General features: G+C 43.4%; 1 protein-coding gene across 1 annotated transcript; it reads right to left on the reverse strand.

The window, feature by feature from the left end:
- Positions 1–36,761: 36,761 nt before the first annotated feature.
- Positions 36,762–71,341, reverse strand: LOC134610519 (serine/threonine-protein kinase N2-like). Its single transcript, XM_063453486.1, has 19 exons — positions 71,276–71,341; positions 68,900–68,954; positions 61,558–61,688; positions 60,598–60,757; positions 58,862–59,047; positions 44,732–44,841; positions 43,882–44,025; positions 43,017–43,092; positions 42,524–42,544; positions 41,840–42,452; positions 41,611–41,686; positions 41,428–41,519; positions 41,103–41,285; positions 40,779–40,841; positions 40,446–40,522; positions 39,220–39,362; positions 38,424–38,531; positions 37,876–37,956; positions 36,762–37,030 (listed from the first exon to the last, which is right to left on the reverse strand). The coding sequence occupies exons 1-19, from the start codon at positions 71,279–71,281 to the stop codon at positions 36,833–36,835; spliced, it is 2,523 nt and encodes an 840-aa protein (XP_063309556.1). The 5' UTR covers positions 71,282–71,341; the 3' UTR covers positions 36,762–36,832.
- Between the last annotated feature and the right edge of the window lie 72,838 nt (positions 71,342–144,179).

The following is a 144,179-nucleotide window of genomic DNA, read 5'->3' on the forward strand; positions in this document are numbered from 1 at the left end:
TATTTTGTATCCAGTTCGGGAGTTTGATGTTCTGCAGTAGCTGTGCCTGTATCTCTGGAAGGGGAAGATCTACTAAACGGCTTTTAACCCCTTTTATGCCTGGGGGTGCCGTTACACCCAGAGACTGTACACCTGCCGGAAGGAAGGAGGTCGGGGCCTGATGAGTGTCAAGGCCACAGTCCTGGACGAAACACAGAGCATCCACAAGTACATCACGAAGATGGTTCCCAAAGATGAACTGCACAGGGAATGCCTGAGACTTCTACAGATCGAGGATGCAGAAAAAGAGGAGGTTCCTTGGCAAGACAGACCTCTCCATGAGGTGTACCACCGGCAGATAGTGAATGTGTCTCACATGACAAAATTCTACCAGCAGTTGGAAAAGGCAGGACTGAAAGACAGCACTGAGGCACTAGTCCTAGCAGCACAGGAGCAGACACTGCGCCAGATCAATAGAAGCTGGAGTCTACCACACCAGACAAGACCCAAGGTGCAGACTGTGAAAAGAGGCCTCTGAGACAGTCCATCCATCACCTAGTAGCCGGATGCAAGATGTTAGCAGGAACAGCATACATGGAGAGACACAAACAAGTTGATGGGATTGTGTACAGAAACATCTGCAGAGAATATGGATTGGACCTGTCTGTAACGGAGCTCCGTGTACCCCGACCGAGTACCCTCCGTTGATGGATGCTCCTAGCGCTCTCAGAGGACTCCAAGCACTGCAGACGACACCACAACCACCGCAGGCTCCACAACCGCCGTAGCTTAACTGGAGCCGCGCCGTCTTCCGTCCACCCTGGAATGAACCTTCAGCATTCAGGAACGTGTGGGGAAGATCTCTCCTCCTGGAGAGCGTATCCGGAACAAGCTCTTAAAAGAGCTAAGTGATTAAGAGCTCAGGGGAATATGCAGCGCATAGCAATCCCCAGTGTGATATAGCAGTTCCCTCCAATAACGAGACAAGGCTACGTATTGAGGGTCAGAAGAGGTCTGAGGTCTGGAACACCCAGCCTGGCTTTTATTGAGGTTACATGCAAATAGGACACTCCCAGGGGGAGGCATAAAATCACCAATCACACATCTGGTGTGTAACGGATCACCTGGCACCCCGACTGAGTACCTCCGTTAATGGATGCTCCTAGTGCTTCCTGAGGACTCCAAGCCCTCTGGCAGACACCACAATCCGAATCCGAGAAACCTTTTAAATTCTCCCAAGCATATGAATGCTGTATACAGCCGAATAGGAAAAACCATACGATAGGTTTACACTCCTAGCAGTCAAACTGGAACAGCATACAACGAATCCATCCCCCCAATAATGAGACGACACATCACTTTGAGGGTAAGACAGGAACTCTGGACTGGCTCATCCAGCCTGGCTTTTATTTCCAACTCACACATACAGGCCACACCCAGGGGGAGGCATAAAAGAACCAATGACATAGATGTTACCTCCCACACATCCCCTCCCCTTAGTGTGACACATAATCCCATTATGCATACAGTGTAAAATATACTTTTACACAACTTTCATAACTTTAAAACCATACATCACATTCACATAAAAATACATATCCACAATCAATCCATTCAGGGGAACAACATATTAAAAAATGGCATGAATCCGACCAGGGGTTCAAAAGTTACTAAAAGTATCTTTTGTTCCTTTCTGGCTGGCAGAAAAACATCCCCACAATGCACCCTGGTTTCCTCCCTTCTGCCCTGGAGTTAATTGGAGAAGTAATCCAATTACCCAGGACTAAAGGCAGACTCCATTAACCACATGGTTGCAAAACGACATAAAACACTTTAAAATACATAAAGTCACATTTACACATAACACACAGACATTTCACCTATCCCCAGATAGCTGGGATCTGCACGCACAAAACCACCGAATAGCGCGCAGATCCTACTCCCACAGTACAATTGCCATGGAGCTAAAGTCTTTCCCATAGTCTTTCATTATATGAATAGGCTCCATGGTATGGCTATCTGGGGTATCACATTCCCATAAAGTCTGGTCCATAGTCCAAAGGCAAGAGGCCGGCAATCAGCCCCCTCCAAGGACACGTGGCGAGGTCGGTTTCGCCACACTTCTCCCCTTTACCCCCCAGACTAACAGGGTACTTGACCTCCTGCCGGTCAGTGCCCTTGTTAGTCCAGCAGCCCACCCACAAGACAGAAACAGCAGAGCAGCCCACCCACAATAAACAGTTACTACACCTGGGTGAGGGAGAATCTTGTCCAGGTTCAGGTGCCTCACCACGGCTGTGTGGGGGACTGGTAGGCTGCCTTGGTAGGTTGCTGAGGGGGCAGAGACCAGCGGTACTCTGTCCTGTTGCCAGCACTACCACGGGAGTAGTCTGGTTGGAGCCTGGTTGCTGGAGACCGACTGTCTCCCCTTTAAATACACCGCTCTGCTGCTGGAGACCGACTGTCTCCCCTTGAGTTACACCGCTCTGCTGCTGGAGACCGACTGTCTCCCCTTGAGTTACACAGCTCTGCTGCTGGAGACCGACTGTCTCCCCTTTAAATACACCGCTCTGCTGCTGGAGACAGACTGTCTCCCCTTTAAATACACCGCTCTGCTGCTGGAGACCGACTGTCTCCCCTTTAAATACACCGCTCTGCTGCTGGAGACCGACTGTCTCCCCTTGAGTTACACAACTCTGCTGCTGGAGACCGACTGTCTCCCCTTTAGTTACACAGCTCTGCTGCTGGAGACAGACTGTCTCCCCTTTGGCTAAACAGCCCTGTTGTGGGGGGGCAGGACCGACCGTCCCTACCCCCTGTGCTGGAAGTGCAGAGACCACGGTCCCATCTGCACAGGTGTGGGGCTTACAGTCTCCCCCTGGTACATTAAGCTGCCGCTGGGGAGAGGTGGTAACCAGCTCCTCTCCCATTAGAACACTCTGCCGCTGGGGAATGGAGACTGGGCTCTCTATTCCCTGTACATTAATGATCCGCCGCTGGGGAGAGGTGGTAACAATCTCCTCTCCCATACATACTTCCCGTCTCTGCGGAGGGAGACCGACTGTCTCTCCTCCCAGCACAGAGTCCTGCTGTGGGGAAAAGGGGGCTGGGCTCTCCATTCCCTGCTGGATACTCTGCCGCTGGGGAATGGAGACTGGGCTCCCAATTCCCAACAAATCACACTGCCGCTGGGGAGGGAGGACGGCCCCTTCAGCTCCCTGTAACTTGGGCGCAGAGACCATGGTCCCATCTGCACTGGTGTGGGGCTTACTGTCTCCCCTTGGTGTGCTAAGCTGCCGCTGGGGAGAGGGGGTAACAAACTCCTCTCCCTTACACACTTTCAGCCGCTGGGGAGCAGGGCTGACCCTCTGTACTCCCTGTAGGCAGGACGCAGAGACCACGGTCCCATCTGCGCTGGTGAGGGGCTTACTGTCTCCCCTTGGTGAGCTGCGCTGCCGCTGGGGAGAGGGAATAACAAACTCCTCTCCCTTACACACCTTCAGCCGCTGGGGAGAGGGGATAACAGGCTCCTCACCCTGCACCATAGACTGCCGCTGGGGAGCAAGAACGGCACCTTCAGCTCCCTGTAACGCACACTGCCGCTGGGGATCTGGGCCGACTGCCCAGCATCCCTGTAGGGCCGGTAGAGAGACCGCAGTCCCATCTCCACCTGCCATCTGTGGGTCTTCCCAGGACCAATCCGTGAGGCCCCTCAACATTTGTGAGTAAGGGCCACCTGCTTCCCCACCTGGCAACTCTGGCTGCTGCTGGGGATCTGGGCCGGCTGCCCAGCATCCCGGTGGAGAGACCTTGGTCCCATCTCTACCTGCCTGTTGTGGTTCCTCACAGGACCAGTCTATGAGGACCCCCACTTCGGGTTCCTCCCGCCGCCTCAGGGAAAGACGGCTAACCTCCTCGGATGCAGCCTCTACTCGGCTGCTGTAACGCTCCTGCTGCTGAGCATACTTCCTCTCTTTTGCCAACCGGAATTCTCGGTCCAGCCTTGTGTTTCGCTCAGCCATGACCTGGTTCCAGATCACCCGGCGTGTCTCCATGGGTATATCATCCCCATACTCGGCCACTCGCTGCCTCACCTCGGCCAGCCAATCATCTCCAGAGCCAGAACCTTCCATACTTGTCTGCTCCCAGGGGCGCTGCACGACTGCTAGCGTTGCCCTCAATTTGTAATCCAAACGAACTGTGTCTCCGAGCTGCTTTACCTCGCACTAGGACGCCATCCCACCGCTTGCCACCAATGTAACGGATCACCTGGCACCCCGACTGAGTACCTCCGTTAATGGATGCTCCTAGTGCTTCCTGAGGACTCCAAGCCCTCTGGCAGACACCACAATCCGAATCCGAGAAACCTTTTAAATTCTCCCAAGCATATGAATGCTGTATACAGCCGAATAGGAAAAACCATACGATAGGTTTACACTCCTAGCAGTCAAACTGGAACAGCATACAACGAATCCATCCCCCCAATAATGAGACGACACATCACTTTGAGGGTAAGACAGGAACTCTGGACTGGCTCATCCAGCCTGGCTTTTATTTCCAACTCACACATACAGGCCACACCCAGGGGGAGGCATAAAAGAACCAATGACATAGATGTTACCTCCCACACATCCCCTCCCCTTAGTGTGACACATAATCCCATTATGCATACAGTGTAAAATATACTTTTACACAACTTTCATAACTTTAAAACCATACATCACATTCACATAAAAATACATATCCACAATCAATCCATTCAGGGGAACAACATATTAAAAAATGGCATGAATCCGACCAGGGGTTCAAAAGTTACTAAAAGTATCTTTTGTTCCTTTCTGGCTGGCAGAAAAACATCCCCACAATGCACCCTGGTTTCCTCCCTTCTGCCCTGGAGTTAATTGGAGAAGTAATCCAATTACCCAGGACTAAAGGCAGACTCCATTAACCACATGGTTGCAAAACGACATAAAACACTTTAAAATACATAAAGTCACATTTACACATAACACACAGACATTTCACCTATCCCCAGATAGCTGGGATCTGCACGCACAAAACCACCGAATAGCGCGCAGATCCTACTCCCACAGTACAATTGCCATGGAGCTAAAGTCTTTCCCATAGTCTTTCATTATATGAATAGGCTCCATGGTATGGCTATCTGGGGTATCACATTCCCATAAAGTCTGGTCCATAGTCCAAAGGCAAGAGGCCGGCAATCAGCCCCCTCCAAGGACACGTGGCGAGGTCGGTTTCGCCACATGGTGCAGCCCACACATTCCCTCCCCTCAGATAAACAGTTAAACCAATTATTACATACAATAAAAATACAGTTTTTACACACACACACTGTAACTTTAAAACCATACATTCAATTTCAATAAAAGTTGCATATTCAGACTCAGCATACATCAAACATAAACCCTTCCAAAAATCAGCCAAATCCCTCCAGTGGATCAAAAGTTAGCTGGAAGTCCTTTATGACCGACCGCAAGCACAATTTCCTGCCCAAAACAGTTCCATAGATTTGGGCTGTGCGGTCGGTCAATTTCATGCCGAAAAAACGACTAAGTCCCATTTCGAACGGGACTTAGTCTCTGGAGCTGCAAGTTCCGTATGGGAGAAGGTAAGGGTCAGCGGTGTTCGGCAGAATGTGTAGCCGATTTTGGTTCCACAGAATCTTTAGCATACACCGCTGACCGCATTCGATGAAACCAAGATGGCCGCCGCCACGTGCAATTGACCGGCAGTAACCTCACAGCCTGGGAGGTAAATTGCCTGCACACTTTAGCTTCTGGGTGGCCCGCCTGTGTGGTACTTGGTTCAGTAAGCCCTATTTACTGAACCAAGTGGGGGAAAGCCAGGAACAAGTTATTTTACAGGTCTGGGGACATAGTCTTAAAGGGGCATTGTTCAGCAAAGTCACAATATGTCCCCAGACGGTTCTTAAAGGGCCATACACACCCAATAAATGTTAATAAGTTTTCAGGGGCACAATATTCCAGGGGCCATAGTCATGAGGCAGGAGGCTGGCAAACATGCTTCTCCACAATCCAGGGAAGCAGGGCAATTTCTCATTTAAAGGGCCAGTTACAAATAGCGATTGGTAACACTGTCTAAGTCCAGATGGGAGATACCACAAAGGGTAGTTGAGAATGACAGGGCTAAGATCCTGTGGGACTTCAAGATCCAGACAGACATGCAAGTGCTGGCCCACCAACCAGACATCATGGTGGTAAACAAGGAACGAAAGACTGCAGTTGTGGTGGATGTGGCAATACTCAGTGATTATAACATCAGGAAGAAGGAACATGAGAAAGTGGACAAATACCAAGGACTTAAAGAATTGGAAAGGATGGGAAAAGTGAAGGCAGTAGTAGTCCCAGTTGTGATAGGTGCACTCGGGGCTGTAACTCCCAAGTTGGGGGAGTGGCTTCAACAGATTCCAGGTGGGACATCTGAGATTGCTGTCCAGAAGAGTGCAGTTCTAGGAACAGCTAAGATACTGCGCAGAACCCTCAAACTCCCAGGCCTCAGGTAGAGGACCCGAGAATGAGGAAAACACATACCACCCAGGAGGGTGAGAAAATCTATTTATATCTATATGTGGCAAACCTAGCCACTTCTGAACTGTTCCTGTCTAAAGGCTGTCCGTATTCCTTGCTGTACTCTGTACATAATTCTGCCTGTCTTATGTTGCCATTGGGATTCGTGTGTTAGCCGCCGTACGCAGCTAGCATCCAGATACTCCGTTTCACGAACAGCGGCTATCCGGGCTGTTCGTGAAACGAATACGGGCCCACCTGATAGCCCACCCACTTAGAGACGTGTGGCGCTCGTTAACCGATTGCAATGTTGCAATCGGTAATTAAAGGCTCACCTAGGTGGCCGCCGTTCGACTACCGACCATGCGGCGGTCGGCCATCTTGGATCCTTTGTCTCTTCAGCGGTGTTCGGTCATCGAGTGCCTGGAACTGAAAACGGCTACTCGATGATACGAACACTGCTGGACTTCCAGAGCGTTCGGGAGTTCCGCTCTCATCACATTATGTTCCCCATCGGTGTTCGGTAGTTTCAAACCGAACTCGATGGTTAAATGTATTTCGTGCGGCGTTCGGTTAGTTTAGCTGGGATCTGAGCGGCATTCTCACTAAATGTGCCCGCAGACCCCAGCTATCTACCGAACGGTTGTTCGTATAAAAGCAATGAATATTATGTAAAATACAGATTTTTATGTGAATTGTCAGTTTTGCTGCACGAGGGGATAATCCACTTAACCGTCCATTTTAGTAGGAGTATCCCTCTCGTGCAGCAATGCCTGTTGGGATAATTACACTGCCTGATGGGATAAATCACCTGTAACATCTGTAAGGAAACCCCTTGCATGGGGAACTGCATAAATATGGAAGTCTGTGAATAAAGCCAGTTAGTTGACTCCCAGACTGTGTTTCGTCCGGTTATTGGGAGGATTGGGATATTGCCTTGCTTTCTAGCGCTGACTGTGGATTTTCCTGTGATACCAGCGGAGATCGTGGATTATACTATTGCACTCCGCTACACTATATATATATATTTGTGTACGGCACATTACGAGGACGTTAGACAATGATAATAAAAAGAAGCAGTATTAGTAATAGCAAGTCAGTTGAGGTGTGCCGAAACTGACGTGAGGTTAGGCCTGTAAAAGAGGGCCCACCTAGGAGAAATAATAAATTGAGGGTGCGGTGGGAGGGGCACTTCCGGGATCGTCGCTGACAGGTAGGTGGATTGTGATGCGTTATATAGGGCTAGTTGTACCTCCCACAATTCCAGGCCAAGCCTTCTATTTGTGTACGGCACATTACGAGGACGTTAAACAATGATAATAAAAAGAAGCAGTATTAGTAATAGCAAGTCAGTTGAGGTGTGCCGAAACTGACGTGAGGTTAGGCCTGTAAAAGAGGGCAAAAATGATTAGAAGCGATTTCTGATAATTCATACAAGTTTATTTAAATACAAACATTATTTAGACATATTATGGAAAGCCATTCTTATTTCATTTTCAGGGTTAGGAATGTACCTATTGTATGCAGATGACTTCCATCTTCCCATGTTTTTGATGATGTGTAACGGAACCGCTGGCACCCCGACCGGGTACCCTCCGCTGACGGATGCTCCTAGTGCTTTCCGAGGTCTCCAAGCACTCTGCCTGACACCATAACCACTGCAGACCCCACGAACCGCCGCAGCTTGGTTGGGATCTCGCCGACTCCACCCACTCTGGACCCAAGACCAGGGTCCAGCTTTCAGTAGGTGGACCTCTCCGAATTCCAGAGAACAGGAACAGGAACTAGCTCTTAGCAGAGCTCAGCGATTATACCCTGGGGAGTATAGTGATTATAGCAATCCCCAGCGTGTAGTTCTCCAATCCCCCGAAACTTCATGAAGGTACAAGATGATCTGAGGTGCTAGCACACCCAGTCTGGCTTTTATTACAGTTGTTGCAAATACAGGACCGCCCACAGGGAGGGATAAAACAACCAATCATATCACAGTTACATCCCACATATTCCCTCCCCTTATCCTGAGAGGAAACTCAATTATACATACAGTTAAAACATACTTTTTACCCAACTTTCATTACTCTAAAACCATACATCCAATCTCTATAAAAATACATATTCACAATCAATCCATTCAGGGGAACAACATATTAAAAAATGGTGCGAATCAGACCAGTGGTTCAAAAGTAAAGGGAAAGTACTTTGTTACCAAATGGAGCATGGCTTTTCTTCCCAAAACAGTTCCACAGAGTCTCTATCCTGGAGATAATTGGGAAGTAATCCAATTATCTCCAAGGACAGAGGTAAAACTCCATTAGCCACATGGCAGACAAAGGACAATAAAAGACGTAAAAATACATACTGTTACATTTATCACATAGAACCTACACATTTACAATTTACCTAACACATAATAGCATACATAATATTGAAGACAGCCTGAATGCAATCTGCTACACAGTCTTAAAGGGACATTGTTCCTAAAAGTCATAATATGTCCACGGATGGTTTTTAAAGGGCCAGCAGCAGCACCATTCAAATCCAATATGCCCAAAGGTTGCACCTGAAGGGCCAAATCTCCCAGGGACCATAGTCAACAGGTAAGAGGCTGGCAATCAGGCTCCTCCAACAGCTAGGGGTAAAGGGCAGCTTGTCACCAATAAATTCAGTGACGAAAGGCATTTCGTCACAGTACGTGGTTACCTGAGGCAGCTGAAGCGGCACCAATGCGAAAGGAATGACCTGTGAATGCGTGTGGGTTATGTCCAAGCCTGAGTAATAGAGTACGAATGTAATACATAAATTGTTTGGTTGTTAGGGGCTTCCCTTGAATGGCCAACAGTGGACTAGCTGGGTTGGAAGTGATTTGGGACCTCACTAGACTATCTAAAAGTGGTACAGGACACCATTTGGTAAAGGTAGGATAGTATTTAATTTCTACCGGAGGACCTGCAGCAACCAGCGTGTTTTAGTATGGGAAATGGATAATATATAGTGGTCTTGTTCTTTATGTAGGTGTTTCTTTTGGAGGCAAAGCTTAGAATCGGTTGCTTTTTCCACTGAGAACTCTTTAGGTCTCAAAAACCCGTAGAAAGTCAAGTAAGCTGCTGATTTTATAATAAGGTTTGTGGTGTGTTCAAAAGGGGTTGTGTCGAGAATATCGGAGATACTTTTAAATAGTTTACTGTCTATGGGAAGTCTTTTGATGGGATTGTGTGCTGATAATCTGTGAACACCTCTTAATATGCTTTTAACTGGGTAAGACGTTAGAAATGGAGTTTTGTTGGGATGGTTGCTTAACATGTAGTGTTGTATGCCTGTTAAGTAGAGTTTGATAGTGTTGTATGCTAATTTAAGAGAAATATGGCAAAAAGATGTGAACGCAACAACAGTTTCAACAGAAAAAACATTTATTATGTGATAATCACGAACAAAATCTTTAAACAATTTGTAAGCTCTAGAGTAGGCTTTCCTTGTGTTAGTTGACAGGCCTGCCTGAGCGAGAAATTTACTATGCTATAAGAGAGAACTTATATAATTATTAGTTCTGGGAAGCTTGGTGCGGGTTTGCTGTTGGGTGATACTTGAAAAATTCCTGCAAATTTAAATGTGAAAGAGCATCAGCAGCGTTATTTTGAACACCTGGGACGTGAAAACATGTTATACAGAATTGCAGGTTAGCCGCCAGCCAGGTCAGTCTCCTAATTAATTTCATAATTGTTAGTGACTGAGAGCGGCCTTTGTTCACTATATCACAGGTAGCTATGTTATCTGAAAAACACCTGACTGACTGACCACTCCATTCTTTACCCCAGACGTGCGCGGCTGCTACAATAGGATAAATTTCAAAAAGAGCGGAGGTGTTACTGAAATTTTCGAGAGAGGTGGTCTCAACTGGCCAGGAGTCATATCGCCACTCATCACCGAAAATGGCTGCATACCCTAACGCACCTGAAGCATCGGTCCAAATTACAGGGGAATCGTCAGATATGGGTGGCACAAACAGCAACCTGCCATTCCAAGAAGATAGGAATAGCTGCCACATTTGTAGATCAGCTCTAGCCGAATCGTTAAGGGAAGTCGTGGAGTCGTCGTCGGGTAGGCCGTGTAACAGAGAGGGGATTCTGGATATGAAGGATCTACCCTGAGGAATAATTCTCATGGCAAAGTTTAGTGAACCGAGCAGTGATTGCATTTTCCTAGTGCAAGTGCCTTGTGACGTGCAAGTGTCTATGTAAGAAAGTATCCGGTCTACTTTCTCTTGAGGCAGGCTGGCTTGCATAGAAACTGAATCGAGTGTAATACCCAGGAATGTGATAGCCGTGTTGGGACCTTCAGTTTTGTCTTGTGCAACGGGGACTCCTAAGTCTTTGAAAAGAGTGAGCATGTGCTGTAGGCTGTGGGGTGTGTGTTGGTGAGGTTCGATGGTTAGGAAGTCGTCTAGGTAGTGAATGACTACTGGACATCTGCATGAGTTGAGTAGGAGCCAGGTTAAAGTTTCGGCAAATATATCAAATAACTTGGGGCTACTTTTGGACCCGAAGGTCAGTCTCGTGGCGAAATAGTAGCTTCCTTCCCACTTAACTCCGTGCAGATGCCAGAGTGACTGGTGGATGGGAAGCAGTTTAAAGGCATTTGTGATGTCTGATTTACTTAACCAAGCCGCCCTCCCGGCATGAATTATTGCTTGGATGGCATCATAGTAGTGAAAAGTCCTCTGAAGGAATCAGAGCATTAAGGCTAGGAGTTGGGTACGAGTGTGGAGCGGAGAAGTCAATAATCAGTCGCTTTTTGTTGTTATATTTGCCTGTGGCGATACCTAGTGGGTTTGTCCTCCAGGAAGTGAAAGGAGGAGTAGAGAATGGGCCTATCATAAAACCGTTTGATAATTCTTTGTGTAATAGTTCACGTATACTGTCTGGGTCTGTGAGTGCCGACTGTAAGTTGGGGCATTCTAAAACCCCATGTGGGAAGAGACACGAAGCCTGTGTGGAACCCATTAGTAAACCCTGCCGTGAGAAAATCAACCAAATGAACAGAAGGATGCTTAGACAGGTAGCGTTGCAACTGAGGTACGTTTATTGGCGTGGAAGTTTTGTTAGGGTACAGTCTGTTGGGGCACATTGTTTTGGCATGTGCTCTAAAACATATAGAGCATACGTGTAACAGCCTACACGCACTATAACTGCAACCACCTGCATTAAAATTGTTGCAGACTTGAGCTTTACCTAGAAAAACAATAGGCCTACCCAGTTTATCTCTCACTTCCCTCTGTGAAGTGTTAGATTGATAACCAGAATTTGCGTTACTGGTAGAAGGGGTCGCTACATTTTTGGGACAGAAGATAACTGAATGAGCAGCAGATGAGCATATATAATGCAGGACGGGGTTTTAAGACCTGCAAAATGCATCAGGAACAACTCTGTGTCAAGCTGTGCCCAATCAGTAATCGTATTGTATTGGGAGAGAGAAGCAGCGGATCTTGAAGAAAATGACTTGTGATAGTCATAAAATGCGTAGCCGCCGTACTTGTATGCTAACTCAATCACTTTATGAAGATATAAGTCAAGCTCCTCTCTCCGTAGTGGGAAAGCTGTACAGATGACATCTCTGTATAAGCCAAATGCGAGGACAAACTCGGGGATATTGAGTTTCCTATTAAGTCTAGGTTCTCTAGATTTCATCACTACTGACAGGTCCTCGAATATATAGGCCCTGTTTTCTACTACGTCTTGTGAAGCAATCAGTAGTGATGCTAGGTTTATGTCCTTCCCCTCTATATTGTCCCGTCTTAGAGACTGAGGAATGAGATGAATAGGGTTAATGATATTAGTGGCTCTACTAGTTGGTAGAGGGTTATCTTTACCTAAGTTAGGTGTGGGCTCAGTAGCTGGCACTGGAACCTCTGGAACGGTTGTGATATTGTTAGACTCCAGATTATCCAACCTATTGTTAATCGTTGCTACTGAGGAAACAAGGGAGGTCATCAAATTGTGTAACTCTGCCAGGCTATTTTGCACATTGAAAACCGTACTAGGGCCTGGCCTTTCGTTGTCATCAGTAACGTTTAACAATCTAAACAGTTCAGCTTTCCTGGCTGTAGCCGGGAAAGGAATGTTCCTTCTTTTAAGTTCTGAGGTGATCTTGGGGATAGTCCAGGAATGATAGCTGGAAGCTGGGCTTGGTGGATCAGTTCGTCTCTGCGAGCCTGATCTGAGTGGAGTGCTGGCCACCGACAAATCATCTCCTTGTGTCGACTGGTTAGACATGCTGGGAAGTGAGGTAGATGGTTAAGTTTAGTATCGTACTGTATCGAAACGGTAGTGACCCAGCTTACTATGCTAATTCCTACTGGCGAAATTGTATTAACTAGCTTATTCTGGTGACAGGTGAGGCCCTGACTACTTGCCAAGTGGCTATGAGAGGCTCTACCTATGATTTGGCTCGTGGGGCCTTTGTGCCACTGAGGTGGGTGGCGGGGTGTTGGCCTCTCGGTGACGGTTAACAGAGTAATAACGAATGGCCGTGACGGGTGAGGCCCTAACTATGACTTGATGCAAGGCTCTAACTATGAAATGGGACGATTGGCCTGAACCTCTGAACGAAGCGGTAGTCGGTATGCCTTGCGGGACCACTAGACTGTTAGGCGAAGAGGCCTATGGGGTTTCCTAATTTGGCAAGGGATTAAAGGGTAACCTTGTTTGTGTTTGAACCGTATACATACCTGATAAATGACTTGGCTGACGTATCCTGAAGTAGTTAACAAAATTCTTACTTGAACCTAGAATATTTTACAAATTTAAATTACGACCTAAGCCTGGGAGCAGCTGTAGAAACGTACTATTTATTCCCAACAAAATTGTATACTAACCGTATGCGTGAAAACGCTTTAACGAAGATTTGGGGGGTGAAAGCCAGCACTTTAACCAAGTATTAGTTGTTTTTTTTGTCAAACGTTCTGCTTGTACACTGTGTCGAATATAGTGTTTTTAAATGGGGGGGAAAACATATAAACAACGTCATTTAACAACCTTGTAGTTATAAATAAGAAGCGTGAGACTGTAAATAACTGTCCGTAGTTAAGCCATGGGCACTTTGAGTACCGCAATTGAAGGTACTGAGCCAAGAACCCACATATAAGCACACACATAAATATTAAGCCTTTAGCAGCATTTATCCGCTTGAGCAACCCGGCTATGCCTCATGTGATTGACAACCTATGAGTTATTTTAAATGACAAGTGAGAGAAAAGACAACTTTGAACCAATGAGCGTTTAAAACACATGAAATGCTAGGGATAAAACGTTTAGACACGACACGGTTAACAGACATTAATATTATTACTAATATTATTATTATTATTAGTATTATCATGATTATCATGCTAAAAGAGTTTAATTAACCGAGTATAACGTTTGAGAGGTTTAACTGACTGCCGAGCGGGAAACAAAGTTAGGACAATACCGAGTTAGAACATAAAATAACCGATCATAATTAAAAGAATTTTAAAGTACAGGATTTAATAAAGACATATCTATTACTGGCGTGCGAGTGAACGAGTAGCAGCATGAAATGATAGACAGTTTTTTTTTTTTTTAAGCCAACTGATAATTAAATACAGTTTGCTAAAGTGTACCATCAGAAATTCATTGAATGATATACTGACATTTAAATGAATTATATTAAACACATTTTGAACATAGCCACCAGGTGGCGATATTCAGCCATACACACTGACTGAATTACATACTGACAGTAAAACCAGCCTGCTTGCGGGGAAAACAGAGTTATGAAAGACTTAGGTGAACACAGCCCAGAATCACTATCTAGGATCGTAGGTAAGTGTCAGTATAATAGTAGCGTTTGGACGGTACCACGAAGCCGGTATGCGGCAAGTAACCGAGAGGACCCTATATGCGCTGTGCCCTGTATGAGTATGTATGGGGGGGGGGGTCCCTCTGAGCACAGTAAGGGGTTCCCTAACTGATTTATCCCGTGGCGGTGGATGCGCCCGTGAACTCACTCACAGTTAGGCAGCCTCGTGGAGCGGATAGGCTTCTGGTACCGGCCCAAGACTCGCAAGGTGAAAGAAAACTCGCCCGCTGCCGCGTCTGGATCACGTGAACCGGAAGTAGACCGAAGCACTTCCGGGATCGTCGCTGACAGGTAGGTGGATTGTAATGCGTTATATAGGGCTAGTTGTACCTCCAACAATTCCAGGCCAAGCCTTCTATATATATATATATATAAAAGAAAGAAAAACAAATAAACTGACCATCAGGACAATCCCCTTACTATTACCCACCTTAATTAGGGCCCCACTGCTAGCAGTGAGTTAAGAATGCACCGTCGCATTCCGTATGATCGTACTGTGTGTTCATGCCAACCATGAAGACACTGGAAAAAAAGGTGTTCAATGAGGTTGTAACGGATCACCTGGCACCCCGACTGGGTACCTCCGTTGAAAGATGCTCCTAGCGCTTCCAGAGGACTCCAAGCACTCCACCAGACACCATAAGCACCGCAGGCTGCAGCTATCTCCCTTCAGAACGAAGCAGGAACAAGCTCTTACAAGAGCTCAGTGATTATAGCAAGGGAATATGCCTAGCATAGCAATCCCTTGTAGCAGATTCCCCCAATAAGAGACAGGACTCAAGTTGAGGGTAAAAATAGAACTCTCTGGCTGCTAGCTTGCAGCCCTTTTTATTCACAATCCACAAAACCTAGTACTGCTCACAGGGTTTTGCAGAACAACCAATAAACACATTACAACACATACAATGCAAGTACAGCAGCCAATCAGACACAATGGGACAATAGAAACACACCCAGCATATTCCTCCCCTCTGCTTAGGAGATAATTGAGTCAATTACTGTATCTACTCAATTATCTCCAAGCTGAAAAGTTACACTTTTTATACATTTTTATAACTTTGTGAGTTAACATCGTACATACATAAAACTTATATTATTTTAACCAGTATAACTTGGGGACAAACATATCCAAAATTCACTTGAATAGGTTCAGGGGTTTAACGGTTAGGTCGAAGTCCTTTGTTTTCACTTGCAAGCATGGCTTTTCCTTGTCCCTGGGACAACACCCTGCTGGAGAACAATGGATCCGGGGGAGGGGAAGAGGAAGTGTCCAAAAAGTTTCAGTATGTCCATACACTGTTTTTAAAAGGCCAGCACAGTACAATAAAAGTCCATTCACTGTGCTTAAAGGGCCAGTAGCCGCACGATAAAACACAGTATGCCCAAATACCGTGCATAAAGGGCCAAATCGCCCAGGGACCGTAGTCACACGGTAAGAGGCGGGCAAGCAGCCCCCTCCAAAACACAGTGGCGAAGTGGCTTTCGCTACATATCTTCCCATTCGGGGGTAGACTAACCAGGTACCTGACCTTCTGCCGGTCAGTACCTAGATTAGTCGGGCAGCCCACCCATAAAACAAAATTAGCAGAGTAGCCCACCCACAAAACAAATTTAGCAGTGTAGCCCCCCCACAATAAAGAATTCACAGAATGGCCCACCCACGGTACATAGTTCACAGAGGGTCTAACCCACAAAACAAATTTAGCAGTGTAGCCCCCCCACAATAAAGAATTCACAGAATAGCCCCCCAACAATAAGTCATACTGGCCTGTAGGTCCCAAGTTGTGGGGTGAAACTGTGGCACCCTCGGCCTTGCTGGGCAAATGGCTGTGAGTACTTGGGGGCCAGATGCCCGATGTGCTCTGCTCCGGGGTCAGAGCTGGGGTAGTCTCAGGGTAAGGAAAAAAGGAAGGACAGAGGCCAGCGGCGCTCTGCCCAGTTGCCAGCTCTTCCGCTGAGGCAGCCTGTAGAAAGTCAGGCTCAGGGGAAGGAAACAAGGGAGGACAGAGGCCAGCGGCGCTCTGCCCAGTTGCCAGCTCTTCTGCTGGGGGGTCAGGGAACAAAGGAGTTGACTGGGGAGGAGAAATATCACTTACCTCCCCCTGGTACTCCGGCTGCTGCTGGGGGGGGAGGTCGATGCTCTCCACTTTCTGTAACTCCAGCTCTAGTTGGGGATCTGGGCCGGTTGCCCAGCATCCCTGTAGGGCCGGTGGAGAGATCTCGGTCCCATCTCCACCTGCCTGCAGGGGGTCCTCCCAGGACCAGTCTATGAGGTCCTCTACCTCGGGTACCTCTGGTTGCTGTTGGGGAGGGAGACCGGTTGTCTCTTCCTCCAATAACACATTCTGCCGCTGGGGAGTGAGACCGACTGTCTCCCCTCCCTGTAAAACATACTGCCGCTGGGGATCTGGGCCGGGTGCCCAGCATCCCTGTAGGGCCGGTAGAGAGACCTCGGTCCCATCTCCACCGGCCACCTCGGTTTCTTCCTCGTCCCACTCTACCTGTGGCTGGAGTTTCTCCCAACGTGCCCACTGGCCTTCCCTCAACGCCCTGTGTTGTAGGTTCCGGGTCACCATGTCCCACACAAACCGCACGTATTTCTCCTCTGGATTGAGTCCGTAAAACTTCAGGCGCAACCCTACCATCGTGCCAAACTCTAGTACGGAGTAGCTATACGCCATGCTTGCTGTAGCCACTGCTGGTTCCATTATGTTGCTGAAGATAGGGACGCTGCACAACTCCACAAGTTACCGGTGCCTCTGAGCTGCTTCTCCTCGCACTAGGACGCCATCCCACCGCTTGCCACCAATGTAACGGATCGCCTGGCACCCCGACTGGGTACCTCCGTTGAAAGATGCTCCTAGCGCTTCCAGAGGACTCCAAGCACTCCACCAGACACCATAAGCACCACAGGCTGCAGCTATCTCCCTTCAGAACGAAGCAGGAACAAGCTCTTACAAGAGCTCAGTGATTATAGCAAGGGAATATGCCTAGCATAGCAATCCCTTGTAGCAGATTCCCCCAATAAGAGACAGGACTCAAGTTGAGGGTAAAAATAGAACTCTCTGGCTGCTAGCTTGCAGCCCTTTTTATTCACAATCCACAAAACCTAGTACTGCTCACAGGGTTTTGCAGAACAACCAATAAACACATTACAACACATACAATGCAAGTACAGCAGCCAATCAGACACAATGGGACAATAGAAACACACCCAGCATATTCCTCCCCTCTGCTTAGGAGATAATTGAGTCAATTACTGTATCTACTCAATTATCTCCAAGCTGAAAAGTTACACTTTTTATACATTTTTATAACTTTGTGAGTTAACATCGTACATACATAAAACTTATATTATTTTAACCAGTATAACTTGGGGACAAACATATCCAAAATTCACTTGAATAGGTTCAGGGGTTTAACGGTTAGGTCGAAGTCCTTTGTTTTCACTTGCAAGCATGGCTTTTCCTTGTCCCTGGGACAACACCCTGCTGGAGAACAATGGATCCGGGGGAGGGGAAGAGGAAGTGTCCAAAAAGTTTCAGTATGTCCATACACTGTTTTTAAAAGGCCAGCACAGTACAATAAAAGTCCATTCACTGTGCTTAAAGGGCCAGTAGCCGCACGATAAAACACAGTATGCCCAAATACCGTGCATAAAGGGCCAAATCGCCCAGGGACCGTAGTCACACGGTAAGAGGCGGGCAAGCAGCCCCCTCCAAAACACAGTGGCGAAGTGGCTTTCGCTACATATCTTCCCATTCGGGGGTAGACTAACCAGGTACCTGACCTTCTGCCGGTCAGTACCTAGATTAGTCGGGCAGCCCACCCATAAAACAAAATTAGCAGAGTAGCCCACCCACAAAACAAATTTAGCAGTGTAGCCCCCCCACAATAAAGAATTCACAGAATGGCCCACCCACGGTACATAGTTCACAGAGGGTCTAACCCACAAAACAAATTTAGCAGTGTAGCCCCCCCACAATAAAGAATTCACAGAATAGCCCCCCAACAATAAGTCATACTGGCCTGTAGGTCCCAAGTTGTGGGGTGAAACTGTGGCACCCTCGGCCTTGCTGGGCAAATGGCTGTGAGTACTTGGGGGCCAGATGCCCGATGTGCTCTGCTCCGGGGTCAGAGCTGGGGTAGTCTCAGGGTAAGGAAAAAAGGAAGGACAGAGGCCAGCGGCGCTCTGCCCAGTTGCCAGCTCTTCCGCTGAGGCAGCCTGTAGAAAGTCAGGCTCAGGGGAAGGAAACAAGGGAGGACAGAGGCCAGCGGCGCTCTGCCCAGTTGCCAGCTCTTCTGCTGGGGGGTCAGGGAACAAAGGAGTTGACTGGGGAGGAGAAATATCACTTACCTCCCCCTGGTACTCCGGCTGCTGCTGGGGGGGGAGGTCGATGCTCTCCACTTTCTGTAACTCCAGCTCTAGTTGGGGATCTGGGCCGGTTGCCCAGCATCCCTGTAGGGCCGGTGGAGAGATCTCGGTCCCATCTCCACCTGCCTGCAGGGGGTCCTCCCAGGACCAGTCTATGAGGTCCTCTACCTCGGGTACCTCTGGTTGCTGTTGGGGAGGGAGACCGGTTGTCTCTTCCTCCAATAACACATTCTGCCGCTGGGGAGTGAGACCGACTGTCTCCCCTCCCTGTAAAACATACTGCCGCTGGGGATCTGGGCCGGGTGCCCAGCATCCCTGTAGGGCCGGTAGAGAGACCTCGGTCCCATCTCCACCGGCCACCTCGGTTTCTTCCTCGTCCCACTCTACCTGTGGCTGGAGTTTCTCCCAACGTGCCCACTGGCCTTCCCTCAACGCCCTGTGTTGTAGGTTCCGGGTCACCATGTCCCACACAAACCGCACGTATTTCTCCTCTGGATTGGGTCCGTAAAACTTCAGGCGCAACCCTACCATCGTGCCAAACTCTAGTACGGAGTAGCTATACGCCATGCTTGCTGTAGCCACTGCTGGTTCCATTATGTTGCTGAAGATAGGGACGCTGCACAACTCCACAAGTTACCGGTGCCTCTGAGCTGCTTCTCCTCGCACTAGGACGCCATCCCACCGCTTGCCACCAATGTAACGGATCGCCTGGCACCCCGACTGGGTACCTCCGTTGAAAGATGCTCCTAGCGCTTCCAGAGGACTCCAAGCACTCCACCAGACACCATAAGCACCGCAGGCTGCAGCTATCTCCCTTCAGAACGAAGCAGGAACAAGCTCTTACAAGAGCTCAGTGATTATAGCAAGGGAATATGCCTAGCATAGCAATCCCTTGTAGCAGATTCCCCCAATAAGAGACAGGACTCAAGTTGAGGGTAAAAATAGAACTCTCTGGCTGCTAGCTTGCAGCCCTTTTTATTCACAATCCACAAAACCTAGTACTGCTCACAGGGTTTTGCAGAACAACCAATAAACACATTACAACACATACAATGCAAGTACAGCAGCCAATCAGACACAATGGGACAATAGAAACACACCCAGCATATTCCTCCCCTCTGCTTAGGAGATAATTGAGTCAATTACTGTATCTACTCAATTATCTCCAAGCTGAAAAGTTACACTTTTTATACATTTTTATAACTTTGTGAGTTAACATCGTACATACATAAAACTTATATTATTTTAACCAGTATAACTTGGGGACAAACATATCCAAAATTCACTTGAATAGGTTCAGGGGTTTAACGGTTAGGTCGAAGTCCTTTGTTTTCACTTGCAAGCATGGCTTTTCCTTGTCCCTGGGACAACACCCTGCTGGAGAACAATGGATCCGGGGGAGGGGAAGAGGAAGTGTCCAAAAAGTTTCAGTATGTCCATACACTGTTTTTAAAAGGCCAGCACAGTACAATAAAAGTCCATTCACTGTGCTTAAAGGGCCAGTAGCCGCACGATAAAACACAGTATGCCCAAATACCGTGCATAAAGGGCCAAATCGCCCAGGGACCGTAGTCACACGGTAAGAGGCGGGCAAGCAGCCCCCTCCAAAACACAGTGGCGAAGTGGCTTTCGCTACAGAGGTCAAGTGTCATAAAAGGCAGTGTTTTACATTATCTGAAAAAAGGGACAGGGGCTGTGCCTCCTTAAGATGAGGTGATTTTAGTGTTGGCTTCTACCTCATGTAGCTAGAAGCCATCAACAATTATACACATACCATAAAAATTTAAGGTTCTAGGATAAAGATATATTGTACTGGCTGGAAGCTGGGTATGGCTTGTGCAGTGATAACCAAAGCTGCAAATTAAACAAGCATTGAGACTCTAACTGTCTCCAGAGTTAAAAGATGTCCATCCAAGTTATGTACTTAAAAGATGTCCATCCAAGTTGTGTACACACAGATTAGAAAGAGCATGCCCAGCAAACAAGGGAGCAAAATACTAATTCCATTTCACTGATCATGGGTGCAGACTTTCAGCTTCTGAGATTATTTTAGCTGTGTAGCGGAGGGCAGTATTAAAGTACACGATCTCCGCAGGTATCACAGGTAAATCCACAGTCAGCGCTGAAAAGTAAGGCAATATCCCAATCCTCCCAATAACCGGACGAAACACAGTTTGGGAGTCAACTAACTGGCTTTATTCACAAGCTTGCATATTTATACAGTTCCCCATGCAAGGGGTTTCCTTACAGAGGTTTCAGGGGATTTATCCCATCATGCAACATAATTCTCCCAACAGGCCTTGCTGCACGAGAAGGATACTCCCACTAAAATGGACGATTAAGTGGATTATCCCCTCGTGCAGCAAAACTGACAATTTACTTTAAATTACAGTTTCTGAGTTTTATACAGTATACAGAGTTAGCCGAACGTTCAGTAGATAGCTGGGGGCTGAGCGCATCTTTTGAGAGAATACCGCTCAGTTCCCAGCTGAACTGACCGAACGCCGCAATAAATACAGTTATATATGGAAGTTCCCCTCAATCTACCGATTGCGCTCAGGGGAACGATCCTACCGAACACCGGGCTCCCAAACGGTCTGGAAGTCCAGCGGTGTTCGTGTCATTGAGTAGCCGATTTCGGTTCCAGGCGCTCGACGACCAAACACCGCTGAAGAATAGACGATCCAAGATGGCCGACCGCCGCATGGTCGGTAGCCGAACGACGGCCACCTAGGAGAGCCTCTAATTACCGATTGCAACATTGTTGCAATCGGTTAACAAGCGCCACACGCCTCTAAGTGTGTGGTCTATCAGGGGAGCCCGCATTCGTTCCACGAACAGCCCGGATAGCCGCAGTTCGTCGAACGAAGTACTTGCATGCTGGTAGCTTACGGCTGCCAGCATGCGAACCACCATAGTACAGTATACACACAGCACATAATACAGCCTACAGACAACCTTTCTATATTATAGTCCAGAAGTGGCTAGGTTTGCCACAAGCTGCTGTTCTGGTTAGCACGGCCGGGATCTTTGTGGAAAGCTATTATGGTGCTTAGAGTGAACCTTTTAGATCAAGAAGCCATATTCCCATGGACTATAGGCAGTACTGAAGGTCAAGGAACTACATGCACCCAATTAATATCGATTTCTCCTACTTTATACAATTGCCCTTATTTGTGCTACGTATACATTAGCTTTTACTTACTGCTGCCGCTCAGACTAAATTTTCTAACACAGAGACCGTGTAAGTTAGTCATTAAAGTCCTAATGGCCCTGTAACAAATGTATCAAAACTATCTAGCTGTGTATGGGCCACTCGGACTGCAAAATTATGACATTCACACTATTTAACAATGTTTAGATTTTTCAAATCTTCTCCCAAACCAGAATAAATTTGGTCTGAATTTCAGCGAGACCGAATACTGCTTCAAACCTGGACCCATATACAGTTGCAAGAAAAAGTATGTGAACCCTTTGGAATGATATGGATTTCTGCACAAATTGGTCATAAAATGTGATCTGATCATCATCTAAGTCACAACAATAGACAATCACAGTCTGCTTAAACTAATAACACACAAAGAATGAAATGTTGCCATGTTTTTATTGAACACACTATGTAAACATTCACAGTGCAGGTGGAAAAAGTATGTGAACCCTTGGATTTAATAACTGGTTGAACCTCCTTTGGCAGCAATAACTTCAACCAAACGTTCCCTGTAGTTGCAGATCAGACGTGCACAACGGTCAGGAGTAATTCTTGACCATTCCTCTTTACTGAACTTTTTCAGTTCAGCAATATTCTTGGGATGTCTAGTGTGACTCGCTTTCTTGAGGTCATGCCACAGCATCTCAATCGGGTTGAGGTCAGGACTGAGCCACTTCAGAAGGTGTATTTTCTTCTGTTTAAGCCATTTTGTTGTTGATTTACTTCTATGCTTTGGGTCATTGTCCTGTTGCAACACCCATCTTCTGTTTTGCTTAAGCTGGTCATGACGTCATATTCCGGCACCCGCGGCATCAGCAGGCAGCGCGCGAGGGAGAGCTCCCTCGGCAGGCCGGTTTAGAGCTCCCTCGCCGCCTCTCATTAGAACACTGTCGCCCGCCGCACTGAAGCCCCACTGGACCCCAGGGACAGATCCACGCCAGCTCTCCATGTAGGGAGGCTGGGTGGATATTATTAATAATTTGTGTGTGTCTGAAAGTGTATGTGTGAGTGTGTTTGTCTGTGAGTGTGTGTGTGTGTCTGTGTATGTGTTTGTCTGTGTGTGTGTGTCTGTGTATGTGTTTGTCTGTGAGTGTGTTTGTCTGTGAGTGTGTGTGTATGTGTGAGTGTGTGTATGTGTCTGTGAGTGTGTGTCTGTGTATGTGTTTGTCTGTGAGTGTGTGTGTATGTGTTTGTCTGTGAGTGTGTGTCTGTAAGTGAGTGTGTGTTTATGCATTTGTGAGTGAGTGTGTGTGTCTGTGAATGATTGTATGAATGTGTGTCTGTCAGTGTATGAGTGTGTTTTGTCAGTGTGAGTGTCTATCAGTGTGTGTTTGTGAGTGTCTGTCAAATCAGTGAGAGTATGTTTGTGATTGAGTGTGTGTCTGTCAATGAATGAGTGTGTGTCAGATCAGTGAGTCTGTGTCTGTCAGTGACGTCTGTGTGTTTGTCATTGAGTGTGTGTGGCTGTTAGTGTGTATACACCACTGAGTGTAGCGCGGCGGAGCGGAGCGCAGTACAGGAGCTTCTGTTTCCTGTACCCGGCCAGACTGACAGGAAGTGCTCACTGAGAGAGGACTTCCTGTCAGTCCAGCCAGGTACAGAAAACTGAAGCTCCTGTAGAGGATCTGCTCCGCAACGCTACAAGACAGGTAGGAGGCACACCAAGAAGGGGAGTGTGACCGCTAAGAGGGTGGGGGGTGCACCAAGGGACAGAGAGGGGAGGGGAGAGATACACCAAGGGACAGGGAAAAGAAGGGGGAGGGGAGAGGAACACTAAGGGACGGGGAAGAGGGAGGGGCTGGTTAGGAGGCACATAGGTGAAGATGTTAATTTTAGAGGAGGGAGGGGGAATGCATCTTCGCCTATGTACCCAAAGTCAGATCATCTTGGACCTTCATGAAGTTTCGGCTCATGTTTGGGGGATTGGAGAACTACACTCTGGGGATTGCTATAATCACTATACTCCGCAGGGTATAATCACTAAGCTCTGCTAAGAGCTGGTTCTTGTTCCTGCTCTCTGGAATTGGAGAGGTTGACCTACTGGAGCTGGACCCTGGTCTTGGGTCCAGAGTGGGTGGAGACGGCGAGATCCCAACCAAGCTGCGGTTGTTCGAGGGGTTTGCAGTGGTTATAGTGTCTGGCGGAGTGCTTGGAGTCCTCAGGAAGCACTAGGAGCATCCATCAACGGAAGGTATCCGGTCGGGGTGCCAGGTGATCCGTTACACCTATGTATAGCTCATCTGTGTACATTTGGATTAGCTTAACAGGTACTATACATGGTATGTCTTGTTAACATTGGAGTAGTGGTTGAAACTCGCATTTTTTAAACATACAATATTTTTCTCTTCTTCTGCCTGAAACCAGCTTATAAACATCCTGCACTTGAAAAAAGAACATTCCTTCTAGCCACCTGCAAGTTTTAATTGGGTTCCTAATCTCATACTGTCACTTGCATCAGTTAACAGAAGACTACCAGCATTACGAAAAGTTATATGAAAAATTATGCTTTCTGTTCTGAGACTCCAATGATTGGTTAATGTTTCCGTTTGATGTATACACCCCTAGACAAACTGTGTTTTATATATACCATGTATGACGCATTAAACTTTTGAATGCTGGTTGATAGTGATGTACCGAACTGTCCGCCAGCGAACAGTTCCCGGCGAAATTAGCGTGTTCGCGTTCGCCACGGCGGGCGGACACATGCGCAGTTCGATCCGCCCCCTATTCGTCATCATTGGGCAAACTTTGACCCTGTGCCTCTCGGTCAGCAGACACATTCCAGCCAATCAGCAGCACTCCCTCCCTTCCACACCCTCCAACCTCCCTCCCAGCATCCATTTTCGATTCATTCGGAAGATGCATGCTTAGTGAGAGGAGGGAAAGTTTAGCTGCTGCTGATTAGATAGGGAAATTGATAGCTAGGCTAGGGTATTCAGTGTCCACTACAATCCTGAAGGACTCATCTGATCTCTGCTGTAAGGACAGCACCCCAAAAAGCCCTTTTTAGGGCTATAACATCAGGCTGCTTTTTTTTTTTTTTTTTCCTGTGTAATGTAATTGCAGGTGCCTGCCTGCCAGCTTCTGTGTGAGGTTCACATTGGATACTGTGCCTATTTGCCCAGTGCCACCACTCATATCTGTTTTAACAATAGGTTAAGCTTTACATTTAAAATAAATGTTTTTTTTTCACTGTAATAGAAGAGCAGTTGCCTGCCTGCCAGCTTCTGTGTGAGGTTCACATTGGATACTGTGCCCACTTGCCCAGTGCCACCACTCATATCTGTTTTAACAATTGGTTAAGCTTTAGATTTAAAATAAATAATTTTTTTTCACTGTAATAGAAGAGCAGTTGCCTGCCTGCCAGCTTCTGTGTCAGGTTGGATGCCTTGCCCATTTGCACAGTCAGTGCCACCACTCATATCTGTTTTAACAATAGCTTCAGGTTTAGATTTTAAATAAATCATTTTTTTTCACTGTAATAGAAGATCAGTTAGTTGTCTGCAAGCATCTGGGTGTCAGGCCTACTTCAGCGTGTGCTCTGCAGACCTGTGCCAGCGTGCTTTGACAGTTGCCAATCATATCTGGTGTCTCTTTAGCGTGCTTTTACAAAGAAAAAAGGTTTCCAGTGTAAGCTAATAGCAGACAGTCAGTGTCCTTCAAGCGGCTCTGTCAGGCCTTCCTTCAGCGTGTGCCCTGCACAACCCTGCCAGCGTGCTTTGACAGTTGCCACTCATATCTTGTGTCTCTATAGCGTGCTTTTACAACCAAAATTTAGTTTCCACTGTAATAGAAGAGCAGTTGCCTGCCTGCCAGCTTCTGTGTGAGGTTCACATTGGATACTGTGCCCACTAGCCCAGTGCCACCACTCATATCTGTTTTAACAATTGGTTAAGCTTTACATTTAAAATAAATATATATTTTTCACTGTAATAGAAGAGCAGTTAGTTGTCTGCAAGCGTCTGGGTGTCAGGCCTACTTCAGCGTGTGCTCTGCAGACCTGTGCCAGCGTGCTTTGACAGTTGCCACTCATATCTGGTGTCTCTATAGCGTGCTTTTACAACCAAAATTTTGTTTCCACTGTAATAGAAGAGCAGTTGCCTGCCTGCCAGCTTCTGTGTGAGGTTCACATTGGATACTGTGCCTACTTGCCCAGTGCCACCACTCATATCTGTTTTAACAATTGGTTAAGCTTTACATTTAAAATAAATATTTTTTTTTCACTGTAATAGAAGAGCAGTTAGTTGTCTGCAAGCGTCTGGGTGTCAGGCCTACTTCAGCGTGTGCTCTGCAGACCTGTGCCAGCGTGCTTTGACAGTTGCCACTCATATCTTGTGTCTCTATAGCGTGCTTTGACAACCAAAATTTTGTTTCCACTGTAATAGAAGAGCAGTTGCCTGCCTGCCAGCTTCTGTGTGAGGTTCACATTGGATACTGTGCCTACTTGCCCAGTGCCACCACTCATATCTGTTTTAACAATTGGTTAAGCTTTACATTTAAAATAAATATTTTTTTTTCACTGTAATAGAAGAGCAGTTAGTTGTCTGCAAGCGTCTGTGTTTCAGGCCTACTTCAGCGTGTGCTCTGCAGACCTGTGCCAGCGTGCTTTGACAGTTGCCACTCATATCTGGTGTCTCTTTAGCGTGCTTTTACAAAGAAAAAAGGTTTCCAGTGTAAGCTAATAGCAGACAGTCAGTGTCCTTCAAGCGGCTCTGTCAGGCCTTCCTTCAGCGTGTGCCCTGCACAACTCTGCCAGCGTACTTTGACAGTTGCCACTCATATCTTGTGTCTCTATAGCGTGCTTTTACAACCAAAATTTTGTTTCCACTGTAATAGAAGAGCAGTTGCCTGCCTGCCAGCTTCTGTGTGAGGTTCACATTGGATACTGTGCCTACTTGCCCAGTGCCACCACTCATATCTGTTTTAACAATTGGTTAAGCTTTACATTTAAAATAAATATTTTTTTTTCACTGTAATAGAAGAGCAGTTAGTTGTCTGCAAGCGTCTGGGTGTCAGGCCTACTTCAGCATGTGCTCTGCAGACCTGTGCCAGCGTGCTTTGACAGTTGCCACTCATATCTTGTGTCTCTATAGCGTGCTTTGACAACCAAAATTTTGTTTCCACTGTAATAGAAGAGCAGTTGCCTGCCTGCCAGCTTCTGTGTGAGGTTCACATTGGATACTGTGCCTACTTGCCCAGTGCCACCACTCATATCTGTTTTAACAATTGGTTAAGCTTTACATTTAAAATAAATATTTTTTTTTCACTGTAATAGAAGAGCAGTTAGTTGTCTGCAAGCGTCTGTGTTTCAGGCCTACTTCAGCGTGTGCTCTGCAGACCTGTGCCAGCGTGCTTTGACAGTTGCCACTCATATCTGGTGTCTCTTTAGCGTGCTTTTACAAAGAAAAAAGGTTTCCAGTGTAAGCTAATAGCAGACAGTCAGTGTCCTTCAAGCGGCTCTGTCAGGCCTTCCTTCAGCGTGTGCCCTGCACAACTCTGCCAGCGTACTTTGACAGTTGCCACTCATATCTTGTGTCTCTATAGCGTGCTTTTACAACCAAAATTTTGTTTCCACTGTAATAGAAGAGCAGTTGCCTGCCTGCCAGCTTCTGTGTGAGGTTCACATTGGATACTGTGCCTACTTGCCCAGTGCCACCACTCATATCTGTTTTAACAATTGGTTAAGCTTTACATTTAAAATAAATAATTTGTTTTCACTGTAATAGAAGAGCAGTTGCCTGCCTGCCAGCTTCTGTGTCAGGTTGGATGCCTTGCCCATTTGCACAGTCAGTGCCACCACTCATATCTGTTTTAACAATAGCTTAAGCTTTAGATTTTAAAGAAATCATTTTTTTCACTGTAATAGAAGATCAGTTAGTTGTCTGCAAGCGTCTGGGTGTCAGGCCTACTTCAGCGTGTGCTCTGTAGACCTGTTCCAGCGTGCTTTGACAGTTGCCAATCATATTTGGTGTCTCTATAGCGTGCTTTTAAAACCAAAATTTGTTTTTCACTGTTATAGATTGAATAGCAGTTACTTGTCTTCAAGCGGGTGTCTCAGGCCTACAGTGTGTGCTCTGCAGAACTGTTCCAGTGCACATTGCCAATCATATCTGGTGTCTCTATAGCATGCTTTTAAAACCAAAATTAGTTTTTCACTGTTATAGATTGAATAGCAGTTACTTGTCTTCAAGCGGCTCTGTCAGTCCTTCCTTCAGCGTGTGCTCTGCAGAACTGTTCCAGTGCACATTGCCAATCATATCTGGTCTCACAGTAGCTTGCACGCATAGTACCACTAATCCCAAAAAAAAATGACAGGCAGAGGCAGGCCACCCCGCAGGGGCCGTCGTGGTCGTGGTGCTGTGATTCCCTTTTGCCCTAGAATAATGCCCAGTTTTCAGAAGCCACGTACCCTGAACTTGAAAAGTTCTGAGGACTTAGTTGACTGGCTAACACAGGACACCCAATCTTGTACAGCCTCCGCTCGGAACCTTGACGCACCATCCTCCTCCAGCTTAGCTTCAGGCACCTCTCAAGATAGCACTCACCCGCCTGCCGCCACCACCAAAACTAGCACCACAGCCGCTTTACTTGGTATGTCAGAGGAGTTATTCACACACCCGTTTGAAGAAATGAGTGATGCGCAACCATTATTGCTAGAGGATGTAGATAACAGGGATATGTCTCAGGCAGGCAGCATTAAACACATGGAGGTACGGTGTGATGATGATGATGTTGTACCCGCTGCTGCTTCCTTTTCTGAGTTGTCAGATACAAGCGAAGCGGTTGATGATGACCATGCGTCCATGGATGTCACGTGGGTGCCCGCTCGGCAAGAAGAAGAACAGGGCGAAAGTTCAGATGGGGAGACAGAGAGGAGGAGGAGGAGACGAGTTGGAAGCGGGGGGGGGGGCGTCGCAAGGAGCTAATGGCACAGTCAGACAGCATGCATCGGCACCCGGGGTCAGCCCGACAGCACACCAATCAACGCATGCTGTGTCCACCACCAGAATGCCGTCATTGCAGAGCTCAGCAGTGTGGCATTTTTTTTGTGTGTCTGCCTCTGACAACAGCGATGCCATTTGCAACCTGTGCCAAAGGAAACTGAGTCGTGGGAGGTCCAACACCCACCTAGGTACAACTGCTTTGCGTAGGCACATGATCTCACATCACAAACGCCTATGGGATCAACACATGAGTACAAGCAGCACGCCTACTCTAAGCCGCCATCCTCCTCCTGGTCCAGCATCTTCAGCCACGTCAACCACTGCTGTCCTTCTTGCCCCCTCTCAACCATCCGCCACTCCGTCTCCCGCCTTGAGCAGTTCCCGCTCATCTGCCCACAGTCATGTGTTTCTGTCAAGGACATGTTTGAGCGTAAGAAGCCAATGTCGCCAAGTCACCCCCTTGCCCAGCGTCTGACAGCTGGCTTGTCCGAACTATTAGCCCGCCAGCTTTTACCATACAATCTGGTTGAGTCTGAGGCGTTCAAAAAATTTGTAGCTATTGGGACACCGCAGTGGAAGGTACCCGGCCGGAATTTCTTTTCACAAAAGGCAATCCCCAACTTGTACTCGATTGTGCAAAAGGAAGTCATGGCATGTCTGGCACACAGTGTTGGGGCAAGGGTCCATCTGACCACTGATACCTGGTCTGCAAAGCATGGTCAGGGCAGGTATATCACCTACACTGTGCATTGGGTAAACCTGCTGACGGCTGACAAGCAAGGAATGCGTGGCATTGCAGAGGAGTTGGTGACACCGCCACGAATTGCAGGCAGTCCTGCTGCCACCTCCTCTACTCCTCCTACTCCATCCTCTTCCATAACCTCCTCGGCTGAGTCCTCTTGTGCCGCTGCTTCTTGCTCCACATCAACGGCACCCCCCAGCTCCCCAGGTACTATTCCACATCCCGGATACGGCAGTGTCACTTAGTCTTGGGTTTGACTTGCTTGAAAGCAGAGAGTGACACCGGACAAGCACTCCTGTCCGCCCTGAACGCACAGGTGGAAAAGTGGCTGACTCCGCAGCAACTGGATATCGGCAAAGTGGTGTGTGACAACGGAAAAAATTTGATAGCGGCATTGAAGTTGGGCAAGTTGACACATGTGCCGTGCATGGCACATGTGTGTAATCTGATCGTACAACGCTTTGTGCATAAGTACACAGGCTTACAGGACGTCCTGAAGCAGGCCAGGAAGGTGTGTGGCCATTTCAGGCGTTCCTACGCGGCCATGGCTCACTTTGCCGATATCCAGCGGCGAAACAACATGCCAGTGAGGCGCTTGATTTGCGACAGCCCTACACGTTGGAATTCAACACTCCTAATGTTCGACCGCCTGTCCAACAAGAAAAAGCTGTTAATGAATATTTGTATGACCGGGGTGCTAGGACAGCCTCTGGGGAGCTGGGAATGTTTTTGCCACGTTACTGGACGCTCATGTGCAATGCCTGTAGGCTCTTGCGTCCTTTTGAGGAGGTGACAAACCTAGTCAGTCGCAGTTGTGTGTGTGCGTGTGTATGGCTGTCTGCCTGTGTGTGTGTGTGTGACAGGGTGAAGATTTCTTGCACATGGGTGTGACAGGGTGAAGATTTCTTGCACAGGGCGCCCAAAGGCCTAAGGCTGGCCCTGCGCATGGGTCAGTGGCTCTGCACCAGACTTCCCTCCAATTGATCAAAGTTAAAGGATTTCAAGTGGACTGATTACAATTACAGGGCCTCTAAAGAGTCCTGTATTGTTATTTGTCGTCACTACCTTCCCGCGTCGGGAGTGGGTCATTTGCGCCCCTGCTGCCTTCCTTGCATGTGGTAGCTGTTTGTCAGGGATTTGTCAATCCATATCTGCCAAGTGACCCTATGTAGGGGTAACAGTCCCTATTCTGCTCTGTGTCAGTGTGTATCATGGTCTCTGTGGACAGGGAACAGTCTCTATTCTGCTCTGTGTCAGTGTGTATCAGGGGTTTTGAGGACAGGTGTCAATCCATATCTGCCAAGTGACCCTATGTATATCTGCTGTCAGTACACAGGAAAAGTTTAAATATTTCTTGTTCTACGTTCTCTGCAACTCCACGCACCGACTCATCCAATACGTGAAGATCTGGGGTTTCTCTGACTCTCCTCAGTAGTGTATCAAACAGAGTCTGCACTGTGGTAACACGGACATCTTCAGGACATAACTCAACTATTTGCAGATAGGCAGTCTGCAGCTTCTCTTTTTCACCTGTTCTCTTCTTTCTCTTATGCGTATTCTTGTCTATATGCAGGTGGTCTCTTGCCTTTCTTTTAACCAATTCGTTCCTTCCATATGGTTTCAAAAGATCTCTGGCATCATTACTTTCAACGCAAATAACGTCATCATAGTTAGTCTCCTCATTATTCACCGGGAAGAGAGTGTTTGCACTGACTACCCACAGCATGCTCTTGCCATTGCCTACTCCACCTTCAACGACAGGGTGCAAGTCCCAAGGAGAAGGATCATTCACTTTATTATCTGTCTTTATTTCACAAGTAGTGCCTGGAACATCCTCATGGGTCACAAGATGTAAATCTGGACTAATGTCAACCCCAGGGTCTGGAAAATCATCAATTTGAAATTTTTCGAATAATCCCAGTGGGCTGCCACATTCTTCCTCCTCTGATGGTATTAAAGTTTGCAGAGATTCACTATGGGGTGGTGTCAAGCATTTTGGAGAACAATTAAGCATCTCCATCCCAATACGTTTCAGATGTCCTATCAGCTCTTCCACCCTATGCGATACTATGGGCAGGCTACCCGTGACGTCATTACTCACGGCCCTATTTCACGCGGACACTCTGTGTCAGTGTGTATCATGGTGTCTGTGGACAGGGAACAGTCTCTATTCTGCTCTGTGTCAGTGTGTATCATGGTCTCTGTGGACGGTGAACAGTCTCTATTCTGCTCTGTGTCAGTGTGTATCAGGGGTTTTGAGGACAGGTGTCAATCCATATCTGCCAAGTGACCCTATGTAGGGGGAAGAGTCTCTATTCTGCTCTGTGTCAGTGTGTATCAGGGGTTTTGAGGACAGGTGTCAATCCATATCTGCCAAGTGACCCTATGTAGGGGGAACAGTCTCTATTCTGCTCTGTGTCAGTGTGTATCAGGGATCATTAGGATAGGTGTCAATCCATATCTGCCAAGTGACCCTATGTAGGGGGAACAGTCCCTATTCTGCTCTGTGTCAGTGTGTATCATGGTCTCTGTGGACGGTGAACAGTCTCTATTCTGCTCTGTGTCAGTGTGTATCATGGTCTCTGTGGACAGGGAACAGTCTCTATTCTGCTCTGTGTCAGTGTGTATCAGGGGTTTTGAGGACAGGTGTCAATCCATATCTGCCAAGTGACCCTATGTAGGGGTAACAGTCCCTATTCTGCTCTGTGTCAGTTTGTATCATGGTCTCTGTGGACGGTGAACAGTCTCTATTCTGCTCTGTGTCAGTGTGTATCATGGTCTCTGTGGACAGGGAACAGTCTCTATTCTGCTCTGTGTCAGTGTGTATCAGGGGTTTTGAGGACAGGTGTCAATCCATATCTGCCAAGTGACCCTATGTAGGAGGAACAGTCCCTATTCTGCTCTGTGTCAGTGTGTATCAGGGGTTTTGAGGACAGGTGTCAATCCATATCTGCCAAGTGACCCTATGTAGGGGGAACAGTCTCTATTCTGCTCTGTGTCAGTGTGTATCAGGGATCATTAGGATAGGTGTCAATCCATATCTGCCAAGTGACCCTATGTAGGGGGAACAGTCCCTATTCTGCTCTGTGTCAGTGTGTATCAGGGGTTTTGAGGACAGGTGTCAATCCATATCTGCCAAGTGACCCTATGTAGGGGGAACAGTCTCTATTCTGCTCTGTGTCAGTGTGTATCAGGGGTTTTGAGGACAGGTGTCAATCCATATCTGCCAAGTGACCCTATGTAGGGGGAACAGTCTCTATTCTGCTCTGTGTCAGTGTGTATCAGGGATCATTAGGATAGGTGTCAATCCATATCTGCCAAGTGACCCTATGTAGGGGGAACAGTCCCTATTCTGCTCTGTGTCAGTGTGTATCAGGGGTTTTGAGGACAGGTGTCAATCCATATCTGCCAAGTGACCCTATGTAGGGGGAACAGTCCCTATTCTGCTCTGTGTCAGTGTGTATCAGGGATCATTAGGATAGGTGTCAATCCATATCTGCCAAGTGACCCTATGTAGGGGGAACAGTCCCTATTCTGCTCTGTGTCAGTGTGTATCACGAGTTTTGAGGACAGGTGTCAATCCATATCTGCCAAGTGACCCTATGTAGGGGGAAGAGTCTCTATTCTGCTCTGTGTCAGTGTGTATCAGGGGTTTTGAGGACAGGTGTCAATCCATACCTGCCAAGTGACCCTATGTAGGGGGAACAGTCTCTATTCTGCTCTGTGTCAGTGTGTATCAGGGCTGGGCTTTGAGGACAGGTGTCAATGTTAGGTGATTTCTGCCCTTTATGGATTAAAAGCAGACTCTGCATCAACTGTGCAATTTTCCATGTGAGTTTTGCCATGGATCCCCCTCTGGCATGCCACAGTCCAGGTGTTAGTCCCCTTGAAACAACTTTTCCATCACTATTGTGGCCAGAAAGAGTCCCTGTTGTTTTTAAAATTCGCCTGCCCATTGAAGTCAATGGCGGTTCGCGCGGTTCGCCGGTTCGCCGGTTCGCGAACATTTGCAGAAGTTCGCATTCGCCGTTCGCGAACCGAAAATTCCGGGTTCGCGACAACACTACTGGTTTATAATCCATCTGAGTGGTGACTTTATTGAGTTTTCCCAGCAGCTGATTATACAGAGACAAAGGAAAGCAGAAACATGTTAGTGCATAAGTCCATGGCAGCTTCCAGGGTTTCCACACCCTGTGTGATTTTCAGCAGCCCAACAGGGAGTTATAAAATATTGTAGATTTTTCTGTACCTGAGACACAATTAGTTCTGTTTTTTTCTCATGCAATAATCTCACAGGCACAGAGGATCTTGGGAGAAAAGACCCTGTATGTTTGTGTTGGAAACCCCATATAGGGGTCTTTGCATAAAAGGCCGTGTGTGGCCCCTAATAAAGTCAGTTCACTCCCAGCATTTAGTCTCGAGTGATGTCCGCGGGGGAAAGCTATACCTGCTCTGGAGTTATATTTCATGGGAACCTATACTCTTCAACAGCGCTACTACTGAATTTGATGCAGCAGAGTTCCTGAGAGGGGGGAAACGACGTTCTTGGTGGCAAAACCAGTGTTCCTATCCGGGTGGCCGCCACAGTTTCCTTGTAAGGCAACCAATCAAAGTGCTCTGACTGACCGTCTTATTTCTTCCAAGACTTACCATGGGAAAGTACCTTGCTTCCTACCTGGTTGCAGTTTGTGCTCTGTATGAGGGGAGGTTGGCAGTGGTGGCTGGCTGACTGTCACAGGGCTGGTGACTGCAAGCCTGTCCTCGTATGCAGATTGAGAAAGCGGAGGCAGCGATCCACCAGTCCCACCGCCTCTACTAAGAAATGAACTTCACTTTAGTGATTCTCTGTCAATCCATGACAGCAAGGTAAGATATCTGCTGCTCCAATCCTCCACTCCGGGTCATATACTGAAATGGGTCCACTTTCGATAAATGTTAGCAATGTATGAGACACCTACAAATACTGTTTCTAGAAAGGTACGACCCATTCTACCGTCTGCTGAATTTTTCACTCTTCTTTCTTCTCTTTTCTATCTACCTTTTTTGTCTCTTTATTTCGATAAACCAATTGATATCCTCGTGATGTGTTGGACAAATTTTCACATGTAAATACTCCATTAATTGAAAATATCAATAAATCTTTTATTGGAATAATAAAATTGACAGATGTTAATAAGTCCACACTCAGTGGCGGATCCAGAACCTGATCTCGGGAAGGGCACTTGTAGATTATTTAAAGAAATAATCTAGGCACAATAACCACTATAGCTCAGTGTAGTAGTTATGGCGCCAGTAGTGCCAGGATCCCATCCCAGAGTAAGTAGTCAAACCGTTTTAAGAACAGTTTGACAACTTACATGGGGTCTGCAGGGATATAGGGCATAGGAGCAGTGGTATGTGTTAGGGGTGAAGTGTGTGTGAAAGGTGCAGTGTGTGTGTGAACGGTGAAGTGTTTGTGCGAGTGCGTGAGGGCGGCAGTGTATGTCAGGGTTGCAGTGTGTGTTAGGGGGCAGTGCATGTGTGGGGCAGCTTGTGTGAGAGAACTGCGGTGCAGTGTGTATGTGAGGGTGGCAGTGTGTGTGTGTGTTTGGGGCAGTGTGTGTATGGGTGTGCAGTGTGTGTATGGGGGCAGTGTTTGTGGGGCAGTGTGTATATGGGGGGCAGTGTGTATATGGGGGGCAGTGTTTATGGGGTAGTGTGTATATGGGGGGCAGTGTTTGCGGGGCAGTGTGTGTAGTGTGTATGGGGGCAGTGTTTGTGGGGCAGTTTGTGTAGTGTGTGTATGGGGGCAGTGTTTGTGGGGCAGTGTGTGTAGTGTGTGTATGGAGGCAGTGTTTGTGGGGCAGTGTGTGAAGTGTGTGTGTATGGGGCAGTGTTTGTGGGGCAGTGTGTGTATGGGGGGCAGTGTTTGTGGGGCAGTGTGTGTATGGGGGCAGTGTTTGTGGGGCAGTGTGTGTAGTGTGTGTATGGGGGGCAGTGTTTGTGTGGCAATGTGTGTATTATGTGTATGGGGCAGTGTGTGTACGGGGGCAGTGTTTTTGGGGCAGTATGTGTAGTGTGTGTATGGGTGTGCAGTGTGTGTATGGGGGCAGTGTTTGTGGGGCAGTGTGTATACGGGGGGCAGTGTATAGGGGGCAGTGTTTTTGGGGTAGTGTGTATATGGGGGCAGTGTGTGTAGTGTGTGTATGGGGCAGTGTTTGTGGGGCAGTGTGTGTAGTGTGTGTATGAGGGGGCAGTGTTTGTGGGTCAGTGTGTGTAGTGTGTGTATGAGGGGGCAGTGTTTGTGGGGCAGTGTGTGTAGTGTGTGTATGGGGGCAGTGTTTGTGGGGCAGTGTGTGAAGTGTGTGTATGGGGCAGTGTTTGTGGGGCAGTGTGTGTAGTGTGTGTATGGGGGGCAGTGTTTGTGGGGCAGTGTGTATGGGGGCAGTGTTTGTGGGGCAGTGTGTGTATGGGGCAGTGTGTGTATGGGGGCAATGTTTTTGGGGCAGTATGTGTAGTGTGTGTCTATGGGGGGGCAGTGTTTGTGGGGCAGTGTGTGTAGTGTGTGTGTATGGGGGCAGTGTTTGTGGGGCAGTGTGTGTACGGGGGGCAGTGTTTGTGGGGCAGTGTGTGTAGTGTGTATGGGTAGGCAATGTGTGTGTGTAGTGTGTGTATTGGGGCAGTGTTTGTGGGGCAGTGTATGGGGGGCAGTGTTTGTGGGGCAGTGTATGGGGGGCAGTGTTTGTGGGACAGTGCATGTATGGGGTGTGTGTATGTGGGCTGTGTTTATGGGGGCAGTGTTTGTGGGGCAGTGTGTGTATGGGGGGCAGTATTTGTGGGGCAGTGTGTGTAGTGTGTGTATGGGGGGCAGTGTTTGTGGGACAGTGTGTGTAGTGAGTGTATGGGGGCAGTGTTTGTGGGGTAGTGTGTGTATGGGGGCAGTGTTTGTGGGGCAGTATGTGCAGTGTATGTATAGGGGGCAGTGTGTGTTTGGGGGCAGTGTTTGTGGGGTAGTGTGTGTATGGGGGGCAGTGTTTGTGGGGCAGTGTGTGTAGTGTGTGTATGGGGGGCAGTGTTTGTGGGGCAGTGTGTGTAGTGTGTGTATGGGGGGCAGTGTTTGTATGGGGGGAAGGAGGGTAGAGAGGCTGGATCCACCACTGTCCACACTGGTGTCTGTCTCTACATTCACATCCATTCGGCCACCCAGTCAAAGTCTTGGAATGGATCTTGTTCTTCCTTTGACAGTAACTCATCTGGTGGCGTTAGACAGGGGTCCTGTGATGTAAAATCAATGTCGAAATTGCTGACGTCCTCCGGTCCGGCAATGCATGGTACAATTGGGGGTCTTACATTCTTGTGCAGTAACGCAATCCAGTCGATTTCCTGTGAAAAATAAGGTTGGAAGGGAAATGAGGAAGACAAGTAGTCCATAGGGACAAGTAAAACAGGCCCCAAAAAACTACAAAAAATTCAAATCTATTGTGGTGAGCACTAATGGTGTGTGTTAGAAAAAACAACACATTTTATCTGTCATCTATTGACGTGGTAGGAACTGTTGGAGTGCGTTTGAAATAACATGTTTTACTTGTCATTATTAAATCTGCAGTTTCCAATCCCCCCACCCTTTATCCCCTTATTATTGGCTGGAGATGCTGATCAACTAATTATGTCAATATCTTGGCATATATGTTTTGTAAATGTCCATTTTCTGGGTATAAACCCTAAGACAGCACCTCACCATCTTTAAACTTCAGCCACGGCTTCCAACTCCAATATTTGATAAATATTCTTAAACTACTATTAAATCACGAATTTGTAAAAATGTCATTCCCTAAAGACTAGTAAATCGAGCGTTAAATATGGGAATTCTATTTGCATCAGATATTTGTTATTTAACTCTGGCTTATTACTTGTCCTGCTCAGGGAACGGCTGATATGTTATATATCGCAAAGGATTAAAGTGGAAATTGTCACATTCGAAGTGTTTATTGACATACAGGGTGCTGCAGACAAGTGGGTGGTGGTTGGATGATTCTAGCTGGGTATAATTTCATTATGATTCCCTAAATCATGCACATAAACCCAGGAACTCATGGGATACTGAGTATTTATGTAAAAGTCCCAACAATAAAACCCAATGTCTGTTTGACTGTTAGAATGTATCACTTTAAGCTAAATCAGACAAGAAATGGACATCCATGGCTGGACTTTATACAACATGGACTTACTTCAAAGAAAGGATGTTTCTTCACATCACGGGCTCCATTCCTTCTGGCTCCAAGACGGGCTTTGGGATTTTTATTCAAAAACTGTATAAGAAAATAAAAATAAATGGAAATCGGTGAACCGATAAACATGAGAATTCCAGGATTTTTCTTGCAGGTTCTGTAAAATCCACCTTCATCAGCTCGGGCTGTGTACGTTAATACAGAGCTCAATAAACGGTGGACAATATGTCACCATGTCATCGTGTTCTGGTGCCCGGGTCGATGGCATGAGTCATGCTCACCGCTTGCTATTTATTTCAATTACCAAATATACGTTTAACTTATACTGCTAAAAAACAGAGCTCCATGCAGGAACTTTAGTCCTGGAGCTCTGAAAAACTATAAAGTCACCATAGCTTGTCTCCTACCAGACTTAACAACTGAGAAAATGGCTCTCAGACTTCCTTCATCCCAGGGCAGCTTGTCATCAATAGTGACTGGAAATTTCTGACCTCAGCTTGCTAGTTATGTCACAAATAGAAAGCACTAAGAATGCATTCTCAACTTACACTTGTTAATATTGATAGCGCTTCATCGGACAAGTACTCCGGATAGTCGGGCTCAGAATAGACTATATTATACAATATCTGTCGATGATCATCACCAGAGAAGGGATTCTAATAGAAAAATACAGTTAGAAAAAGTGAATTTTCATACCTAGAGCTCGGAGAGCAAGGCTGCAAGAAGCAAGAGTTGGTTCTTGTAACAAATTATGTATTATTGTGCTAGACATTGTAATATATATAAATCACAACCACTCAATAATAAAAACTGCAATGAGACAACAACTTATGCAAACTTATTAAACAATAAAACACTGTATATGTAAAAAGAAATGAAAGCACAATATGGTGCAGAGTGTAACCAAAGGTGACAATAGGGTTTATAGAACTCACACTCTTGAGAGCCCATAATCTGCTCTGTATAAATGTCCCACAACACAGATAGGGCAGACAATATAAAAACGTCGTCCCAACTGTGACAAAGAGAGCGACCGCCCTGCAGGGTTGGCATGGGCGCTACAGTGGGAAATGTAAATGGTTTGCCAAACAAGACCCAATAAATATAATATAAAGAAATTGAGGATAAAATAAGTTTAGATAAAGTGGAGAGGGAGGTATTGGGTTATGATATATACATAAGCACTACAATGAGCTGTTGTGGTTATGGTGCTCAGGTTTGCCAAGTAAGCCTCACCAGTCTATAGTTTGAAATATTATCATGATCATCAACGGACTGTATGACATCAAAGGATTTCGGTTTCCAAAAGAGGAATGCCAATTGGTAGAAATAAGTTATTTTTACCTGTAGAACCAGCATTATATAAATAATTACGCCGAGACTCCACCAATCAATAGATCTTGTGTATTGCTCTCTCAGAAGCACTTCCGGTGCCAAGCATTCCACTGTCCCACAACACGTGTTGGTTCGATCTTTGTATCCCATCCCTCAGAAAAAGAGAAAAGATACATGTACATCGGTTACAAATTATCTCATACAGTTAGTTTAGGCTAGGAATTATCTCATACAGTTGGCTAAGGCTATGAATTATCTCATACAGTAGGTTAAGGCTAGAAATTATCTCATACGTTGGTTAAGGCTAGAAATTATCTCATACAGTTGGTTAAGGCTAGGAATTATTTCCTACAGTTGGCTAAGGCTAGAAATTATCTCATACAGTAGGTTAAGGCTAGGAATTATCTCATACAGTTGGTTAAGGCTATGAATGATCTCATACAGTTGGCTAAGGCTAGGAATTATCCATACAGTTGGCTAAGGCTAGAAATGATCTCATACAGTTAGTTTAGGCTAGGAATTATCTCATACAGTTGGTTAAGGCTAGGAATTACCTCATACAGTTGGTTAAGGCTAGGAATTATCTCATACAGTTAGTTTAGGCTAGGGATTATCTCATACAGTTGGCTGAGGCTAGAAATTATCTCATACAGTTGATTAAGGCTATGAATTATCTCATACAGTAGGTTAAGGCTAGGAATTATCTCATGCAGTTGGCTAAGGCTAGAAATGATCTCATACAGTTAGTTTAGGCTAGGAATTACCTCATACAGTTGGTTAAGGCTAGGAATTACCTCATACAGTTGGTTAAGGCTATAAATCTAAGAGGCTCCTTAGGAGATAACCCGGTGGTACAAAGAAATACTGAGGCTGAAAATGTTTAAATAACAATACTTTGACTAGTTTTTCTATAATTTTTTTTCTAGGTGGTGTTAGAATACTGCTGCAAGGAGGTGCATTGAATCTGCTAATTTTCTACATATTTTTACATTTCAACAAATCTGTATCATCTTCCAGCATCTAATCTGACTTCCAGCGTTGCTTGGACTTCCAACTGGATCTGAATTCGTACAATGGCGCCTCGTTTCTAATTATATTAATATTTTACTTGATTTATTTGTGTTTCATTCATACGTTTAATTCAGTCTGCAGTTGGATGTTATTTGTCTGTAGGTAAAGCTAAATTATGTAACTTTATGACAAATGCCTTTAGTTAAAAATAAAACTATTTTTACCGTGCTTGCTAAGACCGAAGTCTGCAATTTTGGCGTATCCGTCCTTGTCTATGACGATGTTACCCATTTTCAGATCTCTGGATTAAAATGTAGAAAATAGTTTTATTCATTATTCAATATCACTAGAGGCACTTGGATTACAGGGTTTTCATCTTTAGACTTTTTTAAGATTAGATTTATGGACTTAACTAATATAAGACACAATAGTTAATATAATAATATAACTAATCAATCAAAACACTGAAAATATTATAATCATAGTAAAAAACACAGATAACATTTCTGGGGACAATATAACTGTATGTCCATCTTTAGTTTTCCCTGTACACTTACCTGTGAGCAATATTATTTTTATGTAAAAATTCCAGGCCGAGCACACAACATGCCGCATAAAACCTGCAGAAAAGACAATACGTTTGTTTTATTTCAGTAAAGGAAATTACGTTTTTGTAACATTGAACAATTTGATTCCACCATCCTCTGTCACTCTATGCTCAGACATAGTTCCTGCATTGTATCTGAGGTTCTAATAGTCAGCTTCTATCATAATCGGTCTAGGCTTCATCCAATTTCGAGTCCACCTTAACTCTCCAGCTGACATAATTTGGTTTGGAGTTCTAGATATGTGATCATGATCCCCAAAATATATACACTTACACAGCTGTTCGTTCGTCAAATAACTCTATGTTGTTGTTAATATTGTTCAGTAGGTCACCACCAGCGGCATACTCCATCACAAAACAGACATGGTCTTCAGTCTGGAAACTTGCGAGCAGATTAACCAGGAAAGGGTGTTGTGTGCTGCTTATGGTCTGAAATGTGTTCTTCTCATATATAAGCCTTAGAAATAGAAAGGAATAGCCAATTTAATCACTTTCTTGAAAGGAACACTTCAATCAGAAACAAAAACTAGCAAACAGGACTACTATCCTAAAATAGATATTAAACCAACTAGAGTTTTAATTACTCTTCATTTACTGACCTATGAATCTGGTCATGAGCAACTAAGCGTTTTTTCTTCAGGGCTTTTAGGGCGACTGTGGTCTTTGTAGGCTTGTACTCTGCAAGCAGAACCTGAAATTTAAAATTTGGAATTGTTGTTAGATAGCATTTGTTTAGATATCTTTTATATCTAACTAGAATTGGCATTCACCCCAAAACCCACCTTTCCATATTGTCCTCTGCCCAACACAGAGAGACAATCAAAATCCTGAAGGCTCAGCCAAGCTCCTTGATGAATTCTGAAAATAAAAGAACATATTTAAAAATATGTATATTTAAAATCACTCATACAGTCTTTTGCCTTGGGAAAAAACAAATGCCAAAAACAAAATGCTCCTATAACACACAGTACAAGCTAACGGCATTGATATTGATGAGAAAGATGTGAATACCCAGCTGATGATGTTCGCTCTAGGTTTTTGACATCCGCTTCTGGCAAAGGAACAGGGTCAATAGCTAAATCCTCTGGAGCTGGTTCAATGGTCTCTTCTGTGACAGTAGTGATCTCAATTTGTGCATCCTCTGCTGGCGATGGTTGGGTGGTTTCCTCTGTGTCGGTAACGACAGTTGGTGGTGATGGCTCCACGCTCTCATTATCTGCTACTAGCAATGAAAGAGTGGCAGATATTATATCCTCCTCTAACGCGGATTGGATGGTCTCTTCCGTATCAATATGGACAGCTAGTGGCGTTGGCTCCACGCTCTCATTATCTGCTACTAACAATGAGAGACTGTCAGATATTATATCCTCCTCTAACGCGGATTGGATGGTCTCTTCCGTATCAATATGGACAGCTAGTGGCGTTGGCTCCACACTTTCAATGTCCGCTACTAGCAATGAAAGATTTTCAGATATTTTATCCTCCTCTAACGCGGATTGGATGGTCTCTTCCGTATCATTATCGACAGCCGGCAGCGATGTATCCAAGCACTCAATGTGCAATTCTGACAATGGAAAAATGTCATTAGCTGCTTCCTCTTCTGGAGCTGGTTGGATGGTCACTTCTATAAAAGTAACAGAGAACATAAAATGAGTATTGTGTATGATACACAGAGATCAATATTGGATTGATTACCTTCATCGTAATCTGAAAACTCTAAAGTAAAAGCAGAAAAAGAAACGAGGAATACAATCTCCAAGCCTAGAGTTTTGTTTGAACGTATTCATTGTGAGTTTCTATATAATAATATCTACTAATGGCAGTGTCTTTAGTGTTTAATGGAACTGGCATCCAGTGAAAATAATGAGCTTCAGGTAGGTATGAGTAATGTAATCTGTGTATACTGCATATGGTACAAGATGTTCATCCTGCGCTATGGTTGTTATAGTGGATGAACATGTATCAGTCTATCTACCTGTAAGAAAATGAAATGTGAAATCCCACACTGGTTACTGAGCGCATTCACACTGCTTGACAAGTTTTCTATCACACAGGGGGGCTAGTACTGGGGTACAAGGGTTCACCTCTTGTCAGTAACCAAATAATAATATAGTCTCCCTGATAGATGCCTTTAAAGGCCCCTGGGCAGTTTGCTATTTAATGCGACACATGTTAAACATACACTTACTTTGTTTTTTCGAGAAGAATTTTCTAATTGTCTGAAGTTGTGGCCTTTTCTGGATAAAAGGACTGGAATATGTCACCTATTCCAAAATAAACAAAGCGTTAAAGGAAAACTATAGTGCCAGGAAAACAAAGTTGTTAAAAACCCCTTCTGTCACCTAGTAGTTTTAAGCGCTGATGTCTTCCCCCATAGGAAAGCATTGTACAAAGCTTCCTATGGGGTTTTGGGTGATGCATAGCGTGAGGACGTCCAGCGTCAATTAGGAGCCCCCAAAGTTGCCTAACAACCCAGAAGTCCCTCTAGTGGCTGTCTGGCAGACAGCCTAGAGGGAGGGTTAAGCCTCCAAGACAATCATTGCAGTTTGTCAGAAACTGCAATAATTACCATTGCAAGCGTTAAGGGACCTGGGACATTGCACCCAGAGCACTTCAATGAGCTGAATAGAGTCCCTTTAACTGCAGGAAGTAAATGATAATATCCTCATTGTGCCAAACCAACATATAAACAGACTCAGAAATGGAAAATAAACAGCTTCAAATCTGCTCTTCTACAGCTATTCACAATGAGCAAAACTCGTCATTTAGATAACCAGTAAATCAGTTGATACCGTGTCCTTTATCTCATAAAGAGAACCTTTCTAAAGACACTACAAGCGGTCATGTAGGTAATAGGACGTATATAGAAGGGATTCTTTACTAAGCGCTGAATATTGTGAATTGTGAAAAGCTGTGCCTATAACTGCCTTAGGGAATCCTTCCAAATCACCGATTCTGCCTAGATTTTACACTTCTGCACAATTTGTTATTTAGCCTTTATAGCGCTCTTATGTTTAGACACTTAGAGAAAAAAATAAGAGATTGGTTCTCACCTTGATGAAAAGGGTGCCCTGTGGCTCCAGCTGTAGGCACAGTTCCTGTTTTCGGTTCACCAGGAATTTTTCCAACTTCAGAGTCTGTGTGGCACACAGTGATCTCTGATCGTGCCAATATAGACATAGTTCCAGCTCCCGAGACTATGTACACATTAAGTGAGCAATAGTTATTTAAACAAAAAAAGGAAAGAAATGTTTTCTTCTACAAACCCTTTTATATAGTATATTTAATAAAGTATATTTTTGTGTTTTTTGAGACTCAGTCCGCACCTATACATTTTTCATCCACATGACAAGCTCATGTATTGGGGAAAATAGGCAATTAAACAACGCTGTTAGGTAATGTTTGACAAAATCCCTTTAACCAAAAGTCCAGACGGCAGACGTTTTCTAACAAATAACTAAAATATGTAATATATCACTGATTTTATAAAAAAATCCTATAAGAATTTCTAGAGAGAGATAAATAAATCCAGTGTTTAATAACTTCAAAGGGTACTGGCTCAAGACACATTAATGTCCTAAAAGGTTTAGAAATCAGAGATCTACTTAGACTGGTTAGAAACCTCAACAGGATTTGCAGATTAATAAATTGTTAGAAATTCTACCTGGGGCCACCAATGGGTGTTAATTCATACTAATGTAATATTCATACTGATATAAAATAAAAATAAAACAGGCATCTACATAGCTTAAACCTATCGCCAAGACAAAGCTTTTTTATTTATTTTTTAATTATTTTTGCTATTTTTTTCTTTACTTTCCTATGTGTAACATAATTAATGTAATATTTATGGAAAATGTCGGTTTCTAGGGTGAATATATTTGAGTTTAATGACATTCGTACCTTATTTAACTCCAGTTTAAACGTCTCATTCCAGGATGGATTAGACACAGTTTTCCAACTGGTGGAACCCACTGGAATCTGGTCAATCTTCAGCTGAGCACGGACCTTGTCTATAAGGAAATTTCAGGAACTCAACTTAAAAGGCTAAGAGTTTTTTTTATCATAAAGAACATTTCTTATTGAGAATGTAATCAACGGACGGCCATGGTGAAAACACAGATGGCAGTATAAACTTTCATCTATTATCTTTAACCAAAACTCTAGGAGTTTGTTTTCATTATATTCCTGTATTCTTTAAGAAACAATAAAAATTAGATCTATTTATGTCAGCCAGGAAATACGGTCTGAATACAAGGAGAGAGATATATGTGAAATAACACAGAACTAATTCCCTAAAAACATGTTAAAAATTATGTTCTTGTTGTCTGTCTTTTTTGTTTGGCAAATAATGTAAAGAATGGAGTTTGTACGATGAGTGAGTCCCAGTTTAGATGTGGGTAGAGTAGTTCGGTATTGACCTTCTACGACTTTGGAACATGATATAGATAGATATTGTAGTTTCGGTCTTCCTTCGGGTAGTGATGTTTATTGTGGATACATATTGTCCCCAGATTTGGAAGAATTGTTTCACCAAGGGGAGTTTAATAAGTAGTTTGTGTAACCAATCTAACAGTAACAGGTTAGTGAGTTTATAATAAATAAGGCCATTGTAGGGCATAGGGGCTGTTTACCAACTTAAAATGTTAAGAATCTCTTAGTATAGAACAATATGCTCGGTATTATGCAAATTCAGGGACAAGGTAAATTAAAGATGATTTGGGGATAGGTATATAAGAGTGAACCCCTGGAAAGTCCCTTATCTGAGAGCACACCTAAAAGCAATGATAGAGTTCACCCGGCTTACAGTAATTATCTCATCAGCCCCGACATACATATAGCTTGAGAAATAATATTCTTACAATTTTAGATACCATTTCATGATGTGCAATAAAAGGAACTAGTTTGATGGTAATTGTATGTGTGTCATTGTAATAACTGCTGGTTCCCTAAGAAGAGAATAGGCCAGTTCCTACCAATGAAAAGAGAAGGAAACATAGGCAGTTATATTACCGGACCTTATAGGGCTTAACGCTAGAGAGAAAAATGGAAATATCATGTCTGAATAACCAGCCAAAGGGCTGAACCTATGAATAGAGAAACTGGGTCAGAATCCCAGAAATCGGGGGACACAAACAAAGCTGAGGTCACTCTAGATAAGTCATTAAAGGTCAAAGAGCCACATATGGGCGCTGCACTAGTTGACACAGGGGTTTAAATAGACCAAACTATTGTAGCAATCAATCTGTGTCAATCCTGCTTTGTCTGAGGGTTATCGTGTACTTATTACCCACAAACAGGCAATGGTTCTGGTCCCAGCAAAATTATAGCGTCAATAAAAAATGCTTCTATGTAGTGTCTAGCGTCTGTGCAACTTATGAAACGGCAGGAACAATACATGTTGTATACATGGTGACACTTGTACTGGTAGGTATTATATAGAGAAAGATAGGAAATGTATCAATCAAGTTAAAATCTTGTTTATCTCAAGTGAATATCTTGTTACTGAGTATAATATAGATAATGAATATATCGGGGCCATGGGTAGTTATATAATATAGATAATGAATATATCGGGGCCATGAGTAGTTATATAATATAGATAATGAATATATCGGGGCCATGAGTAGTTATATAATATAGATGATGAATATATCGGGGCCATGAGTAGTTATATAATATAGATGATGAATATATCGGGGCCATGAGTAGTTATATAATATAGATAAGGAATATATCGGGGCCATGGGTAGTTATATAATATAGATAATGAATATATCTGGGCCATGGGTAGTTATATAATATAGATAATGAATATATCGGGGCCATGGGTAGTTATATAATATAGATAATGAGTATATCGGGGCCATGGGTAGTTATATAATATAGATAATGAATATATCAGGGCCATGAGTAGTTATATAATGTAGATAATGAATATATCGGGGCCATGAGTAGTTATATAATATAGATAATGAATATATCGGGGCCATGAGTAGTTATATAATATAGATAATGAATATATATTGGGGCCATGAGTAGTTATATAATATAGATAATGAATATATCGGGGCCATGGGTAGTTATATAATATAGATAATGAGTATATCGGGGCCATGGGTAGTTATATAATATAGATAATGAATATATCGGGGCCATGGGTAGTTATATAATATAGATAATGAATATATCGGGGCCATGGCTAGTTATATAATATAGATAATGAATATATCGGGGCCATGAGTAGTTATATAATATAGATAATGAATATATTGGGGCCATGAGTATTTATATAATATAGATAATGAATATATCGGGGCCATGAGTAGTTATATAATATAGATAATGAATATATAAGGCCATGGGTAGTTATATAATATATAATGAATATATCGGGGCCATGAGTAGTTATATAATATAGATAATGAATATATCGAGGCCATGAGTAGTTATATAATATAGATAATGAATATATCTGGGCCATGGCTAGTTATATAATATAGATAATGAATATATTGGGGCCATGAGTATTTATATAATATAGATAATGAATATATCGGGGCCATGAGTAGTTATATAATATAGATAATGAATATATCGGGGCCATGGGTAGTTATATAATATAGATAATGAATATATCGGGGCCATGAGTATTTATATAATATAGATAATGAATATATCTGGGCCATGAGTAGTTATATAATATAGATAATGAATATATCGGGGCCATAAGTAGTTATATAATATAGATAATGAATATATCGGGACCATGAGTAGTTATATAATGTAGATAATTAATATATCGGGGCCATGGGTAGTTATATAATATAGATAATGAATATATCGGGGCCATGAGTAGTTATATAATGTAGATAATGAATATATCGGGGCCATGAGTAGTTATATAATATAGATAATGAATATATCGGGGCCATGAGTAGTTATATAATATAGATAATTAATATATCGGGGCCATGGGTAGTTATATAATATAGATAATGAATATATCGGGGCCATGAGTAGTTATATAATATAGATAATGAATATATCGGGGCCATGGGTAGTTATATAATATAGATAATGAATATATCGGGGCCATGGGTAGTTATATAATATAGATAATGAATATATCGGGGCCATGAGTAGTTATATAATATAGATAATGAATATATCGGGGCCATGAGTAGTTATATAATATAGATAATGAATATATCGGGGCCATGAGTAGTTATATAATGTAGATAATGAATATATCGGGGCCATGGGTAGTTATATAATATAGATAATGAATATATCGGGGCCATGGGTAGTTATATAATATAGATAATGAATATATCGGGGCCATGGCTAGTTATATAATATAGATAATGAATATATCGGGGCCATGGCTAGTTATATAATATAGATAATGAATATATCGGGGCCATGGGTAGTTATATAATGTAGATAATGAATATATCGGGGCCATGCGTAGTTATATAATATAGATAATGAATATATCGGGGCCATGGGTAGTTATATAATATAGATAATGAATATATCGGGGCCATGAGTAGTTATATAATATAGATAATGAGTATATCGGGGCCATGGGTAGTTATATAATATAGATAATGAATATATCGGGGCCATGGGTAGTTATATAATGTAGATAATGAATATATCGGGGCCATGAGTAGTTATATAATATAGATAATGAATATATCGGGGCCATGAGTAGTTATATAATATAGATAATGAGTATATCGGGGCCATGGGTAGTTATATAATATAGATAATGAATATATCGGGGCCATGGGTAGTTATATAATGTAGATAATGAATATATCGGGGCCATGAGTAGTTATATAATATAGATAATGAATATATCGGGGCCATGGGTAGTTATATAATATAGATAATGAATATATCGGGGCCATGGGTAGTTATATAATGTAGATAATGAATATATCGGGGCCATGAGTAGTTATATAATGTAGATAATGAATATATCGGGGCCATGGGTAGTTATATAATATAGATAATGAATATATCGGGGCCATGAGTAGTTATATAATATAGATAATGAGTATATCGGGGCCATGGGTAGTTATATAATATAGATAATGAATATATTGGGGCCATGGGTAGTTATATAATGTAGATAATGAATATATCGGGGCCATGAGTAGTTATATAATATAGATAATGAATATATCGGGGCCATGAGTAGTTATATAATATAGATAATGAGTATATCGGGGCCATGGGTAGTTATATAATATAGATAATGAATATATCGGGGCCATGGCTAGTTATATAATATAGATAATGAGTATATCGGGGCCATGGGTAGTTATATAATATAGATAATGAATATATCGGGGCCATGAGTAGTTATATAATATAGATAATTAATATATCGGGGCCATGGGTAGTTATATAATATAGATAATGAATATATCGGGGCCATGAGTAGTTATATAATATAGATAATGAATATATCGGGGCCATGGGTAGTTATATAATATAGATAATGAGTATATCGGTGCCATGGGTAGTTATATAATATAGATAATGAATATATCGGGGCCATGGCTAGTTATATAATATAGATAATGAATATATCGGGGCCATGGGTAGTTATATAATATAGATAATAAATATATCGGGGCCATGAGTAGTTATATAATATAGATAATGAATATATCGGGGCCATGGGTAGTTATATAATATAGATAATGAGTATATCGGGGCCATGGGTAGTTATATAATATAGATAATGAATATATCAGGGCCATGAGTAGTTATATAATATAGATAATAAATATATCGGGGCCATGGGTAGTTATATAATATAGATAATGAATATATCGGGGCCATGAGTAGTTATATAATATAGATAATGAATATATCGGGGCCATGGGTAGTTATATAATATAGATAATGAATATATCGGGGCCATGAGTAGTTATATAATATAGATAATGAATATATCGGGGCCATGGGTAGTTATATAATATAGATAATGAATATATCGGGGCCATGGGTAGTTATATAATGTAGATAATGAATATATCGGGGCCATGAGTAGTTATATAATATAGATAATGAATATATCGGGGCCATGAGTAGTTATATAATATAGATAATGAATATATCGGGGCCATGGGTAGTTATATAATATAGATAATGAATATATCGGGGCCATGAGTAGTTATATAATATAGATAATGAATATATCGGGGCCATGGGTAGTTATATAATATAGATAATGAATATATCGGGGCCATGAGTAGTTATATAATATAGATAATGAATATATCGGGGCCATGAGTAGTTATATAATATAGATAATGAATATATCGGGGCCATGGGTAGTTATATAATATAGATAATGAATATATCGGGGCCATGGGTAGTTATATAATATAGATAATGAATATATCGGGGCCATGAGTAGTTATATAATATAGATAATGAATATATCGGGGCCATGGGTAGTTATATAATATAGATAATGAATATATCGGGGCCATGAGTAGTTATATAATATAGATAATGAATATATCGGGGCCATGGGTAGTTATATAATGTAGATAATGAATATATCGGGGCCATGAGTAGTTATATAATATAGATAATGAATATATCGGGGCCATGAGTAGTTATATAATGTAGATAATGAATATATCGGGGCCATGGGTAGTTATATAATATAGATAATGAATATATCGGGGCCATGGGTAGTTATATAATATAGATAATGAATATATCGGGGCCATGAGTAGTTATATAATATAGATAATGAATATATCGGGGCCATGAGTAGTTATATAATATAGATCATGAATATATCGGGGCCATGAGTAGTTATATAATATAGATAATGAATATATCGGGGCCATGAGTAGTTATATAATATAGATCATGAATATATCGGGGCCATGAGTAGTTATATAATATAGATGATGAATATATCGGGGCCATGAGTAGTTATATAATATAGATAAGGAATATATCGGGGCCATGGGTAGTTATATAATATAGATAATGAATATATCTGGGCCATGGGTAGTTATATAATATAGATAATGAATATATCGGGGCCATGGGTAGTTATATAATATAGATAATGAATATATCGGGGCCATGAGTAGTTATATAATGTAGATAATGAATATATCTGGGCCATGGGTAGTTATATAATATAGATAATGAATATATCGGGGCCATGGGTAGTTATATAATGTAGATAATGAATATATCGGGGCCATGAGTAGTTATATAATATAGATAATGAATATATCGGGGCCATGGGTAGTTATATAATATAGATAATGAATATATCAGGGCCATGGGTAGTTATATAATATAGATAATGAGTATATCGGGGCCATGGGTAGTTATATAATATAGATAATGAATATATCGGGGCCATGAGTAGTTATATAATATAGATAATTAATATATCGGGGCCATGGGTAGTTATATAATATAGATAATGAATATATCGGGGCCATGAGTAGTTATATAATATAGATAATGAATATATCGGGGCCATGGGTAGTTATATAATATAGATAATGAATATATCAGGGCCATGAGTAGTTATATAATATAGATAATGAATATATCGGGGCCATGGGTAGTTATATAATGTAGATAATGAATATATCTGGGCCATGCGTAGTTATATAATATAGATAATGAATATTTCGGGTCCATGAGTAGTTATATAATATAGATAATGAATATATCGGGGCCATGGGTAGTTATATAATATAGATAATGAATATATCAGGGCCATGGGTAGTTATATAATATAGATAATGAATATATCGGGGCCATGGGTAGTTATATAATGTAGATAATGAATATATCTGGGCCATGCGTAGTTATATAATATAGATAATGAATATTTCGGGTTCATGAGTAGTTATATAATATAGATAATGAATATATCGGGGCCATGGGTAGTTATATAATATAGATAATGAATATTTCGGGTCCATGAGTAGTTATATAATATAGATAATGAATATATCAGGGCCATGGGTAGTTATATAATGTAGATAATGAATATATCGGGGCCATGGGTAGTTATATAATATAGATAATGAATATATCGGGGCCATGAGTAGTTATATAATATAGATAATGAATATATCGGGGCCATGGGTAGTTATATAATGTAGATAATGAATATATCAGGGCCATGGCTAGTTATATAATGTAGATAATGAATATATCGGGGCCATGAGTAGTTATATAATATAGATAATGAATATATCGGGGCCATGGGTAGTTATATAATATAGATAATGAATATATCAGGGCCATGAGTAGTTATATAATATAGATAATGAATATATCGGGGCCATGGGTAGTTATATAATATAGATAATGAATATATCGGGGCCATGAGTAGTTATATAATATAGATAATGAATATATCGGGGCCATGGGTAGTTATATAATATAGATAATGAATATATCGGGGCCATGAGTAGTTATATAATATAGATAATGAATATATCGGGGCCATGAGTAGTTATATAATATAGATAATGAATATATCGGGGCCATGGCTAGTTATATAATATAGATAATGAATATATCGGGGCCATGAGTAGTTATATAATATAGATAATGAATATATCGGGGCCATGGGTAGTTATATAATATAGATAATGAATATATCGGGGCCATGAGTAGTTATATAATATAGATAATGAATATATCTGGGCCATGGGTAGTTATATAATATAGATAATGAATATATCGGGGCCATGAGTAGTTATATGATATAGATAATGAATATATCGGGCCATGGGTAGTTATATAATATAGATAAGGAATATATCGGGGCCATGAGTAGTTATATAATGTAGATAATGAATATATCAGGGCCATGAGTAGTTATATAATATAGATAATGAATATATCGGGGCCATGGGTAGTTATATAATATAGATAATGAATATATCGGGGCCATGGGTAGTTATATAATATAGATAATGAATATATCGGGGCCATGGGTAGTTATATAATATAGATAATGAATATATCGGGGCCATGAGTAGTTATATAATATAGATAATGAATATATCGGGGCCATGAGAAGATATATAATATAGATAATGAATATATCTGGGCCATAAGTAGTTATATAATGTAGATAATGAATATATCGGGGCCATGAGTAGTTATATAATATAGATAATGAATATATCGGGGCCATGAGTAGTTATATAATATAGATAATGAATATATCGGGGCCATGAATAGTTATATAATATAGATAATGAATATATCGGGGCCATGGGTAGTTATATAATATAGATAATGAATATATCGGGGCCATGAGTAGTTATATAATATAGATAATGAATATATCGGGGCCATGGGTAGTTATATAATATAGATAATGAATATATCGGGGCCATGAGTAGTTATATAATATAGATAATGAATATATCGGGGCCATGGGTAGTTATATAATATAGATAATGAATATATTGGGGCCATGGGTAGTTATATAATATAGATAATGAATATATCGGGGCCATGGGTAGTTATATAATATAGATAATGAATATATCGGGGCCATGAGTAGTTATATAATATAGATAATGAATATATCGGGGCCATGGGTAGTTATATAATATAGATAATGAATATATCGGGGCCATGGGTAGTTATATAATATAGATAATGAATATATCGGGGCCATGAGTAGTTATATAATATAGATAATGAATATATCGGGGCCATGGGTAGTTATATAATATAGATAATGAATATATCGGGGCCATGAGTAGTTATATATAATATAGATAATGAATATATCGGGGCCATGGGTAGTTATATAATATAGATAATGAATATATCGGGGCCATGAGTAGTTATATAATATAGATAATGAATATATCGGGGCCATGAGTAGTTATATAATATAGATAATGAATATATCGGGGCCATGAGTAGTTATATAATATAGATAATGAATATATCGGGGCCATGGGTAGTTATATAATATAGATAATGAATATATCGGGGCCATGAGTAGTTATATAATATAGATAATTAATATATCGGGGCCATGGGTAGTTATATAATATAGATAATGAATATATCGGGGCCATGAGTAGTTATATAATATAGATAATGAATATATCGGGGCCATGGGTAGTTATATAATGTAGATAATGAATATATCGGGGCCATGAGTAGTTATATAATGTAGATAATGAATATATCGGGGCCATGGGTAGTTATATAATATAGATAATGAATATATCGGGGCCATGAGTAGTTATATAATATAGATAATGAATATATCGAGGCCATGGGTAGTTATATAATATAGATAATGAATATATCTGGGCCATGGGTAGTTATATAATATAGATAATTAATATATCGGGGCCATGAGTAGTTATATAATATAGATAATGAATATATCGGGGCCATGAGTAGTTATATAATATAGATAATGAATATATTGGGGCCATGGGTAGTTATATAATATAGATAATGAATATATCGGGGCCATGAGTAGTTATATAATATAGATAATGAATATATTGGGGCCATGGGTAGTTATATAATATAGATAATGAATATATCGGGGCCATGGGTAGTTATATAATATAGATAATGAATATATCGGGGCCATGAGTAGTTATATAATATAGATAATGAATATATTGGGGCCATGAGTAGTTATATAATATAGATAATGAATATATCGGGGCCATGGGTAGTTATATAATATAGATAATGAATATATCGAGGCCATGGGTAGTTATATAATATAGATAATGAATATATCGGGGCCCTGGGTAGTTATATAATATAGATCATTAATATATCTGGGCCATGAGTAGTTATATAATATAGATAATGAATATATCTGGGCCATGGGTAGTTATATAATATAGATAATGAATATATCGGGGCCATGGGTAGTTATATAATATAGATAATGAATATATCGGGGCCATGGGTAGTTATATAATATATAATGAATATATCGGGGCCATGAGTAGTTATATAATATAGATAATGAATATATCTGGGCCATGGGTAGTTATATAATATAGATAATGAATATATCGGGGCCATGAGTAGTTATATAATATAGATAATGAATATATCGGGGCCATGGGTAGTTATATAATATAGATAATGAATATATTGGGGGCATGAGTAGTTATATAATATAGATGATGAATATATCGGGGCCATGGGTAGTTATATAAAGTTCCCTGAAAATGAACAAGGCTTGTTATTTGTCTATTATTATTATTATTTTTGCCATTTATATATCTCCAACAGATTCCGTAGAGCTTTACAATATTATGAAAGGGGGGATTTAACTATAAATAGGACAATTACAAGAAAACTTACAGGAACGATAGGTTGAAGAGGACCCTGCTCAAACGAGCTTACAGTCTATAGGAAGTGGGGTATAAAACACATTAGGACAGGAAATAGCAATCAAATAAGGTGGGAGTGAAGCAGAGCTGGACGAGAGAGTAGAGTGCTGCCCTTTAGGAGAGAGCAAGAGACAGGTATGTGAGGTAGAGGTTACTCTGGGAGGCCATAAGCTTTCCTAAAGAAATGGGTTTTAAGACACTTCCTAAATGATTGAAGACTAGAGGAGAGTCTGATGGCAGTAGGCAGGCTATTCCATAGGAAGGAAGCCGCCCGCGAGAAGTCCTGTAAGCGTGAGTTGACCGTACGGGTTCGAGCAGCGGACAGGAGAAGGTCATGGGCAGAGCAGAGAGACCGAGAAGGGGTATACCGATGGATCTGTGAAGAGATATAAGAGGGGCTAGAATTGGTCAATGCTTTATAGCAGGGCTGCCCAACAGGCAAAGCATTATGGGAGTTGTAGTTTTACAACATCTGGGGATCTACCTGTTGGGCAGCCCTGCTTTATAGATATTGCACTTTGAATTGACTTCTATAGGATACAGGAAGCCAATGTAAGGACTGACAGAGGGGTGAGGTGTGAGAGGACCGACTAGAGAGTAAATCAGTCTGGCGGAAGCATTCATTACAGCATTCATTGTAGCGGGGCAATACGTTTTTTGCGAAGACAAATCAGGAGAGGGTTACTGTGACGGAACGCTGGCACTCCGACCGAGTACCTCCGCCAATCGATGCTCCTAGTGCTTGCCGAGGACTCCAAGCACTCCAACCGACACCATCAGCACTGCAGACCCCACTTCCAGCGATGCAGTTGCGCTGGGGTCTCGCCGTCTTTCACCCATCCTGGATCCAAGGCCAGGATCCAGCTTCCAGTGGGCAGTCCTCTCTTCTCCCAGAGAGCATAACAAGAACAAGAACAACTCTTACAAGAGCGTGCCCTGGGGAGTATTGTGTGAGTATAGCAATCCCCAGAGTGTAGTTATCCCATCCCCCAAGCATGAGCCAAGGCTTCAAGAAAGGGTCAAGTAGTTTTGTTTAATGGAAGCAAGCACTCACAATTTATACAATTCCCCAAGCCAGAGGCACACCTCCTGGACCTGATGGAACACAGGCCTACAAAGGACACAAACCAATCAAAACAATACAACAATGTCTGACACTCCCATTCATTACAGCAAAATCCTCCCCTCTGCCTGTGATATAATTACTGAATACAATGGGCTAATGTAATTATCACAGGCAGGGAAATACACAGTTTTACACAATATTCATAACTTTAAAAGTATATATCACATTCATACTTCATATATTCTGAACCAGCATATGCAGTATACAAACATATGTCAAAACCATACAAATTGATCCAGTGGTTCAAAAGTTAGGTGGAAGTCCTTTTTGACCGACAGCAAGCATGGCTTGGGTGTGGTAAGCCAATTATCTCCAGCATACAAAAAACATCTCCATTCACAACAACAGCAAAAATACACAAAAATACATAATTCCTATCATACTTAACAGAAACCCCACATTCAACCTATCCCCAGATGGTTCTTAAAGGGCCATACACATCAGGGCCATAGTCAGAAGGCAAAAGGCTCGCCATTAGTCCTCTCCAGACCCAAGTGGCGATGTTAATTTTGCCACAGTTACAATAATCCATACGGGAAATTACTAGAGCATGGACAAGCTCATTGGTGGCATCTTGCGTAAGAAAGGGGGCTATATTTTAAGATGGAATCTACGGAACTTGGTAACATACTGGATGTGAGGCTCAAAGGTATCAAGTATGACACCAAGACAGCGCGCTTGCAAGGATGGTCTTATGTGGATATCACTAACTTGAAGGGAGAGCGAAAGAGGAGGATCAGTATTAGGAGGAGGAAAGACAAGGAGCTCCGTTTTAGAGAGATTGAGTTTCAGAAAGCGGGAGAACATTCAGTCAGAGATGGAAGAAAGGCAAGCAGTGACACGTTGCCGAGGTCCAGGGAGGAGAGATATATTTGGGTGTCATCAGCATACAGGTGATATTGGAATCCATGTGAGGTAATACAATTGCCAAGAGAGGAAGTATAAAGAGAAAATAGAAGGGAACCAAGGACAGAGCCTTGGGGGACTCCAACAGAGACAGGACGTAGCTTAGAGCAGGTTTATCACTCTAAAGTCCTGATTCAACAGATTTTAGTGGATGTAAATTTACCGGCATACATAATAATGTAGTGTTATATATCACAATCTCATTGTTAGATACATGTATTAATAATATTTTAAAGGGAATGAAATGGATGATAAAAATACCCCGAAACATTGCATTAACAAAGAGTCGGAAATGTTATCAGAATTAACTAATAATCAGCATTAACAGACAATCATAATCAAAGTCAGGCTGTCAGCTGGGATCAAGTCTCGGAATAGTAAAACCGTAATCCCAAAGAAACATTGAAAATAAGCAATGTGGCAAGGAGTCCAGATCTGGTCTATTGATTAGCTAAGACGATAATCATGTAAGGGATAATATGAGCCGGCATTCTCCACATGGACCACAAGGACATTTCAAAAGGCAACTTGTGTAACTTGTTTAGAGGAGGAGAGAAAGTTGACAGATAGGACTTCCAGCTTGAGAAATCTTTGTATTTCCTTGATTTTTGAAGTTTAGAGACCAATATGTAAAATAAGTTGGTGGAAAAAGGCAATCAAAGATAAATATGTGGAAATATGTTTTGTAAAACTTATCTCCTTGACAACGCATGCAGTAATGTGATTAATTGGCAGGGTCTTCCAGAAGGACAGATAATACTATTATCTAAAAAGAGTCCAATATTAAATCTAAATCACAAAAATGCCCCCAAAAAGTCCTAATACAAATCATGCCGGAGGGATATCAAAATGTTATACAGTGAGCACTATTAGTTGTCCCCCCTTTTTTACCCTTTCATGGTCTACAAACTACTGCGATATTAACATCTCATCACATATCCTATAAGTGGGGATTGTACCGCTGTATGCCATTCATACTAGAGCTGGTTTATAGCTCTATTAAAAGTGAGTAGGACTACATTAGAATTAGAACCTGTTGCTCTATAATCCGATTTTTATTGGACTTATTGCATCCTTTATTTTTTTTCACATACGGATCCCACAAGTTGTTCCCATCCGGCTCCTACAGAGTACATTACTCCCGAAGACTGTTGATTATCCCTCTGGCAAGATTTGTGTTAGGACTTCTTTTGGGGCGTTTTTTGTGGTTTGAATTTGATATTGTACTCTTTTTAGATATATAGTTTTAGTATTTAGTTTATTTCTTTGGGGCAACCTCTTTTTACCTTCTGTATTATTCTTGCTAGTAGGGCTGAGAGGTGACCCTACTCTAGGTTTGCTACCTTCTATATCATTATTTTATAGTATTGGTTTTTCTAGCACTGTTTCCTTTGTTTTGTTTTTTGTCCAACCGTGACCCGTTAGATGTTATTGGACTCTGAATCCCAATTCTGTCAGTAAATAGTGGGAAAGTTTAGCATTTGTTGGAGGGTAAAGGTTCGATATCCCAGATACTGAGTTCTGTTATTGAGCATCACTGGACACATAATGGGAAATATAAGATAAAAATCACTGTACTGGAAAAGCCAACAGTCTCTTGGATTTTCTGACTGCCGACACGGTTGTTTCGTCTGATCCGGCTCATTAATGAGAGTCTTCTTTGGCGTGTCCTCTTTCCTGGGAGAACAACTGACGGTTCTTTTACTCTCCCAGGTACATTCTCTAGAATATTGTAACAGCCCTTTACTCGCACTTTCAGGGTACCTGTCAAACAATCAGAATTTATATTGTAACAATGACTATTACATTTTCACTTGTGTCATCACAGGAATATATTAACTCTCCTCTCACCAAATGTTCACTCAATACATTTCCTACAATAATCAAATATCAGATTCCCTTATGGATTCCACCACCCCTCTATCATTTCTGTAAACCGGCATATTTATAGAAAGAAATAGACCTTCAGCCATGAAATATACCATTTATGTTACAGGGAACTTCATGGCTGGTCTAAGTAGCACACACAGAATATTCAATAATAAGGCAGCTTTTACATCTTTATCAGATATAAACCAATCAAAACAGAATTGACACGCAGATAAAAACTCAGTAGCTTCACTTAGTCCCTGCTCGATCTTCAAACAAGCTTTTTCTCACTTGTGCCATTAGATAGGAAACGTATACTATTTGTATTATCAGATATTTGTAAACACACAAGAGTAATTCAGAACCAGAATGCAACAAGCCCACCTTATACAAGCTAAAACCCCTATATGCAAAGTGAACAAGGAGTCCACGATTAACCTTTACATTTAGGGAGATACTAAGATTATGCAAATAAAGTAAAACAGAATTCATGAGAATACCGAGAATGGGCAAATCCTCAGTAACATGTAAATTACACATATTCAGATTATTATACCCGGTGACTTAGACAGTAAGGAAAGTCATTTATCTAATGTCCCATTAGTGAATTATTCTCTAAGTCTAATGCTTACCTTGTGTTTTATCCTATAAATTCACTCAATAACAAGATACACGCAAAGCTAGCTCAGTTCATCTGAAAGAAATACCCTGACTGTCTGTTAAAAAGAAAGCTGTGACATGAGAGTGAATTTATACTAATCTTGATATATTAAATATTTAAAAATGATGAGAGTTTCTCATGCTGGTTTCATATTGTTATCATGTGGAATGTCACCGGTCACCTTTAAGCTTGCATACACGCCATGCAGAATAAATCCTGCTGGAATATCGTTAGACTAACTGCGAGATCCCTCCAATCAGACCTCACAGAGATGGAAACATGCTCTGATACTTCAGTGTTAAAGGACCACTATAGGCACCCAGACCACTTCAGCTCAATCAGTGCCAGGTCCATCTATGGTTAACCCTGCAGCTCTTCAGAGAAACTGCTATGTTTACACTAGGGTCAATCCAGCCTCTAGTGGCTGTCTCATTGGCAGCCACTAGAGGCGCTTCCGCGATTCTCACTGTGAAAATCACAGTGAGAAGATGCTGACGTCCATAGGAAAGCATTGAGAAATGCTTTCCTATGGACTGATTGAATGTGCATTCATCGGATGACGTCGGAAGAGGGAGGAGAGTCCCCAGCGCCGAGGGAGCACGGCGCTGGAGAAAGGTAAGTGATTAACCCCTTTAGCCCCCTAGAGCCTGGCCGGAATGGGACCCTGAGGGTGGGGGGGACCTAAAGACCCTAAAGAGCCAGGAAAACAAGTTTGTTTTCCTGGCAAAATAGTGGTCCTTTAAATATGTTTGTCTTGTTTCCTTTCAGAGACAAAAGAACTTACCGGTTAGTGCTATGGGCTTGGATTCGACTGAGTCAAGGAACATTTCCTCGGTGGCAATACTCTTCCTGGGATGGCCATCAGGAAGTTCTTTCACTCGTTCTTCCAAGGAATATTTAAGGAGGTCAAGCTTTTCATTTGACTCCTGTAGTATTGACTGAGCCTGTTAAAAAAAAAGAAATGGAAAAAAGATGAAGGATCAACAGAAGATTAGACTTTATCTGCTGGTAAATATGTCTGGAAGTTGCTGTCCAATACGAGCTGATATCCAAGGTTAGACACACAGTTCCTAAGAATGAGGATAGTCCTTGCATTGCATTTAGAAATGGTTATTATTCTACATCAAGTTCAAAGTATAAAAACTCTACAGGATTAATCACTAAAGTCTGGACTGCAGATATTTAAACTAAAATTAGGGAATCGTGAAAAATTCCATCTCGGCTTTAGTCACAGCATGTCTATGTTCGTCTCAGTCTTGTAATTCACATTTTAATTCTCTATAATTCAGAACGTATTGAAAAAACATGTACATTTCTTGATTCCTGAATGGAGAACAAAAGACCGGCTAGCAGGGATTTTCATAGATTGATGTGCATATAACGACAGATCAATACAGAACATACAACATGTTATTAGCTTTTAATAAAATGAATAGGAATTAAACAATTGGAAGAATTGTAAATAAAGCATTATAGAGACAGAATAAAATACAGAACAAATGGTCCCACAAAGACTTCAAACAATGAAAGTCTCAGAAAAGATAATATAAATGTGGAATTTGTATATAATTTATCAAGCGGAAATTGTTGGCGCTTTATAAATAATAATAATAATAATAATAATAATAATAATAATAAAAAACCATGGCTACTTGGCTAATGCCAACAAGCCCCGGACAGACATTGAAAGCCCATTCTTCATTCTGGGGATGAAATGGCTAAAAGAATACACTTTATAACTGACCTCAGCAAGTGGCTTTCCATGATCTAATGCCTTGATGGCACGTTTGGCTCCTTCAGCCACGGCACGCTCGATCACAAATCGGTGGCCGAGCTCCTCAATGCGTTTCTCCAATGTGCTTAAAGCAGGTGTTGCTGGGAGACAAATGAATACATTTTATTATGTCAATGGTAAAAAGGAAGCGACAGTTTCAGGTGTCAGAGTACTAAACAGTTAATTTCTATAAGGTTTCTCTGCATATTTCATTATGTATCAGGCTCTGTTTCATACACAAACTATATTTACAGGGACAGGTTAGACACCCATTATGTAATAAATCATCTCGTAAGGTTTTTATTTAACCCCTTAGTGACCAGACCACTTTTCAATTTTCTTACCGTTGGGACTGTTGTAGAATTATTAGGCCCCTTATAAACTATAACCCTTACTGGGCCCCTTTAATACTATACTCTTATATTCAGTTCTCAGGCCTCATAGTTTAAATCTTACAAGATTGCTTTGTTCATAGAAATAGCATGTCAGCAGGAAAATGCTAGAATCCTGTTAAATGAAACACTGTAGCAGATAGTCTTAATAGAATGTATAATTGCTAAAAAGGCCTTGAGGATGCTAACCTTGAACGACTAACGTACCAGTTGCTCATTATGGACAACTGCCAAAGCCCCCTCCCATCGAGTGAGCTCCCTCGTGCCAGCAAGATGGTGCTGAAACCTGTAGGAGCTCGTCATGATGTCAGCTATGACATAAGATGTAACACCCAACAGGGAGGGCATTTAATTAACCACTTTACACCTTAGCCAATTGACAATGTTTTCTTGCTTCTATCTTGATTTCTTACAATGATGTAATTTTGCCTTTAAAAGGGTCTGCGAGCCCGCTTTTTAACAGATGCCAATAAATTTCCTGAAGTTCTTTCATTTAACCTGAACCTTGTGTCAGTGTGAATTTACTTCTGCGTATACGCAATTTAAACATCTCTAATTTGGACAGGAACAGATAGTCATTCAAACTTCTTTGTTTGCTTAAAAGATTCCCTTATCAGGACCAGGGCTCTTTTTACATTTCTGCGGTGTTTGTGTTTAGCTGTAATTTTCCTCTTACTCATTTACTGTACCCACACATATTATATACCGTTTTCCTCGCCATTAAATGGTCTTTCTAAATATACCATTATTTTCATCATATCATATAATTTACTATAAAAAATTATAAAATCTGATAAAAAATAATTAAAAGTCACTTTTTAAACTTTGACCCCCAAAATCTGTTCCGCATCTACAACCCATAAAAAACACCCATGCTAAATAGTTTCTAAATTTTGTCCTGAGTTTAGAAATACCCAATGTTAACATGTTAGCTTTTTTTTTGGAAAGTTAAAGGGCAATAAGTACAAGTAGCACTTTGCTATTTCCAAACCATTTTTAATTTTTCAAAATTAACGCAGGTTACATTGTAACACTGATATCTGTCAGGAATCCCTGAATAACCATTCACATGTATAGATTTTTTAAGAAGACAACCTAAGGTATTTGTGGCGAAACCGACCTCGCCACGTGTCCTTGGAGGGGGCTGCTTGCCCGCCTCTTGCCTTTGGACTATGGCCCTGGGAGATTGGGCCCTTTAACAAAACGTATTCGGCCCTAACAGAGTGCATGTCACTCATTCTGGCCCTTTAAACACAGTGGGGCCATTCGGTACTTGCCCTGTGTGAGCAGTGATACCCCCAGATAGCTATGCCATGGAGCCTATTCATATAATGAAAGACTATGGGAAAGACTTTGGCTCCATGGCAATTAAACTGTATTTGTGTGGTCTGCGTGCCATTCACCTAATAATGTGCACGTAGACCTGAGCTATCTGGGGATATGTTACATGTGTGTGTTTGGTGTATAAAAAGTAACTTTATATATTTTAAAACATAATCCTGTATTTAGGTCCCCACATGTGTAATGGAGTTTTGTCTTTGACCTGGGAGATAATTGGATTACTTCTCCAATTATCTCCAGGGCAGAAGGGAGGAAACCAGGATGCATTGTGGGGATGTTTTTACTTTTACTGTTTGAGCCAGGTTAAAATACTGCAGGCCAGGGGGAACAAAATATACTTTTACTAACTTTTGAACCCCTGGTCTGATTCATTCCAATATTTTTAATATGTTGTTCCCCTGAATGGATTGATTGTGGATATGTATTTTTATGTGAATGTGATGTATGGTTTTAAAGTTACAGAGTATGTGTGGAAACTGTATTTTTACTGTATGTAATAAATTATGTTAACTGCTTATCTGAGGGGAGGGGATGTGTGGGTTGTTCTATTACTTGATTGGTTGTTTTATGCCTCCTCCTGGGTGTGTCCTGTATGTGCACAACTGTAATAAAAAGCAGGCTGGGTGTTCCAGACCTCAGATTCTGCTTGACCCTCAAACCGATGTGTCGTCTCGTTTTTGGGGGAATTGGATTGTATGCTGACTGCCAGGAGTGTAAGCGGATTGTATGCTTTTCCTGTTCGGCTGATTCCAGGGTTCGTGTGTTTCCAGTTCGGGAGTTGGAAGATTCGGACAGTTTCGAGTTCGGGAGATTGGTGATTGCTGTAGCTGCTGGTCTATGGAAAAGGGGGATATCGCCTAAACTGGGTTTTATCCTCTTGTAAGTGAAACGGTCCGTTACAGTATTAATATATAAAAACAAGAGAGCGCAAAAAAATCAATAAATAACCAGATTACTGGTAACAAATTAGAAGATAAATAAAATAAATAAACACAAGCAGCTAAAAACACATTGGAAATGTCCTAATTTCACATATACAATGTAACAAAATAACAAACGTGTTAGCACTATGTGAGAAAAAAACTCTTCAATGTAAAAAAGGGTGCTCACAAGTACTCTTAAAAAGAAAATATATTCTATTGGTTACCACTAAACCTTACTAATGTTCATGGAGTAAGTTGAAAATATATAAATTCTTCTTAGGAAAAAATGTTTACAGATGTCCCAAGTTCTTGAGTGTTGAAGGGGTTAATTTCTATAGTTGAGATAAACTTCAATGGTTTAAAACATAGTAATATGCAGCATCAGGGTGATACCATCCGTCCAAATAGTTTCCTCACCTAGTAATATGCAGCATCAGGATGGTACCTCCGATCACTCTATGCCGTTAGCACTTCGACGCGTTTCGCCCCGTTATTCCGGGCTTTCTCAAGGCACTTAGTTTTTCATAAATGTTTTTTTTGTTGCAATTTATATTATATAAATATATAACACATGTGTGCATGTGTATATATATATATATCTCAAAGTACACTTTTAATGAAATCATATTTATGCATTATATATGTATAATATATTATAAAATGTTTAAATTATTTTATAATATATTATACATATATATGTATAACATTGTGACGAACCACCTGGCATCCCGACTGGGTACCTCCGTCAATCGCTGCTTCTTAGTTCTTGCGAGTACGATAAGCACTGCACTGGAACACCATAACCACCGTAAATCCCACAAACTGCCGCAGCTTGGTTGGGGTCTCGCCGTCCTCCATCCACTCTGGACCCAAGACCAGGATCCAGCTTCCAGTGGGTAGACCTCTCCTAGTCCAGAGAGCGTAGCAGGAACAGCTCTTTTAAGAGCTAATGATTATACTCAGGGGAGTATTGTGATATAGCAATCACCAGAGTGAATGTAGTTCTCCAATCCCCCAAACATGAGCCAAGACTTCATGAAGGGGTAAACAAATTACAATTGAATGGGAGCCACACTTGGCCTTTTATGACAATCCCCATGCAAGGGGTACGCCCACATGGACCTTGATGGGGACTCCAACACAGAGACACAGACCAATAAGAACAGTGATTAAATGCCACTTCCATAACAAATATTCAATCCCTCCTCCCTGTTTGGGAGATAATTGGATCAGTAACTGTACTAATTCTAATCCAATTATCTCCAAGCACAGAAAAACCACACTTTTTTAAAACACCCCAAAAGTACCCTAAAAATACATAAAACCCCACAAATGTTACATCTCCTGGTAGCCCCGATCTCAGTGACCAATATATCCAAAATCACCCAGATCAGTTCAGGGGTTCAGAAATGTTATCCAAGTCATAGATTTTACCAACCGCAGGCATGGCCCCATGGCCAAAAATAGCTCCATAGAATCGCGGCTAAGTGCCGCTGGTGGACCGACCGGGAACCGTGAGGTTTTCAAGCCAAAAATAGTTCCACGACATTTGCGGCTAAGTCCCCCTGAAGTCTATTTGCGGTTTTGGTCCAAGCAACCAAGATGGCCGCCACCTCGTGGTGGTCCATAGGAATTGCGGCTAACCAGACAAACACTTAGACCACTGCGGTGGAAATTGCAACAATGTATCTGTAACAGAGCTCCTAGTACTCCAATCGAGTACCTCCGGTGATGGATGCTCCTAGTGCTTCCCGAGGGCTCCTAGCACTTCTCCAGACACCATAAGCACTGCAGACCAAACCCCTCTTCCTGCAGAGAGCGAAGCTGGAACAAACTCTTAAAAGAGCTTAGTGATTATAGCTATGGGAGTATGTAGTGTATAGCAATCCCCCAGTGTAGATACAGCCGTATCCCCCAATCATGAGACAAGGCTCTATGTTGGGGGTCAAACAGGAACTGACAGAGCTGTGGTTTTATTGGCCTTATATACACATTTTATACATAAAGTAACAATCACAGGGTTTTGTGGAACATCCAATCAAACATGTAATATACAGTAAAACACTCCCATTCATTCCCACAAAATCCACCCCTCTGCCTGTAATATAATTACTGTACACAATGGGTTAATGTAATTATCACAGGCAGGAAAAATATACTTTTTATACATGTACTGTAACCTTAAAACTATACATTCAATCTCCACAAAATATTATTAGTCAGCACACTTTAAATATAAACATATCCAAAATTCAGGCCATTCCTTCCAGGGGTTAAAAAGTTAGCTGGAAGTCCTTTGTGACCGACCACAAGCACATTTTCATGCCCAAAAGAGTTCCATAGATTTGGGCTGTACGTGTGTTCAAATCGCCGAACAGGACTTAGTCTCCAGCTGCAGTGTTGAAGTGGAGGAGAAGGTACGGGTCAGCTGTGTTCGTGCAATTGGGTAGCCGAAAACAGTTCCATAGATTTGGCTGCACACACCGCTGACCGCGTGCGAATGAATAAAGATGGCCGTCGCCACATGTTCGTTTGTACGAACGGCGGCCACCCAGCGGTCGGCAATTTACCTACAGCAGCCTCCCAGCCTGGGAGGTAAATTAGCCGCACGCTTCCACTTCTAGGTGGTCCGCCTATACAATGCTTGGTTCAGTAAGCTCCATTTACTGAGCCAAGTGGGAAAAAAACATGCATACAGGATTTTAACAGTCTGGGGACACTGGGGACACCGTCTTAAAGGGGCATTGTCCCAAACAAGTCTGGGGACACCGTCTTAAAGGGGCATTGTCCCAAACAAGTCTAGGGACACTGAGGACACCGTCTTAAAGGGGCATTGTCCCAAAAAGTCTGAATATGTCCCCAGATGGTTCTTAAAGGGCCATGCACACCTGGGACCATAGTCCAGAGGCAGCAGGTGAGCAACCAGGCTTCTCCAGTGCCCAGTGATGAGGTTAGTTTTACCACAGTATCAATTAAGCTTAACAAGCTCCAGGGTCGTCTCTGTTCGTGCGGCTGTTCGGTGCAACGAACCATAAAGTCCCAATTGAACGAACATAGCTTGTTATAAGTCCAAGAGGCACAATTGGTGTTTACCAATAAGGTTGAACACAGGTGCCATAGTCACAGGGTAGGAGGCTGGCAAACAGGCCCCTCCAAAAGTTAGTGGTGAAGTTTCTTTTGTCACAAACATATATATATATATATATATATATATATATATATATATATTATTTTACTTTTTAGCAGCCTGGGGGACTGCCTGAGAGATCAGACAGTCCCACTGCTGGCAGCTCCAAGAGACCTACTGTGGCGATTTGATCATGGTGATCACATGGCCCTGGAGGGCCGGGGTGGCCAGAGCAGCTGCAGGGAGACCCCAACAGTCCCTACCGACCGTGATCACCGCGGATCACCTGTCCAGGTAAGTCCAGTGCTCCTATTTTCCGCAAATATACTTGGCACATTTGCGTTCCTTAATGACCGTTTTTTGTCGGATGTACTCCGCAAGTCCACGGTCGTTAAGGAGATATACATAGAATGAAAATTTATATTTTATATAATACACAAGAGTATTTTGATATAAATATATATATTAATATCAAACTACAGTTAGAATAACATATATATATAATTTTTTATTGTTTTTTTATTATTTTGTAATTATTATTTAATTTTATAATATATATATGTATATATATATATAAATACACACAAAATATAAAGTTAATATATATGTTACATACATACGTGTGTTATTTTACTCTGAGTATTTTTATATTAATATATGTATATATTACTTTTAAAAAAATACACTTAGTATGACGTTATATATAAGATTTTTACTTTTTCACCAGCAGGGGGATGGCCTGTCAGTTCAGGCAACACTGTGGACACCTATTGCAGCCATGTGACCGCTCTTTTAAAACAAACACATGGCCCCGGGGGTCCTACAGAGCAGAGGGGGGACTGTCTGGGCTTAGCCCAGACAGTCCCCCTTAGAAGATGACTGATCACTGGCGGGAAAACGGTGGTGATTGGTAAGTAAATGGGGAGGGAGGGAGAGTAGAGGGTTAATTTTTAATTATTTTTTTTTAATAATAATTATTTTATTTTTTTTACTATTACTGAGTGCCTCGACCCCTCGAGGCACTCAGCACAGGCAGAGGATCGGAAGCCTGCCTGAAGGCTTCTGATGCTCTGCTCCCCACTGCCGGGCGCCACGTGTGGCAACCTGGAAGTGATCACTCCGGGGGGAAAAATCACTTAGGTGCCCGGCAGAGTAGGGGGTATTCCACGATGCCTCAATTGTGGAATACCCTTAGAGTGGGTGGAAGCCATTGCTTCCAGCGCTCATTTTTGCCGCGGACGTACATGGAACGCCAGCGGTCGTTTACAACAGTTTTTTGGCTGACGTACCCGGTTTGTCCGCGGTCACTAAAGGGTTAAACAGTATTTACAAATAATGTAAGAAATAACGTATGAATCATAGCTGCATTCCCACTGTATCTTACTTTTTCCTGTTTTTTCAAGTGTGGAGTGGTTGTTTAATAAAAATATGGCAATCTGGTAACTTTAATGGGCTATGTGATATGGATGTGACATATGGTTACACATTTACATATATACATAACACACACACAAAGTGTTTTAATGTACCTGGATGTTCCCCTGCTCCTTGCTCGATAACATCGATAACTTGCGTTCCGCTGACCTGAAAAGGCAGAAATAAAAAGATCTACTGAGGCTCTTCTTATCTATTCCAAATATTACAGTAAACTTAGCTCTGGCTCATCGTGGTGATTGGACTGTAATAAGGAGTAACGAGGGAATGTTGATGACTGCACCCAATAACAATGTATGTTATTCACAGAGCAGACAAATGGGAATAAAATTGCAACGTGCACTTTCCAATCTCCTCGACCTTGTGTCTCTGGACCTCTGATCCACCAGACAGCTCAGAATAGGGAGTAGGAGAGAAGCCATGCTAAGGCCAGTATTTTTCCTCCTTTTCATGTTTCTTAAAGTTATGGTCATTGGGTATTGCCACATTCACCACCATTGCAATCTACCGTTCCTTGTCAATCACCACAATGTCAGGTTGGTCTGCCAGTACTTGCTTGTCTGTTTTGATATGAAAATCCCATAGGACTTTAGTTTTGTCATTCTCATCTACCTTTGTGGTATATCCCATCTGGACATTGGAAGGTCCAGCCCATATTCAGTGCAGGTATTTCAATACACAATCTCAGTAACTTGGTTGTGTCTGTCAGTGTGTGCTGTCCCTGCTAACATCTTGTACCCGGTTACTATGTGCTGGATTGTCTGGGAGGACTCTGTCAGGTGTGGTAGACCCCACTTCTATTGATCTGGTGCTGAGTGCCTGTTCCTGTGCTGCTAGGATTACTGTCTCAGTGCTGTATCTCAATCCTGATATCTATTTATTATATGCTGATATACATGTGTGTAATAATTGAATCAGGAGCATCTTAATTACAATACACTATAATACTTCCAGGTGAGATACAAGAATTTAAATAATAAGGAGCAAGGAGTTCATACCACGAAAACCGATACAGTAACCATATGCCGTCACTGTGCTTGGGACAGTAAATACTGAGCCATGAAAGGGTTAAATATTGAGGAAAGAATAAAATGATAGATCTGTGTGTAACCCCCCAGTGTTCCCCATTAATAATCATATAAAGGGTCCCATCTTTATTCTCTTTATACCCCATCTTAGACTACACTGGGGATTTAACATGATAAAACTCTCAGATAATAATATGTAGAACTGGAACCTTATACAGAAAATCAAGTCTTTTACTTACATCACAGCGTGCACATGAAAAACACGATAAAATAGTTCTACTATCTCCCATCTTTAGCTACGTTATCACCACAGCAGCTAAGCAGTGTCTACTGTCTAAGCAGTGTCTACTGACTGAACTGTGCTCAGCAAGGATGATGTCACGGTGATGTCACAGGGAACAATCACACTATCTATAGCTATCTCTGCCTTGCAATGTCTACTGACTGAACTGTGCTCAGCAAGGATGATGTCACGGTGATGTCACAGGGAACAATCACACTATCTATAGCTATCTCTGCCTTTCTATACTCAGTAAAGATAGGAGGAAAATGTCCTAAATACTTAAAATATAAATAAATTGTATCCCCCAGTGGAAAGTTAAGTTTAAACATATATAGACACATTTTATAAATGACATTATAATATATATTTACCAAACACTATTGTACCCCCATGTAAAAAAACACAGCTTAGTGGATAGGGCCCATGACAGGGCTAGGAGGCAGGTCTAGGTGGAGTTAGGTTGTGATAGGTGGTAAATTGGCAGGGGCTGGGCTTGTATAACTAGGGGCTGCAATTTTATACATGTCACTATAAATTTCACTTATCTGACTGAGTTTGACCCTCCTCCCTGGGGTTTGGCGTCAGTAATTCCCTGTTTTATCACAGCGGCAAGGTTAGTAAGAGTAATATTAGGGGGTAAAAGGTTTTAGTTGTAAAAGGACGGGATAGTTTTAAGGCATCTGGTCAGGGAGATAGTTTATACTGTTGGTATTATGTTTGGTTGGTTTAGAGCTGGTCGGTGGGCAGCTCAGAACCTGGTGGGTCTTCTTTTGAGGACTCACCGGGTGAACGTGCTCCTAAGTTCATTAGATGCATAGCCAACTATGATCAGGGCTGGACAAAAGTGAAGGGAGTCCTGGAGAGATTATGGCCCCTCCTAACTCAGGATCCACATCTGTTAGACACCTTCTCTCTTAGCACCTCTCTAACTGCCAGAAGGGGGAAGAACCTCAAGAACCTCTTGGTGCTACTTCTCACAAAATAAAAAGATCTCTAGTACATGGATTTCTGTGACGGGCACTTACCAATGTGGCTGTTGTGTTGCCTGTAAGTTCATCTCCAGGGATTCCAAAACGATCCTTAAATCTAACAGTATGGATGTACTCCAGATCAAGCAGTTTTTTTAACTGCAATATAGCAGGGCTAATTTACCTACTCACCTGCATGTGTGGGATGCGCTTTGTAGGTAAAAGTTTTGCCCTTTCAAAAAGAGCAGAGTGGCGCACATCCACTGTGTGACTTCACAGAAGGACATCCCGTGGCACGTCACATTAGAGTGTACCACAGTAATTACATCAAGTTCTCGGGTATTGAAAGGATCATTCTAGGACAAAGAGGGGGAGACTTGAATCACCTCCTTAAAATATGTGAGAGCTACTGGATCTACAGAGTCGGCACCCTGTCCCCAAATGGTTTTACCTTCACACCCATTATGGACCAATGATGACACATTCAAACAATTTAGTTTTTTTTGTAATTCAACTTTGTTGCTTTTTCACTGTTATTTCAGAAGTAGAGACGAACTGGATACGTGAATGAAAGACCTACTGAGCCTTTAAGTTGCCATTTGATCTTCTGGTCATAAATTAACACAAAGTATAGCTGGCTCGCAGAACTTTTCTAATTTGGCTATTTGTGTCTTAAATTTGACATCTACTGTCACAATAATAACCATTACAACACCCTGAGTCGCATGACAGGCTCATCGTCGCCATATGGGCAGGTGGAAATAACCCCCCCATCAAATGTAACCCAATAAGACATGTACACTAGGTATCTGGGTCAAAACATACACAGCTTTTATTAATAACAATAATAATACTTATAAATAACACAAGATTAAATAAAGTCATTGCACCCCGATCCCCACATACAGCATAAGGTAGCCCACAAAGTCCTGAAAGGCAATGGACCATATCTGTAAAATAAATAAACATTAGCATATAACGAACAATGCCATCATTATTCGTACATAAGTAAAGTGCCAAATACTTCAATAACCATGGTAGTGGTATACCCGGATACCCCTACACCCACCAGGTTCTGAGCCACTGACGAGTTTGAAACCTAGCAAAACTTACCATGAACCATATTAACATTGCTTCTTAACCTGGAATAACTACCTTGTACTTTTATGGCTAGCAAAAGAGAGCCTTATTTAACACTAACTTTTCTCTCCCTAAGCTACCACAAGCTCAGACCTTGACCAATTAAGCCATCTGAGCTCCGCCACCCTGAAGAAACAAAGTCTTACCGAGACTGTACAGTTGTATCCAACTTACTGACCAAGCCCCCCGTCTGCGTAGGCCGCTTGTCTGCAACCAGATAGTCTTCAGTTCCAGGATGCCGCACGTCCGCCAGCTGCATGCCAACTGGGGATGCCACCCGATGCCGGTAATGCATGGAAGAAGATCTGCTCAGTGACTTGAAAACAGAGGGAGAAGTCCAGGGCAGGGTTATTGTTTGTCATTTACCCCCCGTCGTGACCCCAGGAGTGCCTGCATGGTACCAAAGCATCACGCTTACCCTCACGATAGCCACGTGGACAGGACACCCCGTCCGACTCCTGCCACCCGACCTGAACTCAACCAAAAGTAGCCCCCCCACTGGAACTGCCTGCCTTGGACGGCAGCTCGGAACAAGACACCTGAAGGGGCTTGCCACGACCAACACCTCGACCCAACTCTCCTAACCTCTGGCGACATCCCACCCCTGTTCCTGGACCTTAGTGGGTGACGGACACACCGAGATCTGTGCAATCCTCCATGCAACCTGCACCTTCTGGGCCTTGCGCTAGCCTCAGGGGAAGGCCCACCACCCGCCGAGGTACAACCCTTGCGGTCTACTTGTTGATCCCCGACCCTGCCGCCGTGGGCTGCATCCCGCCACAACAGACAGCAGCAAAAATACACAAAAATACATAATTCCCATTACACTGAACAGAACCCCCACATCCCCAGATAGCTTGGATCTGAGCGCTCAATATATCCGAACAGCGCTCAGATCCCACAAAAGAATAAAATTGCCATGGGGTTAAAGTTTAGCACGGGCTGATGAGAGGTTGAGGAGGGACACTGGGGACACAGTTTTAAAGGGGCATTGCCACAAAAGGTCTTAACATGCCCATATACTGTTTTTAAAGAGCCATACACCCCAGGGCCATAATCATGGGGAAGGAGGCTGGAAATCAGGCTTCTCCATAAGCCAGGGGAACAGGGTAGTTTGTCACATGAAAAACCAGTGACAAAAGGCCTTTTACACAGGACACTATAGTCAGCAGAACAACTACAGCTTAATGCAGTTGTTCTGGTGAATAGAATCATTATATGCAGGCATTTTTATGCAAACGCTGTTTGTTCAGAGAAAAGGCAGTGTTTACATTGCCCTTAGGGACACCTCCAAGTGGCCACTCCTCAGATGGTCACTGGAGGGGCTTCCTGGCTCAGGGCTGCACAGTAAGCAGCACTGCCGTTCAGCATGTAGACACTGAATTTTCCTCATAGAGATGCATTGATTCAATGTAAAGCACTACGGAATCTGATGGCGCTATATCAATCAAATAATAATAATTCAATGCATCTCTATGAGGAGGTGATGATTGGCCAAAATGGTGTTTGGCCCCGCCCCCTTGCTGATTTTAGGCAATCCAATGCTTTCCCAATGGGAAAGCATTGGATTGGCTCAAAATCGGCAATTCTGATGATGTCACTGTTACGGTTGCCTCCAGGCTTGCTGGAAGTTGGACCGTAGAAAGGATACTCCTAGCGCTCACCAAAGGACCATCAGCACCGTAGACACCATAATTACTGTGTAGACACCATAAGTACTGCAGACTCCACAAACTGACGCTGCTGGGCTAGGATCTCGCCGTCTGCTATCCACCCTGGACCTATGACCAGGCTCCAGGTTCCAGTAGGTGAACCTCTTCCTTCTGTAGAGTGAAGCAGGATCAGGAACAGGAGCTCTCAGTAGCTAAGGGAGTATGAAGCGCATGGCAATCCCTGTAGTGATTATAGTTGTCCCCTAGTTTTTATACATACACTGTAACTTTAAAAATATACGTCCAATCTTCATAAAAATTATTTGAACTCAGCACACTTTAAACATGAACACTCTCAAAAATCAGCCAGATCCCTCCAGTGGATCAAAAGTTAGACGGAAGTCATTTATGACCGACCGCAAGCACATTTTCCTGCCCAAAACAGTTCCATAGATTTGGGCTGTGCGGTCGGTCTATTTCAGGCTGAAAAAATGACATGCGTTCGAATTGCCGAACGGGACTTAGTCTCTGCAGCTGAAAGTTCAGGGTAGGAGAAGGTAAGGGTCAGCGGTGTTCGGTGAAATGTGTAGCCGATTTTAGTTCCATGAATTTGGCTACACACACCGCTGACCTCGTTCGAAGAACCAAGATGGCTGCCGCCACGTGTTCGTTTGCACGAACTGCGGCCACCCAGTGCTCGGCAATTAACCTGCAGTAACCTCACAGCCTGGGAGGTAAATTGCCTGCACACTTTAACTTCTGGGTGGTCCGCCTGTGTGGTACTTGGTTCAGTAAGCCCCATTTACTGAACCAAGTGGGAGAAAGCCAGGGGCAAGTTATTTTACAGGTCTGGGGACATAGTCTTAAAGGGGCATTGTTCACCAAAGTCACAATATGTCCCCAGGTGGTTCTTAAAGGGCCATACACACCCAGTAAAAGTACATACGTTTTCAGGGGAACAATCTCCCAGGGCCCATAGTCATGAGGAAGGAGGCTGGCAAATAGGCTTCTCCACAACCCAGGGAAGCAGGGCAATTTGTCATTTAAAGGGACAGTTACAAATGGCAGTTTGTAACACCAGACTAATGCTCTTCCTCCACACAGATCTTATGATTGTTTCATTTATCTGTTGCCCGGGGCTATGCCTCCTAAAGGAGCGATGCATGCCCTATCCCTTACAAGAAAGTAAAATCATGGATAAGTACATCAAGGAATCTTTAGGTAAAGGCCATATACGTAAATCATCCACGTCTGCTGGTGCAGGGTTCTTTTTTGTAGCTAAGAAAGATGGAGAATTATGACCTTGCATAGACTACAGGGCATTAAACAAGATTACTATCAAAAATGCCTATCCCATTCCCCTTATATCCCAATTATTTGATAGACTCCAGGGTGCTAAGATCTTCACTAAGCTTAGGAGTGCGTACAATTTGGTGAGAATAAGGGAGGATCATGAATGAAAGACGGCGTTTAACACTAGGAGTGGGCACTAAGAATATCTTTTTATGCCCTTTGGGTTATGTAATGCTCCGGCCGTATTTCAAGACTTCATTAATGATGTACTCAGAGACTATATTTACTCTTTTGTGCTTGTATACCTGGATGAAATCCTTATTTATCCCCCTGACACTTAAACTCATGATGATCATGTCAAACAAGTTTTACAAACTTTGCTTAAATATGGTCTTTATTGTAAACTTGAGAAATGCGTATTTGATCAAAATGAGGTTCAGTTTTTGGGGTATAACATGTCTGCCTCTGGTTTCCAAATGGATCTTCACAAACTAGAGGCAGTTCAACAATGGCCATTACCCCAGAACTGTTAGCCATCATTCTAGCGCTTAGGGAATGGCAACTTCTTTTGGAGGGTTCCAAGGATCCCATTCTGATTATTACTGATCACAAGAACCTGGCATATATTGGGGATGCCAAATGACAGTCTTCTAGACAAACTAGATGGTCATTATTTTTGTCTCGCTTTAACTTTATTAACACCTACAGACCCGGTTCTTAGAATGTTAAAGCTTATGCGTTGTCTAGGCAAATTGACGTTCAATCGGATATGGAACAAGAGACATACCCTATTATTTCTCCTGAGTGTATTATTGCATCCACTGTCCTTTCTTTATCGTCCCCTTTGCTCCATGCTATCATGATGGCTCAACCCCAGGCACCTTGCAATAAGCATCAAGATAAATTGTTTATTCCATTGCCTGACGGAAAAAGCGTCCAGTCACCCACTTGTCCAGTCACATTGGACCCCCAAGGACTTTGACTGTGGACTCAGGGGGGTCCAACAGACTTGTTGTCATAGGTCTGGCCACAATCTGAATATTTCTATGGGGGAGGTGATATGTGATGGATGGCCTGATTTGTTTGGCCACAAGCCCGCAGCGCCATTTTTGTGACAGTTTTCCATGTATTTTGATATTGTTGTATTATACATAAAGCAGTGTGTGTGTCTGTATATGCAGCTGTTGGTCAACAAAAGGGGGGGAGTGGGAGGGGAAGCATCTCCATAAACTATAAAGTGTAGTTAGGTGTAAAATGTATACTGTGGGCTAATCAAGGTAAATGCTACACTGTGAGTTACCACCTGCTGTGGGAGCCAGCAAGTCTATCTACTACAGCGATGGGCGATGTTGATGTAACCAGAGATGGCTCTGAAGGGACAGAGGGTCCAACCAAGATAATCTTTTGTTGTCAAGATGTATTGGCAAAGGGGGAGATGGTAAGTAGTGTAAGGAATCACTTTGTTGTTTGGCAGTTCTTTTCCTGTGACCTGTTCTGTATTTCCATTGGTAAATGTTTTGTGTAATCTTTATTTTACTGTATGCTGTGATCTTTGTAAGCTTGATCTGGATACAATAGACTGTCAGAGTCTGAGTTCTAGGAGTTGCCAAAAAAGAAGCTGGTTGTCTCTTTCCTTGCTGTAACTATCCAAGATCTGCTAAAATGTGAATGCTGGTGGATAAAGGGATTCCAAGCCCAGGTCATAGCACTTAGTATAGTTGTGACAGATCCATATGTCTTAGAACAATATTGCTATCCCGTTTGATTCATGTTGATTTGTGTAATTGCCTGCCCGTACTTCCCTGTTCGTTTATTTTTTAATCTACTGAAGAAACTGCTGAACGGCCGGCCACCCAGAAGAGAAGTGTGCTGCTGGTTAACCTATTGACCTCAATTAGAACGTTGTGATTAACCGCAGACACCTCTTAATTGAAACCGTATGCAGGGTGGTCGTCGTTCGTATGCCGACCACGAGGCGGTGGCGATCTTAGATGCATGAATAAACCGTGGTGTTCGTCGACAATCTTATGGAACCCAAAACGGACACTTTTTCTTCCGAACACCACTGAAACTGCCGACCTCGCTTCTTTGTCATCTGGCATACGAACGCCGGTCCGTTCTGGACTTTTATTTCACAAATGGAATTAACCCAGATAGCCATCCCATGGAGCCATTTGTATACCGAAAGAACAGTGTGAAAGACTTTGGCTCCATGGTGATTGAACTATGTGTATTGGATCTGAGCGCCATTCGGTAATAATGTGCGCTCAGATCTAGGCTATCTGGGGATACGAAGAACAGCAGGAAGTTAACTGTTAATACTAAATAGCACACAGTACCTAAGGTTTACAAGTGTCCCTTATAAACACTCAAGAACAACTGTGACAAGAAAAAAGAAAAAAACAAAGGTACAAAATAATGTGAAGGATACAAAAAGTGATGTGAATCACCAAAAGTGATAATATGTAAATAAATATAATACCAGCTGAGGATATGTAGAGGTATAAAAACTCAAAATGGTATCTGCAAAAATATATATGAACAGCACATAGGGTAATATTGTTAGAGACCACTAAGCAGTATGTGTGGTAGAAAACTTACAAAAGTAAGATGAATTCAGGCATATCTCCCTCTGTATTTAGGGAACTGGATAATATGAAAAACCTCCAGCGATGAAATTCAATAGAGGATGATGGCAAATCTTCTAATATACTCCAAACAGAGAAGAGAAAATAGATAGTGCAGATTGTATAAAAATAACAAATTTATTTGTATATATTGCACTTACAGTGTATCAAAGTAAAAACAGCATGTCTCCACACTGGGTGGTATAGGTGAGCAGCAACTGGACCAATCAGGGTACAGGATACAAGAACAGGAACAGCAATAGCAGCACCAATCAAATTACAAACAAAAGTTCGGATTAAAAACGAAAATAAAACAATTCCAACGCGTTTCGTCCTTCTCTGGACTTCCTCAGGGATGTGTAGCTGTGGTAGGAGTGGGAGTCCTCTTAAATACCCGTCTGATGATTCTCCAAATGACCGCCGGTGTTGGCGTGCGTTCCACTGTGGAACGCATGTTACTTCCGCATGACGTCACTTCCGGTTTGCCGAATACATCGAAAAAATTATTATTTCTTTTGAAAATGATAGCTTGAATAGCAGCAATAATATTGCATAAAGGCATGGGACCAGTATAGGTTCTGTTTATCCAGCAAAAAGACTTTATAGATAACAAAGTTTATACAGTAACAGAATAGATTGGACATTTGAGCATGTTTAAGATGATATGTATCTATATATTCATTATTACATACACTGTGGTACTATCTGTAAATAAATTCATGTAAAAATTAGTGTAAAAAAATTTAGACATGGTAGAAAGATTATTATATCTTTAGAGATACAATTGTTATCCAAAGATATATTTGGTATATATACTGTATATTACAAATATGAAAACCCATCAAGTTTATTAAAAGATGGGGATATTTTTGAATGTAAAGAAGAATTTGAAGAATTTGAAAAATTTGAAAAATTGGAATATGAAGAAAATTTGAAGAAAAATTTGAATATGAACTAAATTATGAAAGAAGAATCTATTTGATATTTAATATTTAAAGGTACATACAAATGATATAAATCACTTCAAAATTGCTCAAAGTCTTACAATTTAAAGTCTTACAATTTAAACCGAATGTAGTAAGCCTCATCCAATAAATAGGAAATATTTCTGATATAAGAAACCACAATTAATCATCCAATATAGACAATATACACATATGAAGAACGAGGGAAAAGGGGATAGAAAGATATTTAAAAATAGTAGAGAATATGTGAATAATATATTATTCCTAAATTAATCCTGCTAAATCTATTTCTTGATTTAAGCCAAATTTTAAAGTTTTCAGATTAAAGATCCATTGGGCCTCCTTAGTATTTAGTAAAGATTCAATATTGCCTCCCCTCCAATGTTTGTGTTCAGTGTCCTCAGTTCCAATGGAACACACTGATAGTTATTGGGATAGATAAAGTAGAAAAACATTCGTATAATTCTCTATTCGGGAAATTGGAGTATTCGTGAGTTGCTGGTCCCATATCAAGGAGAGAAGAATTTCGTGTATTTTTCCAGTTCGGTGAATTGAAGCGTTTGTGAGTTGCTATTCCCGTATCAAGGTGAATCCCTCATTCGGTATTAACCCTCGATACCCAGGTTATACCGTAACAATAGTGATCAGCTGTGCAAGTTAATGGAAGTACCCACTGACGAAATTAGTCTGTATCGTCACACCTCCCTTTCTCCAATTGTTCCTTTCTTATTTATCCCCATCGCTCACTCGTACCTCTCTTCTGTCCTCCATTCATTACTTGTTCCCCTCTTCTCCCCCTTCAATTACCTGTTACACTTTTCTATCCCCTGCATCACACAATTGTTCTCCTCTTTTCTCCCCTTAATCATCACTTGTTCCCCTCTAGATGTACAGGAGGTCGAGTGGGGTTATGATGCTATCCTGTAGTTCCTTTGGCTGTCTGCTAGGAAGTGAGGACCTATTGGCACCAGCAGGGCCGCCACCAGAAATTTTGGGGCCCCTAACTCAGCTCAGGATCTGGGCCCCATACAGGGACCACCTCCAAATCCTGCCCACAGGAATACACACACAGACACAAACACATGCACTGATACAAAAGGACACAGATACACACACACAAACAGATACATACTAATAGACACACATACTGAAACAGACATACACGCATAGAGGCATACATTCTGACACACACATACTGAGACATACACACAGGCATACATAGTGACAGACACATACTAACATACATACAGACACACATACATAAGGACATACAGACACATACATACATTCATAATGACATACAGACATACATACATTCATACATATATACTGTGACGAACCCTGCTGCATAGACCTGTATTGCTGGTTCGTCTGTTTTCATTGGATTCGTGGATTTCCTGTCCGTACGCTGTTGTTCGTACGTTTTCTAAAGTACCGATTGAAACTACCGAACATCGGCCACCCAGGAGAGGAGTGTGCGGCTCATTAACAACTTAACAACAAATTAGAACGTTGAGGTTAACCGCAAACACCTCTCCATTCCATTTCGTACGGGTGGTCGTCGTTCGTATGCCGAACACGAGGCGGCGGCCATTTTGGACACGAGGCGAATCAGCGGTGTTCGGTGCAAAACCCATGGATCTAAAAACGGACTCTTTATCTACCGAACACCGCTGGAGACGGCCGTCTCCCCTTCTATTCCCTTGGAGGCATACGAACACTGTTCCGTTCGGGAGTTTCTTTCATCCGTATGAACTTACCCAGATAGCCGTCCCATGGAGTCATTCGTATACCGAAGGACTTATGAGAGACTTTGACTCCATGGCGATTGGACTGTGTACATCGGACCTGAGCGCTATTCGGTAGGAATATGCCCTCAGATCCAGGCTATCTGGGGATACGTTGCACGAACACTATATATTCGGTACTTCTGATTTTATGTATTTTATTGCATTTCTTGTGTTTGGGTTTAAAATGGCGATGGTTCCTATCCTCGGAGTTAATTAGGTTTCTCCCTAATTATCTCCAGGATAGGAAGAGATGTATTATGGGTAAAATGGGAAGGGCTTGTGTTATAGCCACTGTGATTGGCTACTGTTTAATATATTTTACAGTCTTCCACCAGGTCCCCTAGGGGAGTGTCTACCTGGTGGAGACCTGCATAAATACTGGGCAGGTAGCCCCCATTAAACACATTCTGCTTGACCTTCAAAACGGAGCTTTGTCTCGTTTGTGGAGGGATTGACTATTGGGACAGCGCTTTCGTTTATTTCTAGCTGTGGAAGGATTTCGGATGGATTGCTGATCGGGAGTTACCGCATTCGTATGCTCCGTTCGGGAGTTTTATGATCAGTTATGCTGGAATTGCATTTCTGGAGAAAGGGGATTATCGACTAAACGGCGGCTTCACTCTCCAGGCGGTGAGTGTCGTAACATATACATACAGACATGCATACATATATATACACTCATACATACATTCATACATATATATATATATATATATATATATATATATATACATACATAAATTCATACATGTGACAGATCCACCTGTCTTTAAAATACTTTTATTCCCCTTGGTTCGTCTGTTTGGTCGCTTAATTGCCTGTCTGTCCACCCCGTTCGTTTATTTTCCTAACTACCGAATGAACTGCCGAATGGCCGGCCACCCAGCATGCTGGTTAACCTCTTGGCCTCATTAGAACGTTGTGGTTAACCGCAGACACCTCCTAATTATCAATGGTATGCTGGGTGGTCGTTGTTCGTATGCCGACCACGAGGCGGCGGCCATCTTGGACGCATGAATGATCAGCGGTGTTCGTCGATGATTTCCTGGAACTGAAAATGGACACTATTTCTCCCAAACCCTGCTGAAGCATCCGACCTCCCTTTTCTGTCTCCCAGCATACGAACGCCGGTCCATTCGGTACTTTTCTGCACGAAATGACTGTAGCAGAGTCCACCTGGCTGTCCAGCATATTCCCCGTTTACTGGTTACTTGATCCCCAAAGACTTTCGTGTGAATCACTTATAAAGATGTTCGTGTGGATTTAAAGCATTCGTCTAATTATTCCCCGTAGACTGTATTGAACCACTCCATTCAGCATACGATCTAAAACTACCGAATCACCGGACCCCCCTGATGTGAAGTGTGGCTTCAAACTAGCTGTTCGTTCTATTTCATCTCACTTAAAACTCACAAACACTTTGTTGCAGTCCCTGGGTGGCCGCAATTTCGGGAGCCGAAACACGTGGCGGCGGCCATCTTAAACTCCCGAACAGCGGTGTTTGATCGTCGAGTGTCAGGAACCCAAATCGGACACTTGACTAAGCAAACACCGCTTAGACCTCCAGAGCTACAGAAAAGACTTATAGAAACTCCCGAACAGCCCACTGTTCAGTAGGATGAATCCCACGAACACTGGTATTCATCCGAATGCCTGCCCAGCTCTGGATGGCATTTAGTTCGGGATTTTTAAAGCACGAACAGAGACCGACCGCAAGGCCAAAACTTATGGAACTGTTTTCGGCTACTGTTGCTTGTGCGGTCGGTCAAAACTTTATACCTCCATAACTCCCGAACCCCTGGTTTGATCTGGGTGATTTTTTAGTATGTAACTCACCCAGATCAGGGCTATCAGGAGATATTTTTAGGGGTGTACCCTAGGTATTTGGGGTACATCCAGAACGTAGGGAAAATTGTGTACCTTTTAATTATGTTAACTGATAATCTGAGGGGAGGAGATGTGTGGGTTGTACCTTATACCTAATTGGTTACTGTACTAATTATTGTGGGTGTCTCCCTTGCATGGGATGATTGCATAAAAGCAGGGGTTGTGTGATTAAAGGGACACTCCAGGCACCCAGACCACTTCTGCTCATTTGAGTGGTCTGGGTGCCAACTCCCACTACTCCTAACCCTGCAAGTTTAATTATTGCAGTTTTTTATAAACTGCAATAATTACCTTGAAGGGTTAACTCCACCTCTAGTGGCTGTCTATTAGACAGCCACTAGAGGAAACTTCCTGCTCTATAGCACAGGAAACCTGTGCTAGAGCGTCGCTGGATGTCCTCACGCTGTGTGAGGACCTCCAGCGTCGCTCAAATCCCCATAGGAAAGCATTAAAATTTGTGTTCAATGCTTTCCTATGGGGGGACGTAATGCGCATGCGCGGCATTGCCTCGGCCAGTGGGCGGGATCAGTCTCGCCCACCAGCCGACGGAAGAACAGGGAGGAGCGTCGCGGAGGAGGAGACAGCGAGGGACATCGCCGCTGCCTCAGGTAAGTGACTGAAGGAGTTTTCACCCCTTCAGTAACCGGGGATTGGTGGGTGGGAGGGAGAGGGACCCTTCAGTGCCAGGAAAATGGATCATTTTCCTGGCACTGGAGTTTCCCTTTAAAGATCAGTTCTGCTCCTGATACTGTGTGTTGTCCAGTTATTGGGAAAGGTGATGGGATATTGCTGGAATATATTACTGATTGTGCTTGCTGCGCTGCTGGATTACTGTGGTTTACTGTGGATGTTTTACCTGGGATTATTTACTTGTTCCTGAGCCATACTGGGATCTATAGCGGATTTAGTCTGTAGGATATCAGCTCCGCTACAATGACTTAACCCAGATAGCCATCCCATGGGGACCGTTTGTATACCGAAAGACAATGTGAAATACTTTGACTCCATGGCGATTGAACTGTGTATATAGGATCTGAGCGCCATTCGGTAATAATGTGTGCTCAGATCTAAGCTATCTGGGGATACATTAAATGTGGTTTACTATGCGTGTAATGTGGAGTTATGTATTTTTATGTATTTTTATTATCATGTACAAAATGGAGTTTAGCCTCTATCCGTGGAGGTAATTGGATTCATTCACAATTATCTCCAGGATAGAGAGGAGGGTTGTTCTCACTGTGATTGGCTACTGTATCCATAATGTCCCAGTCTTCCATCTGGTCCCCTAGGGGAGTGTCCACCAGGTGGGAGACCTGCATAAATACCGGGCAGGTAGCCCTCAATAAATCAGATCTCTGCTTAACACTCAATACGGAGCTTGGTCTCGTACTTGGGGGTATTTGATTCGTATGGTTTACTCGTTTGACTGTTTGGTTCGTGAAGGATTTCATATGGTTCCTGTTCGACTAATTGGAGCTTTCGTTAGCTGCTTCTCTATTCGGAAAGGGAACATCTTCAGCGGTATTAACCCCTCTTATACCTGGGTGTACCGTAACAATACATATATACATACAGACATACATACTGACAGACATACAGACATACTGACATACATACACACACAGCTCATTTGTCAGCCACCCTCCTGTTTCTTATCTTTTTGTTGCAGGAGGGTGGCTGGGGCTGATGGGAGTTGGTGTGGCTCTCCCTATTCAATTCCACGCTGGCTGTACTCCCACGTGGAGTGAGCTGGGAGAAAGTGCACTTGCGCTGCGGCTGCATTTTTTTATAATTTTATTTTTAAATGGGCCCGGTCGTGCTATAACATGGCCACAGCGCTGACTGGGCCACTGAAGATATAGGGCCCATTGGGTGGACCTAAGTGCATGGCCATGGCTGTGTTATAGCGCGTGGGGTCAGTGACAACTGTCTTGGTTGTCACCCCCTGATGGCGGCCCTGGGCACCGGTGCTGGGTGAGCAGGAGAAAGAGCAATTCATCATCCTGCCTGAGCACACTAACATTAGAGGGTTCCAGCAGAGCTGCCATTCTCCTGCCTGCCTCCTCGAGGTCATGGCCTCTGTGGCCTCATGGTCCTGCTGCTCACCTTCCCTGACAATCTGGAGGGTTTGACTCATATTTGTTCTGTATTTATCTCCCAAATTTATTTGTAGATTTCTGTGGAATAACATGAAACTCAGAGCCAATCACTGCTCTCTGTCAACATTGTACTAAGGATAAATGAAGCAGATAAGGAGGACAGTGAGTGTCTGCCACTGAGTATCTCACGTTGGCTGAGATTAGTACAAACTTCGAGTATATCTAAAAAGGTATCTGCTTTGTGAAAAGATGAGCCATTAACTGGTTTGGTGCTTGAAGAGTCCTTTTATTGAAATTGCCAAAGACCTGAACAAGGTCAAATGCAATCTAAAGTGAGAGAATTTATGGCATTTAAGGAAAAACATCATATTTTTTTTTTTTTTTTTAAATAAAACCAACGAAGGAAAATCACAGCAAGCGATGTGAGAAAATTAAGTTTGTTTCCAGATCACTTTTTCTCAGCCAGTTTACAGCATCGAGCTAAGGTCCAGTCAAGGTTGGCGCACTGACAGTGACACGTAGTATTGGCTTGCACGTCCCACGAGCCACATGCCATCCCACAGGAGCAGGAGGTCACGATGGTACCTGAAGAACAAGGGAGATAATCCTGGATAGTAAGTGTCTGATGGCATAGGATTCTCCTGTTACAGTGACTGCACAGAGACTTTGCATTAAGTCGTTATTAACACAATATTCAAAGGGAAACTTCCTGACACATGTAACTCTAATTAAACAAATATCACTGATTTACAGGGGATTTCATGAAAGTCAACTATAGCTCCGTTACCCTGTGTGAAAAAGCACCCATCTTCTTCACAGGTTAATCAAATCACTGACCATATCATGGCTCTTGGAATCTGTATGTGTAATTCCCGACAGCATCGCCAGCCAGACTAGAATGAGGGTTAAAGCTTGTTTAATGTAAAATCTGTGCACACACATTCCATTTGTGGAACGACCTCCCGCACAATTTAAAATTTTCCGTAAGCTTAAAGTCCTTTAGGAGATCCCTCTCTACATCCCTCAAAACAGAATGCACCTGTCACTGTTGATTATATATTTCCTACCTGTTCTATCTTAAATTTTGTATATATTGTACATTAATATTGTATTTGTATTTTATTGTACCCTAATTGTATCAATGCAATGATTTGTGGACCCAGGACTTGAAAACGAGAGAAATCTCAATGTATCTTTCCTGGTAAAATATTTTATAAATAAATAAATAAATAAATATAGGGTACAGACCGCCAATGATGGCATGTGTTCCCCCCATGCCGCCCAAGTCCTAGGAGAAACACCATTTTGCAGAATAATAAAAATAAAACACAGATGTCCCTCCCCTTTCTAAAAGAAATATCAGTGTGAGTCAAGTAGGAAGTTGTCAGAAAATACACTTAGTGGGTGGGGTTTATCAGCAATAGGAGGGGTTTCAATGGGAGAACATTGGGTTCCTCTGTGTACATCGATTGTCCAATCGGAGCAGAGATTGCCTCTCCCCTCCCATTTCTGTAATATCCCTGCAGGTACACGTATTAGAGATTGTAATAACATGATAGCAAGAATTCAATTAATAACAACCAAACGCACCTTCTGGGCATGTAGCGTGGGGCCCCGCTTTGTGAAACATCAGTGCAAGCAATGCGGGCATTTTCCAGAACTGGATCAGCTGAAAGAGATCAGAGAATAGACATTTCTGACCAACTGAAAGAAGGAGAAATTAGAACAAAAGCCGATAAAAAAACCCCTTTCACTGCCAGTCCATGTACACACAGAGCTGTTATTGTTTTGCATGGCATTTAAATGCAATAGGAAATGTAACAGAAAACATTCCTCTGCCTATGCTCTCATTCCTGTATTGGTTCCCACCCAGCAGAATTATGCTTTTATGTGATCAATACCGCTGCGCATGCACAGAGACTGTAAATTGTGTTACAATTTCCCTACTAACACTGTAGAGGCATTAACAGCTCAGCTCAGTGTTAGAGAGAAAGCAGCCTGGAGATTAGAGGGGAGGTAGGATATTAAAGGAATATTATAGGAATGAAAATGTGTATATAATATGTTAAATGACTATTAGGTGGCCTAACCCTCCTTGCCCCGCTTTAAAAACTCGAAAACTCTCCTTTATTCCAGCACTGCATGGGTCCAATGGCACTGGCTCTGCCCACATCCCACCTTCTTGAATGAGATCATCAGAATTTACATTCTTAGCCAATCCAATGCTTTACTATGGGTAAGCTTTGGATTGGCTGAGATCATCAATTTTGATGATCTCAGTCAAAGAGGCAAGGTGGGTAGTGGAGCCAAACAATGCGCTGTCCAATTAGCATCTGCTCATAGATTTGCATTTAATCGATGCATCTCTATGACAAATGTTCAAGTTGTGCAGCACTGACCCAGGAAGCACCTATAGTGCCCGTCTGAGTGACTGCCACTGGATGTGTCCCTTGGGAGCAATGTAAACACTGCCTTTTCTCTGAAATGCTTACATGAAAATTCCTGCAGGGACTGACTATACTCATCAGAACAACTACAATAAGCTGTATAGGGTCCCTTAAAAAAAACAAAAAAACATATTTACAACTTTTTAGTGGGACACTCTAAGCGCCAAAATAACTTAAGCTAAATTTAGTGGTTTTGGTGTATAGATCATGCCCCTGCAGTCTCACTGTTCAATGCTCTGCCATTTAGGAGTTAAATCACTTTGTTTCTCCATGAATAAAGTTTACATTTTAGGTCGTAAAGAACCATATGTTTATTTCAGAAGACTTTTTTCACAAAGAGTGTGTAGGGATGCTACGAGGACTGCATAAACAAAGTGATTTAACTCCTAAACGGCAGAGAATTGAGAAGTGAGACTGCAGGTTTATGATCTCCCCTGGCTGACTCACACAGCCTCCCTACACACTTCCTGAGAAAGAGTCTACATTAGCTTCCCTGATTGCACGGTTTGTTTAATTTAGATTTTTTTTTCTCTGATGTTCTTAATTGCCTGCTAGAGCTTACAGCAGCATAGTGTGTGTAACGGCACCCCGGGCATAAAAGGGTTAAACTGCCGTTTAGTAGATCTTCCCCTTCCAGAGATACAGGCACAGCTACTGCAGAACCCCAAACTCCCAAACAGGATACCTGTAACGGACCGTTTCACTTACAAGAGGATAAAACCCAGTTTAGGCGATAATCCCCTTTCCAGATGCACAGGCAGCTACTGCAAACACCATTCTCCCGACTGGAACCACACGAACACTGGAACAGCTGAACAAGAAAAGCAGACATCGGCTTACACTCTTGGCAGTCAGCATACAATCCCATTCCCCCAAAGACCGAGACGACACATCGCTTTGAGGGTTAAGCAAGACTCTGGACTGGGACACCCAGTCTGGCTTTTATTACAAACAAGTACATACAGGACACTCCCAGGGGGAGGATGAATTTAACCAATCACATGGATGTACCTCCCACACATTTCCTCCCCTTAGATTAGCACTTAACATAATTATACCGTACACCCTTTTCCCCAATTCCTGGATGTACCCCAAATACATATGCTACACCTCCAAAACAGGTATCCCCTGATAGCCCTTATTCAGGGGGACAACATATCCAAGAATCAGGTCATTCGGATGAATGGTTCGTGAGATATGGGGTTCCAAAGATTTGACCGACCGCATGGGTAAAGTATCCGAAAACAGTTCCATGCATTTTGGCCCTGCGGTCGGTCACAAACAAGGGAATGAAAACAGACGAATTGCCTGTGTTATAGAGCCTGGAGAGGGTTTGAATGAATTCCCTTGTTTGTGGGTTTCTTTCTACCGAACGGCGGGTCATTCGGTAGTTTCTATACGAATTTCTGGAAGTATGGAGGTCTCAGCGGTGTTTGCCTAGTCAAGTGTCCGATTTTAGTTCCAGACACTCGACGGCAAAACACCGCTGTTCGGTAGTTTAAGATGGCCGCCGCCACGTGTTTGTTTCCCGAATGGCGGCCACCCAGAGGACAAAGAATACATTACATGGATTGCCAATTACCCGTTTGCAACATTGTTGCAAACTGTAATTGGAGGCACACTTATTCCTGGGTGGTCTGGTTGTTCGGTAGTTTCACTCAATATAATGAATGGAGTGATTCTACCGAACAATCAGGTGAATGCTGCATACATATCCCAGGTTAAACTTAACACATGAATACATATACAATATTACAGGCAGTACACTAGAATATGCTTCACAGTCTTAAAGGGACAGTAGTCCCAAAAGTCCCAATCTGTTCATAGATGATTTTAAAGGGCCAGTAGCAGCCATATACATTATTACATGCCCAAATATAGTTTTTAAAGTGCAACATGTCCAGGGGCCATAGTCAGCGGGCAGGAGGCTAGCAACCAGGCCTCTCCAGTTCACAGTGGCGAAGCTGGTTTCGCCACAATACCAAGTAGCACTCCAAACTCCCGAACTGGAACCTCACGAATAGCTGCTAGCAGCTGAACAGGAAAAGCACCCACAGGGTTTTGAAAACAAACAATAAACACGTACAATACACTCAGACACTCCCACACAAAATCCTCTCCTCTGCCTGTAATATGATTACTGAACACAATGGGTAATCTCATTATCACAGGCAGAGAAATACAGCTTTTCCACATTATTCATAACTTTAAAAGTATGCATCACATTCACATAAAATACATAAACATATATAACTGCAGCCATTGCAAAAAACAGGTACACAGAGGAAAATCAAGCTTTTTAACATGGGGCCATAGTCCAGAGGCAACAGGCAGGCAACCAGGCTCCTCCAATGCAATGTGGCGAGATTGGTCTCGTCACAGTGTGTATTAACAGAGCATGAAATAAAAACATCTACAGTAAACACACTGTGCCGTAAAATCTGATTGAGAATGGAGCCTTTTACTTGCAGCATATGTGGATGATATGCTGTTCTTTGAGGAGAACCCCTTGGTGTCATTGCTGAATCTCCAATTATTGTTTGCCAGCAGGGGCGGGCGGGGAAGGGGGGCAGGGAGGCAATTGCCCCCCAGGCCGCCCTAAACCCAGGGCTGCACACATCCAGCAAAAAAAGGAAAATCTGAATCCCCTGCCTCTGGCTGAGGACTCAGATTTTTCAACTTCCCTCACTCTTCCTGTAGCCTGCAGTCAGTGGAGTCGGCCGGCCTCTCCTGATGATGTCAGGAGGAGGGGGCGTGACTTTCACTGCTCTTCTCCCAGGACCGCTGGGGAGTCTGGGAGAAGAGCAGAGGAAGCCACGCCCCCTCCTCCTGACATCATCAGGAGAGGCCGGCCGACTCCACTGACTGCAGGCTCCAGACTTCACTGACTGTTGCTTTATGCTGGCTGCTGGCTGCTGGCTGCTACCTGCTGCCTGCTGCCTACCCCTCCCTGGCTTAAGGTAAGACTCAGGGAGGGGGAAATACACTTTCGTTTTTTTTTTCATTCCCCTCAGCCCTGCTCCCCCCTTCCCCCCTCCTCAGCCCTACCTCCCCCTCCTCAGCCCTACCTCCCCCTCCTCAGCCCTGCCCCCTCTCTTCCCCCCTCCTCAGCCCTGCCCCCCCTCCTCAGCCCCTGTCCCCTCCTCAGCCCTCTCTTCCTCCTCTCTTCCCCCCTCCTCAGCCCCTGTCCCCTCTCTGCCCCCCCCTCAGCCCCCCTCCTCAGCCCCTGTCCCCCTCTTCAGCCCCTGTCCCCCTCCTCAGCCCCTGTCCCCCTCCACAGCCCCTGTCCCCCCCTCCTCAGCCCCTGTCCCCCCCTCCTCAGCCCCTTTCCCCCCCTCCTCAGTCCCTTCCCCCCTCCTCAGCTCCTTCCCCCCCTACTCAGCCCCTTCCCCCCCCTCCTCAGCCCCTTCCCCCCCCTCCTCAGCCCCTTCCCCCCCTCCTCAATCCCTGTCCCCCTCCTCCATCCCCTGTCCCTTAGTCAGGCTCTGGTCCCTTAGTAAGGCTCTGTCCCACCCTTTCCCTGCTCCTTTTTTCCCCCTCTCAGCTCCTGCCCCCTTTCTCAGCCCCATGCCTCCCACTACAGCCCCATAACATCCCCACTACAGCTCCTCTTCCCCCAATTGCAACCCATATCACCCACACCACAACCCTTTTCCCAAATTGTAGCCATCAACCTACTTAAGCCCCTATCCCCCCTACATTTCCTAAACCCCCCAATTACAGTTTATACCCTCCACTACAGCCCCTGCCCCCCCCCCCACTACAGCCCTGTCCCTTTACTCAGCCGCTGTCTACTGGTTTTAAAAGTGTAAAGATTGGGTGTATGTGTGTGTCAGTATGTCTGTGTGTGTGTGTGCACCAGTATGTCTGTGTGAACGTGCAAGTATGTCTCTGTGTGTGCCAGTTTGTGTGTGTGTATGTCAGCCAGTATGCCTGTGTGTGTGTGTGTGTGTCAGTATGTCTGTCTGTCTGAGTCAGTATGCCTGTAACAGTGAGTCTTTCTGTGTGTCTGTGTGCCTGTCAGTGAGTGTGTGCGTGTGCCTGTCAGTGAGCTTGTGTTTTTTAGTGTGCGCCAAATCAGCAAGTGTGTGTGTGCTTGTCATTGAGTGTCTAATTAGGTGACTGCTCCCCCCGCCCCCCCCCCCTTTCAATCACATGGGAAAGGTGTTTTTACTCTCCTCTTGGTGCAATGGGCCACTTGACTGGATTTGCCCCCCAGGACAAAGGCTGCCAGCCCTCCCCTGTTTGCCAGGTTCGGAGACCTATCCAACTTGAAGTTAAATATTGATAAATCAGAAGCCGTCACAGTTTGCTTTCACATGGTGCCAACGGTGGTTGATATACCTAGGGATGTGGATGGCCAGGGACCTGGATCAGCAATATACAGAGAACTTTACACAGCTATTGAATACCTTGGAAACAGATATGCTATGCTGGTCAGGTTTATGTGTATCATAATTCAGAAGACTCAATGCCTTGAAAATTAACCCTTTACCTTGGCTGATATTTTATCCCCAAGTCATCCTGGTTCATTTACCTGGCCAGTGCGCACAGACATGGGACTCATGGAGAGATTTTATGGCTAGAAGGGGACAGGCTCACACCCCATGAGATGGTGTGGGGGACGGTAAGTGACAGAAGTTGGGGAAGCACTGATCGGCCCACACGTGTGACAAACCTCTTATTTTCTTGTACCCGCCCCTCTCCCTCCACCTTGTTTTATCTTCTTCCCCATTCTCTACTTGTCAGGGCAGTGGTATCGGCAGGGCATAATGTTAGGTTAGGGATTGGAGTCTGTTGACTTCAACAATCCTACTGTTAGGCACACTCAGGGCATGTTACCTGGTGCACAGGTGCAATGTACATCTTGAGTGAATGCTCTGACAATGTGGACGCAGTAACTTACTGTGACAGACCCATCTGTATAGACTAAGATTGCTGGGTCATCTGTTTGCCCCCTTTTCGTCTATTTGCCTGTCCATATACCCCTGTTCGTTTGTTTCTGAAAGAACCGATTAAAACTACCGAACGGATGGCCACCCGGGAGAGAAGTGTGCTGCTGGTTAACCTCTTGGCCCCAATTAGAACATTGTGGTTAACCGCAGACACCTCTCCATTCTAACCGTATTCAGGGTGGTCGTCGTTCGTATGCCGACTGTGACAGACCCCTTTTGGAGTGACAGATACCATCTCGGAGAATTGCCGTTGTATGTGGATTATTGTGGATTTCGGGTACTTGTGGATCCGTACGGTACACACCGCCACGTGGAGAGAACAATGGGTCGCGGCCATTTTGACCGCATGGACTAATGACCGAACACTCACGAACTTTCCACACGACGAATTTCAACCTTATCGATAACGTACGCCCATGCTGGTCGACAGATCCAAAGTACCGAAATAAAGACACCGGATCCAAGAGAGAGTTTTTGTTTATGTTATATGGTTCCTGAGTAAATGGTGCAAACGTGTATCTAGCGAACGTCTAGCGAATCCCCAACCGATCTAGGGGATTTTCACGTATATTGTTCCCTTAGATCTCCGTTCCCTAATACACGTAGCACATTGTATTTTCGTTATATATTGTGTGTGTTATTAAACCTGTAATAATTGTAAAATATTCTGCCCGGTACAGTGGGAGTGACTCCCACTGTAAATGTATTATCTCCTCCGGATACGGGGAGGAGTTGTTGTACGGCATAAAAGCCCGAGTTGCAGAATAAACATTATTCCTACTTTGACCCTCAACACAGAGTCTCGTCTCGTGCTTAGAGGGGATGGCTATTACTTGGATTCGTAATTACTGGGAACCTGTTATGCTTTAGCTGACTTCATCTTGAGGGGGAAAGGACACCTTCTCAGCGGCGTAAACCCCTACTACACCGGGGTGCCGCTACAATTGGTGGCAGCGGCGGGATCGTTCTTTCACCCCAGAAGGACAGCTACCGAGAGCAAACAGGATGGAGGCCTACTACGGAAGGTTGAAACGATCTACCCTAAAAGACTTGTTGGAGAGCCGTGGTCGTTCGGCTAGCAACAAAAAGAAACGAGACATTTTGGCAGAGTTGGTCGCATTGGACTTAGCTGAACAGAATGGCGAACTGGGTGTCAAACCAAACCCAGAACCGGAGATCGCATTGGTCCGAACCCCGGAAGACGAACGATTCGACCACGAGGTGAGGGTAAGGCTGGCTCACTACGGACCAAACCCATCACCTAGGATCGTGACTCAAGTAATTGCGGCGGTCGATGCCAACCGGCGCCAGACTTCCACCAGCGCCAGTCCAGTTGCTGGGACTTTGCAAACTCCCGAGGAAAAGAGGAAAGTACACTTTGCCGCTTTTAAAAATTTTGTGGAAGCAGAGGGGGAGATTGACCAATACTTAGCGGACTTTGAGCGTCAATGTGCCTTGCATAAAGTACCCTCCGAGGAGTGGGTCAAAATTTTGTCTGGCAAATTATCCGGACGAGCCAGTGATGCTTTCCGGGCGATCCCGGACCATGAGGTGGGAAACTATCGATTGGTAAAGGAAGCTCTATTGTCCCGATATGCGGTAACCCCCGAAGCATATCGGAGACGCTTCCGAGAATCCCGAAAGCAAACCGGTGACTCCTACACCGAATGGGCCTGCCGATTACAACGCACGGCTGGCCACTGGATGGATGGGTGCCAAGCTACCACCGCGGAGGAGGTATTACAATTGTTTTTGTTGGAGCATTTTTTTGAAAAGGTGGACAAGGAGCTCAGAGAGTGGATTCGGGATAGGAGACCCCTTACCCTACCCGAAGCCGCCCGGTTGGCCGACGAGTACGCAGACGCCCGCAAACCCGACCCCTCGGTCCAAAAGAAAGCTTCCCGAGTAGAAAGCCGCCCCGTCGGCCCTACTCCAACCACCCCCGCTACTCAACCTAGCTACAACACTTCCTCCCGCTTCGCCCAGTCCAGTGTCCCAGACCGCTGGCGGTGCCATAGGTGCCAACAGGTGGGCCACCTGAGAGACAAATGCCCACTAGATCCAGCTCGACAAGCTTCTTGGAGGAAGCCCGCTGAAGGGAACACCCGGCCCTTTACCTCAGGGGCCCATTGCATTGAAGCCCCTGGGGGAAGAGCAATGGGAAATTTTGCACGAGGCCAACCCCCTATATGCGGCTGCCGTAGACAACCGTCAACATCACCGACAAACAGTCCGAGTAAATGGACAAGTTGTCAGTGGATTACGAGACACTGGGGCCACCCTAACATTGATCCAACACGACCTGGTCCCCGAAAAGGAACATACTGGACAAACGGTGGCCGTTAGAGTGGCCGGGGGTGCGGTGCATCGCCTCCCCACGGCCCGAGTGCATTTGGATTGGGGGGTGGGAGCTGGCCAAGTGAATGTGGGCCTGATGAAAGGGCTACCAGCGGAAGTACTCTTGGGAAATGATTTAGCCCCGCTGTTGTCCGCTTTTGCTCCTCAAGGCCCTGCTGGAGCCTGCCCTGTCACCACCCGGGCTCAGGCTCGTGCCATTGGAATCGGCCCGCCGGTCGTGGAGACCCAGGTAAGATCTAACCCTCCGACTGTGACCTTAAGGACAGACCCCCTTAGACTGGGATACCCCTGAGACTTTTGGGAGGGAGACGCGGGAAGACGTCACTCTACGGAAGTATAGGGATAAGGCTGACAAAAAGGAACTAGGGACGGATGGGGAAAGCTACGAGTGGGTGGGGGATAGACTGTATAGGATCCCCCAGGAGCCCGCAACAGGTAAAAACCCCGTCCCGCAGAAGCAACTAGTGCTACCGAAAAAGTACCGACAAGAGATCATGAGGATCGTTCACGATATACCCTTAGCTGGCCATTTAGGAATACGTCGCACGGGCCATAGGATTACCCAGAATTTCTTCTGGCCAGGGTTTAACCGGGACGTGCGACAATACTGCAGAACCTGTGACACTTGCCAACGGGTGGGTAAGAGGGGGGATCGCCCAAAGGCCAAATTAATGTCGATGCCGATCATTGGGGAACCTTTCTATAGGGTCGCCGTCGACATTGTAGGCCCCCTAGCGCGACCTAGCCCATCCGGTAAGAAGTACATTCTTACTGTGGTGGACTATGGGACCCGGTACCCCGAGGCAGTACCCCTGTCAAATATTGAAGCTGAGACAGTAGCCGATGCCTTGGTTAAGATATTCACTCGGGTGGGGTTCCCTAAAGAAATCCTATCCGACCAGGGAACCCAGTTCACTGCCGTACTCACACAGCAGTTATGGAAAGTGTGCCACATTAAACCCCTGCTCAGTTCCCCGTACCACCCCCAAACTAACGGTCTCTGTGAGCGCTTTAATGGGACTCTCAAACAAATGTTGAGGACCTTTACGGACGGTTGCAGAGACTGGGAAAGATTCTTACCCCACCTGTTATTTGCATATAGGGAGGTCCCCCAAGAATCTACGGGTTTCTCTCCCTTTGAGTTATTGTATGGGAGGAGGGTGCGAGGACCCCTCGATCTCATTCGGGACCACTGGGAAGGGGAGACCGAACAGGCAGGGACACCTATTGTGCCATATGTCCTGGAACTCCGGGACCGCATGGAGCAACTCTCCCTATTGGTAAGGGAGAATCTCCAGGCGGCCCAGGGGCGACAGAAACGATGGTACGATAGGGGTGCCCGGCAACGACTATTCCAAATAGGGCAGAAGGTATTGGTGCTAAAACCGGTGAAGGACAACAAACTGCAAGCTGCGTGGCAGGGTCCTTACAAGGTTTTAGCCCAACTCTGTGATACCACCTACCTTATTGCCAGCTGTGCAGATGAACGGATCCAACGATCCTTTCATGTGAACATGTTGAAGGAGTACCAAGAACGGCAGGAAGATATTCACGCTGTTTGTGCCCCAGCTACTGATGACCCCGAAAATTTACCCCTACCTGACCTGCTAGAAAGGGAGACTCACCCCGACCCAGTTAGCCTAGTGAAGCTGGGAGAGCGACTGAACCCTACGGAGCTGGAGCAAGCTAGACAGCTCCTATGGGAGAAACAGAGTACCTTCTCCCAGGAGCCAGGATACACCACCCTGGCCATACACAAGGTAGAAACCCCAGGGCAGGCCCCCCTCCGACAACCCCCTTACCGTATTCCGGAAGCCGTCCGGGACGGGATGCTAAAGGAAATACGGGAAATGACCCAGCTGGGGGTCATTGAGCCATCAAACAGTCCCTGGGCCTCTCCCGTAGTCCTAGTCCCCAAGAAAGACGGAACCACTCGGTTCTGCGTCGACTACCGACGACTGAATGAAAAGACTACCACTGACGCTTACCCCATGCCCCGGGTAGACGAATTATTAGATCGCATAGCCAGGGGTAACTATCTCTCTACCATAGACCTCTGCAAGGGTTATTGGCAGATTCCCCTGGCCGAGGATGACGTCCCCAAGTCGGCATTTGTCACCCCGTTTGGCCTATACCAATTTAAGGTCATGCCATTCGGGATGAAAAATGCCCCGGCTACGTTCCAGCGAATGGTGGATCGGCTCCTCGATGGATTCCAGGAGTTTGCGTGTGCATACCTGGATGACATTGCGATCTACAGTGAGTCTTGGGAGGAACATTTAGTCCACATAGGAGTAGTACTAGATAAGATTCGGGCCGCGGGCCTGACACTAAAACCCGAGAAGTGCCATTTAGGAATGGCCGAGGTCCAATACTTGGGTCACCGAGTAGGGTGTGGGAACCAGAGGCCAGAGCCTGCCAAGGTTGAAGCAGTAGCGAACTGGCCCACACCTAATACCAAGACCCAAGTATTGGCCTTCTTAGGGACCGCCGGGTATTATAGGCGTTTTGTCCCTGATTATAGTACGGTAGCCAAGCCCTTGACTGACTTGACCAAGAAGAATTTACCTAGACAGGTCCTGTGGTCTCCCGCTTGCGAAGCCGCATTCCAATCGCTCAAACATGCCCTTGTTAATGCTCCTGTCTTGGCTGCCCCAGTACCTAACAAACGTTTCCTTGTACATACAGACGCTTCCATGTATGGACTGGGGGCTGTGCTGAGCCAAATCGGGGAAGATGGAAAGGAGCATCCGGTCGCATACCTCAGCCGAAAGTTGTTACCGAGGGAAGTGAGTTATGCGGCCGTAGAGAAAGAGTGCCTGGCCCTGGTATGGGCATTGAAAAAACTAACTCCTTATTTGTATGGACAAGAATTTTCCTTGGTAACCAACCACAATCCATTGGTATGGCTTAACCGGGTCGCAGGAGACAATGGCCGATTGCTAAGATGGAGCTTGGCCCTGCAAACGTACAATTTCACCATCAGCTATCAACCCGGTAAGCTAAATGGCAACGCCGATGGGTTGTCTCGACAACTTGACAATTCTCCGGACAAGTGAATTCCGGTCATCCCTAAGTTAATCCGAAAGGATCAAGCCAGGTCTGCCGGAGTGTACCACTAGGAGGGAGCCGTGTGACAGACCCCTTTTGGAGTGACAGATACCATCTCGGAGAATTGCCGTTGTATGTGGATTATTGTGGATTTCGGGTACTTGTGGATCCATACGGTACACACCGCCACGTGGAGAGAACAATGGGTCGCGGCCATTTTGACCGCATGGACTAATGACCGAACACTCACGAACTTTCCACACGACGAATTTCAACCTTACCGATAACGTACGCCCATGCTGGTCGACAGATCCAAAGTACCGAAATAAAGACACCGGATCCAAGAGAGAGTTTTTGTTTATGTTATATGGTTCCTGAGTAAATGGTGCAAACGTGTATCTAGCGAACGGCCCAACCGATCTAGGGGATTTTCACGTATATTGTTCCCTTAGATCTCCGTTCCCTAATACACGTAGCACATTGTATTTTCGTTATATATTGTGTGTGTTATTAAACCTGTAATAATTGTAAAATATTCTGCCGGGTACAGTGGGAGTGATTCCCACTGTAAATGTATTATCTCCTCCGGATACGGGGAGGAGTTGTTGTACGGCATAAAAGCCTGAGTTGCAGAATAAACATTATTCCTACTTTGACCTTCAACACAGAGTCTCGTCTCGTGCTTGGAGGGGATGGCTATTACTTGGATTCGTAATTACTGGGAACCTGTTATGCTTTAGCTGACTTCATCTTGAGGGGGAAAGGACACCTTCTCAGCGGCGTAAACCCCTACTACACCGGGGTGCCGCTACACCGACCATGAGGCGGCGGCCATTTTACACCATGCGAAAGACCAGCGGTGTTCGGCACAGATTCTATGGAACTAAAAACAGACACTCTTTCTGCCGAACACCGCTGAAATCACCGACCGCCCTTCTCAGTCGACAAGGCATGCGACCACCGGCCATTCGGGAGTTTGGATTACACGAATGGACTTAACCCAGATAGCCGTCCCATGGAGTTAATCGTATACCGAAAGACTATAAGAGACTTTGACTCCATGGCGATTGAACTGTATGTATGGGATCTGAGCGCTATTTACACGAACAACTTGGATTATATATTTGTGCATATGAACTCAGACCACCCGGCCCCTGGCGTGTGCCGCCACTTAACCCTTTTGACCTCGGAAACAACCGAATGGACAACCACCGGGAGGTTGCGGTTAACCACAACCTTAATTGACTGCCTCAGGGTGGCCTCGTTCGTCAACTATTTTCACCGTATTCAAACTCCCGAACGAGGCCCACCTACACCACGGCGTGTGTCGACAATTAGAATGTTGAGGCTGCGGTTAACCGCAGGCTAATTGGCCCCTTCAGGGCGGTCTACGTTTGGTTCACGAAGGGTTGGGACAACCAGCCAGAGAGCGGTATTCGTACAGCATGCTACCCGTGTTTCGTTCCAGGAGTTTTGAAACCGATACCTGCTTGCCTATTCACGAGTAGAAAAGATGGCCGCCATCGCTTGTTCGGGACAAAGGGACACGAAAAGACTTATATACCAGAGACTGGCTATACCGTTCGTGAGGCCTGAGAGCTATTCGTCTATATGATACGCTCAGACCGGGGCTTTCTAATGAATGGTTGAATGTAAGGGGTATTTAGTAAACTGTTATTAATACATATTTTTATGCTGTTTTTACATGTTGGAAATACATGTGGGACTCTGGGCACTTGGAGATAATTGAATTGCCATAACCGTTGGAATCATTATATCCAAGCGGGGCGGGGACTATTTCAAACGATGCAGTGTATTGTCATTGGTCCACTGTATGCATTGTTCCTGTATCCCATCAGGTCCAGAGGGGGCTGGACCTGGGATTTTGCATAAATAACGCTGTCCCTGTGCCATTAAACCCAGTTCGTGTTTGACCTACAAATCGCAGCCTCGACTCGTTTTGTGGGAACCAGGGTATCCTAGCTAGACTAGAGCTAGTGGGATTGCTTTATAGTCACAGGACTCTGATGGTTGCTGAACGGAACAGCGCTTCTCTCTCCACATTCGGGAACCAGGACATCCAAGCGGTCCAGCCTTCAGCTAGCCTGGAGGTAACCATAACAATTGGTGGCAGCGGCGGGATCTTCCTGGAGTTCCTAGGAGAGATACAGAGTGGATGGAGAGCGCTTATGACAAACTAAAACGCACCACGTTAAAGAATCTACTAGGAAGTCGAGGTGGGAACGCTAGCAACCGACCTAGGAGGGAGCTGATCGCAGAGCTGACAGAACTGGATCAAAGCCTGACCATGACAGAGACACCGATGTCCGCTAGCGAGGAAAAGAACCGGATTGTTCGGGAGGAACTCTCCTGGTTCGGACCAAACCCGACCGTGGAACTGATACAGCAAACCATGGCACAGGTCGATGTAGAGATCCGAGAGGGCAGAGCACACGAGATGAGCTTAAGCCAGCCCCAGCAACACCCCGCGGCAGGGATGGCAGTGGACCCGGCAGAAAGAACTGGGAAGCCAAAGATTCCACATGCAGCATTCCGATCATTCCTAGAGAATGAGATGGGGATCGATGAATATCTGGCCGACTTTGAGAGGCAATGTGCGCTTCATCGGATACCCAGCGAGGATTGGCCCACTATCCTGTCGGGGATATTATCAGGCCGAGCCCTAGATGCATTTCGGACACTGTCTACCAAAGAAGTGACCCAGTATGACCGGGTAAAAGATACACTATTACAAAGGTATACCGTAACCCCAGATACGTATCGTAGGCAATTCAGGAGCACGAAAAAGAAGCCGAACGATACACATACCGAATGGGCTCATCGGATGAGGAGAACAACCAATCACTGGATGAAAGGGTGCCGAGCTGTAACGGGGGAGGAAGTATTGCAATTATTTATTTTAGAACATTTCTACAATGGGGTAGATCAACAATGCAAAGAATGGCTCCGTGATCGTAGACCCACTACCCTCACAGAGGCGGCTACGCTAGCTGATGAACATTGTGACTCACGACTGCACGAAAGTAACAACTACCGACCAACGATTCGTACGGAAAACCGAGAAACCTACCGAACGCCGGCATGACCGGACTTCAGGGCTCCCGTACCCGCAGGACCTACCAGGCATTTGGGACCACCAGGTGGCCATACTACCGAACGCACACGTCCAACCTGTTACCGGTGCAAACAACCGGGGCATCTCATGGCAAGTTGCCCCCTCAACAACCACCATAAAAACTCCCGGAGTTCCACGGTGTAACGTACCGTTTCAGCAGAAAAGGGGTTAAAATCCGTTTAGGCGATATGCCCCTTTCTGAGAGACAGGTACAGCTACTGCAGAACACCAAACTCCCGAACTGGATACAAAATAGCACTCCAAACTGGAACCTCACGAATAGCTGCTAGCAGACGAACAGGAAAAGCATACATCAGCAAACACTCCTGGCAATCAGTCTCCAACAGCATACAGTGAATCACGCCAAGAACGAGACAAGGCTCCATGTTGAGGGTCAAGCAGGGGTCTGAGGTGCTGGCACACCCAGCCTGGTTTTTATTACAGTCTTTGCAAATACAGGACCGCCCACAGGGAGGTATAAAACAACCAATCACATCCCACATATTCCCTCCCCTCAAACTCAATTACACATACAGTTAAAACATACTTTTTACCCAACTTTCATAACTCTAAAACCATACATCACATTCACATAAAAATTACATATTCACAATCAATCCATTCAGGGGAACAACATATTAAAAAATCACTTGAGTCAGACCAGGGGTTCAAAAGTTAGTAAAAGTATATTTTGGGGCCTGGCTGGCACATGGCTATCTGGCCCAGACCGGTTTCAGAGTCTTCTATCCTGGAGATAATGGAGAAGTAATCCAATTACCTCCCAGGACATAGACCAGACTCCATTATGCACATGGGGACACAAAGACAGTAAAACACTTTAAAATACATAAAGTCACCTTTTACACATAACACACAGACATTTCACATATCCCCAGATAGCTGGGATCTGAGCGCACAAAACTACCGAATAGCGCTCAGATCCTATTCACACAGTTCAATTGCCATGGAGCCGAAGTCTTTAACTACACGAATGGGCTCCATGGCATAGCTATCTGGGTTAACACATTCACATAAAGTCTGGTCCATAGTCCAAAGGCAGCAGGCGGGCAACCAGGCTCCTCCAATGCAATGTGGCGAGATTGGTCTCGTCACACACGGGATCATTCCGGCCTGCCAGGGCTCTATGTGTTAATCAGGAGGGTCCCATGGAAGAATACCTGGGACCTCTCCACGAGGCCGACCCCGTATATGCTGCCTCCGAAAACCGCCAACATCACAGGCAAAAGGTATGGCTCGAAGGTCACTCCACTGAGGGACTGAGAGACACTGGAGCTACCATAACTTTAGTTCAGAGCCACTTGGTACCAGAGCACAAGCGCTCCGGACACACTGTGGCCATTCGAGTGGCTGGGGGAGACGTATACAAAGGTCCATTTGGATTGGGGGGCAGGAAAAGGCCCTGTGAACGTCGGGATTATGGACAATTTACCAGCCGAGGTATTATTGGGCAACGATCTGGGACCGATGACATCTGCTTATGCCCCAGCCTATAACTCCGAGGCTCTTCTGGTGACTACCCGAGCACAAGCCAGGAACCAGCCTGACCCTTCACCAGTGTGGGAGCCAAAGGTAAGACTCACTCCGACCCTGACTGCCCCGTCAGACCCCATACCCTGGGATACTCCCACCACCTTTGAACACGAATCCAAATCTTACCCGACCTTGCAAAAGTATAGGGAAAAAGCTGAATGGGGGGGGGGGGGGGGGGCTAGATAACGAGACATTTAGATGGGAGAAAGGGAAACTACCGGTTAACCGAAAAGAAGGGACAACATAGGCCACAATTGGTAGTCCCGTACAAATAATGACAGGAGATACTTAGGATAGGACATGACATTCCCTTAGCAGAGCACCTAGCCGTAACCCGCACCCTTCGCCGTATCACCCATACCTTTTTCTGGCCTGGGGTTCACGTAGATGTGCGGACCCATTGCAGCACATGCGATGTGTGTCAACGCATAGGGAGGAGGGGAGACCATCCTAAGGCACACTTAATGAATATGCCCATTATAGAAGAGCCATTCAGCCGGGTTGCTATTGATTTAGTAGGGCCACTGGCTACCCCTAGTCCCTCTGTAAACTGTATATTCTGACCGTAGTGGACTACGCTACCAGGTATCCGGAAGCGGTGGCTCTATCTAACATTCAGGCAGACACTGTAGCTAACGCGTTAGGGCAGGTATTCTCTCGGGTGGGGTTTCCCAAGGAAATCCTATCCGACAGAGGCACTCAGTTTACTGCCGAATTAACCCAGCAGCCCTGGCATGTGTGTAAGGTTAAATCGCTTCTCAGCACCCCCTATCGTCCTCAGACAAACGGGCTCTGTGAGAGGTTCAACAGGGCTCTTAAACAGATGCTAAGAACCTTCGCTCAGGAGTATAGGGATTGGGAACGTTTCCTACTGCATATCCTGTTCGCATAGAGGGAGCTGCCCCAGGAAACAACAGGGTTCTCTCCCTTCGAGCTGCTATACGGACGCCAGGTAAGGGGACCCCTAAACCTGATCTGAGAGCACTGCGAGGGGGAGACTGAGAATGCAGGGGTCCCTATCGTACCATATGTGCTGGAGCTAAGAGACCAAATGGAGCAATTAGCCAGGTCGGTCCAGGCTAATCTCCAGTCGGCTCAGCGGAGACAGAAAGTATGGTATGACCGGAGCGCCCAAACCAGGAGCTTCACCATAGGACAGATGGTGCTGGTACTTAAACCCGTCAAGGCAGACAAACTACAAGCTGCTTGGCAGGGGCCTTACCAGATAATAGAGAAGAAGGGGGACACTACCTATATCATAGCTAGTTGCCACAATGAAAACCTGCGAAAAACGTTTCACATAAATATGCTCAAGGAGTATCTAGAGAAACCCAAGAATGTGACAGCCATCTGCATTCCCCCTCACGAGGACCCAGATAACCTTCCTATCCCAGACTTGCTAGAAAGGAATCCCCACTCCAAATTAGTGGCACAAGTACAGATCGGAGACCGACTTAATGATGAGGAAAGGGAACAATTGAGCTAATTACTCCACGTTAAAAGTACTACATTCTCCCAAGAACCCGGGTACACTCACCTCACCACCCATCAGGTAGACACTCCAGGGCAGCAGCCCCTAAGGCAGACCCCCTACCGAATTCCTGAAGCCGTACGGGCTGGAATGAAAACCAAGATTGAAGAAATGCTTAGATTAGGGGTGATTGAGCCTTCTGACAGTCCCTGGGCATCTCCAGTGGTTCTAGTCCCTAAGAAAGACGGAACCACCCGATTTTGTGTGGATTATCGGAGGCTCAACGATAAAACGGTAACAGACGTTTATCCGATGCCCAGAGTTGATGAGCTACTTGATCGTATAGCCAGGGGAAAATATCTCACAACCACTGACCTCTGTAAAGGTTATTGGCAAATTCCCCTGGCTCAGGAGGCTATTCCTAAGTCGGCATTCGTCACCCCGTTCGATTTATACCACTTTAAGGTAATGCCGTTCGGGATGAAGAATGCCCCCGCTAATTCCAGCGCTTAGTGGATAGTAACCGTAACACCTCTCTTTTACACTACACACATACACAATGCATCCCCACACACACAATGCATCCCCACACACACACACACCGAAACATAGAAACATAGAAACATAGAATGTGACGGCAGATAAGAACCATTCGGCCCATCTAGTCTGCCCAGTTTTCTAAATACTTTCATTAGTCCCTGGCCTTATCTTATAGTTAGGATAGCCTTATGCCTATCCCACGCATGCTTAAACTCCTTTACTGTGTTAACCTCTACCACTTCTGCTGGAAGGCTATTCCATGCATCCACTACCCTCTCAGTAAAGTAATACTTCCTGATATTATTTTTAAACCTTTGTCCCTCTAATTTAAGACTATGTCCTCTTGTTGTGGTAGTTTTTCTTCTTTTAAATATAGTCTCCTCCCTTACTGTGTTGATTCCCTTTATGTATTTAAATGTTTCTATCATATCCCCCCTGTCTTGTCTTTCATCCATGCTATACATGTTAAGATCCTTTAACCTTTCCTGGTAAGTTTTATCCTGCAATCCATGAACCAGTTTAGTAGCCCTTCTTTGAACTCTCTCTAAGGTATCAATATCCTTCTGAAGATATGGTCTCCAGTACTGTGTACAGTACTCCAAGTGAGGTATCACCAGTGTTCTGTACAATGGCATGAGCACTTCCCTCTTTCTACTGCTAATACCTCTCCCTATACAACCAAGCATTCTGCTAGCATTTCCTGCTGCTCTATTACATTGTCTGCCTACCTTTAAGTCATCAGAAATAATCACCCCTAAATCCCTTTCCTCAGATGTTGAGGTTAGGACTCTATCAAATATTCTGTACTCTGCCCTTGGGTTTTTACGTCCAAGATGCATTATCTTGCACTTATCCACATTAAATGTCAGTTGCCACAACTCTGACCATTTTTCTAGTTTACCTAAATCATTAGCCATTTGGCTTATCCCTCCTGGAACATCAACCCTGTTACATATCTTAGTATCATCCGCAAAAAGACACACCTTACCATCAAGACCTTCTGCAATATCACTAATAAAAATATTAAAGAGAATGGGTCCAAGTACAGATCCCTGAAGTACCCCACTGGTGACAAGCCCAAGCTTCGAATATACTCCATTGACTACAACCCTCTGTTGCCTGTCACTCAGCCACTGCCTTACCCATTCAACAATATTGGAATCCAAACTCAAAGATTGTAGTTTATTGATAAGCCTTCTATGTGCAACAGTGTCAAAAGCCTTACTGAAATCTAGGTAAGCAATGTCTACTGCACCACCCTGATCTATAATTTTAGTTACCCAATCAAAAAAATCAATAAGATTAGTTTGGCATGATCTCCCTGAGGTAAACCCATGTTGTCTCTGATCTTGAAATCCATGTGTTTTTAGATGTTCAACAATCCTATCCTTTAACATGGTTTCCATCACTTTCCCCACTACTGAAGTATGGCTTACTGGCCTATAGTTGCCCGACTCCTCCCTATTACCTTTCTTGTGAATGGGCACAACATTCGCTAACTTCCAATCTTCTGAGACTACTCCTGTTATCAATGATTGGTTAAATAAATCTGTTAATGGTTTTGCTAGTACACCACTAAGCTCTTTTAATAACTTTGGGTGTATTCCATCAGGTCCCATTGACTTATTTGTCTTTACTTTTGAGAGTTGAAATAGAACCTCTTCCTCTGTAAACTCACGTGTAATAAATGACTCATTTATCCTTTTTCTTAACTGAGGTCCCTTTCCTTCATTTTCATCTGTAAATACCGAACAAAAATATTCATTGAGGCAGTCAGCTAGACCTTTATCCTCATCTACATACCTTCCTTCTTTTGTTTTTAATCTAACTAATCCTTGTTTTACTTTTCTTTTCTCATTTATGTATCTAAAAAAAGTTTTGTCCCCCTTTTTTACTGACTGTGCTATTTTCTCTTCTGTGTGTGCTTTGGAAGCTCTTATAACTTGCTTAGCCTCTTTCTGCCTAATCTTATAGGTCATTCTGTCTTCCTCACTCTGGTTTTTTTTATAATTACTAAATGCCAACTTTTTGTTTTTTACTATTTTGGCTACATCTGCGGAGTACCACAGTGGTTTCTTGAATTTTTTGCTTTTACTGACAAGCCTAATGCAATTTTCTGTTGCCTTCAGTAGTGCAACTTTTAAATAATCCCATTTCTTTTGGACTCCATTTAAATTGCTCCAGTCTGATAATGACTCCTTTACACATATTCTAATTTTAGAAAAGTCTGTTTTTCTAAAGTCTAAAACTTTTGTTTTTGTGTGGCGTGACTCAGTCACTGTTCTTATATTAAACCACACTGACTGATGATCACTGGATCCTAAACTTTCACCTACAGTAATATCTGATACCAAATCTCCATTTGTTAACACTAAATCTAGTATGGCCTCTTTACGAGTTGGCTCCTCAACGACTTGTTTAAGAGACAATCCCAGTAGGGAGTTTAGAATATGTGTGCTCCTGGCACAAGTAGCTATTTTTGTTTACCAATTCACATCAGGAAGATTAAAGTCACCCATGATGATAACTTCCCCCTTCATTGTCATTTTAGCTATTTCTTCAACTAGTAGATTATCTAACTCTTCAATTTGTCCTGGGGACCTATAAATCACACCTACACGAGTTACTGTGTGATTACCAAATTCTAACGTAACCCAAACGGACTCTATGTTAACCTTTATTAGGCTAGATTTTATGCATCTCTTACACACACACAATGCACCCCTTACAGACACACATTGCATTCAATTACATGCACAAAAACACACCTTGCATCCCTTACACCCAGAAACTTACAATGCATTCCTTACATACAAACACTCACTGCATCCCCTATACACACACTATATCCCTTACACAAATTGGTATCCCTATACACTACATTCCATAAGAACAAACACACACACATATTACATTCTCTACAATAACAATAACACATCCCCTACACACATATACTCATGGGTGGGCCATGTAGGTGGATTTATGGGTGGGTCATGTAGGTGGATTTATAGGTGGGCCTTGTAGGCATTTTCATGGTCAGGCCCTGGGGGCCCCGACCTTGAGCTGTATAAGGGGCCCCAAAAAATGGAGCTGCTTCCTGTTCGTTAATTGTTGTGAGCACTGTTACAAAAAGTCTCCAGACAGCCTCTTCTACACCAGACCTGTGGAGCCAGACTGCAGCCTGAGCCCATCATCATCATCCTCTTGTCCTCATCTGGTGGTAAGTAGGCAATCCAATATATTATTAGTAGCACTAATCTCTAATTTACTCACATTAAAGAACCACTATAGTCACCACCGTAATGTAGTGGTTCTTGTGCCTATAGCCTGTGCCTGCAGTTTTTTTTAATGTAAACACTGCCTTTTCAGAGAAAAGACACTGTGTGCAGTGTCCCATATGGCAGAGCATTGTGATGTCACTTGGTGGGCAGGACATATGGGGAGAGGGGCAAATCCTTGCACTGGCCCTGAATATAGAGGGAATGAAGAGGTAATGAGTGAGAATTTTAAACAGCTGGAGGAGCATGCTATAAATGTAGGGGAAACCTTGGTGGGCAGGTGGGTTGAGCCGAGTAGAATTGTAGAGGCTTCCATCATAGTTGGTATGGTAAGTCGGCCTAGGGAGGGAGTAGAGATAACAGTTATATCAAGGCAAGAAAAAGGAAAATCTGTTCCTAATATTGATATAAGTAGTATAAATCCTGGCAAGAGCTATTATTATATAGAAAAAAATCTAGAAAAAACTTTATTAAGAATTGTTGTTTTTGGTCTTGTTGAATTCTTAACCCCTTAAGACCGCAGCCAAATGTACAAGTTGTGATCCAAAAAAAAATGTAAACAAACCACAGAATTTTACTATATGTCTGTTCAACATTAATTTACCTCTTTCATACTGAGTGCACCCACACTTATTATATATCATTTTGTTCAGGGGAAACAGAGCTTTCATTTCATATCAAACATTAATATATGGAACTCCATTTCATATGAATAAAATCTAAAAAACGTGAAAAACTTAAGAAATGTTTTCAATTTCAGCATGGCAATTTAACTGTTAATGTCAGAATAGTGTTAGTTTTTCCTGCAATAAAACATACATATTTGTATTCAGAAATGTCTCACGAGTAAAACAGTACCCCCCATGTATAGGTTTTATGGGGTTTTGGAAAGTTACAGGGTCAAATATACGGCTTGTCCATTATTTTATTTTCTACATAGAAATTTGATAGATTGGTTTGAGTGGCCTAGGTTGCCTTTGAGATCGTATGGAAGCCCAGAAATGAAAATTACCCCCATCATGGCATACCATTTGAAAAATTAGGCATCCCAGGGTATTCAAAATGGTGTATGCCCAGTCTTTTGTAGTAGCCACTTGGACACAAACCCTAGCCGTTCATTATTTTTGTTTGCATTTTTCATATAAAAAACGTACTTTCACTGATAATATTATTGTTAGTATATAGTTTACTGCAATGAAACACTCCTAGTTGTGTTCAGTGATGTCTCACGAACACCATGGTACCCCCCATGTATAGGTTTTATGGGGTTTTGGAAAGTTACAGGGTCATAAGTCTGAGGACTTAAAGGTAGGCAGACAATGTAATAGAGCAGCAGGAAATGCTAGCAGAATGCTTGGTTGTATAGGGAGAGGTATTAGCAGTAGAAAGAGGGAAGTGCTCATGCCATTCTACAGAACACTGGTGAGACCTCACTTGGAGTATTGTACGCAGTACTGGAGACCGTATCTCCAGAAGATATTGATACCTTAGAGAGAGTTCAAAGAAGGGCTACTAAACTGGTTCATGGATTGCAGGATAAAACTTACCAGGAAAGGTTAAAGGATCTTAACATGTATAGCTTGGTGGAAAGACGAGACAGGGGGGATGTGATAGAAACATTTAAATACATAAAGGGAATCAACACAGTAAAGGAGGAGACTATATTTAAAAGAAGAAAAACTACCACAACAAGAGGACATAGTCTTAAATTAGAGGGACAAAGGTTTAAAAATAATATCAGGAAGTATTACTTTACTGAGAGGGTAGTTGATGCATGGAATAGCCTTCCAGCTGAAGTGGTAGAGGTTAACACAGTAAAGGAGTTTAAGCATGCGTGGGATAGGCATAAGGCTATCCTAACTATAAGATAAGGCCAGGGACTAATGAAAGTATTTAGAAAACTGGGCAGACTAGATGGGCCGAATGGTTCTTATCTGCCGTCACATTCTATGTTTCTATGTTTCTATATATACGGCTTATCCATTTATGCTTTTTCACCTTGAAATTTGTCAGATTAGTTTGCAGTGTCCAGGCTGCCTTTGAGACGTATGGCAGCCAAGAAATGAAAATTACCCCCATCATGGCATACCATTTGAAAAAGTAGACATCCCAGGGTATTCAAAATGGGTTATGCCCAGTCTTTTGTAGTAGCCACTTGGGCACAAACCCTAGCCAAATTTAGCGTTTGTTTTTTTTTTTTTGCATTTTTCACATAAAATCTGTACTTTCACTGATAATATTATTGTTAGTATATAGTTAACTGTCCTGAAACACTCCTAGTTCTGTTCAGTGATGTCTCATGAGCGCCACAGTACCCCCCCATGTATAGGTTTTATGGTGTTTTAAAAAGTTACATGGTCATATATACGGCTTATCCATTTAGGCTTTATTACATTGAAATTTTGCAAAGTGATTTTCTGGGCCTATATCGCATTTGAGAGAGCATGGCAGCCTGGGTAATAATATTTCCACTATTATGGCATACCATTTTCAAAAGTAGGCAACCCAGAGTATAAGAAATGGTGCATTGCAAGATGTTTGGTCTAACCACTTTATCAGAAATGAAGGGCCCACATAGGGGTTATAGCTTTATTTGTGCTTTTTCACACACATTAACTCAATTTTCACAGGACATTTCATATTCCTGATATGAGTTATTGCAACAAAGCCTCACTATTTGTATTTAACATTGCCTCCTGAATGTAACAGTACCCCCATGTACTAAATTTTCTGTTTTGGGGGGGGAAGTCACGGGGACAAAAATATTAGATGTCCTTTTCAAAGTTGGAGATTTGACAAAGTGATTTTCTGGGCCTATGTGGCTTTACAGAGAGCACGGCAGCCTGGGTAATAACATTTCCACCGTTATGGCCTACCATTTTCAAAAGTAGGCACCCCAGAGTATAACAAATGGCATAATTTGAGATGTTAGGTCTAGACATTTTAACAGAAATGCTGGGCCCATGTAGCGATTTCTACTTTGATTTTTGTCTTTTTAATCAGATAAATAGCATTTTCACTGGAAATGTCATAATCCTGATATTAGTTAGTGCACTAGAGACTTAGTATTTTGACTTAACACTCTTCTGAATATAACGGTACCCCCACGTACTATTATTCCAGATTTTTCTGATAAGTCACAGGGCGAAATATATTAGATGCCCTTTCAGCTTGTAAGTTTGTCAAAATTATTTTCTGGGCCTATGTGGCTTTTTAGAGAGTATGGCAGCCTGGGTAATAACATTCCCACCGTTATGGCAAACCATTTTCAAAAGTAGGCACCCCAGAGTATAACAAATGGCATAATTTGAGATGTTTGGTCTAGCCAGTTTTAACAGAAATGCTGGGCCCATGTAGCGATTTCTACTTTGATTTTTGTCTTTTTAATCAGATAAATTACATTTTCACTGGAAATGTCATAATCCTGATATTAGTTAGTGCACTAGAGACTTGGTATTTTGATTTAACACTGTCTTTTGAATATAACAGTACCTACATGTACCATGTTTCCAGGTTTTCATTATATCACAGGAATATAACAGTACCCCCACATACACTTTGATCTGAAGGCAGAGAGATATTTGATCTCACATAGAGAGTTACTGTGTGAAAAGTTTGAGAAGTAAACCCCCCCTCCCAAAAAAAAAATATTTTTTTAACCCTTTCAGTGCTAATCACAGCTTTAACCCTGTGATTAGTTTTTTTTTTATTGGGAAGTCACATTTCAAGTACCACAAATGTAGTATTTTGAGTTGTTTGGTGTAGCCACTTTAGAATGGCTAGCGTAAACAGGGACAGGCCAAGGTCAGGGGAATCCAGAAGTCCGAGAAGTCGGTAAAACAAGCCAATGGGTCGGTACATACAGAGTGATTCAGAAGTTCAGCTCTGTATGGTAGACTTTGAAACAGTCTGTTATGCAGAGGGCGGGTAGAGATGGGCAGGTTGGGCAATAATAACTGGAGTCCTTTCGGACTCCTTTCTTGTAGCAAACACAGCACTTTCTTTGGGGAGCATTTTTACTAGGGGTGGATGGGATTCGGGAAGGGAAGTGTTTGCCATAAAGTCTTGGAGATCTCCTGGAGATGGGAGTGGAGCGTGACGCAACGTAAGCGCACGCACCAGGAGGTGGAGCTCAGGGGGGTAACGAAACGGGGAGGAAGATGCAGTCACGAGGGAACGGCGTCTACCTTACCTGAATTACACAGTTTTCGGTCACAAGGACCACTGACAATCGGCTGGTAATCGGCTGGTAAATACATCTTGGATAACATTGATCCAGTGACCTTCATCCTGAGCTTAGCAGAGTGAACTGCAAGTATATAGAACTGTACTTACTATAATCGAACCGTTTGCTTATCTTATACTCATATAAAAGCAGGATGGGATATTAAGCTAAAATGGGTTTAAAAACTCCCAAACTGCATAAAGGTATTTGCTTAAAAGAAAGACTAATGTTTTAAAAGATAGTAAAAGAGAAGAGAAAGGAAAGGAAAAATCTTAAAGCTGCTCAGAAAGACGGGGAGAAAAATGATCTCTTTGTATCTGCCAGAATAAAATAATAATTAGACAAAATAGAGTGGAAATATCAGCATAAATGGCTATGCCGAAGATTCACCAAAAAATTAAGGAGGTCAAAAAAGATAATAAAAATGAAAAATATGCCTCTACCTTTTTTTCTCCACAAAATAAGCAGGGTGGAGAAACATCTTTTACAGATGAATCATTATCTGAGGATAAAATAAGTTCTATAACCAATTTCCAAGACTTTATAAGGATCAGCTTGGACAGCCAAACTGAAATCTTTAAAAAAGAATTGGAAAACAGCATTGCCCAAATTACAAAACGAATGGAAGAAATCAACATGAAGAAAACCAAGAACAAACAGCACTGCCCAAATGACAAAACAAATGGAAGAAATCAACATGAAGAAAACCAAGAACAAACAGCACTGCCCAAATGACAAAACGAATGGAAGAAATCAACATGAAGAAAACCAAGAACAAACAGCACTGCCCAAATGACAAAACGAATGGAAGAAATCAACATGAAGAAAACCAAGAACAAACAGCACTGCCCAAATGACAAAACGAATGGAAGAAATCAACATGAAGAAAACCAAGAACAAACAGCACTGCCCAAATGACAAAACGAATGGAAGAAATCAACATGAAGATAGCTAAAGTCGAAGAAAACCAAGAACAAATAGCTAATCATTTCAAATTAATTACAGAAGAACAAAATAAGATGAAGTCAGAACTAGGAAATTTAGACGATCGATTAAATCAGATTGAAGAAAGAATGAGAGCGAGAAACATAAGGATAAAAAATATACCAGAAGCCATTTCCTATGATAAAATGAAAGAGTACTTATTAGATCTCTTTGCAGCATTAAATTTACAATTACAAGTTCCGGCAGTATGTATGGAAAATATATATAGAATTAAAAAACCTCAAGGAATCCAAAATGCTTATCCCAGAGACACAATTGTCACCCTACACTCCCTACTACTCAAGCAGCAAATATTATATGCTACAAGAAATAAGAAATTTTTAGAAGATGACAAATTTAAGGATATTCAGATCTATCAAGACCTTTCCAGATCAGTAAGAATGGGGAGAAAAAAGTATTTTGATGCGTTGAAACCATTGAAGGAAAGAGACATTGGATATCGATGGGGTCCAGGCAAAGCTATTACAATAAACCGGAATGACACGAGAAGAGTAATCTTGAACCCCAAGGAATTAGAAGATTGGACAACACAACAATTTAAATAATAAGAATATAAGGAGAACAGAGAGTACTCGGAAGAACTGATGGAGTTTTATATATATATATATATTATTTTTTTACGAGGATATGAAAAAGTATAGTAAATTGGGTTTATGGTTGATATATAGGATAATGGGCACAAAGTTGGGGGTAGGAAGAAGGTAAAATTATGTGCCCAACTGGATATAATGAGAGAAAAAAATTTATATTATATTGCACAAGCTGGAAGTTGAGAAAATATATGTATAAATGTCGGGATCTCTTAAGAGAAGTAGCAACTTGATAATAAGAGTGTATAATAGATAATCTGAAAAGGGTGGTCCGATCATTATATTTTAATATAAAATTTAGGTTTTGAAAAAACACATATAAAAGGGCGTACACTAGATAAATAATAATGGATAAATTGATAGGGGTAAGAAAGAGAGCTGATTGATTGATTCAATGGTATTTTAAAGAGAACAACTCGGAGGAACTTTCGGCAGGCACAATATGGTGCGCATTTAAAGCGGTCGTATTTGATTAAACTAAAAAAAAAGATTCGGAGAGAAAGAGGTCAGACCAGAGAAAAATTATATATAGAATACTACCTGCTGGCTAGAAGAAATAAAAGGTTACTAACTAATGATTCATTCAAACAACTTTCAGAGATTAAAACAGAAATAGAGAAAATAGAAAGAGAACGAATAGAAAAAGATATGGAGAGGATGAAAATAAACTTCTATTATGACAATAATAAGATCAATAAATGGCTAACTAAAAAATGTATAAAACAAACGGCAAGAATAGGATCAGCAGAATCAGAAAGGATTTAATATTATACAAAAAAACAGAAAGTATCGCTAACGCTTTTCAAACATATTATGAAGAGCTGTACAATATGCCTAATCAACCAAAGAGGAGATAATAAAAGAGTATCTGAGGGATATACATTTTCCAAAGCTTTCAGAGGAACAAAAAAAATACTAAATGCTCCCCTGCAAACGATGGAATTTACAGCTGCCATTAAGAAACTTGTGAGATATAAAACCCCTGGCCCAGATGGTCTGACCAATAGATTTTATAAAATATATGGAGATATCTTGGCAAAACACTTAACTAAAATATATAATGAAATTTCATAGAAAGGCATAGGCCCTAAAGAATTATTATACGCAAATATAATCCCAATACATAAAAAAGATAAGGATCCTCAAGAACTAAAGAATTACCGTCCAATTTCGCTTATTAATGTGGACTCCAAATTATTTTCATCCATACTGGCCGACAGGCTAAAAAGGTAGGGTTTGCAGATAGGGTTTGTCCCCACTAGACAAGCGAGTACCAATATAAGAAGCATGATTAACGTTATGGATTGGGGTGATAGAACTCGGATTCCCCTCCTGACCCTGTCACTGGATGCAGAAAAGGCCTTTGACAGGGTAGGGTGGGGATTTATGATGGGGGTTCTGAAGGCAATGGGTATAGATGGCTGGATATTGACATATGCTCAGATAAAAATTGTAAAAAAGAGTGGAAGAATGAATTTATAAAGAAATTTGGTTTTACGGATGCTAATGGTAGCTTTGAATATCTGGGAGTATTAATATCGGATAATATAGAAAAAATGGTAGAGATTAATTTTACTAGGCTATTGAAATCCACTGGGATATCGTTAAAAAAAATTAATCATTTGTTCTTTAGTTGGATGGGAAGGATAAACATAATAAATGCGTATATAGTCCCAAGATGGATCTACTTCTTTAGAATGGTTCCCTTAAAAATTCCCTTACCATGGCTGGAGATAATACAAAGGCTAGATAAGAATTTTATTTGGAAAGGGAAAGAGCCTCGGATTAGTTTAGACCAATTAACGAACACTATAGGGCAAGGAGGGGTAAACTTTCCAAATATTATAAGTCATTATGAAGCCACTATTATACACTATTATATACCATACCCAGTTATTGGGCAAAAAAGATTCTGAAAAAACTGGCTGGTTTGGACTAGAGACCCAATCATTGAATAGGAAGGAGTTAATTAAGTATCTTTGGCAACCCAAGAATACTGGGAAGGAAGTTAAAAATATAATTCTAGATCATTTATTTAATAATTGGTTTATGATAAGGAAAAAACTACAAATTTTGGGAAATATTTTTGGCTTTATGGAGATAGAATTTTTTTGTCAATCTGTATTTTATTGAGGCATAGTAGATGGGATACAGAATAGAAAGAGGGAATTGCGCATTTAGTATACAGTAAGGGATTCAATAACAATGGTATCTAACATTTCCATGGTACTCGTACCTCTTTTTCATTTTTATATTATGGTTTAACGTTGTTCTTGCAATCAGATTTGGTCAATATGTAGTTTCAGTCGCTAATCATAGACTAGTTGTATGGGATTAAGTGCGTAGGCATCGCGTAAGATAAATGTGCAAGTTCAATATTTCCCTGATATATGGATTTAACTTAAAGAGTAGGAACACGCTAAAGCAGTATGCAATTAGCTGCGTGTAAAAGTTACAGATTCTAACTGCTTACTGGCACAATTTTTAATTATCAGGCTTAATAAACATATAAGTAGGTTATCGCTTTAAAGGAACATGCTAGAGCTTTTGCACATATTTCTAAAATAAGAGAAATAACACGTCAGTCGAATAAGTAAACAAACATACGTCTGAACAATCGTGAAATCCTGACTGGTATAACGATTACTTTAGCAAGGCTATATTATATAATAAGTACATGGTAAACTGATAAGTGATGTGGCTACGTATACATCTCATCTGGCTAGGTATGCCTTTAGCAGTGACATGCATGCGTTAAATTGCAGCTTTCTCAGGGTTGGAAGGCTTTAATCTGCTGCAGGGCCTAGTCCTACATGACTGCGTGACCGTTGTAGCCGTCCAGGCCGCAGCGAGAGTCAATAAGAGTCAGCCGACTCCTGTAGTCGGCTCCGGCCGGGCACGTACCAGAGAGTCCCATGTCACCACGAGTGCCATACAGTGAGGTCGCCTGATAGTAGGCTCGGTTTCCTTCACCTTCTTCCTCTGTGCGTGTTGCATTGGCTGGTGTGTCTCCGCTCCCCGGGACGCCTCACTCCCCCTGTGTTTCCTGGGTGTCCATCTCCCAGGCGCCATGATTCTTCGGCCCGAGGCCTTAGTAGGGGCCCTTGCCACATGTCCATTGACCCCATCAACAGGGTCGAGGGCCCAAGGGTCCGCCGGGTTGTGGCTTTCCCCTCGGGTGTATGGGTGGCAAGGAAGGGTTACCTCCAGGTGAACCCCCAGCTCGGAAGAAGTGTGCGTGGGCCTGGCAATGGCATGGGCTCCTCTTGCGGTGCAGGAGAAGAGGTGCTTCGAGGCCCCTGTAGCTTGGCTGTAGGTTGCGTGTGTGAGCTTGATTCGCGGTCGCTTGATTGTTCTAGCCGCTCCCTTTGTTTGCGAACCTGGTTCACCCATGCGTCGTTCTCTGGTCCTCGGAGGGCCGTATTGAGCAGTGGGTGGCTTCGAGTAGCCTGTGGCTCTTCCGTTCTGGCTTCTGTGGTTTGGGAGCTGAACGGGTTTCATGCTCTTGGAGGGTGGATGTCGCTTTTTATTAGTTGTCCCCTCCGCTGGTGCCCCTCTGTGCCACAGTTTCCGCCAGAGATCCCGGAATAATGCGTCCAGCCGCTCCTCATAGTTGTCTAGCCAGCCATGCGTTGTTGGGACGGCAGGCGCCATTTTGGCCATGACCGAGCCGCTGTGCAGCTTGTATGGGTCAGGTACTTTCCGATCAGTCCGTCGCTTGGTTAGTTGTGCCGGGATATCCCTCACCGGCAGGGGGGGTGAACGGGGTCTCGAGCGTCGCTGTGATTTCTCACGGAGTTGCTGGCTGGGAGGTCGGCCGCCTCTCCCGCGCCTGCACAAGGTGGTAGGCCGCGGCCCTAGAACCGCCTCAGGTCGCTTCCCCGAGTCCGGCGAGCTGGCCAGTTGAGCCTCGGTATATCCCACTACTCTGGTGAGTCCGAGTAGCGAGTTCAATGCGGTAATTTAGTGGGTAAGTCGCTTGATAGCCGGTTTTCGCACGGGGCTCCGTCTTGGTGCGACCGGCCTGCTCGGCAGTCAGGCCCCGCCCCCGAGATAGAATTATTATGAGGCTTTAATGCCCGACTTAAAAATAGATTCCTGGAAAGATCGGAATATTCAAATCCTGGATGATATAATAATAAGAGACAAAATTAAAGATTTTTTAACTTTGTCTAAAGAATTTGGCCTTTCTCAAGTAGAGGCCTTCCGGTATTTAAGAATAAAGTCTTTTGTAGGGAAATCTCTTGCTAAGGGTAATACAACTAGTAGTGGTCTTATAAGGCAAAGTGAAAGTCCCAGGAAAAATATGGCTAATTGCTACGCTTTGATAAGATCGGCTCCTGTTATAACACTCACCGCCAGGGAGGTAAAGCCGCCGTTTAGTAGATAATCCCTTTTCTCCAGTAATGCAGTTTCAATTCAGCCGACCGTCCAACTCCCGAACGGAATGTACGAACACGGCAACTCCCGATCAGCAATTCAGTCGAACTCCTTCCACAGCTAGAAATAACGAAAAGCGCTGTTCCAATAGTAATTCCCCTTCCCCACAAACGAGACAGAAGCTCTCGCTGAATTGAGGGTCAAACAAGATCTGGCTTTACTGTGGGCTACCCGCCCGTATTTATGCGGGTCTCCCACTTGGTGGACACTCCCCTAGGGGACCAAATGGAAGACTGTAATTACAGTAGGACAAAAGTACATTTCAGACATACAGTCACAGACTTCTCCCACAATGCTTATGTTTCCCTCCCCTCTGCCCTGGAGATAATTGGGAAGTAATGCAATTATCTCCAGGACAAAGGCACATCGCCATTTTAAACACAAAAGCAGAAAGTACATGAAAATACATAACTTTACAATAACCGAACATTTCACATTCGTATCACATATCCCCAGATAGCCTGGATCTGAGTGCATATTATTGACGAATAGCGCTCAGATCCCATGCGTATAGTTCAATCGCCATGGAGTCAAAGTTCGTACAGTCCTTCAGTATGACTCCATGGTAAGGGTTCAGTACTTTCGTATGCAGTAAAACTCCCGAACAGCCGGTGTTCGGACGTGTTCGTTGAGACAGCTAAGCGAACCCGTTGGTTCAGCGGTGTTCGGCAGAAAGAGTGTCCGTTTTTAGTTTCATGAAATCCGAGCCAAATACCGCTGGGCTTTCGTGCGTTTTAAAATGGCCGCTGCCTCGTGGTCGACATACGAACGATGACCACCCTGAAATCGGTTTAATTGAGAAGGGTCTGCGGTTAACCACAACGTTCTAATTGGGATCAAGAGGTTAACCAGCAGCACACTTCTATTCTGGGTGGCCATCCGTTCGGTAGCTTTGTTCGGTCAAAATAGTAATTCGTACGGTTGCACGTACAGCCAAATAGACTAATCCACCATAACAGGCAACCGGGTGGTTTTGTCACAGCTCCTAAAGACATAATGTCTAAACAAATAAAAAGATGGGAAAAGGAATGCAATTTAAAAATTGATTTCACGATCTGGGATAATATGATGTTAAAGCTAAAAAAAAATATTCATAACACGATTTTGTTTGAGACGCATTATAAAATATGCTATCGTTGGTATTTAGTGCCAAGTAGACTAAACAGAATTGACCATAATGAGTCTGACATTTGTTGGAGATGTGGGAGTGAAACTGGAAGCTTTATCCATATTTGGTGGAGCTGCAAATTAATTAAGAAACTATGGGATGAGGTTTTTAGAACATTATATGTTTGGGATAAAATTCTGATAGATCAATCTCCAACTTCGGCGCTTCTACATCTTCACTGGCCTGATTTACCTTTATACCAACAATTTTTGACTATACATTCTTTCATGGCAGTGAAGATGCTGATAGCGAGAAATGCAAAAATTCTATGGTAATTGATTGTAAACATTGGGAGAAACAGCTGTTGTCTCGGATTAAGAATGAGATAGGTATATATAGGGGGAAAGATAATGTACAGAAATATGAGATGGGAATAAAGTGCTTACAAATTTTAGAAGACTATTTCACTTTGGATTTCTGAAATGTTATAGAATAAGAGATATATAATGTAACCTACGTATGCTGTGTCCTTGTCCCACTTTTTATGTTTATGAATGATGTATATCAGAAGGAAGTGTAGAGACTGAATGTTAGATATTTATTGTGGTTTTTGTTTTTATTCTTGTATTATTCTTTGTCTAAAATCAAATAAAGATTTATACTAAAACAAAAAAAAAGTATTTGGAGATCTCCTGATTCCAAAGTGGGACTGGGGGGCTGGGTAAATAACATACGGGACAAAAGGCTTAATGTGAATTCAAAGAAAGGGCAGGGCCTACCGATGACCTCTTTTGTATAGAGGACATAGGCATTGAAAATTGCAATCTGGCTCACGTAGATTGCAATTTTCTAGTACCAGGTCCTAGTTTTTCGGTTCACCAGATAGGGCTGTATGCATTGGTCAGCCAAGTCTACTCCCCCCATAAACTTGCTGTAGTCTACAATGCACTGGCTTTTCCAGATGCTCAGTGCTCCCTCTCACAGACACTGGCACTGTACTTTCGTCATGCATCGTAGACAGCATGTATACATCTTTCCTATCTCTGAAGCGAAGAGCAAGCAACTCATCCTGGAGGAGAGCTGAAGAGGAACCTCTACTGCTTCTGCCTCTTGCCAGGGTTTGCGGGAAACCCCTGCGATTCTTCCTCACTGTGCCACAGGCTAGGGTTTCAAAACAATATACATTTTTAAATAATTCTATACTGGTATAATAATTGTCAACCCATAGCCTATATCCCTTATTCAACAAGGGAAGGATTAGATCCCAAACAATCTTGTACCCACAGAATCAGGGCATCCTGGTAGGTCAAGATGGCTATCCTTCCCCTGGTAAATGCGAAACGCCCATGTGTAACCAGTACAGGATTCGCATAATTTATAAAATTTAACGCCATGTCAGGACCGCTTCGATGGAATATATTGCTTAAATAGCAGTCGACCTTTAAATTTCATAAGGGACTCGTCAATTGAAATATCTTTATCGGGGACATCATTTTCAGAAAATCTGTCTGACAGGAGTTGGATAAAGGGTCGAATTTTATAGAGCCTGTCAAACAGTGGGTCGTTTCTAGGGGGACACAGCGAGTTATCATTAAAATGAAGGAATCGCAGCAGTTGCAGGTAGCGATCCCTCAACATAACCTCAGGGAAAAGAGGTGTAGCCAGGATACGTTGCTTGCTCCAGTAGGACCTGTCACTGTGATCACCTCCTACAGATCGCGGTAATTGGCCACAGGGGGAGTGCCTGGGAGGTACAGGCATGCCCCCCACCGTGATCTGTAGGGGGCTAATGGCTACAGTTACATGTGTCAGCCAATAGGCTGACACATAGTAACACTGATCGCACTGACAGGCTATGGCAGCCTGTCAGTGTGATCAGACTGTAGCCTGACAGTGCAGATCGCGGTCACTGACCCCAGGGGGGCTGCCTGGGGGGCCAGGCATGTCCCCCGACCGCGATCTGCTGCAGGAGAATGCGGCCGGCTCCATGTGTCAGCCGATTTCAAATCGTCTGACACATGGTAAATACCGATCGCAGTGACAGCCTGTCACTGCGATCAGAAGCTGCAGACCGCGGTCCACAGGCACAGCGGTGGTCCCCCGACCGTGATCTGCAGCCGGCCACGTGGGGGGTAGCCGGCTGCGGCGTTTAGAGATGGCCAATTAAGGACGTCATAGAACGCCCTTCGGTCTTAAGGGGTTAATAAAGTATTTTCTAGATTTTTTCTATATATTAATAGCTCTTACCAGGATTTATACTACTTATATCAATATTAGGAACAGATTTTCCTTTTTCTTGTTACTAATTCCTTTAGGGTTACCCCATTATCTGTTTCTTTTTATTTTGGGACATTGACCTTGGCCATCTCCTTCCTAAGTTATATCAAGGCATTTACAGCTAGGAGTGGCAAGCATGGGGGGAGGTGTGGGAGGAGACAAGAAACAGTGGTGAATTACAATTTTGCCAATCAAATCCTAACAGCCAGTTTATTAATTTTATCACATGACAGGAGGCTTCCTATTTTGCATAACTTTCTTTACTTATGCCTCCAGCAGCACAAGGCTCACAGTGTTGCCAAACCGCCACAGTGCTAGGCCATATAAGGGTGACCCCCTTGGATTGCATACTGAGGCTTCTACGCCTCCCATACACAGGCTGTGCCCCAACTTTACTGACCACACAGCCAGGTCTTATTGAGGGCTACCCCCTCCTCAGACCACTCCTCGGAATATACTAGTCTAGTGGTACAGATTGATTGACATCTGGGTGACCCCCAGTGTACGTGGAGGCCCGCTGGGTAGCAACAAGCGTACTACTGTACCTGACTACTATTCTGTCTTTCGTAGACCAAAGCAGTTTAACTCCAACATGTCAGACTCCCCTCAATCACCTTGTGCTGATTTTCAGTCAGTGATTAACGCCGCTGTGACGGCTTCAGTGGAATAAGCTCTTGCCAAGATGCTGGCACAAAACCCACCTGACGTGGCGGGCATGGTAGCCCCACCACCACTGGAAATTGTAGGCACCGACAACATTAGATCTGACGCCTCATCGTCAAAACGACATTGCAAGGGCTCCACCGAGGCCCCACCCCCCCTGAAGTGGGAAGAGAAGGCCCCTCTTATGCGAAGTCGTCAGTCAGAGAGCACAGACCATTCGCACAAAAGGCTTCATTGCCGGGGGACGGAGACTCCAATGGAGGGCAGAGGAGCCTCCCTTAGAGAGGGGAGGAATGGCAGGATTTGCCTCAAGAGGACATGGACTACACTCAAGGCAGAGAACGTGCAGGTCATCCTGGCAGGAAAGGTAGGCGCGGAGCTGCGACCGACAGGTTGAGGACGGAGTTTTCCTTTATACACTGGGCACACCGATGTTCGACCCACGCACAATACGTCACCCGAGGTCCTCCGAATGGGGTTTGCCAGATCTCCTGGCACAGTTTATCCACTTCTGGCTTAGGAAGCCTATGGACAAGGAAGTCCAGGCCAAGCTCAGGTCCAAATGCCCACACCCCTACTACCGGACAAGATTGCCCTCACCCCGGAGTTCGATACCACGGTGGTGATATTTGTGTCCCGCTCAGGCTGGAACCCACGGAAGGGCATAGGAAACTGGCTTAAAGCGGTTCAAGACTAACTGCTGGATATGATTGGCCCCTGGCAGAAATATTCTATTTTGCAGACCTAGCCCTCGCCCAAGGCACACCTTTAAAGGCTCATGATGTGAGGGAATGGGTGAAACAGGCAATATGCACATTGGGCAACACGAATGAGGCCAGGTGCATGAAATGACGCAAAGCGACCCTGTTAAAAATGGTTTCCAGGTTGCCTGGGTCCTCCAAACGATAAAGGGGTATGCGATAGAATGCACCTGTTCTCCGGTGCAGGTCAAACAGTTACCCCCACTGCGGGCAACGAAAGTCTGCATATCGCTCCGAGACAAGGAGATTCAAGCACTGTTCGCCAAAGGAGCTGTAGAGTTCGCTCCATACGATCAGGGCTATTTCAGCAATATTGTTTATGGTCAGAATGAAGGCGGGAGACTATCGTCCAGTCATCTACTTACACCAACTAAATGGCTTTGTGGCATGCCGACATTTCAAGATGGAAGGTATCCATCTCCTGCATGATCTACTCCTCGATCACGACGGTTCACACAGTTGGCGCGTACCTATAGGTCCCCATGGTGCACATAAGTCGCTCCTTCCTTTGCTTCACCTGGGAAGATCGACCTTGCCAGTTCACGTGTCTACCATTCGGCCTCAGCTCGGCCCCATGGTGTTTCACAAGACTTCCAACGCCAGGCATGGAACACTTGAGAGCATGGGGTATCTGCGGTCTTATATACTTGGACGACTTGTTGATTTCTTGCAAGTCCAGTTCCAGACTACAGTTGCAAACGAGGTTTAGAATAAGATTCCTGGAATTGTTGGGGTGCGTAATGAATAGAGAAAAGTCAGCTCTGTCCCCGTCCCGAGTGATTCAATTCCTCGGATTCGAAATATACTCTAACTCATGCATTTTACGCCTCCCTGCATCAAAGATAGCGGCGATTCGGAAGGAGATCCGACAGGTACTCCGGAAACACAGCATACCTCTCCGCCTACTAGCGAGGGTAGTAGGACTGTTCTCGTTCGCCATCCAAGCGTTTTTTTCCAGGACCGCTTCATTACCATGCAAAGGCTGACAGCCCATTACCTAAGAACCGGACATACATAAGACCATTGGCTACCGGTCTCCACAGATGTACGGATGGAACTTCGTTTGTGGCTCCTTCACATCTAAGCCTGGAATGACATGGCCATATTCGGTACGAGTCCGGATTTCATCATGGAATCGGACGTGAGTCTCTAGGGCTGGGGAGCCCATTGCACTCATGCTTCCATGGGAGGCCCATGGTCGGAGGAGAAATCAGGTCTCCATATCAACTGTCTGGAACTGATCACTGGATCCTTTTGCTATCTGCAGGCTAGTCAAGAACATGCCCGATTGCGGCATTCTCCTACGCATGGACAATATCTCTGCGGTTCAATACATAAACCGCTTGGGCGGAGCACTGTCACGCGCACTGACGGAACAACAAGGGACATTTACCGTTTTTGCTTTCCCCGCAACTTTACGATCAAGGCGGAATACCTACCGGGGATCAACAACCTCACGGCAGACTGGTTCTCCCATCACTGGCTGGACGGCAGCGACTGGCGTCTGGACACCTCAGTAATCTCCATGGTGAGAGCACACAGAGGCCCGTTAATCATAGATCTTTTCGCATCCCGGATGAACACACAACTACCGAGGTACTACAGCTGGCCCCGGATCCACAGTGCAAGGCGATAGATGCGTTTCTGCAACCATGGCCTCCTAGGGGAGTGTATGCGTTCCTTATATATGGATGTGATGCCTGTTACTGATTGGTTTAAAGTGTATTGATTGACTTGTGCTGCTGGAGGCATAAAGTAAACAAAGTTGTGCAAAATACTTGCCTTCTGTCAATATTAAAATTAAGATTATAGGTACACTTCGTTAGCATAATCTACAATTAATGCATGTAGCTGCAAGATACTACAGTAGTACTGTGACGAAAGCCATTTCGCCACTGTGACTATGGCCCCTTTAATTTATTGTGGTTGAGAGACCCTATTTGTGGCTATTGGGACTTTAGATAATGGTTCTTCGAACTCCCGAACAGTCGAAGTGACCGCCATTCGACATTCAACCACGTGGTGGCGGCCATCTTGTCCGCATGGGCTAAAACCGCGAATAGACTTTAGGGGGACGCGAATGCCCTGGAACTATTTTCTGCATGAAAACCTCACGGTTCCCTGTTGGTCCTCCAGCGGCACTTAGCCGCGATTCTATGGAACTGTTTTGGGCATGAAATCCTGTGTTCGTCTGGGCAAAACTATGACTTCCATAACATTTCTGAATCCCTGATCTGATCTGGGTGATTTTTGGATATGTTGATCACCCAGATCAGAGTTATCAGGCGATATGTTATGTTTTGGGGTACTTATGGGACTTTATAAAAATGTGTGTTTTTTCTGCCTGTGTATAATTAAGTTAATGCATTACTTTAATTATATCACAGGCAGAGGGGAGGGATTGTTTGCTGTATGTGGTATGTCGTGCTGTTAATAACCGTTTTCATTGGTTTATGTCCCTTGTGTCCATGTCCCCCATCAGGTCCAGTGGGTGCGCCTCTGGCCTGAAAAACTATATAAAAATCCAACCTATACCATTAAACTGTAAGACCTTCTTACCAATTCGGAGCCTCGTCTCATGTTGTAGGGAGCTGCACTACATGCTATGATCACTGGTATACATACCGTGGTCGGAGGGGTTGTAGCTGCAACTGGGACGCTCACTCCAGGGGGCCTTGCCGTACTGTAGACCCCTGCGACCGGGTGTCCGCCATCATCATTTTCGGCCACGGCCGGCCACATGTTAAGGTGCCCATCAGGTGGCCTATGCAGTCAGGGCCACCTGATGGAGATGGATTGTCAGGGGGCCCGGTCAGCGCTGGGCGCTTTAACAGCGCAACCGGGCCCCCTTTGAGGAGATCATAACTGCAGGGAGGAAGTGACTGCACGTCACTCCTCCCAGTTAACACACAGAGCCCGTGCGGGAGGAAGAACAAGGAGTCAGAGTGGGAACTCTGACTCCCATCAACCTGAGCCACCACTGAACTACAGGGAAAGGCACCCTCCTGCACCAAAAAGGTAGGAAACAGGAGGGTGACTATGGCGAAAGTAACCTCGCCACTGGGTTTTGGAGAGGCCTGCTTGCCAGCCTCTTGGACTGTGACTATGGCCCCTGGGGTGTATTGCCTTTTAAAAACACTATTTGTGCATATTGGGACTTAGCACAATGCCCCTTTCAAACATGTGGCGGCGCCCATCTTAAATTGTCCAGCAGTGTTTTGTCATTGAGTGTATGGAACTGCTTTGGGCATGGAACCATGTGCACGGTGGGGCAAAAATAAGACTTCCAGGAATTTCCCGAACCCCTGCTCTGATCTGGGTGATTTTTGGATATGTTGTTCACACAGATCAGGGCTATCAGGGCATATAACATTAATGGGTATATGTGGTGCTTTGGTATGTTTTCTGTGTTTTGTGAAAAATTAGTTTTTTTCTGTTTGGGGATAATTGAGTTAATTACAGTATCTTACTCAATTATCTCCCAAGCAGAGGGGAGGGTTTGTGTACATCATCTGGGAGTGTCTAACTGTACCATACTGTTTTGATTGGCTTTTGTGACTTTGTGTCCTGTGCTCCACAAGGTCCACCTAGGGGGTAACCTTGTGGGGAAAACTGTATAAAAGACAAGAAACCCTCAGATCTGATGAGTTCCTGTTTTACCCTCAACATAGAGCCTCGTCCCATGTGTGGGGGAAAAGGCTGCATCTACACTGGGGGATTGCTATAGTCTGTATACTCACCTGGGCTATAATCACAAAGTTCTTTTAAGAGCTCGTTCCTGCTACTCTCTCTTGGAGGCGAGGTTCACTCACTAGAACCTGGAGCCTTGTCGTAGGTCCAGGGTGGGTAGAGGACGGCGAGTTCCCAGCCAAGTTGGGGCGGTTTGTGGGATCTACAGTGCTTATGGTGTCTGGTGCAGTGCTGATGGTCCTTGGTAAGCACTAGGAGCATCGATTGATGGAGGGTCCGTTACAGTGACTAAAATATTATGTGTGTGTGTGTTTGTTTGTATGTATGTGTGCCTGTCTGTTTGTATGTGTCTTTGTATGTATATCTTGTGTGTTTGTCTGTATGTGTCTGTCTGTATGTATGTGTCTTTGTATGTATGTGTGTCTTGTGTGTGTCTGTATGTGTGTGTGTGTGTGTCTGTCTGTACGTGTCTGTGTCTATCTGTCTGTATGTATGTGTGCCTTTCTGTTTTTATGTATGTATGTGTACCTTTCTGTTTTTTTGTATGTACATGTGTCTTGTGCGTGTGTCTGTCTGTATGTGTGTATGTGTCTGTGTGCATGTGTGTGTGTGTCTGTCTGTATCTGTACCTGTCTGTCTGTTTGTATGTATGTATGTGTGTCTTGTCTGTATGTATGTGTGCCTGTCTGTTTGTATGTTTCTGTGACAGACCCATCCGTATGGACTAAAAATACTGTGTTTGTCTGTTTTGCCGTTTGCATGAATTCCCCCATTCGTATGCCTGGATTAAGGGAATGCATTTGTTTGCCGACCGCAACTACCGAACGGACGGCCACCCAGGAGAGAAGTGTGCTGCTTGTTAACCTATTGATCCCAATTAGAACGTTGAGGTTAACCGCAGCCACTTCTCAATTAAGACCGAAGACAGGGTGGTCATCGTTCGTATGTCGACCACGAGGTGGCGGCCATTGTAACTATGCGAAAGCCCAGCGGTGTTCGATGATTATTTCATGGAACTCAAAACGGACACTTTTTCAACCGAACACCGCTGAAGCCATCGACCTCCCCTTCTCAATCGACAGAAGTATACGAATACCGGCCGTTCGGGAGTCGATTGCATACCGAAGAGCTATAACCGACTTTGACTCCATGGCGATTGAACTATGCGTATGGGATCTGAGCGCTATTCGCCAATAATATGCACTCAGATCCAGGCTATCTGGGGATGTGTTATACGAATGCAATATGTTCGGCAGTTATTAAGTTATAGATTTTAATGTGTTTTATAACTTTGAGTTAAAATGGCGATGTGCCTCTGCTCGGGGAGATAATTGAATTACTTCCCAATTATCTCCCGAGCAGAGGGGAGGAAACTGTGATGTGGGGATGTATTGTGGGGATGTAAGCCTGAAATGTCCCCATGTCCTTCTGTTATTCCAGTCTTCCATTTGGTCCCCTAGGGGAGTGTCCACCAAGTGGGAGACCTGCATAAATACGGGCAGGTAGCCCACAGTAAACTCAGTTCGTGTTTTACCCTCAAAGCGGAGCTTGGTCTCGCTATTGGGGGGATTTTATTACCGGCAACTAGAGACTGCTTATTGGGATTATGTGCCGCTTGGAACCTATTGCCGTTCGGCTGTAAGTGGCGATTCGTATGGTTGGAGCTCAAGAAGGGAGAGAGCCGTGCAGGTACCGTTCGGGAGTTTGGAGTGTTCCCTAGCTGGCGGTTCGCATGGTTATACTGTATGCGCTACCAGACCACAGTATTGTGACCGGGGAGCATTCACTAAATGGCGGTTTGTACATTTATTACTGGAGGTACCGTAACAGTTTCTTTGCATGTATCTTTGTCGTGTGTGTGTCTTTTATATATGTATGTGTCTTTGTATGTATGTGTGTCTTGTGTGTGTGTGTGTGTGTCTGTCTGTCTGTCTGTGTATGTGTGTGTCTGTCTGTATGTATGTGTACCTGTCTGTCTGTATGTGTGCCTGTCTGTCTGTTTGTATGTATGTGTCTTTGTATATATGTGTCGTGTGTATCTTTCTGTCTGTCTATGTGTGTGTCTCTGTATGCATGTGTGTGTCTCTGTATGTATGTGTGTGTGTTTGTCAGGGGGTGGAGGGGCATGGTATCGGTTTAATGCAGATTCCGCAGAACATATACAGGCTATATGAAAAATAATTACTGTTAAATGTGTCCCCTGTTCTGTTGTTTAAAACTACTGCACGATGTCTTTGTGTGCCAAATACCGGCGAGATGGCACCGTGTAGAAAAGTCAAAACAGTGTCTGTGAGTTAAAATGTCCACCATCCATTGTTCTCACCATGTGCTTCATCCATTGTTCTCACCATGTGCCTCTGATACATGAAATGGTGGCCACCCAGTAACTCCACAGTTTGTCTGTTAGTCTAGCCAGCCGAACCAACAGATGAAACACATGGGGAACAGTGCAACAAACGAAGGGAATTGTAAAAAATATGGACAATAGTCATATTTGTGCACAATCTCCAGTTTTGTCACAGGGCACAAATAGTGTTTTCAAATGCCATATATCCCAGGGCCATAGTCAGAAGGTAGGAGGCGGGCAAGCATCCCCCTCCAAGAAAACGTGGCGAGGTCTGTTCCGCCACAGTACATGTGTTTGTGTTCAGTAGTGTGGGTGTACATTTGTATTAGTGTTTAGTAGTATGGGTGTATGTGTATTTTAGTGTTTAGTAGTATGGGTATATGTGTATTTTAGTGTTTAGTAGTATGGGTGTATGTGTATTTTAGTGTTTAGTAGTATGGGTGTATGTGTGCTTTAATGTTTGGTAGTATGGGTATATGTGTATTTTAGTGTTTAGTAGTATGGGTATATGTGTATTTTAGTGTTTAGTAGTATGGGTGTATGTGTATTTTAGTGTTTAGTAGTATGGGTGTATGTGTATTTTAGTGTTTAGTAGTATGGGTGTATGTGTATTTTAGTGTTTAGTAGTATGGGTGTATGTGTATTTTAGTGTTTAGTAGTATGGGTGTATGTGTATTTTAGTGTTTGGTAGTATGGGTGTATGTGTATTTTAGTGTTTAGTAGTATGGGTGTATGTGTATTTTAGTGTTTAGTAGTATGGGTGTATGTGTATTTTAGTGTTTAGTAGTATGGGTGTATGTGTATTTTAGTGTTTGGTATGTGGGTGTATGTGTGCTTTAATGTTTGGCAGTGTGGCTGTACATGTGTTTTAGTGTTCTGTAGTGCGGGTGTACGTGTTTGCGTAAGTATGTTGGGGTGCACATACTTGACAGTTCTAGGAGAGAAAACATGCCAAATACACACGGTATATAGCCATTATTAACAGGGGAGGGGGCAGGGAGACTAGAAGCATTGGGCCTATGGCAACAAAATTTCTGCATTGCTGGTAAAAGTGTTAGAAAAACAAACCCCTATAAAATTTCATGCGCTTGCATTATAACAAACAGAAACTTAAGATTGAATCAAACAAACCAATTGAGCAATGATAGGGTTTGCTTTTAGTAAATTAACAAAAGGCACAGAATCTATAGACACATGGCAGTATCCGGCCTCTGACTTTACAAGGAAGTGTTTCATTTGTCATATTTTCCTTTGTGAAGACCTCAGGTTAAAAGCAGCACCTTCTTTGCAGTTTGCAGTTTACAATCAGAGCGAGATGATGGCTGATTCGGTAACGTATTCGCAGTTGATGTTATCAGGGACCCATTCCAAGGCTCCTCACACAGGTGACGTATACTGTGTTAGATTTATTGTAATTATAGATTTTACCGGATTCGTGAGCGCGTAGCTGGATATAGTAATAGTGAACACAGAGCAGAACGTGCCTGACATATGGGGATGGGGGGATTCATTCTAAGGTGAGAGGCTCAGCAATATATTAAATAAATTCACACGAATTCCATAACTAACTATATGGCTCTATTAATGTACACACAGCATAAACTCCAAAAACTCCAAACATGGCAAAGCAACCGAGAAGGATAATAAAAAGCAATATATAAGAAAATAGATTGATAGAAATCTTACAGAATAAGAACTTTCCTCACATTTTAACCCCCCCACTCATCGATAAGACTCTTTAAAACACAATTTTGAGTGTTTTGTTTGTTTTTCGATCGACAAATCATGGTTTTGTTTGTTTTTAGACAAATCATGATTTTGCTTGTTTTTAGACAAATCATGATTCTGCTTGTTTTTAGACAAATCATGATTTTGTTTGTTTTTAGACAAATCATGATTTTGCTTGTTTTTAGACAAATCATGTTTTAGTTTTTTCACCAAACTTTGTTTTATCAGAACGAATAATGTTTTTGGTTAACCCATTACAGCTACTACCCAGAAGGTATTACTCTCTTTTCCTAAATCCCACTAATAATAATTTTGCAATTTGAATTATGTTTTTTAATTTGTTATTAGTTTATTGTGATTATATTCATTTTTCTCCTGTTTGTTCTCTCCATTTAATAAATATACAGTACAATTGCTCCAGTCTGTCTTTTGTTCACTAAATGGAAAGGAATAAAATGCATCATGTCTTTTTATGCTAAACACGATTACAAAGCGCTGACCGTTACTGTGTCAGACGGGGAACATAATCTCCTTTGGCGATGTTTGACTATTTATGTTTAACCAGGTTTATCTATTTATATTCATTCACACACTTTAAAGAGTTCAGCAATAAAGCCAAAATATATAAAATTCTGCAACAAATATATCAAATTTAATACCTAAAAAATTCTAAAATGTTTATCTCATAAATACATCCGTTTTGGTTTATTCTATAAATACAGAGAGCTCAAATACCGCTCTTTTGTAGCTACAATGACCACATTAAGCCAGATCGTTCGTCAGATAATCACCCAGCTATAACCTGCAAAATATACGTCTTTTAAAAAGGATTTCTGTTTTAATGTATAAAATGATTTTGTATTTCAAATTAATATTATTATAAACATGTAGATTTTTTTTGTTTGCCCATATTTATCTATATTACATGATTTAATATTAAGATCATATAAAATCAGATGGATATTATAAATAGACAATATAAATAGCTGCCCATTTTATAAGTAATTCAGAGCTCCGCACCGAATACAATATTAATTTTGGACAATATTTCTAAATGCTTCACCATTACCATTCGAGGATTTGCCGGTCATGAGACGTAAGATACGATAGGAAATGTACATATTGGAGCATAATTTGTAATAATGTTTCCATTAGTAAGTCACAACTGCTTAGACATTTCCAATATAGCACACGTTGCGAAAATAAATTATGATGTGCATCGTTTCTCTGATTCAGAGAGCTGGGTATATTTCTAACCTGGTTTATTATTGCCTGCTCACAGGAAATGAAGTGACTTAGACCACGATTGTAATGTCACATGTAATGTAGGACAAACTGTGTGATGTACAGGGTAAATGTTTGCCCATTTTGTCGCAAGTCTAAAGTGCTGACATTAAATGGCGGACTGGGGCTCACTGAATACAAATGGTTATAATATATCCACACAAATAGTCTGACCATCTCACCCTGACTGAGTCTTGCAAACAGAGTACAGATACAAAAAGAGAAGTCCTGCGCTCACTCCCATCACTACTGGTGTAGCGGAGCGGCAATATTAAATCCCACGATCTCCGCTGGTATTGAAGGTAATCCACAGTCAGCACTGAAAAGTAAGGCAACATCCCAAATCCCCCCAGTAACCGGACGAAACACAGTTCTGGGAGTCAAGTGAGGTCTTTATTCACAGCTTCCAGTATTTATGCAAGTCCCCATGCAAGGGGTTTCCTTACTGACATAGCAGGGGTAATACAGTAGGGGACTACATGGGGGACTTAAAATTCTGAGCATTTCTCCCATCAGGCACCGCTGCACGAGAGGGATACTCCCACTGGAATATACCGTTAAGTGGATTATCCCTCCGTGCAGCAGAACCGGCATTTTACATTTAAATCTATAACTCTAACAATATTCACGTTATTTGCCCAAACGGACATTCGGCAGATAGCTGGGGTCTGAGTGTAAATTTCGTGTGAACACCGCTCAGATCCCAGCTAAAACAACCGAACGCCGCACAAAATACACTTTGCCCTTGAGTTCGTCTAAAAGTACCGAACACCGATGGGGAACCACAATAGGGAACTGTCAGAGTTCCCAAACGGCCGAGAAGTCCAGCGGTGTTCGTGCCGTCGAGCAGCCGTTTTCAGTTCCACGCGTTCGATGACCAAACACCGCTGTTGAGACAAAGGATCCAAGACGGCCGACCGCCGCGTGGTGGGTAGCGGGAACGACAGCCACCTAGGAAAGCCTTTAATGAGTGCCACACGTCCCTCTACAGGTGGTCTATTAAGGGGGCCTCATTCGGTTCACGAACAGCCCATACAGTCGCTGTTTGTGAAACAAAATACACGAATGCTAGTGGCTTACGGCTGCTAGCATACGAATTCTATACACACCACAATATACACCAAAGTTATACACATATCACAGCGATTATTACAGACAACCTCTTATTACATATAGCCCAGTATCCTAGAAGTGGCTAGGTTTGCCACAACTGGGCCGGCAGCAATGACTACAGTACACATCAGCCCCAATATATAGTAAAAACCAAAGAAAAGAAAAAGTTACCTGACTCAGTCAGAGAGAGGACTGTCAGCATTGAGGGAGCGATTGGATAAACCTATGCTCTGCGTGCGTGACTCAGTCAGGGAGAGGACTGTCAGCATGAAGGGAGCGATTAGATGAACCTGTACTCTGTTTTAACCAAAGAAAAGAAAAAGTTACCTGTGCTCTCTCCTTAATCCCTATGTATATTTAGACAAATGGAGGTCATTTAGTTGCTCCAATGGCCATTGGAGGGAATGCCTGCCTGCCAACGTCAAGGCAGACCCCCCTAAGCGAGTCTTAACACTGACCATTCAGCCTGCTTCCTTTAGCTTCTGGCAAAGATATCTCTAATGAGACAGAGAGGGGTATTTTTTATATACACCCCTATACTTAACCCTTAATAGGGAACACATGGGGGGTCTGCCTTGACGTTGGCAGGTGGGCATTCCCTTCAATGGCCATTGGAGCAACTAAATGACCTCCATTTGTCTAAATATACATAGGGATTAAGGAGAGAGCACAGGTAACTTTTTCTTTTCTTTGTTAAAACAGAGTACAGGTTCATCTAATCGCTCCCTTCATGCTGACAGTCCTCTCCCTGACTGAGTCACGCACGCAGAGCATAGGTTTATCCAATCGCTCCCTCAATGCTGACAGTCCTCTCTCTGACTGGGTCGCAAACACACAGAGTGCAGGTTCATCTAATCGTTCCCTTCATGCTGACAGTCCTCTCCCTGACTAAGTCACGCACACAGAGCATAGGTTTATCTAATCGCTCCCTCCATGCTGACAGTCCTCTCCCTGACTGAGTCACGTACACAGAGCATAGGTTTATCCAATCGCTCCCTCAATGCTGACATTACTCTACCAAAATTAGGCACGGACGCAGAGCATAGGCTTATCCAATTGTTCCCTCCATGCTGACAGTCCTCTCCCTGACTGAGTCATGCACGCAGAGCATAGGTTTATCCAATCGCTCCCTCCATGCTGACAGTCCTCTCTCTGACTGAGTCACGCACACAGAGCATACGTTTATCCAATCGCTCCCTCCATGCTGACAGTCCTCTCCCTGACTGAGTCACGTACACAGAGCATAGGTTTATTCAATCGCTCCATCAATGCTGACATTACTCTATCAAAATGAGGCACGCACGCAGAGCATATGTTTATCCAATCGCTCCCTCCATGCTGACAGTCCTCTCTCTGAGCGAGTCACGCACGCAGAGCATATGTTTATCCAATCGCTCCCTCCATGCTGACAGTCCTCTCCATACTGAGTCACGCACGCAGAGCATATGTTTATCCAATCGCTCCCTCAATGCTGACAGACCTATCCCTGACTGAGTCACGCAGACAGAGTGCAGGTTTATACAATCGCTCCCTCCATGCTGACTGTAACGGATCACGTTCCATTGACGGATGCTCCTAGCGCTCCTGAGGACTTCAAGCACTGCAGTAGACACCACAACCACCGAATCTGAGAAGCATAGGAATCCTCTCTAGCATATGAATGCTGTATACAGCCGAATAGGAAAAGCCATAAAACAGCTTACACTCCTGGCAATCGGCATACATTCAAATTCCTCCAAAGAACGAGACGACACATCGCTTTGAGGGTTAAAACAGGAACTCAAGATTTATTCACACACTGTCTTATAAAGGATTCTCCCATGCAAGGGAGGGATTTACAATACACCAATCACACAATGGTTACATCCCACAGATTCCCTCCCCTTAGCCTGAGAGGTAATCAAATTATACATACAGTTAAAACATACTTTTTACCCAACTTTCATAACTCTAAAACCATACATCACATTCACATAAAAATTACAAATTCACAATCATTCCATTTAGGGGAACAACATATTAAAAAATGGCATGAATCAGACCAGGGGTTGAAAAGTTAGTAACGTATCTTTTAAAAACCCCTGCCAGCATGGCTTTCCGGCCCAGACCAGTTTCAGAGTCTATCCTGGAGATAATTGAGAAGTAATTCAATTATCTCCCAGGACAGAGACAAGACTCCATTATGCACATGGTGAGCACAAAGCATTAAAATACTATAAAAAACACAAAGTCACATTTTATACATAAAACACAGACATGTCACATATCCCCAGATAGCTGGGATCTGAGCGCACAAAACTAGAAACATAGAAACATAGAAACATAGAATGTGACGGCAGATAAGAACCATTCGGCCCATCTAGTCTGCCCAGTTTTCTAAATACTTTCATTAGTCCCTGGCCTTATCTTATAGTTAGGATAGCCTTATGCCTATCCCACGCATGCTTAAACTCCTTTACTGTGTTAACCTCTACCACTTCAGCTGGAAGGCTATTCCATGAGTCCACTACCCTCTCAGTAAAGTAATACTTCCTGATATTATTTTTAAACCTTTGTCCCTCTAATTTAAGACTATGTCCTCTTGTTGTGGTAGTTTTTCTTCTTTTAAATATAGTCTCCTCCTTTACTGTGTTGATTCCCTTTATGTATTTAAATGTTTCTATCATATCCCCCCTGTCTCGTCTTTCCTCCAAGCTATACATGTTAAGATCCTTTAACCTTTCCTGGTAAGTTTTATCCTGCAATCCATGAACCAGTTTAGTAGCCCTTCTTTGAACTCTCTCTAAGGTATCAATATCCTTCTGAAGATAGGGTCTCCAGTACTGTGTACAGTACTCCAAGTGAGGTCTCACCAGTGTTCTGTACAATGGCATGAGCACTTCCCTCTTTCTACTGCTAATACCTCTCCCTATACAACCAAGCATTCTGCTAGCATTTCCTGCTGCTCTATTACATTGTCTGCCTACCTTTAAGTCATCAGAAATAATCACCCCTAAATCCCTTTCCTCAGATGTTGAGGTTAGGACTCTATCAAATATTTTGTACTCTACCCGTGGGTTTTTACGTCCAAGATGCATTATCTTGCACTTATCCACATTAAATGTCAGTTGCCACAACTCTGACCATTTTTCTAGTTTACCTAAATCATTTTCCATTTGGCTTATCCCTCCTGGAACATCAACCCTGTTACATATCTTAGTATCATCCGCAAAAAGACACACCTTACCATCAAGACCATCTGCAATATCACTAATAAAAATATTAAAGAGAATGGGTCCAAGTACAGATCCCTGAGGTACCCCACTGGTGACAAGCCCAAGCTTCGAATATACTCCATTGACTACAACCCTCTGTTGCCTGTCACTCAGCCACTGCCTTACCCATTCAACAATATTGGAATCCAAACTCAAAGATTGTAGTTTATTGATAAGCCTTCTATGTGCAACAGTGTCAAAAGCCTTACTGAAATCTAGGTAAGCAATGTCTACTGCACCACCCTGATCTATAATTTTAGTTACCCAATCAAAAAAATCAATAAGATTAGTTTGGCATGATCTCCCTGAAGTAAACCCATGTTGTCTCTGGTCTTGAAATCCATGTGTTTTTAGATGTTCAACAATCCTATCCTTTAACATGGTTTCCATCACTTTCCCCACTACTGAAGTAAGGCTTACTGGCCTATAGTTGCCCGACTCCTCCCTATTACCTTTCTTGTGAATGGGCACAACATTCGCTAACTTCCAATCCTCTGGGACTACTCCTGTTATCAATGATTGGTTAAATAAATCTGTTAATGGTTTTGCTAGTACACCACTAAGCTCTTTTAATAGCTTTGGGTGTATTCCATCAGGTCCCATTGACTTATTTGTCTTTACTTTTGACAGTTGAAATAGAACCTCTTCCTCTGTAAACTCACGTGTAATAAATGACTCATTTATCCTTTTTCTTAACTGAGGTCCCTTTCCTTCATTTTCATCTGTAAATACCGAACAAAAATATTCATTGAGGCAGTCAGCTAGACCTTTATCCTCATCTACATACCTTCCTTCTTTTGTTTTTAATCTAACTAATCCTTGTTTTACTTTTCTTTTCTCATTTATGTATCTAAAAAAAGTTTTGTCCCCCTTTTTTACTGACTGTGCTATTTTCTCTTCTGTGTGGGATTTGGAAGCTCTTATAACTTGCTTAGCCTCTTTCTGCCTAATCTTATAGGTCATTCTGTCTTCCTCACTCTGGGTTTTTTTATAATTACTAAATGCTAACTTTTTGTTTTTTACTATTTTGGCCACATCTGCGGAGTACCACAGTGGTTTCTTGAATTTTTTGCTTTTACTGACAAGCCTAATGCAATTTTCTGTTGCCTTCAGTAGTGCAACTTTTAAATAATCCCATTTCTTTTGGACTCCATATAAATTGCTCCAGTCTGATAATGACTCCTTTACACATATTCTAATTTTAGAAAAGTCTGTTTTTCTAAAGTCTAAAACTTTTGTTTTTGTGTGGTGTGACTCAGTCACTGTTCTTATATTAAACCACACTGACTGATGATCACTGGATCCTAAACTTTCACCTACAGTAATATCTGATACCAAATCTCCATTTGTTAACACTAAATCTAGTATGGCCTCTTTACGAGTTGGCTCCTCAACGACTTGTTTTAGAGACAATCCCAGTAGGGAGTTTAGAATATGTGTGCTCCTGGCACAAGTAGCTATTTTTGTTTTCCAATTCACATCAGGAAGATTAAAGTCACCCATGATGATAACTTCCCCCTTCATTGTCATTTTAGCTATTTCTTCAACTAGTAGATTATCTAACTCTTCAATTTGTCCTGGGGGCCTATAAATCACACCTACACGAGTTACTGTGTGATTACCAAATTCTAACGTAACCCAAACGGACTCTATGTTCGCCTCACTAACCTTTATTAGGCTAGATTTTATGCTATCCTTTACATACAGGGCCACCCCTCCCCCTTTCTTGCCTTCCCTGTCTTTTCTATATAAAGAGTACCCTGGTATTGCTATGTCCCAGTCATTTTTCTCATTATACCATGTCTCGGTAACAGCGACTAAATCTACACTCTCAGTTGCCATTATTGCCACAAGTTCATGGATCTTATTCCCTAAACTGCGAGCATTGGTAGACATGACTCTAAGCTTATCATTTTTTAACACACTTGCTACAGGCACCTTCTGTCCTTGTTTTGGGGGACAATTGGATTGATGTTTTATCACCCTTTTGCCCCCCCCTCCTAGTTTAAAAACATCCTAGCAAAACCTCTGAACTGCTCACTGAGAACATTTGTTCCCTTTTGAGAAAGATGCAAACCATCTTTTTTGTACAGTTTATTTCCATTCCAAACAGAGCTACCATGAGCAATAAAGCCAAATCCTTGCTCCCGACACCATTCACCAAGCCACAAGTTAACTACCGAATAGCGCTCAGATCCTATTCACACAGTTCAATTGCCATGGAGCTGAAGTCTTTAACTACACGAATGGGCTCCATGGCATAGCTATCTGGGTTAACCCATTCACATAAAGTCGGGTCCATAGTCCAAAGGCAAGAGGCGGGCAAGCAGCCCCCTCCAAGGACACGTGGCGAGGTCGGTTTCACCACACTGACAGTCCTCCTCTCCCCGACTGAGTCACGCAGACAGAGTGCAAGTTTATACAATCGCTCCCTCCATGCTGACAGTCCTCCTCTCCCTGACTGAGTCACGCATGCAGAGTACAGGCTGCAGGTTTATTTAATAACAAACAGTTTTTGGCAACAGACATAAGAACTTATATGCCATCTTTTCCAACAAAACGTGTTCTATTTCATTTCTAGTTTGCTTTAAGTTCTGTTTCATTTCTGCTGCTTTAAATTGGTCAGTCTCCTGAAATAAACATTTCTCTGAAAACTGGTAGAATTCACAGGAAAGAAAATCATATATTTTCGATCACCATAATAAATATGATCAAAATAATAATGGAATGTAACCTTCCTGTGGTGGGCCACCAGAGGATCACCACCACGGGTTTCCTTTGCCAGTGTGAAATAGCTCTATCCAGATGCAGTAGTGATTATTGTTGGTATAACTTCCCCTTCCATACATTAGTCGAGACTTAATGTTGGGAGTAGATCTGATTTATTCGGGAATAGTACACAAAATTTATTCACAGTACCCCATGGGGTCTCCATACAGAACAACACAAACTCCTCCCAGGCGTCTCGGTGTCTGGGAGATAATTGAGTCAAATGCCTGGTAATTCAATAACCTACAAGTTACAGAGATGCATACAGATTTTACAGAACAACACCGCCAAACCCCATTAAATCTACAGAGGGACCCCACGTGTCCTATATCCCCGGACAACCTGGATCCGAACACCCAAGTTGTCCAAATAGCACTCAGATCCATTCGATGTAGTGGAATCGTCACTGGGGTAAAGTTTTGACAGGGCGTCCACAAGGTTGTAGCCCAAAACCGTTCCAGGGAGAAAGAGGCAGCGGCTGGTCAACTTTCGGAAGCTCCAGGGCGAACACAACTGAATGTTCCCCCTGGCTCTTAGAGAGCAAATGTTCCTTGTATTTTACTGAGCCTTCTCCCGAAGAGCACTCTCCTGGCTTTTCTGTAGGAGGAGCAGGTGGCGGTACAAGTTCACTGTGATTCATGAGTTGTAGTTTCCGAATTTAGTTCCATGCGATCCACGACAAAGCATTTGGCAGACAAGATGGAAGCCATTCCTAAGAACACGTGTATTCGGTCATATGAATGTCGGCCTCCCAGGGAGAGCACTTAAGTTAACAACCTTCTTTGAAGTTTTTGAGCTAGGGCTGGTCTAGGTTTCGGGAGTATAAAAAGGGGAATATGAATCTCCGTTTGGGAAATGAACAGGGGGCACAGAGAAATTAATCAAGAAGGGAACAGTTTGCTGGGCTGAAGAGGAGTAACACAAATGATGGGGTATCCTGTCACACTTCCATTTTCAGAACACACTGAGTAGATGATCAGAAAAAGCTGATTCTGGCTCACTCGTAGTCAGAGCAGTTCCTAAGACACCAAGACACTAATAACAAATAAAACAAGCCCCATGACCAGTTATTCAGCCACATATTTTTTTATATGAAAATATCAATCAGATAAACATTATTATAAATCTAGACCAGCATTTACTAATAGTTATTATTTGATCTAACGCAATGTCCATTGTCCAACAACTAGGACATCTCCAAAGAGATGGCTCAACTGAGAGATATGAACAAGAGCTTCCTGACACAGCATCACAGCACGCCAGGAGTCCTAACACACAGAGAGGTACTGTAACATGATCTGGGTATGATGCATAGAGTTGCTGCCATATATCCTACATAAAGACTTAATGCTCCACAGTATCCTACTACTCCAGGAGTATCTTACTTTTCCAGGAGTGTCTGACTATTCTAGAGGTAACCTACTACTCCAGGGGTATCTTACTATTCCAGGGGTACCTAACTACTCCAGGAGTATCTTACTATTCCAGGGCTACCCCAGGGGTATCTGTCTACTCCACATGTATCTAACTACCCCAGGGATATCTAACTATGCCAGGGGTAGCCTACTACTCCAGGGGCTTCTTAATATTCCATGGTATCTAACCACTCCAGGAATTCTTACTACTCCAGGGGTAACCTACTACTCCAGGGGTAACCTACTATTCCAGGGGTATCCTACTACTCCATGGGTATCTGACTACTCCAGAGGTATCTAACTATTCCAGGGGTTTCTGGCTACTACAGGGATATCTATCTACCCCAGATGCATCTTACTATTTCAGGACTATCTTATTACTCCAGGGATATCTATCTACACCAGTAGTATCTAACTCCAGGGGTATCTTGATACTCCAGGGATATCTTACTACTTCATTGGTATCTAACAACTCCAGGAATATTACTAATCCGGGGGTAAGTAACTACTCAAGGGGTAAGTAACTACTCTAGAGCTGTACTCTAGGATATCCTACTAATCCATGGGTATCTTACTACCTCAGGGGTATTCTAGTACTCCAGGGTTATCTAACTACTCTATGGCTACCTTACTACTCTTGGGGTATATAACTACTCCAGGGATATCTTACTACATAAGGGGTATCTGACTACTCCAGGGGTATCTGACTAGTCTATAGGGTATTTTACTATTCCAGTGATATCTGACTACTCCAGGGGCATTTAACTACTCCACGGGTGTCTTACCACTCCAGTGGTTTTGCCACATACAGAGTTATTCTAAGGTAATAAGAGCACTGTAAATCAAAGAGTTACTGATGTTTGTTAAATTAATTGTCTGTCTATCTGTCTGGTTGTCAGTCCATCTGTCAATCAGCCTATTTTATTTATGTTAGCACACTAACCACATTATTTATTTTAGAAATTTACTTTAACTAATTTATTGATAAACATGTCGTTCCTATATTTAAAAAGGGTTCAAAATCCTTGCCTGGAAATTATAGACCTGTGAGCTTAACTTCTGTGACTGGGAAATTATTTGAAGGGCTATTAAGGGATAATATTCAGGAATTCATTGGGGAGAACTTTGTTATTACCAATAATCAGCGTGGTGTTATGAAACATAGGTCATGTCAAACTAACCTAATTGCATTCTACAAAGAAGTAAGTAGAAGTATAGATCAGGGTGTTGCAGTGGATGTGATCTACTTGGATTTTGACAATGCATTTGATATGGTTCCTCACAATAGGTTAGTCTTCAAACTAAAATAAATTGGTCTAGATTAGTGATGTCGCGATACACTCAGTATCTCTGTATTACACACAGTATCTCTATATTACACACAGTATCCCTGTATTACACACAGTATTCCTGTATTACACTCAGTATCTCTGTATTACACACAGTATCTCTATATTACACACAGTATCCCTGTATTACACACAGTATCCCTGTATTACACTCAGTATCTCTGTATTACACACAGTATCTCTATATTACACACAGTATCCCTGTATTACACTCAGTATCTCTGTATTACACACATTATCTCTATATTACACTCAGTATCCCTGTATTACACACAGTATCCCTGTATTACACCCAGTATCTTTATATTACACACAGTATCCCTGTATTACACTCAGTATCTCTATATTACACACAGTATCCCTGTATTACACTCAGTATCTCTATATTACACACAGTATCTCTGTATTACACTCAGTATCTCTGTATTACACTCAGTATCTCTGTATTACACACTGTATCCCTGTATTACACACTGTATCCCTGTATTACACTCAGTATCCCTGTATTACACACTGTATCCCTGTATTACACTCAGTATCTCTGTATTACACACAGTATCTCTATATTACACACAGTATCCCTGTATTACACTCAGTATCTCTGTATTACACACAGTATCTCTATATTACACACAGTATCCCTGTATTACACTCAGTATATCTGTATTACACACATTATCTCTATATTACACTCAGGTTACTGGCTATGGGAGGATAATGTATAATAAACACAGGTTACTGGCTATTGGGGATAATGTATAATAAGCACAGGTTACTGGCTATGGGGGGATAATGTATAATAAACACAGGTTACTGGCTATGGGGGGATAATGTATAATAAACACAGGTTACTGGCTATGGAGGATAATGTATAATAAACACAAACACAAAAAAATAAATAAAAAAGAATGAATGTAGCTTCAGAATTTATCTAAATTGTATGCTGTCTAGGAGGTGGGAGGGTCTGGGAGGGAGGGTCTGCTGCTGATTGGCTGGAATGTGTCTGCTGACTGTGAGGTACAGGGTCAAAGTTTACTCAATGATGACGAATAGGGGGCGGACCGAACATCGCATATGTTCGCCAGGAACTATTCGCCAGCGAACCGTTCGGGACATCACTAGTCTAGATGAATATTCTTGTTCTTGGGTAGAACATTGGCTTAATGATAGAGTACAGGATACATTTTCAGGCTGGACAAAAGTGGTAAGTGGTGTCCCTCAGGGTTCTGTTTTGGGAACACTTCTATTCAACATATTTATAAATGATCTTGAAATAGGCATTGAAAGCCATGTATCAGTGTTTGCAGATGACACAGAACTTTATAAAGTAATTAAATGTGAGCAGGATATTGCCTTGCTGCAGAGGGATTTGGATACATTGGGGGACTGGGCACTAAAATGGCAAATTAAATTTTACGTAGAGAATCATGTATCAGAGGCACATGGTGAGAACAATGGATGAAGCACATGGTGAGAACAATGGATGGCGGCCATTTTAACTCACAGACACTGTTGTGACTTTTCTACACGGTGCAATCTCGCCGGTATTTGGTGCACAAAGACATCGTGCAGTGGTTTTAAACTATACAACAGGGGACACATTATACAGTAATTATTTTTTATATAATCTGTATATGTTCTGCGGAATCTGCATTAAACTGTATCTTCCAAACTACTGAACAGATCTGGGTGAATTTTGGATATGTGGTTCACCCATATCCCCCGGTTCTGAGGATATACTTTATATGGGGTTATTGCATGTTTTGGTTATTGCATGTCTATTTTTACCCTCAACTTGAGTCCTGTCTCTTATTGGGGGAATCTGCTACAAGGGATTGCTATGCTAGGCATATTCCCTTGCTATAATCACTGAGCTCTTGTAAGAGCTTGTTCCTGCTTCGTTCTGAAGGGAGATAGCTGCAGCCTGCGGTGCTTATGGTGTCTGGTGGAGTGCTTGGAGTCCTCTGGAAGCGCTAGGAGCATCTTTCAACGGAGGTACCCAGTCGGGGTGCCAGTTGATCCGTTACATTGGTGGCAAGCGGTGGGATGGCGTCCTAGTGCGAGGAGAAGCAGCTCGGAGACACCGGTAACGTGTGGAGTTGTGCAGCGTCCTTATCTTCAGCAACATAATGGAACCAGCAGTGGCTACAGCAAGCATGGCGTATAGCTACTCCGTACTAGAGTTTGGCACGATGGTAGGGTTACACCTGAAGTTTTACGGACCCAATCCAGAGGAGAAATACGTGCGGTTCGTGTGGGACATGGTGACCCGGAACCTTCAACACAGGGCGTTGAGGGAAGGCCAGTGGGCATGTTGGGAGAAACTCCAGCCACAGGTAGAGTGGGACGAGGAAGAAACCGAGGTGGCCAGTGGAGATGGGACCGAGGTCTCTCTACCGGCCCTACAGGGATGCTGGGCACCCGGCCCAGATCCCCAGCGGCAGTATGTTTTACAGGGAGGGGAGACAGTCGGTCTCACTCCCCAGCGGCAGAATGTGTTATTGGAGGAAGAGACAACCGGTCTCCCTCCCCAACAGCAACCAGAGGTACCCGAGGTAGAGGACCTCATAGACTGGTCCTGGGAGGACCCCCTGCAGGCAGGTGGAGATGGGACCGAGATCTCTCCACCGGCCCTACAGGGATGCTGGGCAACCGGCCCAGATCCCCAACTAGAGCTGGAGTTACAGAAAGTGGAGAGCATCGACCTCCCCCCCAGCAGCAGCCGGAGTACCAGGGGGAGGTAAGTGATATTTCTCCTCCCCAGCGGCAGTGTGTACCCCAGGGAGCTGAAGGTGCAATCCTTCCTCCCCAGCGGCAGTGTGTATCCCAGGGAGCGGA

Source organism: Pelobates fuscus, chromosome 5, assembly GCF_036172605.1.
Source record: "Pelobates fuscus isolate aPelFus1 chromosome 5, aPelFus1.pri, whole genome shotgun sequence".
In the NCBI taxonomy this organism is placed as follows: domain Eukaryota; kingdom Metazoa; phylum Chordata; class Amphibia; order Anura; family Pelobatidae; genus Pelobates; species Pelobates fuscus.

Excerpts from the sequence above, each read along its gene's own strand:
- LOC134610519 (XM_063453486.1), bottom strand. Across the intron at positions 41,687-41,839 it reads GAGCGAACATCATCAGCTGG|AATTCATCAAGGAGCTTGGC; the intron begins GTATTCACATCT and ends TTTTATTTTCAG. Across the intron at positions 38,532-39,219 it reads ATATAATGCTGGTTCTACAG|AATCCCTTCTCTGGTGATGA; the intron begins GTAAAAATAACT and ends TTTTTCTATTAG.